The sequence below is a fragment of the Myxocyprinus asiaticus genome, chromosome 49 (assembly GCF_019703515.2).
Source record: "Myxocyprinus asiaticus isolate MX2 ecotype Aquarium Trade chromosome 49, UBuf_Myxa_2, whole genome shotgun sequence".
Classification (NCBI taxonomy): Eukaryota; Metazoa; Chordata; class Actinopteri; order Cypriniformes; family Catostomidae; genus Myxocyprinus; species Myxocyprinus asiaticus.
The window spans coordinates 21302868-21447046 of NC_059392.1; the positions used below are offsets into that span (position 1 = coordinate 21302868).

Below are 144179 nucleotides of genomic sequence, written 5' to 3' on the forward strand. Positions count from 1 at the left end.
TCTCTTAAAAGCCAAGCCCATTCGCAAAAAGGACAACAAGTACTACATCCCATATGCCTTGTATAATAAGACCCACTACCCACCATATGCTGGTGGAGGTGGTTTCTTGATGGGCGGCCCTCTTGCACGTAAACTCTACGGAGCGTGTGAAACTCTGGACCTCTATCCCATTGATGATGTGTTCCTTGGGATGTGTCTGGAGGTGCTTGCAGTCGCCCCAATAAAACACAATGCCTTCAAAACATTTGGACTGGTCAAGAATAAAGCCAGTAAGCTGAATAGGGAGCCATGCTTTTTTAGGGGCATGATAGTGGTACATAAATTGCTCCCACCGGATCTCATAAACATGTGGGAACTGGTCAATAGTGACTTGGTCTGTGCGGAAAAAACTGACATTTTATAGTTCAAGACTGAGTCTCTGAACTGATGAGTAATCGAAGGAAAGAACATGAAGAATGTGCAAGAAGAACTTTGAGGTTACTCAAATGCAAAGTATTCCTTTTTTGAGGAGATTACTGGACTATATTTTAACCTAAATTATGTACCAATGAACAGAAATGTAATAATGTGAATGATGGTTCTGATTCGCAAATTTCGAATTTCTGTTAAAATAGTTCTCAAAATCATTATTATGTAAATTGTCACATAATTTACTCAAGTATGGTTTTATGCAGTGTTCAAATTGTGCTCTTGGGGGTGCCTTTATGCTGCATTCACGTCGTGTCGGAATTACTGTTATTACAGTATGACAACACTTGAGATTCTACTTGGAGCTGTTCGTGTCTTTGGCAAGTTATTAGTTTCAATGGCAACACTCATAACGGCAAAATGGCGTTGTTGATAACAGCAAAATATCACTACATTAACTAATTACCTCTCACCTCTATATGTTCTAGCAAAGTTTTTAAAGCACTCCAGGGAACAATGGCAAACAAAAATATGTGTTCACTTCCTTTAACTGTTTTAATCAACCATATTGATTATTTTTTACATGATGTCACGACTGTCAGTTCTGTGCTTTAATAGAATTCAGAGTTTACAACATGCAATTGTGAGTTGTACGTAGACATGAATGCTTTTTACAAGTCAAAATCTCGTAATTACGGTAATTCCGACATAACATGAACGCTTCATTAAATGAGGATCCACTCTAATAGTTTCACACCTTGACTACACCAAGCACATCCGTTGACGCTACGCGACGCACTGCAACGGCTTGAGGCTGTCTACACTGGACGCGTCGATGCGAACATTCTAAACCAATTATTTGTGATGTGGGCAGTAGTAGAGCCAGCGCATGCTGCTCAAAATGGAAGAGGACAGCAGTTTACTGTCGGCGCGATGGACGGACGCTTCTGGTGTAGACAGCATCATTGATTATAATAGGGTTCTATTGCTTTTCATGGGACGCGACATGCCACCCACGTCCTGTGTAGACAGGGTGTCACTCAGCAGCCATCTGTAAGATTGAAACAACATATAGCATTTTCCGATTTTCCAAAAAATCTAATTTGGATTACGAAAAATAGGTCGGATAATAGACAATATTGTGTTATTGCAGGACAATAAATTGAAAAACATTATAGTTTTATGTTTTTAGTATTCTAGTGTCAATGAAACGCCTTATGGGGAGGTCCCTTAACTCACCCATCACCCCCTCAATTCGAACACTGGTTTTACAGACAATTTACTCAGAAATTCATTCTGCTCACATTTCATGAATGGGGCCCAATAAGTGCAAATGTTTAAAGGGTTTGTGGAATTTATTCAAACTTTTTCAAGGACATTAAGGCTTCAGACCCCAAAGTCAAGTGTCGTAAGTTTCAAAAGTATGTGATTGTCCAAAATAGGAGGAAACATAATCTCTACCTCACCAATTTTATTTCAGCTGCCCCTCTGTGGACGAATGTTATCTTAACATTTGTTTTCAAAGTGCATTCAGAAAATGTACCATGTTACTAGTGATGCAATGATGTACATCTCTCAAATTACATGGCATTACTTTATTTACATACATTTGAAGGAATGTAAGTTGATGTCGTATGAAGTGTAACAGATTATTTGATTTTCTCATAGGCTTGCGATGCGTTTGGTAGAGGGTTTACTTTAAAACTGTGAAACAACAAACTGCTGGTACATGTAAATGATTAATTAATTTATGAAATTCCTCCTTGGATTGGGAGGGTGGAGTTTGGTGTAGGTTATTTAATTGTACTTTAAGGTTACGTAAAACACTGACATTTGTAATCCAGAATACGTGGTGTGATTGTGTAAACAACAAAAGGACTGGAATGAACAAATTGTGATGAAATTTTTTTAGTATTTGTAAATAAACCTTTCCTTAAAAAGACCAATGTGTTTCTTTGTTCCTTTTAAATATCCTTTGCATTGATAAATAAATTATTTAACTTTTGGCTCAATGTAAAAACATTAGCACATGTAGTTTCTTAACAAGTAAACAAATTGAGTGTGTCTTACACTGCTTACTTGAAAAATATTTTTATTCCCATATTTTCCCTTATTTTACTTCGGACTCTACAACAGAATCTGAATGTTGTTGTTTCAAACTTGATTTAGTCACAGGTTTAACTTTAAAGGTCCATATACAATTTTGTAATAAGTTTGTATGCTATATAGATGGTATCTATACAACAGCATTCCATTTTCTGTCTAATAACACTTCAAACAAATCAAATACAAAGGCTGGGATACTTTTCTTAGTAGTAATTTGCAGATTTTGGTTAATATTTAAATGAGTGTTCATGAAGGTTTTCTTACTAAACCAACTTAAGACACATAACCTGTATTGTGTTGTGATGCTTACACACATGTGAAAGCATAATACCAATATAAATATACTGTATTATAAAGAAACAAGTAAAATACTAAATTCCTGAATACTAACATCACAAAATCACGGCTAGAAATAAAGTTTATTGTATGTGTGTTTGTCAAAATACTGCTAAGAAAGACAATAACAGAGGGATTGTTCAGATATTTTAGACATAATTAAAACAGAAAATATATTATTAATTATATAGTATTATTATTATTCAATGTATTATTAAAATATATTATAATATGCCAACATTATAATCTAAACTGCCCACAGAAAACATCTTGAAATTTGATATCTGAACAGTGCAGTAACAAAGTTCAATATTTGACTAAAGTATAGTGTTTCAATACCTGGGAATAACAATTTTGTAAACTGAGATCTTAAAAGATATGCATGACAGCTTACATTCATAAGAACAATGAAACAGTAAAAGAAGAGTTTCACTTTTTCATCATACTATGAATCTATTGAAGAGATTTAAGAATCTTTGCTGTTATAAAGACACATTAACAAGCAACATTGTTAAAGTGCTGATGATTTATACCTGGAATATGATAAAGTATTTGTGAAAGGTTCTAAGTTCGTGGGCAACAGAGGAGTCAGGAGACAACAAAGCAGTTTCAAGGTCATTCCTTTTATTTTCTCTCTTTTTACATACAATCGACGGTAACCGACGATAACAAAGGAATAGAAAATAAATGAAAGCACTCTAAAATAATAAACACTGTCTCTCTATTCGGGGTGTTGTTCTTTCTGGTCACTCTCTGCTCTCTGATGCTCTGGTGTGCCTTTTCAGGTCTCCCTCCACCATCACTATAATGAGAGACAGGTGTTAGAGATAATTACGACCCAGGTGACGAGCCTTACCGCTCTCCCTCTGCCGCAGACCGACACATTACCATGCCCCCCCATGCCACATAACCCCACTGCTGACTCAGGCCGGGGCAACATCTGTCCTGTCTACTTCCCCACAATTTCTGGAGAGAAAGTCAGCCACAACCATCTGCGACCCTGGTCTGTGGATCACCTCGAATTAAACAGCTGAAGAGCCAGATACCAACAGGTGATCGACACGTTAGTATCCTTCATGCGGTGGAGCCACTGCAGAGGAGTGTGATCAGAACAGAGGGTGAAGGCCCACCCCAGCAGGTAGTAGCGGAGGGCAAGAACAACCCACTTAATTGCAAGACACTCCTTCTTGATGGTACTATACTTTGTCTCTCTGAAGGAGAGCTTGCGACTAATAAATAGCACTGGCCATTCCTCCCCTCCCGCCACCTGCGAGAGCACCGTCAGATGCATCAGTCTGAAAAATAAAGGGGAGAGAGAATCAGGTACATGTAAAAGTGGCCCCCCACACAGTGCGGACTTTACCTTAAGGAAAGCCTGTTGGCACGACTCCATCCACTGGACCGGATCGGGAACCCCCTTTTTAGTAAGGTCAGTCAGCGGGCTGGTGACATCAGAGTAGCTAGGCACAAACCTTCGGTAGTAGCCAGCCAGCCCCAAAAAACTGCCTTACCCCCTTTTTGGTCTTGGGTGCCGGGCAGGCTGCGATCGCTGCAATTTTATTAACCTGTGGACGCACCTGCCCGTGACCCAAGTGGAACCCCAAATACCTAACTTCCACCCACCCAATTGCACACTTCTTCGGGTTGGCCGTGAGTCCCGCCTGTCGCAGCTCTCTCAGGACAGCCCTCAGATGTTGCATATGCTGCCACCAGTCATTACTATAAATTATAATATCGTCCAGATATGCGGCGGCATATGCCATGTGCGGTCTGAGGATCTTGTCCATACGGCGCTGAAATGTGGCCGGGGCTCTGAACAAACCGAAAGGAAGTGTCACAAATTGGTGTAATCTGAACGGTGTGGAAAAAGCAGTTTTTTCTCGGGATACTGGAGTTAAAGGGATCTGCCAATAACCCTTTGTTAAGTCCAGTGTCGAGTAAAATTGAGCTGCGCCCAACCGATCAGGTAACTTGTCAATTCGCGGCATTGGATAAGCATCAAATTTAGACACCGCGTTCACTTTCCGGTAGTCAACACAGAACTGGACCGAGCCGTCGCTCTTCGGTACCAGAACTACTGGGCTGGCCCAATCGCTGTGCGACTCCTGTATTACACCCATTTCAAGCATTGCCTCTAATTCTTCCTGAACAACCTTTTTCTTGTGTTCAGGAAGACGATAGGGGTGGCTATGAACCACCATCCCCGGGGTGGTCTCAATATGGTGCTCTATGAGGTTCGTGCGACTGGGTAGGGGTGTAAATATGTCCGCGAATTCCGCTTGCAACCGGGCAATGTCTGTAAGCTGCGACAGTGAGAGGTGGTCTCCGCAAGGGACTGGGGTGAATGAACATGATTTGGGAGATACCTCCGGCCCAAGCTCCGCCCTCTCCAGAACTACCTTCGCCAAGGCTACAGGCACCGCCTCCCTCCATGGTTTGAGGAGGTTGAGGTGGTAGATTCGATGTGCCCCTCTCCTATCCGTTCGCCTAACCTCATAATCGAGATCTCCGACTCATCGTGTGACCTCAAAGGGTCCTTGCCACTTGGCGAGTAATTTGGAGCTTGAGGTGGGCAGCAATACAAGCACTTTATCTCCTTGTGCGAATTACCGTAATCGAGTGCCTCTGTCGTACAGTTGGCGTTGACGTTCTTGCGCTTGGAGCAAATTCTCCTGTGTTTCCTGCCCCAAAGTGTGGAGTTTTGCTCTAACGTCAAGAAAATATTGAATTTGGTTTATACTATTTGAAGGTCCTTCCTCCCAAGCTTCCCATATGACGTCAAGCACGCCGCGTGGCTGGCGCCCATACAGTAGCTCAAATGGGGAAAACCCTGTGGAGGCTTGTGAGACCTCTCGTACTGCAAACAGCAGGGGTTCGAGCCACTTATCCCAATTCTTAGCATCTTCGTGTATGAACTTACGAATCATGTTTTTTAAGGTCTTATTAAAATCGTTCGACCAACCCGTCGGTTTGTGGGTGATAAACACTGGTGCGAATTGAATTAATGCCTAATAATTAGTATAGTTCGCGAAGTGTACGTGACATGAACGTTATGCCTTGATCAGTGAGGATTTCATTTGGAATCCCCACTTGGGAGATAATTTTGAAGAGCGCCTCAACAACACTACGTGCTGAGATGTTGTGCAGGGGCACTGCTTCTGGATATCACATTGCATAGTCCACCAGAACTAATACAAAGCAATGGACATGTGCAGTCCACTCTAATGGCCCAACGAGGTCCATGCCAATTCTCTCGTAGGGGACCTCGATCAACGGCAGAGGGCGCAATGGTGCTTTTGTGGTGGCCGGTGGATTCACCAACTGACATTCACGGCATGCCGCACACCATTTGCTTACATCGCCATGAATGCCCGGCCAAAAGAAACGGCCCATTATAAGGTTCAAAGTCTTTTTGTGACCTAAGTGGCCAACCATTGGGTTATAGTGAGCCGCCTGGAAGAGTGTTTCCCAACAGCTCTTTGGTACTAACAGCTGAGTTGTATTCTCTTTGGTCTGAGTGTCCTGCGTCACTCGATACAACCACTCTTTGATAATAGAAAAGTACGGGTATGTGAGCGCAACATTAGGCTGGAGCTGTTGACCATCAATTACTTTCACTTGGTCAAAGGCGTGTTTGAGGGACTCGTCACGTGACTGCTCTAGAGGAAAATCCCCCTCAGGGAAGTCCCTGAGAACGATAATTTCCTCGTCTGCATCATCATGACGTGGAGCCGGCATTGACGGCCCTGGCACCGCCTCCCCAGCCATAGCATCGCACGACACACACCGCAACACTACTTTGCAGGACCCATCCACACACATTACCCTCAATAGATTTTTAAAGCCGGGCCAATTGGTTCCCAAAATTACTGGATGGGTGAGGCGGGAATTAACAGCAGCCTTGACTCTATGCCTTTTTCCCCTGAATCTTATCTCAATGGTAACCACCGGATACTTGTGAATGTCACCATGCACACACCTCACCCTCACCCGTTTATTCTTATCCAGTGCCCCGCCTTGCACCAAGCATTGGTGGATCGAGGTTTGAGAACAACCTGTATCCACCAAAGCTTGATGTGTATCCCCTTTTACTCTTACCGGTATCCGATACACCCCTGCCCGATCGGGGGCTGCCTGTGGAGCGTCGGGGATCCAGACCAGTGTCCCAACTTCCATCACTGGACACCACCCCTGGCTGTGTCTGGCTTCCCCACAGCTCCAGCAGACCGGCCCAGGTCTTCTTTCCGCACTTGTGGGGGCGGTCTTGCCAACCTGGGGGGGAAAGCGGAGGGAGACAGGGGGAGTAGGAGGGACAGACAAGAGGAAGGGTCCTCTGGACCATGGGGTGGGGTTTGGGTGGGGCTCCTCCCCATCCTCCGAGGATCCGTGACTGCACAGGACTGAGGGGGATGGGAAGGGGGGGAACATGAGACACGGGGTGGAGAGAGAGAAGAGAGGGGAGAGAAGAAAACACTGCTTCGCTGCCTCCTGCAAATGCCGCCATGTAGTCCTCTGCCAGCTGGACGGCCTCCTCCAGTGATGCTGGGTGGTGGCACTGGACCCACTCGGACATCGCCTCGGGGAAGTTGGGAGATGAACTGCTCCAGTACCACCAGATCGATGACTTCCATGACACCACGGGTTCCCCCCACCAGCAACCATTTCCAGCAGGCATCATGGAACTGCTGCGCAAAAGCAAACGGGTGGCCGTGCTTCCCAAAGCTCAGGGACCGGAAAAGCTGAAGACTCTGCTCCGGGGTCTGACTGACCCATTGCTGGATGGCCTTCTTCAGGTGGCTGTAATGCAGGAGGCTGGCGGCGGGAAGTTGTTTGTGCCGCTAGCTGCACCTCCCCGGAGAGTAAGGGCAACAGGTGGGCCACCCACTGATCGGGAGGCCACCTCCAAACCTCTGCTGTCTTCACGAACAGGTCAAGGAAGGCCTCCGGATCATCGTTTGTCCCCATCTTCATTAGGGCCACCAGTGGGGTAGGCTCCGGGGAGGTCGCAGTGCCAGCCCCCTCCCTGGCAATCAGGCTCCTGCCGGTGATCCGCTTGTGCTTGGAGCAGGAGTTGGAAGCGTTGTTCCTGCTCCAGGTATACCTCCATGAAGGCCTGGTGCTGGATTTGCTGGATGCTGGTAAGGGTCTTGAAGATTTCGCCAGTGGTGAGGACTCCATGATGGCGTTCTCCTCCAAAGCCGGGTTTTCGGCACCACTGTAAAAGGTTCTAAGTTCGTGGGCAATGGAGGAGTCAGGAGACAATGAAGCAGTTTCAAGGTCAGTCCTTTTATTTTCTTTCTTTTTACACACAATCGATGGTAACAAAGGAATAGTAAATAAATGAAAGCACTCTTAAATAATAAACACTCAATAAACACTCTTTCTCTATTCAGGGTGTTGTGCTTTCTGGACACTCTCTTCTCTCTGACGCTCTGGCGTGCCTTTTCAGGTCTCCATCCGCCATCACTATAATGAGAGACAGGTGTTAGAGATAATTACGACCCAGGTGACGAGCCTTACCGCTCTCCCTCTCCCACAGACCGACACATGACCACGCCCCCCCCATGCCACAGTATTATACACATTTGGACATGTGATCAACATATGTTCAAAAAATGCTGAAGTGACTTTTTGACATACTTGAAGTGAAAAAATTAAGACTATAATATACAGTATCTATCTATCTATCTATCTATCTATCTATCTATCTATCTAATCTCTCTCTCTCTCTCTCTCTCTCTCTCTCTCTCTCTCTATACATATATATATATATATATATAGAGAGAGAGAGAGAGAGAGAGAGAAATTTATAAAAAGTTGGAATATGCAATAAACAACAAATGTCCACACATTTACTGTATGTCTGAATCAGTGAATCATATCAGTTGATAATGGCAGAGATAAAATTAGAAATGGTGGTCTACAATATATTGGTGACAAAATATGCTTCTAATATTTTCAGTTTTTTGACAAATTAGTTAAACAAGGAACATATTCCAGAATCAGGCTTCCTCACTTTTTGACCATCAAATTTCTTTTTTTCTTTTCTTTCAGTCATTTATGATTACTGAATATGTTTTTGTTTGTTGATGTGTTTTTTAATCATTCTATAGAGATTTCTAGACAGATTTAATTTCTAATTATGCACTGATGAGCCAAAACATTATGACCACTCACAGGTGAAGCGAATAACATTGATCATCTCCTAACAAGGCCACAGGTCAAGGTCTAGGTAGATTAGATGGTAAGTGAACGATCAGTTCTTGTAGTCAACATGTTGAATGCAGGAGAAAAGGGCAGGAGTAAAGACCTGAGCGAATTTGACAAGGGCCAAATTGTTATGGCCAGATGATTGGGTCAGAGCACCTCTGAAACGGCAAGGCTTGTGGGATGCTCCCGATCTGCAGTGGTGAGTACCTACCGACAGTGGTCCGAGAAGGGACAAAGCACAAATTGGCGACAGGGTGTTGGGCGCCCAAAGCTCATCGATGCGCGAGGGCAACGAAGGCTATCCCATCTGGTCCGAACCGACAGAAGGTCTACTGTGGCACAAGTCACAGAAAATTGAAAGTGATGGCAACAGGATGCACTGTGGGAAGATGACAAGCCTGTGGAGGGAGTGTGATGCTCTAGGCCAGTGGTTCTCAACTGGTTTTGCTTCAGGACCCAGATTTTACATTGGAAATCAAGTGGCGACCCACCATAGTAAAAATGTAACCTGTATTTAATGTATCCTGGGTTGCATTTCCTTTTATGTTGCATAGTTTTGTTCATGCTTTTCAAGTACAAGGACATGCATCAAGTGACATTATTTTCATTGTTGATGTCAACAACAAAAGCGACTAGAAGTTTTCTCTCCCCCTGAAGAGCATATTTACTTATATGAGCCCATTATTATCCCGTTTGTTTCCTAATTTCAAACATAATTCAAACAGAACATACATATTACACAGGAGGAAAGGCTCCTCATTACCATGGTTAGGTCAGTGTAGCTAGTCTTAAATAATAGTAATAATAATAACAAATTATAGTATTTATGAAAAATAAATACCAGCTGAAACACATCTTGAAACTTTAACTACAACTGCCACTGTTGATATAAAATGAGGTCTAGATTCTACCTTTAGATTATTTCATATGAAACTATAACATTTTGTGAAAATATAACAGCTACTTTTACTCATGTAAAACTGTGAAACAATTTTGTAAAGGTGATGATGTATAATGAAAAAAAACCCCAAAACAAAACAAAACAATTAGCACATAGCTCCGCAATATCGAGGGAAGCCCGGTTGTTGCACGCGCGCACCAGAGAGAAGAGCAGATCATGATCACGAGTTGGTTCCATTACACTAGTGCAAAAGTGTAGATGAGAAGCCTTTAGCTGATTGCGAGATTATCATTAAATCTGCCTCAGCAGTCCTAAATAGGCTATCACTTGGGTGGCCGCCAAAATATCTTCAATGGGAGAATCATGGCATTGTTCTTTCCCTGCTGTCCACGACCCAGTCCGAATAGACCTGCAACCCACTTTTGGGTCGCGACCCACCAGTTGAGAAACACTGCTCTAGGCAATGTTCTTCTGGGAAACCCTGGGTCCGGCCATTCATGTGGACATCAATTTGACATGTGCCACCAACCTTAAACATCACTGCAGACCAGGTACACCTCCTCATGGCATTGGTATACCCTGATGGCATTTGCCTCTTTCAGCAGGATAATGCACCCTGCCATACTGCACACATTGTTTGGGAATGGTTTGAGGAACATGATGAAGAGTTCAAGGTGTTGACCTGGCCTCCAAATCTGTGGAATATGCTGGACCAACAAGTCTGATCCACAGTGTCTCCACCTCACAATTTACAGGATTTGAAGGATCTGCTGCTAATATCTTGGTGCCAGAAACCACAGGACACCTTCAGGGGTCTTGTGGAGTCCATGCCTCATCGGGTCGGTGCTGTTTTGTCGACATGCAGAGGACCAACAGCATATTAGGCAGGTGGTCATAATGTTTTGGCTCATAAGTGTATATAATATATCTAATACAGAATATGAATATAAGAGATTTAAATGATTCTACTTATTAGTGTACAAATATGTTGAATGACTTTCAATGGACAGAATATTGCAATGGCTTATGGGCAAGTTTTACTCTGCACAAGCACTTATAAAGTGATGTCCTTACCTACTAAATGTTTTATAGCAAAACTAGAAAAATGTATATTTCACTATGAGAATTTCCATCATTTTTTATATTATACTCGTGTCCATGACATTTCCAGGCCTGAAAATGACACCTGAACCTTTTAAAATGCTTTTAAAGCATATCTAGAATCTACAGTCTCAAGGCAAAGTGAGAGTCAGTCCTCCTGAATTGCAGTTCCCTTTATTAAACCAGCTCTGGAACTAGTGGGGCATGTTGTCACAAAAGGTCAATGTGTCTTCAGCGAACTTAAATGATCTTTTTGAGGAAAATAACAATGGACACGTTTGATAGCTTATTTGAAGATGAGTGGACATGAGTTTCATTTAACTACAGTTTAGATCATGGATTGTACATGCCACTTTTCCGTGTTCGTTGTATTGTTTCTGGAAATACCTTGACTTTTTGCAGACATCATGATTGAATCAAAGTTCTTGCTTGAGGAGTCTGCCACCATCTGGCCATCTCCTGACTGTACCACAGAGGATTGTGTGACAGATAACCACTAGACTTTTCTTGAAGAATCAAGAACATCATTAGCTTTTATAACATTTCTCTATTTTCTCTCAATAACTAAGTTCCCATCCAATTTTAGGTATAAGACAGTACAGTTTCCACACTGACACTCTGGGTGCCACGTGTAGTTCTATCTTGGTGAAAAATAACAAGTGTCAGACTGACGTTTGGTCATAATTACAACAGTATAACCATGCCTGCTTGGCTGATTAAAATCTTTCTCAATCACTAAGACACATTTCATGAAACAATTACCTATATTCCTCAAACTATAAGCACAATCTCAAAACTGCATATCTGTTTGGAAAACCATCAAGCTTCCATGTCAATATCAATCACTTCACTCAAAACCATAAGCTACTCTCTTCCATCAAAATTAAATGTTAGACTGATGACAAGCAAAACCTTGCAAATACACAGACTATTACACTGCTCACAACACAATATTGAGATCAATTCAAAACGCTATTACAAAAACCTCTACAATCAACCAGGGAGAATATTCCAGGTAAATCGGTATGATTTAATGATAGAGTACATCATACTACATAACATATGGTATTGTGGAGCTAAACACCATGAACAATTTTATTTTATTTTATTAGTTTGTAACATTTTTTTTAGTCAAAATTTGATTGAACAAATTTTGCAATCTTTAATATTTTGCAGATTCATTGCAGCCCTAAATATGAAAAACAGGATCTTACCACAGAAACCACAATGTTGTTACTGTGGCTTTTTCATCACACATGAGCTTTGCATGTTGCATGCTGCCTTCTGAGATTATGAAAGAGTATGGTGAAAAGTCTCTGATGGTTTGTCTAACAAATCAGTTGTCAGTGGTATATAGTTTGATATGATACTCATTATCAATGCACTATCAGTGTCCACACTGTAAAGAAGCTGATGGCTCTAATATTGCATTCAAGACCACAGGTAAGACAGTCATCAAATAGTGATGCAAAATAGTATTACAAATAAGTGTTGTTTAATTTATATTAATTAGATATCAAATTCTTATGGTGACTAATACTCAAGAGACTCGGTTATAAAGGTTTGATAGCTTTTATTATTATTATTATTATTATTATTATTATTGATTATTAGTGGTCCTTGGGTAATACAGTAGATAAGAAGTCACTGATCTAGTTCAAACCCTGGAAAGGGTGTCCTGTGAATGGTAAGTTGCTTAAGTCACTTAACATCATTCATGGGGACTATCCTTTGTACTTGTACTTGCTTTGGAGAAAAATCCTTAGCTAAATCAACAAATAACTGATTTAAAGGTCTATTACAGTTTACTGTAAAAAATGAAAACAATTTTTTGTTATTATATTTTTATTAATTTTTTCAGTTGACCTAAAATGTGCTTCATTTGGTTACATATACAGTAACTGGTTAACCTAACCCAGTATATATATATATATATATACACACACACTGGCGGCCAAAAGTTTGGAATTATGTACAGATTTTCGGAAGGAAATTGATACTTTACTTCACCAAAGTGGTATTCAATTGATGACAAAGTAGAGTCAGGACATTACTGATGTAAAAAACAGCACCATCACTATTTGAAAAAAGTCATTTTTGATCAAATCTAGACATCAGCCATCACTCCAACACCTTATCCTTGAGTAATCATGCTAAATTGATAATTTGGTACAAGAAAATCACTTGCATTATATCAAACACAGCTGAAAGCTATTTTGTTTGTTAAATGAAGCTTAACATTGTCTTTGTGTTTGTTTTTGAGTTGCCACAGTATGCAATAGACTTGCATGTTTTAAGGTTAATATATACTGGTGGCTCGTCTCAGTGCGAGTTCGACTTCTCGTTCGGAGCTCCGGATACAATGAGTTAACGAACGCAGCATCGGAGAGCGGGCTCATCCAGTCTGATGCAGAGGCTTCAGCTCAGCTTCCTCCTTCGGGAATGGTCGCCCAGCCTCACGCCGACATGGAAATGACAGACGTGCTTTCCCGGGCCACGCCCCGCCCCCGTTCCTTTCTTCCCGGAAGTGCATGAGGAGCTGACAAGATCATGGAAGGCATCTTTTACTGCCCGGTGCCGGTCTTTCAGCTCCCCTGCTCTCGCTACCCTCGATGGTGGAGCAGCCAGGGGGTATTCGGTGATCCCCCAGGTGGACAAGGCACTTGTGTCCACAGAGCACCACCACCTGGCGTGGGCACCCGAGACTCCCATCTGGGGCCTGTAGGTTTACGTCGTCCCTGATGGCTGGAGCCTATGGTGCCGCTGGACAAGCTGCCTCCACCCTGCCTCCACCCTGCACGCCATGGCTCTCCTGAAAATACACCAAGCCAAGGCGCTAAAAGAACTGCACGAGGGTAGTTCTGACCCAGGATTGATGCAGGAACTGCACTCGGCGACCGACCTCGCTTTTCAGGTGACGAAGGTCATGGCGCGGTCTCTCGGGCGGGCGATGTCCACCCTGGTGGTCCAGGAGCACCACCTTTGGCTCAACTTGGTCGAGATGGGAGACACGGTCAAGGCACCATTCCTTGACGCCCCCAATTCCCAGGCTGGCCTGTTTGGCGACGCCGTCGAGGACTTTGCCCAGCAGTTCTCGGCGGTGAAGAAGAAGATGGAGGTTTTACAACATATGCTGCCCCAGCGCGGCTTAAGACCCCGCACCCTGTCTGCTCGTCATCCTAAATCATCCTAGTAGCACCCTACTGGCCCACCCAGACATGGTTCTCGGATCTCACGCTCCTCCAGACAGCCCCCCCCCCCGGCGAATTCCTCTGAGGAAGGACCTTCTTTCTCAGAAATGGGGCACCATCTGGCACCCATGACCAGACTTCTGGGATCTCCATGTCTGGCCCTTGGACAGGATGCAGAGGACTTAAGTGGCCTACCGCCCACGGTGATAGACACGATCACTCAGGCTAGGGCTCCCTCTATGAGGTGCCTGTATGCCTTGAAGTGGCATCTGTTCACTAAGTGGTGTTCTTCCCGACGGGAAGACCCCCCAGAGATGCGCAGTCGAATCTGTGCCTTCCTTCCTTCAGGAGAGGTTGGAGGGGCGCTGTCCCCCTCCACCTTGAAGATGTATGTAGCCACTATTTCGGCTCATCATAATGCAGTAGATAGTAAGTACTTGGGGAAGCACAACTTGATCATCAAGTTCCTGAGAGGTGCTAGGAAGTTGAACCCCTCTAATCCGTGCCTCGATCCCCCGTGGGACCTGTCTGTAGTCCTTCAGGGTCTATGGGGAGCTCCCTTTGAGCCCTTGGAGTCAGCTGAGCTTAAAGTACTCTCTTTCAAGACTGCCCTCCTGACTGCGCTCACCTCCGTCAAGAGAGTAGGGGACGTGCAAGCATTCTCTGTCAGCGAATCGTGCATGGAGTTCGGTCCGGGTTACTCTCATATGATCCTGAGACCACAATCGGGCTATGTGCCCAAGGTTTCCAAGACCCCTTTCAGGGATCAGGTGGTGAACCTGCAAGCGCTGCCCCAGGAGGAGGCAGACCCAGCTTTGTCATTGCTGTGTCCGGTGAGAGCTTTACACATCTATTTGGATCGCACACAGAGCTTTAGAAGCTCCGAGCAGCTCTTTGTCTGCTTTGGTGGACAGCGGAAAGGAAGCGCTGTCTCCAAACAGAGGATCGCCCACTGGGTCATTGACGCCATCGCTATGGCATATCAAGCTCAGGATATGCCACCCCCTGCGGGGTTATGAGTCCACTCTACCAGGAGTGTTGCGGACTCCTGGGCCTTGACCAGTGGCGCCTCTTTGGCAGACATCTGCAGAGCAGCAGGCTGAGCAACACCCAACACCTTTGCAAGGTTCTACAATCTCCGGGTTGAGTCGGCTTCGTCCTGTGTAGTGGCAGGCACAAGCAGTTAAGTTCTGGGACAGTTCGCCAGGTGTACCACTTGTGCATAGCACCTTTCCCCTCCCTTGAGGGGAAGACGTGCGCTCTTAACTCCCAGTAGTTGATCCCTGGATGACTTCCTCCTTATCCCTGTGGCAGTCGAGTTTGCGGAGAAACTCGCTGCTGGTTCAGTAAGTGCACTGGTAAGGCCCTGTACTGAGGTAGGTGCTCTGCATACAGTGGTTCCCCATAGGTAAATTCATGTGTTTTATCTTCCATAAAATCGTTTCCCTCTTGGTAAACTTTGTCTTCCTTGAGCAGAGGGACCTCTGCTCCGGTTGCCATGCTTGTAGAAACTCCAACCCCCTTGGGTAGGACCTACCATGTGTCTCTCCACATGACATCCAACAAGACTCGGTAAGACCATGTGATGTATGTAGTACCACCCCCCCCCCCTTTTGGGCGGGGTGTGGTCTCCATGGTGTCTTCCCCTTGGGAGTGTCTTCCCCTTGGGAGTGACACCCCCCCCAATGTAGACACTTAGGGCTCCCAGTCAGTTAACAAATTCCACTCTTTTTGGGGAGAAAAGAGAAGGAAAAGAGGCCTCGGCTGGGCCAGCCTGTCCCTATTTGTTGAGCAGTCGACTTGTTCCTGAAGGACTGTTCGACACTCATAAAGAGCATTGGGGGAGGTTACGTGACGGCCTGGTGCACTGGCTACGAGGCACACAGTGATCTGCCTCGCCACTTTACGTAACAGTTCAGCTAGTTGTGGCGTTTTGTATAGGGATCCCTAGTGTCACTACATCGACACAACGTCAAGTGAGTGACAGTTAGGGAACATCATGGTTACTTTCGTAACCTCTGTTCCCTGATCGAGGGAATGAGACGTGTCCCTCTTGCCACAACGCTATCACTGTTTTTGCTGTATTTTGGATCAAATAAATGCAGCCTTGGTGAGCAGAAGAGACTTCTTTTAAAAACATTTAAAAATCTTAACGATCTAAAACTTTTAAATGGTAGTGTAGGTCTAAAGTTTTTAAGTAAAGTCTTTATGTAAAGAAAATGTATAGTCAGATTACTTCTTTTAACTTAAACTTGATTTTTTGAATAAGCTACAAACAATACATTCAATCAAGTCTCCTCACTTTCATTCGCTCTCAGGGGAGGGGTCTTTGTCTCCTCAGGTGTGAATCACATCAATATTCATGATCATCCACGCCTCCTCTCATATGGCCTTTCTAACACTAAAAGTGTCTTACAAAAGTTAAATGACTATATTGTTTTGTATGAATGAGTGATCAGGATGGATTTCACATCATTTTGTAGCAAAAACTCTAGGCTACAAGATCCAGTTCTCAAAAGTCTTGTGAACAAATGTTTAGTATGTGTTATATGGCCTTATTTCAGTGACTTCAAAAACCACGCATAAACATTATTTTCTCAAAAATACAAACATGTACATACATGTTGCTCACATATTATTGTAGCTCAGTTTGTGCTGAATACAGTGTTATCAGACTTTAGCCATTAATATGTTTTTAAGCAACTGAAAAAAGCACAAATGTCAAGGCATGTCAAAACTTCATCAGGGCCCAAAACACCCTCAGACCCCAGAGGGTTAACCCCACTGAGCATTTGTGGGATCAGCTAGACTGTAGGGTGCGTGAGAAGTGCCCGACAAGACAGCCACATCTACGGCAAATGCTACAGGAAGTGTGGGGTGAAATGTCACCTGAGTATCTGGAGCAAAGCTGTCATTGCTGCACGTGGAGGATTTGTTAATGAGTAGTTTAAGAAGTTATGAATTGTTTTTTTATATATATATATATATATATATATATATATTTTTTTTATTATTGTAATAGTAATTTTTCACGTTATTAATGTCCTGACAATACATTGTGATCAGTTGAATGCCACTTTGGTTAATAAAAGTACTAATTTCTTTCCATAAGAACTGTACATTATTCTAACATTTTGGCTGCCAGTATATATAATCAATCTGAATACATTATTTTACATATATTCATAGTTTGTATGTTGCAGTGATTTTTAAAAATCATTATTACAGGTTGCTGGATTCTCTGCCAGTTTTCCGCAGTTCCAGCTTATTATCTACTGTTTCATCATGCAGTGTAAGATTGAAATAGAATTTCTTTACCAATAAAATGTGAGTGTACACAGTCTCTCAGTTCTTTATGTAATTTCAAAATTCATATACTGTACAAGCTTTCAGTAGGCTAAAACAAAACACTTCAGTTGCCATAATCTTTGTAGGTAACACTTTATAATAACTCTTATTAATAAGTCATTAACAAACATTATATAATGCTTAAGAGATCAGTAGGCTGTGTACATTAAAAAAATAAAAAATACAGTGGAGTTCAAAAGTCTAACACCAATTTTTATTTATTTTTTATTTATTTAATCCTGGAAAAGAAACATAATGTTTTAGGATTTTGAGAAATGTAAAACAAAGAGACGTTATGTCGTTAAATGAAGAAAAAATATTTAAGATTTTTTCCCTTTCTCTAGATCGCTAATCAAATGTAAGCATAATTGTTACACTGACCATGTGAAATCCTTTGTACAAAAAAGGTCAGATCTACTTGCTTCCACTGATGCACACAAGATGCTCTTTTGAACATTCTCAAAACATCCTGGAAAATATGGATCATCAGGTTTTGCACAAACTTGTGTATCTAATGCCAGATTGAGCACATACTTTCATTAAAGCATAAGAGAGAGAGACACACACACACACACACACACACACACACACACACAAAACTAGTTCTGAAGTTCATATTCTTTTTTCATTAATATATTAAATTATAAAAATTAAAAATAGAACATTTTCACTATAGCGGTGTCAGACCTTGGGACCCCACTGTATATGAAAATATAAACTTGAATCTGAAATTTCATGCTCAGTCAACTAATCTTGGCCTAGATTTGTTATTTGTGTGACCCACTCTAAATATTTTATGTGATGTTTTATTTTATGATTATAGCTCTATTAATACAATCTTCAGAGACAATTAACTGCTCCGAACCCACTACAGACGCTCTCTTAAGCTCCCTGAGAGCGAGTATCTTGGGGAAAACGGAAGTGAGGCCAGTTTTAAACCTGAAAACTCCTACTAACATCAGTGTGAGCTTCACTCTGTATGGGATTTTAGATGTGGTAAGTACTTTGACTTAGGCAACACTGAAAAACCTATGAATACCTTTATATTATATAACACAATATAAAACCATTTGGCATTCATTTTAAAGAAACAAAGCACATGTTTGTTATAGACATTTTTAGGGCCACTGTAATAATCTGTGTTGATCACATTAGTTTGGCAATGATGAATAAAACACTGAAAGGCAGAGAAAATTACCCAGGCTGAGGTGTTGCTCAACGTTATGTAAATAATATGGGTGAGGAAAAGGGAGAAGATTGGGTATTGTTTTTGCCTGGTCAGTCTGATGCCCAAGGAAAGGACATGTAGGTGCAAGAGTCTGTATGGTCAGATGTGCCTTTGTCACGTCTATATAAAGTAGGGATGTACCCAAAGCCGAATACCTTATTCGGAAAGGCATGAATAATGACTTCAAAACGAATAACAGATTCATCCGAATAATATAAAAAAAATATTTGTATGACTTATTATCAAAAAACCACAAGGATAAAGCGACATTTAAACAAACTTATCCAAAATGACAATGAATTTTTGAATCTGTGCAGCCAGTTTTTTTAAAGTGTAAACCTTATGAATGAAAATGCACACGGTGTGATTTCAGATTGGATGTGCGTGGTCTTGACTCCGTTTGCACTCTTTGCACTTAATTGTGTGCGTCTGGAGCTCTTCAAGTGTACCATTAACTAAGATATGACATCATCTACACTTTCCACTTCTTGAAATGTCTATGTTATGATTCACATGTGATATATATATATACATACATACACACACACATATACATACACATATACACATACATACACACATACATATATACACATATATACACACACACACACAGACACATACATACATACATACACACATACACATACATAGTGCAAATCTAAATACAAATCTGTTATATACAGTGCAAGGGAATGTAATGGCAGAAGAGGTGGTATGTGTTGGATAAGTATAAAAAAGATTAGACTGTGAATTGCACATAATTATTGTTCAATGGGGCAGTTTTAACTGTTCATGAGATGGATGGCCTGAGTGAAAAAACTGTTCCTGTACCTGACAGTTCTGGTGCTCAGAGCTCTGAAGCGTCGGCCAGAAGGCAACAGTTCAAAAAGGTAGTGGGCAGGGTGAGTGGGGTCTAGAGTGATTTTTCCAGCCTTTTTCCTCACTCTGGAAGTGTATAGTACTTGAAGGGAGGGCAGGGGGCAACCAATACTCCTCTCAGCAGTCCAAACTGTCCTTTGTAGTCTTCTGATATCCAATTTCGTAGCTGAACTAAACCATACAGTTACTAAAGTGTAGAGGACAGACTCAGTGACTGCTGAGTAGAACTGAATCAGCAGCACCTGTGGTATATTGAACTTCCTCAGCTGGCGAAAGAAGTACAACCTCTGCTGGGCCTTTTTCACAGTGAAGTCAGTGTGGGTCTCCCACTTCAGGTCCTGTGAGATGGTAGTGCCCTGGAACCTGAATGACTCCACTGCTGCCACAGTGCTGTTTAGAATGGTGAGTGGGGTCAGTGTTGTGGTGCTCCTCCTGAAGTCCACAATCATCTCCACCGTTTTGAGTGTGTTCAGCTCCAGGTTTTTTTGACTGCACCAGACAGCCAGCTGTTTAACCTCCCTTCTGTATGCAGACTCATCGTCATCTCGGATGAGGCCGATGACAGTGGTGTCATCTGCAAACTTCAGGAGCTTGACAGAGGGGTCCTTGGCGATGCAGTCATTGGTGTAGAAGGAGAAGACTAGTGGGGAGAGCACACATCCCTGGGGGGCACCAGTACTGATTGTACAGGTGCTGGAAGTGAATTTACCCTGTCTCACAAACTGCTGCCTGTCCGTCAGAAAGCTGGTAATCCACTGACAGATAGATGTGGGAACAGAGTGTTGGTGTAATTTAGTCTGGAGTATAGCTGGGATGATGGTGATAAAAGCTGAACTGAAGTCCACAAAAAGGATCCTTGCATATGTCCCTGGTCTGTCCAGATGTTGCAGGATATGATGCAATCCCATGTTGACTGCATCCTCCACAGACCTGTTTGCTCAATAAGCAAATTGAAAGGGATCTAGAAAGGGTCCAGTGATGTCCTTCAGGTGGGCCATCACCATTCTCTCAAATGATTTCATGAACACAGACGTCAGGGCGACAGGTCTGTAGTCATTAAGTCCTGTGATTTTTGGTTTCTTTGGGACAGGAATGATGATTGGGCATTTGAAGCAGCATGGGACTTCACACTGCTCCAGTGATCTATTGAAGATCAGTGTGAAGATGGGGGACAGCTGGTTAGCACAGGATCTAAGACACACGGGTGAAACGCCATCTGGGCCCTGTGCTTTCCTTGTCTTTTGTTTTCAGAAGACATTGCACACACTTCCTGTTCACAGATCTTAAATGCAGGTTGAGTAGCAGGAGGGGGTTGCAGGAGGTGTTGGTGTTTGTGTGAAGTGAAGGTCAGAGCGGGTGTGGGGTATGAGATTGGTAGAACACATTCAGGTCATCAGCCAGTTGTTGGTCCACCACAAGGTTGGGGGTAGGAGTCCTGTAATTCGTAAGTTGTTTTATGCCACTCCACACTGATGCAGGATTGTTAGCTGAAAACTTGTTTTCAGCTTCTCAGAGTATCTTTTTTTAGCCACTCTGGTCTCATTACTCAGTGTGTTCCTGGCCTGATTGTACAAGACTTTATCCCCACCACTATACGCATCCTCTTTGGTTCTGCTGTGAACCATGGTTTGTCCTTGTTGAATGTTAAATAAGTCCTAGTAGGAATGCATATATCCTCAAAGAAACGGATATATGATGTCACAATATCTGTGAGCTCGTCCAGGTCGGTGGCTGCAGCCTCAAAAACACTCCAATCAGTGCAGTCAAAGCAGGCTTGTAGTTCCAGCTCTGCTTCATTGGTGGGGATGGACCAGGCTTAGCAGATTTTAGTTTCTGTCTGTAGGTTGGAAGAAGATGAACCAGACATTGATCAGACAGTCCCAAAGCTGCTCTAGGGACAGAGCGATATGCATCCTTTATTGTTGTGTAGCAGTGATCCAGTATATTTCTGTCTCTGGTTGGGCATGTAATGTGCTGTTTGTATTTGGGCAGTTCATGTGTGAGGTTCGCTTTGTTAAAATTCCCAAGAATAATAATAACTGAGTCCGGGTGTTGTTGTTCCGTGTCTGTGATCTGATCAGCCAGTAGTTGCAGCATTGCATTCACACACGTGTTTGGCGCGATATAAACACTCGCCAGAATAAACGAGGAAAACTCTCGCGGCAAGTAGAAGGGCTTACAGATAATAAAGAGTGCTTCCAAATTAGGACAGCACATCTTCTTTAATGTTGTTACATCTGTACACCAACATTCATTGATGTAAAAGCATGTTCCACTGCCTCTTGATTTCCCCGTTAAATCTGCGATGCGATCTGCTCTGAACAGCTGAAAGCCCGGCAGATGAAATGCGCTGTCTGGAATGGCTTCACTCAGCCAGGTTTCTGTGAAGCACAAGGCAGCAGAGGTTGAAAAGTCCTTGTTTGTACGGGTGAGGAGATGTAGTTCATCCATTTTATTAGAAAGAGAGTGGAGATTTGCTAGATGAATGCTCGGAAATGGTTATCAGAGCTTGACCAGCACACCTGCTCATTTCCTCACCAGCAAAGCTGCGCCTCCGACTAAAATGTCCAGCAAAGCGTCCGAATATTCAAAAACCAGGGAAAGATTTTCTGGTATATGCTGCCGAATGTTCAGCAGTTCGTCCCTGGTAAAACTGATTGGAAAAAGATTACTAAACACAGGACAAACAAACAAAAACAACAGAAGAATAGGAGTGCTCCACACCGAGGCGGCCATCCGCATCGCCATCATAATGGTGTCCTATTGGTGTCCTATTGTGTCCTAAATTCCTGATAGACTTATTGGAATTTCACTTGTTTGTAGGCTATATTGATTTTATTTTAAATCCTTTTAATGTTTGAATTTGTATTTATTATTCACTGCAAAAACTGTGTGCTTGACATTTCACATTTTGCTTGACACATCTTGCCTCCAGAATAATGTTGTTATACATGCACAGACAAATGAAAATTCTGTTTCATGCAGATATTAATATCTGAAATACCAGGAGAAACCACAACATATTTCACAGTTAATGTAGCCTACAAATTCAGCTTCATCTGGTAAGAAAAAAATTAAATAATAATAATATATTTAAAATAATAATTGTATAATAATAATAATATAATAATAATTATTATTATGCCATTATTATGAAAAGGCATATACAAGGCATATTTTATTAACAGAAACTATAAATGTAAGAGTAATACTTAAAAATGGGCGTTTTATTTAGTTTGGATGCACTTCCGGTTTATGCCCCGCCCACTCCCGGTTCTATCCGAATATACGAGACAAATACAGATAATTTTGTCATATGAACAGATACAGATACAAATACAAATAATGACTCCTATGCTGCACACCCCTAATATAAAGACTATAAATAATGACATTTTTGAATTATTATTTATAAAACAATGAACTAAAAAAAGTATATACCTTAAAGTTTACGAGAAGTGCCATAAAATACCACTTTCTGGTATGCTAAGGGGCCTTTATTGAAAAAAGCAGGGCTGAAAAATAGGAAAAAAAGTTAAGCGATGATTGTTGGTATTGTGTCGGTGGGAGTTCTGGAGTGGTGATTCCATGGTGGGGTGTTGTGAAGCGTGGTTCTGAATCGAGGCGACATAAATCCAGGCTGCATTTCAATAGCTTCCTGAAAGGAGAAAAGACACCACAATAATGAAGCAGTATGGAGTCGTTACTCACCCTTCTGCCTCAGAGATGGCATTTATATCTCCCCATCTTCAGTGAGTAGATTGGATGCAAGTGAGTCTGATTTTGCTCTGGTTCAGGCATTGGTGATTGTTGTTTCCAAGAGTGACTGGTTCTCACGTAGGTGGCTTACCAGATTCGGTCAACCACTGGACTTTCTCCACATGCACCTTCATGGTCAGGTCTTTAAATTAAGAAATAAGGAATGAAGCACCAGTAGTATCCAGCTAACCCAAGGAAAGCATGTACCTGTGTCTTCATGGTGGCCAGGGAAATTACCTTACTGCACTGATCTTGTTCTGTTGGAGCTTCACCAATTCCCTGCCAATTCGGAACTGTGCCTCGGTACTTTGGTACTTTCCTTGGGGGAGTCCAGCCCTTCAGAGATCAGACAGCACCCTCCATGCTTCGTATGGATGACAACATTGCCTAGGTAAGCAACAGCTGGTCGGGGGAGAAGCTGATGGAAAGTCCCAGTAATCCTTAGAGAGTGGTGCCTGTCAGTAGCCTTTTGTAAGGTCGAGGGTAGAGATGAGCAGAACTGAGGCATTGGATATCCATCAAAGGCTGACACCTCATTCAGCTTCCTTAAGTCATTGCAAAAGTGGAGAGTACCATCTTTCTTTGGAAGTATCACGATCTGACAATGGGTTTCGGGACTACATGTTGTACATCCACTGGACTTCCTCCTCTGTAGCCTGCCAATGAACCTCTGTAACCTAGTAGGGAATTTGTTTACAAAGACTCCAGAAGAGATGTGAATGTTATGGTGGATGATATTTGTCTGGCCTGGGGTCTCCAAGAAGATGTGTGAGAACTGCTGTACCAGGGCCTCCAAACTGTTTCTCTGGTCAGGGGATAGGTGTTCTCCCAGATCAACCACAGGTATTTCATTCATTGCCATGGCAGTGAGCTGGACTAGGGTTCCACCCAGTGTTTGAAGAGGTTGATGTGATAGATCTGTTCCGCTCTCCTCCATCCAGACTGGCAGACTTGGTAGGTCATGGGTAGCACCCTCTCTACCACAGTGTAGGGGCTCTGCCAAAGGCAAGAAATGTTTAAGTGGCAGCTTACACAAGTTACTATCAGCCAAGAGATGAAGTAAGGGCCCTGGATGGTCAGGATCTCCTTCATAACCCAAGCCAGCTGAACAGGAGGAAGAGTCCCTTGCCTATATTGGGAGGTGGCTTTACATAATGAAATCACTTCAGGATACCGGGTGGCATAATCTACAATGACGAGGATGTGCTTGTGACCCCGGACTGACTTAGGCAGCAGTCCCACCAGGTCCATCCCAATGCTGCACCGTGGTGGAGAGCAGCTGGTTAAAACCTGGAAAATCCTCCCCCAGCAGCAGATCCTTCAACTCTCCCACATACACTGTCCAGGTCACAGGTCTTGATGAGATGGTTAACAAGCAGCTGGAACATAACGGGTGTTACTCTGCTCACAAGTGCTGGTGAGGAGGGATTTCCTAGGCTTCTGGTTCCCCAACATCTGTGGCTATCCCAGCCTGACGGAGCTTCCCAAATCCAGAAGGGCCCTAATGCAACATTCGTCCAAGTTAACTTACCTCTCTGGGAACCAATCAGGCCCCAACCAGTCATGAGCCTCAGGTGGATTTAGGTCAGTCAGCATGAGTTACTCGTGCCACTCCGACAGCAGCTGGACAGCTCTCTAGTTTAAAGATGCCCTCCATACATCTTCCCACTGGCACCATTCTGGGAAATGCTGCAACCTTCTATCTAGTCTCCTGTGCCATCTCTACCAGTTCAACGGCCTTCACAAATTCCCCTAAGGTTCCAGCGTTCTTTATCCCCACTGCTGAACACTAGGGCAGTGGCAGAGCACATAGATTTATATCTACCACAACTCACTTTACCACATAGACAAGGTCAATCTGACCTGACAGCAGCCAGAGATAGCGAGTCTAAAAAACTGGGCTGCCTCATGGAACATCTGTTCTGCACATACTGACGAAAGCCCCACCTGTGCTAATAAAAAATTTTCAGGGCTACATAGTCATTCACCGCTGCGCTTCTCCCAAAAATAGAGTACAATAATGCAAGCCCACTCCCAGCCCTCACTGTCGGCAATCACCTTAACTGTGTGAAGGTACACCTCCACACCATTCTGTTCAGTAAGCTTTGTAAGCAGTTGGTGGGCTGTCACACGTTTATTGGGGAAGGTTGGTGGGCTGTCACACAGTTATTGGGGAAGAGAGCTCGCACAGCGGATTTCATACACAAACACAAAACTTGCACTCATTTAATTCCTGACATATGAAACGTTTATGCACAGCGAGCTGCTGGCGAAGGGAGATCACTGATAAATTATTTCCTCCATTTGGGGAGAGAGGGCTGGATCTGGTTTTGGATCTGGATCTGCATGATCCATATTACGGAACGTCTGTGCCGGTATCAGGGCTTCATCTTTGTGTTCCATATTTCATGGAACTCTCTTTGTGCTCCAGGAGATCATTATTCCTCAGTGCATCATGTTCAAGGCTGTTGAAATGGAATTCGGCTCCCTCCCAATGCACCCCAGCAAAACACAGACATTTCATCTGGCCTCACGGAAGATGTCCACATTCTCCACCAGTGTAGTGGTGCGAATGAGGCACATACAAAGGATGCAGTTAAAAATGACCCTGAATGTGTCTTTTTGAATAAAACAGGGGTGAAGGGATGATCGTTTGTGTCGTGTTCCGTGCCATGGAGAGGTGTGATTCCGTGGGTGGGTGTCTTGAAGCATGGTTTCAATTGTTTAACTGATTTGTAAATGGGATTTTAAAATTATATTATTATATACATAATGTGACATCAGCAGCTACAGTTTTATTTAGGGCTAGACATTAAAATTGTCCCCATACTTTAAACATGCAAAAGGAGCTTGGTCACATTGTGCATTATTATTGTTTTCTCTTTCAGGATGAGAAAGCACAAGTATTCAACACTTTCATCTGGGTGTATTTGGTAAGTCCTTCTGCAACTCACCTTAGGCCTCTTTTAACAACTGTGTCTTTATTAACTTTTTTAATGAGTTTTCTTTAGTGCAGTCAAGATTACTGTGAATAATTGCTGCGTCACAAGAGGCACCCAACAGAATTGCAAAAATAATAACCGTTTTAATAAAAGTTACTCCCCAGTCTTCTATTGTTCAGACAAATGGATAGTCCTGCCCCAAACTTATGCCATTGATTGAGTCAATGATTTTATGTCAGGTCCAGCTGGGTCTCTCAAACAAACAGATTGCAATCCTGTTTGGTGCTGCAAGTGGTGTAGAAATTAGACACTTCACCTTTAATAATGGTACTTTGTGTTTTGTAGTTTTGGAAGATTGAAGGTTTGAGCTGGGATCCTAATGAATGTGGAACAGACAGAATTTCACTGCCAAGAAAAAAGCTGTGGATGCCTGATATTGTCATTAATGAATTGTATGTTCAAAAGTATCAGACTGTATTTTTATTTTGAGTAAACATAATGTGAACACACTGTGAATCATGTAGTGATAATCACACAGCCACCCAACTATGTAGCAGATCTCACACATGACACCAAAATATGTGGTAATTTTTGAAAACACACCACATAAAGTGTACATGTGTGTGTTTATGAATGTCAGATGGCCCCTCCCTCCCTTTACCTCAGGGCGCCAGCTAAGTAATTTTACTTTAACAGTATGATTGAGTTGGTAATCTGAATAATCTGAAGGACCTTGTGAAATTCTGCTTAAACTTTAGAGCCTCTTACTCTATTATCAACACAAGGAAGGAAGAGTTATAATAAATTAATTTACAAATAGATAAACAAGAATAACTAACAACTAAAAAATGGTACTAATATGCTAAAGGATATTATGAATGAATAAGAAATAAAGTGAACAGGATGGAAAGATGCAAGTGGTTGAGTTGGATGTAACTATGGCGGAGTATTCTCACTGAGCACTTTATTAGGAACACTATGGTCCTACTAAGTGCCCAACATAGTCTTCTGCTGTTGTAGCCCATCTGCCTCAAGGTTCGATATGTTGTGCATTCTGAGATGCTTTTCTGCTCACTACAATTGTACAGAGTGTTTACCTAAGTTACCGTAGCCTTTCTATTAGTTTGAACCAGTTTGGCCATTCTCTGTTGACCACTTTCATCATCAAGGCGTTTTCATCAGTAGAACAATAGATGTTTTTTTGTCTTTTTTTGTTTTTTTGGGACCATTTTGAGTAAAGTCTAGAGACTGTTGTGCATGAAAATTCCAGGAGATCAGCAGTTACAAAAAATACTCAAACCAGCCCGCCTAGCACCAACAATCACACAGTCAAAATCACTGAGATAAATTTTTTCCCCTATTTTGATGGTTAATATGAATATTAACTGAAGCTCCTGACCTGTATCTGCTGATTTTATGCATTGCACTGCTGCCACACGATTGGCTGATTAGATAATTGTATGAATAAGAAGATCTACATGTGTTCCTTAAAAGTGCTCAGTGAGTGTATGTCTATTGTTATCTTATGGAAATGTTTCTCTATTAACTAATAAGGTGAAGACCTTATCTCTATTAAAAATAACTTCAGATGATTTTTTTACTTTAGAAAGATTATTTGCTATACATTTGACACACAGGTTATGCAATCTAAAGAACTTTAGAAAATCATACACTGGTAGTATACACTAAAGCCAAGGTCTCTGGAAAGGTTTGGATAGTGATATTTATGTTCTGCTCGATCGAGTGATGAGCTCAGGGATGGCGATGTCTTCCACTGGTTTGCTGGGGTGCATTGCAGTTGGGAGAGAGCTGAATTCCGTTTCAACAGCCTTGAACATGATGCACTGAGGAATAATGAGAGTACCAGCAATCTGGAACACAAAGATAAAGCCCTGATACCAGCACAGACGTTCCTTAATATGGATCATGCAGATGAAGGAAACATGAAGAGAAGGTTTGCTCACAAGAGCTCAACCATGTCGTTGGTGTTTCTGTAGATGTCTCCCTGGAATGGGTACTCTGAACTTGGTATTGCTTTTGTCTCTTGTAGTGAGACTTGCTACTTGGTCGATCTTTTACTGTCTCACTGGACGGGAGACACTGAACCTTGGATGTTTCTGTTAGTGTCTCTCTCTTTCTTCTAGACTGGAGATGAAGATATTTGTTGTATCTGTTTCTGTCTCCTACCTCATGGCCAGAGACTTGGGTGATCTGTGTGGGCGCTGAGCTAGAGACAGACACAGTGGGTGTGGTGTCAAGCCTCAGAGAGGCGTTTATTGGAAATATTAGTAAACAGAAAATTTTAAAAATAGGGACAATAAAGTGTCCAGGGAGAATGGTTTCAAAATAAAGGGGAATCTGGCATCCCTGCGGTGAAAGGGGGCATTGTGTAACAATGGGGAGTGTCCACAGGAGGATCCTGGATGTGAGCGAGGTCTGGCATCCGCACTCGCTCCCTTCCGTGGTCCGTGGCGCGAGGGGCGGTGGCTTCCTAGCGGCCTGCCTTCTCTGGGCCATGCGAGTGTGAGAGGAAGGGCAGCCCAACATCCATGCCCGTCGGCTGCGATGCAGGCTCCAATCCCCTGGCGTCGCATCTAATCCTCGCCAGAGGTCCAGGTCCAGCGTGCGTCTAATTCGGTCAGTACCCTCCCCGCTTTGCTCCTGGATCTGTGAGGCAACCAGTGTGTACACACAAGGACCTAGAAGCTGGCTCCCCGAGGAAAGGTGCGATCTGCTTTTTTATGGCAGCGTTGATGAGGCTTTATTCACATCAGGTGTGCCTTATTGTCAGTTGCCTAAACAAGGCTCATAAAGTTGCACCTTTTCTTGTCTCTAGCCCACTCCCATTGTGAGCTTGGCTGAAGGATGGGCCTAAGAGGAGGGGCGATAATGATGAGAGGGAGGGGCGGGTCATTCTGCCGTGTTCGTTACTCACTCACAAGGTAGTACCACACGGTGTGCCCCAAACTTCCTTCTCTGTGTGGAATTAATTTGCATAGTCTGAAGTTCACAGTAAGAACAGTGTCTTTAAGGTTTTACCTATGCATTGTTCACTTACCAAACCACTTCCAAAATACTCTTGGCATTGTGCTGAATGCAAAGATTCCAAATATAATGCTGAAAGGTTGAACTTTCAGCCATCCATTCATGAAATGGTTAGTAGGTCAACTTCTGCTAATTATTGTGTTAATCAAACAACTGCAATTAACCTAAACAGTTATGTGAACAAACATGGAGTGGATGTTTTGCAGTTGATGTCTATTTTAAGGATTCCAAGCATATGTAAGGATTCATTTGTCTTTCATGGTGGCCTCTCTTTGTGTCACCAACTGCTGCCACATGGGCAGTTAATAAACATGCTGCATCTGAAGGTCCTAAATAATTTGTATGGTCATCTTAGCTTAGGATGGGAGCCAATATTTGCCAAAGAATTTGGTGCTAAGAAATGGGTGGACCAATGAGAAGTCCCTTCCAACGTGGAGGTGGATCAGGGGCTTTTCTTCCTACCCCATAAAAGGTGTCTGGCAGTTGTCTGAGCAGCTTTATCTGATGGCTGCTTTAAAAAAAAATGTGTTGGTCCATCACAATCTAATCAAATTGTATCAACTTTTCTTCACCGTGACAGTTAGAGAGGAGCCCTGCCATAATCTGAGGCCCCTAGAATGCCATCTTTTTTTATTTTTCACCAAAATCATTTATCTTAATTATAAAATATTTTTAGACAGACACTTAAACTTGAATAATTTTACATATGTACAACTTCAGATACGTACAAATCTTTATGAACCATCTGACGACTGGTTGGAAAAGAAATTGCCTGAACTGTTGAACGAGATTGATATTATACATTTTAGTGTCTATCCAAATGTATGCAAAGAAATGTGTGCTAGAACCACACTTTATGGAAATATCTATGAATACTAAATCACATTGCACTGTTCTAACTTCTTTACATTCTGTGAATGAATGAACTGACTTTTAATTGGAGCTTTTGAAGCTTTAATTATCACGATGGATAATAGGAGGCATGCTTTGTAACATTGGTCTCTGTTTACTTTGAAGCATGGATGAAAATAGAGCCCCGGACACATACTACCTGTATGCCTATTTTAATGGCCAGGTGATGGATGATATTCCATTTCATGTGATCAGTTCTTGTAATCTGGACATCTACACATTTCCATTCGATGTTCAAAACTGCACTTTCACTTTCAATTCGTACCAGCACACTGGTAAGTAAACTTGACTGAAAGTGATTTTTTTTATTTTTATTTACTACTACCACCTTTGTAGAACCATTATTTCTCGTTTGTTTTTTGTTTTTCATCTCTATAGTGAGGGATATTCAATTGTTCTTTCAAGAACCAGTGAAGGACATACTCAAAACATCTCTAGATATAATGAAAACTAAAGGAGAATGGGAGCTAGTCGACATGCTTGCTGAAAAACCTGAGATACCTCTTCATGCTTTGAATAACTCAATGGATACCCTTATTTACTATGTATTACCATTCTACCACTATTCATATTTAATTTGAATGACTTGAGTATTTTTTAGTTGTTAAATAAAAAATACATATATATTAAATTAATTTGAATTCAAATGGAATTGGGTTCTATTGATTTTGTCGTGCATTAGATCATCATCAGGCGTCGGGCCACTCTGTACATTGTGAATCTCCTGATTCCCAGCTGCTTCCTCATTAGTGTAGATCTGTTCAGCTTTCTTCTGCCACCTCAGAATGTGGATCGTTCTGCCTTCAAGATGACCCTCATCCTGGGATACACTGTGTTCCTGCTACTAATGAATGATCTGCTGCCAGCCACAGGAAACACCTTACCTCTCATAAGTCTGTATAAACACCTTATCTGTATCTTTTAAGCACTTGTTTCATTGTCTCCTTTTGTTTTTTAAAGAAATAGTTCACCTAAAAATATACATTTTGTCATTACTTATGCTCATGTTGTTCCAAACCCATACGCTTTTTTTTCTGATCATTTAACATCACCAATTCACTTTCTACGTGATCTTTCTCTTATATTCCATCTTTTTGCAGATGTGTTTTTCTCTCTCTGTCTGGCACTGATGGTGGCGAGTCTACTGGAGACAGTTGTCATCACTAATATTCTCTGTGGCTCCAGTCACTATCCGCCATTACCTCAGTGGGTCAAGGTTCTTTTCCTCAACTATCTCGCCAGAATTGTTTGTTTAATCAAGAAACACGGTGACCAAAACTGTGAAGGTGAGTCTCAAGACTATGGTGCTGTTCAGCCGTGACGTCAATTTGTAGGCGAACTCGGAAGTCAAATTCACCATGAGTTCCCTCTGGATTTTCCTATGGGTTTTTATAATGGGGTTTTTGAACTTATGAGTTAAATAAGGTCTGTGGTAAACATTACTTGAGGATATGTGGACGTTTTGTTCTACAGCATAAATTAAACACAGTCATACCTCAAACGTGAATTTTGAAGCCGCCGTGCATTTGTAATGAGGCAGGTGAGGATTAAAGATCTAAATGCAGCTTTTAATCAAACAAAAAGGTAAACAAAGTAACTCAGAATATAAAGAAACAAACACAGGGAACAAGGCACAGAACATCACAGAACACATGCAAAGACTGACAAAGAAACCAGAGGAAACAAGGGCTTAAATACACAAGGGAAAAAAAGGAACGAGGAACACCTAGAGAAACAATCAGGGTAAACCAATCATAAAATGAAACTACAAAGAACTACAAAACTAACACAGGAAACAGGAACGGGGAACTAAACAACAATAATTTCAACATAAATGTCTAGACACAAACAGGGAATACATGACAGAGCCCCCCCTTTGAGGAGTGGATTCCAGATGCTCCACAATTTTTTTTTTAAATAAATATTGTTCATGGAGTGTGTGTGTGGGGGGGGGGGGGTACAGGCAGTTCAAGGGGGCACAAGGGGCAAGGGGAACAGAGGGACAAGGCAAAACAGAAGACCAGGGTGGTGCTGGAGGAATAGACCAGGGTGGAGCAGGAGACTTGAGCATAGCCGGCAGAGCTGGATACCAAGGTGGAGCAGTCTTGGATGGGACTGGCAGAGTGGAACACCCTGACAGAGCCGCAGGGAAGGTGACCCATGGTGGAGCTTTTGGCAGAGCAGTTCAGGGCGGAGCTGAGGAGACTGAAGACCAAGGCGAAGTCAGGGAGGCTGGAGACCAAGGCGGAGTGGACGGGGAGTCCGTAGACTGACGTGGACCAGGAGACCGGATGGCCAGGAGACCAAGGAGACCAGAGCAGATCAGGCGGACAGCCAGGAGACCAAGGAGACCAGAGCAGATCAGGCGGATGACCAGGAGACCAAGGAGACCAGAGCAGATCAGGCGGATGACCAGGAGACCAAGGAGACCAGAGCAGATCAGGCGGATGGTCAGGAGACCAAGGAAACCAGAGCAGATCAGGCGGACGGTCAGGAGACCAAGGAGACCAGAGCAGATCAGGTGGACGGTCAGGAGACCAAGGAGACCAGAGCAGATCAGGCGGATGGTCAGGAGACCAAGGAAACCAGAGCAGATCAGGCGGATGGTCAGGAGACCAAGGAGACCAGAGCAGATCAGGTGGACGGTCAGGAGACCAAGGAGACCAGAGCAGATCAGGCGGATGGTCAGGAGACCAAGGAGACCAGAGCAGATCAGGCGGACGGTCAGGAGACCAAGGAGACCAGAGCAGATCAGGCGGACGGTCAGGAGACCAAGGAGACCAGAGCAGATCAGGCGGATGGTCAGGAGACCATGGAGACCAGAGCAGATCAGGCAGATGACCAGGAGACCAAGGAGACCAGAGCAGATCAGGCGGATGGCCAGGAGACCAAGGAGACCAGAGCAGATCAGGCAGACAGCCAGTAGACCAAGGAGACCAAAGCAGATCAGGCGGACAGCCAGTAGACCAGGGAGACCAGAGCAGATCAGGCAGATGGCCAGGAAACCAAGGAGACCAGAGCAGATCAGGCAGATGGCCAGGAAACCAAGGAGACCAGAGCAGATCAGGCGGATGGCCAGGAGACCAAGGAGGAGCCTGTGGATGATCAGGAGGCCAGGGAGGTGACCACAGGGCAGGGACTGGGTCAGGAGGCCTGGGAGGCAGCCACAGGGCAAGGACTGGATCAGGAGGCCTGGGAGGCGGCCACAGGGCAGGAACTGGGTCAGGAGGCCAGGGAGATGAACACAGGGCCAGGACAGGGTCAGGAGGCAGAGCCGGCGGAGGAGGAGCAGACAGAACTGCTGGGGGAGGAGTCTCCAGAGGAGCGGACGGAACCCCTGGAGGAGGAGTCTCTGGAGGAGTGGACGGAACCCATGGAGGAGGAGTCTCCGGAGGAGCAGACGGAACTCCTGGAGGAGGAGTCTCCGGAGGAGCGGACGGAACCGCTGGAGAAGGAGTCTCTGGAGGAGAGGGAAGGATGAGGCTTCAAGAACAGACTCGTTGGCCATGGCAGGCGTGGGCGTCGGCTCGTTGGCCGTGGCAGGTATGTAATTAAATTCGACTTCAAAATTCATGTTTGAGGTATGACTGTGTGCAATTTATGTTGTAGAACAAAACGTCCACATATCGTCAAGTAATGTTTACCACAGACCTTATTTTCCCATAAGTTCAAAAAACCCATAGGAACCCATAGCGAATTCTCTTGTGGGTTTTTGGACTACAAGCCGAACAGCTCTTTTAACTGCAGCACAAATTGACAGCATTTCTGCTCTAAACAGAAAATAATTGTAGTGCATTGTATGTTCTGTTACCTTTTATTTTTTTCATCTTAATTATGCATGATTATATAGTTGGTTGCAGTTTATTATTTGCATTTAGAATTATTTTTTTCCCTGCTGTCTGTAACCTTATCAGAACAGCCTGTGACCAATTTTTGGGTTACGGCCCACTGGTTAAAAGAATAGTTCACACAAAAATAAACATTTTGTCATAATTTACTCACCCTCGTTTAGTTCCAAGCCCATATGACTTTCTTACTTCCATGGAACATAAAAGGAGAAATGTTAATATTGCGGTCTGTCATAAAATACAATGGCAGTTCATAGTGACTTACTACAAAGCATAAAAAAGGACTCAAACATATTGTAAAATTTGTTGATGCGACTCATGCATCATATTCTAAGTATTCTAAAGGCCTACAATTAGCTGGTTTTTATATGTTTTTTAATTAAAATCTTGATGTCCGTTGAATATTCATGAGTGCTATGAGAGAAGCTTGTTCGAAGTGGCACACGTGTCCACGTGAGAACTTGTGTTGTTTTAGCACTAAACATCAGGAGGGTGAGTAAATTATGACAGAATTACCATTTTTGGGTAAACTACTCCTTTAGAAGCATTGTGCTAATTCAAATTATTTACAAACAGTTATTTTGTGCCTGCAGACCACAAAACTGAGACAGATTACTGTGAACCGATAAGTGAAACCACACAGAGCAAAGCAAATATGAAGAGCTCTCCTTCTCTTCAAGAACTGAGGAAGATCAGTCAAGACTTACTGTTCATCCGTCAGCAGGTCGATAAACATTTTAATACCGATCAGAGTGAAGATGAGTGGGTGCATTTCGGTCAAGTCATTGACCGCTTGCTTTTTTGTGTGTATATTCTCTTTCTCTCAGTGAGTTTCTTCACAATATTGGTCTTTTGGGTGTACTGGTACAATTTACGTGCATCTTTGTTATAAATAAACCAACTAAATCTATATAGAAATGAAAGATATTGAGTATATAGTATATGATAACTGAACCTGTCCATACCAATTGCCACTTTGCAAATGGAATCAAATGGCATGTGATTCTGTTGAAATAGTGAAAATGTTCAGCAAAGGTTGGCTTAAGTTCTTTACTTGTATATTTATTAGACTTGAATATTATTTTTCACAACTGATTAATCATTATTTGTTACAGTGAGGTCTAGAAGTATGAGACCACATGGAAAATCTGGGTTTCACAATCTAATTTAAACTGGAAATAAAGTTGTAGTAGTTGAAAAAATGTAACAAAGAAATGCTATAAAGTATGAAATATTTAAGAAGAAACTTATTACAGTAAATCAGAAAAATGCTACATAGAAGCATTTTCACTAGTGGTTATGTAGTACACTATACTGTATTATGTTATTTTCTAAATGGCTAAAAGAAAATTAATAAACAAATTATGTGATTTCTGTAATGTCTCATTCTCTTTCAAAGCATGGCTTTTGATTGGAAAAAACAAACAAACATATTACACCATGTTGAAAGGTCTACAAAGACTAACTGTGTCTACTTATATGAGATTCAACAAACAACAGTTCCACTTCTGCATCATTCACCTATGTGTAAAATATATTTTACGCGAAAATGATTTGTTAACATGACTGAATCAACCTGACTACATTAGGTTACATCAACACAAGTAATTTTTAAGAGTCATGTCAGGTGTATACCTCCTATAGGTAAAGGTAACAACTGCACATTTTCACCTTTTCCTATTCTCAACAATAATGTTCTCATTTCCATGGTATATGGAATTTTGACAGTGTTCGGCAAGCTCTCAAAAAATGTAGCTAACTAATCTACCAACTACTCAACAGACAATTTAGTGAAGCTAAGCTGAAAGCTACATTTCAGAGAAAGTAGCAAGTTAAACTACACGCTACATGCCAAAAGTAGCTTGCTACATTTTAGCTACTTCATTTTTTTTTTTGTAACCAGATGTTCGGAGCATACTGTCTTAGACAAAGGATCTACAAGACTTCTTCACATGATGTTTTTCAAAGCAATTGTACAGTATAGTACAGTATAGTGCAATACAGTACACAAGTATACAGTATGGTGCAATCTAAAATGTATGTGAATATAAAAAAAAAATAGATAAATAAATCAATTAGACATGCTACCTATATAAACCAGTGTGTTCAATATGCAAAATCACTATTTTTACATTTTATTTTTCAGATTTATATTACTACCTCTACAAACCCATATTCATTTGAGCATAATTTCCTTTTCACATTTTTGTATAAAAAATCTACGTACATATACAGTACTTTTCATCTTATCCTGTAAATCTGTGTCTAGCTGTTGCATTTCTATATGTACTGGAAGCTTTTGTTTAGTGGCCAAATTCCTTGTGGGTGTGAGCACATCTGGGCAATATAATCAGATACCCCAATATCTGATAGCATCACATAGTAAGGCCCTTTCCCTGGCGGTAAAGCCCGTTTTAGTTACTTTTCCTCGGGACTAGTACTTTTCGTTGCTTTCGAACTATACTTCCTGGGAACAGTTTTAGGAGGATTTTGAGCTCCTACTCCAGAGTAGGTACTTTTGGGGCATAGAGGGACTGTGAGAGGTGCTGCAGCCTGTGATTGGTCAAAAACGTATGATGCACAAATAGCTTTGAGAAACACAGGGAGTCTGCAGCCGCCATTAGTAAACTACGTTTTAGCTGCTAGACTGCTACTCAGAGGATTGCACTAACTTTACAATTCCCTTAACAGAAATAACATAACAAATGAAGTATCCAAAGGGTATCACCTGTTTCACATATGTGTGTGTGTGTGTGTGTGTGTGTGTGTTTGTAACTTCATTGGGAGAAATGTTTTGAGTTTTCACCGCATCTGTACTGTTATTACTGTGTCGAATACTACATTGAAGTTTTACTGGGATGACAAATATAAATAATTAGATGTTTATAAAGAGTGGATAATTGAACTCTATTTTACACTGACTAAACCATCATGAAATCTAGTTTACATGAGGGAAGTATTGCGTACCTGTTACTGTGTGATTAACTTGTATCAAAATGCATTTTTGAAGTAAATGAGTGAGTATATCAGTACAGTATTTTATGTTGTGTCATAAAAGCCTTTATTGTAAAAGAATGTGTTGATAAATAGTTTTTTTTTTTTTTTTTTTTTCTCCCAATTTGGAATGCCCAATTCCCAATGTGCTTTTAAGTCCTCTTGGTCGCGTAGTGATTTGACTCAGTCCGGGTGGCGGAGGACGAATCCCAGTTGCCAACCTGCGCATCTTATCACGTGGCTTGTTGAGCGCGTTGTCATGGAGACATAGCGCGTGTGGAGGGTTACTGGTGTTTCATCAAAACTAGAATACTAGAAACATGAATCTATTTGTATTTATTTTTTACTTCTGGTTTGGAGTATTATGCCTTTGTGTGCAATAGCATTTGGCTGAGAGTCTAGTCAACCAAAAGTAGCTGAGATCTGGGCTGAGTCCAGTTTGCCCAGTGAAGAAAAAGATGCATTGACGGCTGAATTGTGGCATGAGAGCGGATACACACTTTCGAATGGTAAAATAAATATGGTGGTTTAAACCATTAACAGATTAGGCAGCTGCCTGCATTTTCTGATGCAGCCAAAGCTCTGCCAAAGTGTCTGTCTTTATCAATATACTGTATGTCTGCAATGTCCAGTTCTATGACACAGTTTTAAACAATGTCACGGTTTATTAACCTAAGTGTTCGTTAATTGAGTGTTTGAATTGAGTCTTTCTCCAGTGGTTCGGTACCTCAAGCACCAGTGGAGATGGAGGCAAATGGCGGCCAGTGCACATGCTTTTAGTCAGAGACACAGGTCGGGGAGTTTGTTCTGTTGATGGCATCGCGGTTAACGGCTCCCTTCCTGGACACGTACCACTGTGCACGCTCAGCATTTAACAACAGTGGTGACAAGTGACCATTTACTTCTGATATGCTTTGCATCCATTTCTTTTGTGGCCATTTCTTTTGCACCCACATATGGCTCATACCTCTATCAATAGCTGTCCAACGACAGTCCGTCTTACATCTACTTCAAGTGGCTCATGGGGAGAGGGGGTGTGTCTTAAGTTGAAAGTTCAATGGTTACTCCCACGAGTCAACTTTCCAATGACAATTTTAAACTCAATTGTCAAATGGAGAGAGAAAAGCAATTGGCAAATGCAAATGCAAAAAGAAATGCTAAAGTAAAATGATAAAAAAAAAGCCATTGGCAAACGAATGAAGAAAAGCAATTGCAAAATCACATTTTTAAAAATGAAATAATAAACAAATTTTATTGTTTCTATTTATTTGTCCATTTATTAAAGGCTTTATTCAGGTTTTTTATTTTCATTTTAATAGACTGATCATTTATTTCTTCATTCTTTTTTAATTGGCACTCCACGGCTTCCACACAGAGCTTCTCCAGGCCTATCGCAATAACTAGTTGAATCAACATTTTACTGACAATGTTTTTGTTTCGATACTAACAATAGTACTGAAGTGTCTAACTATCTATATCAATATACAGTATGTCTGCAATGTCCAGGTCTATGCCACAGTTTTAAACAATGTCAAGTTTATTAGCCTAAGAATGAAAAACATCAATAAACCACAGAGAGAAACCAAGTTCACACCACATATATTCTGAGGGTTTGTATCACACACTGTTTTGGTATTTTGCATATCTGGGCTTGCAACTCTTTGTTTATAAGTAAAATGATGAGTGTTGCAAAATTGTTCAGTGTTGCAAGTATTGGTTGCCAGTCAGAATGATTCATTCTAATTTGCCTAAGCAAATCAGTTATTTGTATTTAGGATGTACCCCTTATTCTAGCACATTACTTTTTAAACTGAGAAATTGCTTTCAAATGAAAATAGATGCCCTGTTATTCATTATACTGGGCAAGAACTTGTTGGATATAGAGGATGTCAAAACTCAAGGTAGGATTTAGCAATAATAAAGGGGGCAGAGCGTGCTGGTTTGTTTCAAAAGATAATAATTAGGATAGTTTTTTTTTTTCTTCTTCCTTTAAAGCGTTAAATTCCTGCTAAGGCAGAAATCGTTGGATAAAAGTGCAAACTGTTCCATTTTATTTCGACATAATGTATCATGATTCATATTATGTAAATCATTTAGGAACAATTAATGTACATTTTAATCAACTGGTGTCACAGTGATTTTAAGTGGACGTATGAAGTCAGTTTACATCAAGTATACACAGGTGTCCTCGCAGAGTAATCACAGGTGTACTTATTGAGCTTGACCATCAGAAAGTGTTCAAATGCTTTTTGGTAACACTTTACAAGGTTCTATTCGTTTACATTAGTTAATGCATTAGGTATCATGAACTAACAATAAAAATACATACATTATATATATATATATATATATATATATATATATATATATATATATATATATATATATATATATATATATACAGCATTTATTAATCTGTATATTTATAATTTATAATTGTTAATGTTACTTTACAAAAATAGAATTATTCATTGTTAGGTCATGTTATTTAAATGCATCAACTAATGTAAACATATAAAACTTTTTTTTATCTATTTTGAAATTACCTTGACCAAGATTAATAAATGCTGTAAAAGTATTGTTTATCACCAGTTCATGTTAACTACTGTAGGTAACTAATTTTAACATATACTTGATGTTTTATTTTTTTTTTTTTTTACAAGAAATTACATTTAAAATGCTGCAAATACATTTTTGGGCCACTGTATGGCCTATTACTGTATCTGCATTTCTCTTGAATGTTTATAAATGTCATTGCAGGTTAGACAATGGACTGGCAAACTCCTAATACTTGATTTCATCTTCACGTACCTCATTATGCAATGTAAGATAATCTGTTCATTAATCTATTCATTCTAAGTCAGAAATATAAGATATAGGGGAAGACCTGGCCTAGTTGTCACAAGGGAAGTACTATATTTCAGTTCAGACTGATTTCCATGTGAATTCAGAAACACTAGGTTACCTTTTTTGAGCTAAACTTAGTCAGTGCTTATAAAAATTTGAAGCTCTGCCCTAAGTAGCCAAATCCACAGGAGAAGGCAAGTCGCATGTGCTTTATATGTTGTAATGTTATACAGTTTATAAGTAAATTTGTTGTTGGCCAAAGCAATGGTTTGATTTTTGTGTACATTATCATTTACATTTTTGCTGTTTCATTAATTGTTTTCTGTTTCTAGATTGTTTGCTTTATAAATTTAGCTGAAAAGCACACAATACTAGTGGTTCCCAACCCTGTTCCTGGAGGCCCCCCCAACACTGCACATTTTATATATTTCCCTTATCTGATACCCAATTCAGGCTGTAGAGTCTCCTCCAACGAACTAATGAGTTGAATCACGTGTGATTATTTAGGGAGATATCCAAAATGTGTAGCGTTGGGGGGCCTCCAGGAACAGGGTTGGGAACCACTGCACTGTATGCTATTTAATGACAGGTTCCATTGTGACAACTTACACTAGAGTGACAAGATGCATGCCATTTAGGTATGTGTAAAGTGTATTGTGTATGTGTAACATTGTTTGTCTTCTCCCGGCTTTTATGAATGCTTTGTAGCTGTAATTATGAGACCTGCAGAGACTATTAACTGCTCCCAACCCAGCACAGAATCTCTCTTAAATGCCCTGAGAGAAAGCTACTTCAACAAAACTGAAGTACGACCGGTCCTTCATCTGACCACTCCTACAATGATCAGTGTAGGTTTTGCCATGTATGCTATTTTAGATGTGGTAAGTAAACTGATTTGAAAATTTCTTTTAAAAATGTGGTAACATCACAATGAATAATTTTCAGCTTACTTCTATTATTTCTGGATGTTTTCCCTTTTAGAATGAAAAAGCTCAAATCTTGGACACATTTCTCTATGTGTGGTTTGTAAGAATCTATTTTTAATTGTCTTCATGCAATTTATGGTTTGCCTACAACAACACTGAACTATCTATCATAAATTTTCGGGTTGTCTCTTGATATTTGGGGGCATATAATACATGTGTATTCTCACACAAACCAATCTTGTTTTTATTTTTATGTCATTGTCATTGTTGTTGTTTTGTATTACACACATGGAAAATCCATTAATAATGAGGTAACACTTTATAATAATGGTCCATCATTAACAGGTAACTATGCAGGAATTAATGCAGGATTAATGAGTAGTACTGCATTAACACTTTAGTTACTACGATTAACTAATATGGAAACATGATTAACCAATCTGTAAGTAAAAGCAAACTGATGACTGAGGTAGTTCACTGTTAGTTAATCAGTAATTACTGAATTTGATTTTCCTCACTGAGAACTATCAACTAACTATGGCTAATTTAAAATAACTACAAATTAATTACTAATCAAAACATTAACTTGTGTCTAAAATGTGAATGATTATGTTTTTATTGTGAAGATGATCATGATATGTGCCTTCAGAGAAACATGCGCCTCATGTGTGTTCTTTGCTGGAATTAATTTATGAACATAACAGCTCTCTAAATCATGGCAACAGTGTCTGGTAGAGTATCATAGTCAGCTTACAGATGTATGTGCCCAACATGTGTATTCCTTGGTATATCTCTTCTGTTCATTACAAATTATTAACTTTGTCAGGTTTGATATTGCTAGAGGTCTTTTTAAAATAATTTTGATAACCAATAAGTAATGAGTTAAGTGTTACCACATAAACATGAAGGAATTACAAATTATTTTAAAGTGAGGCTCATGGTAATGCATTATTATTTAATGATTACACACTTGAATATACACAACATTTATTTTTTTTAATTTTAATTTTTTACAAAACATTTTTAAAATGATTTTTTTTTTCATAGAGACTGTAGGTTAATCTTACAAGAAGTGTTTAATTTTATGTGAAGTGCGTTTTTTTTTTTTTTTTTTTTTTTTTTTTTTTTGAGTAACTTAATGGATCCAGTGAAAAAAAGAATGAGTGTCTGGCCCATCAAGCTTCTAATCAAATCAGGGTTCACCATATTCAGTGCTCGCTGAAACTGAAAGAAGAGCAAATGCGATTTTGCTCCGCCCTCCTGTCGATCCACCTTCACGCGGTAAACTTTAACATACATTCTGTTCTGTTCATACCCAACATAGGCAAAGGATTTGAATTTGATAAAAATTGTAAGAATTTACAGAGTGGGCTGTCTAGGGCAGAAGTACACATGTGGAATCGGCTTCATGCTGCATGCCGGTTTTCTCTCCATTTTCTGTTGAAGTCTTGTGAAGATCAACACACTTGTCCTTTAGACACATAATTTTATTATTTTACTTTATGTTAATAGATAAGACTTTTAAAACATGTAGTAACTGTGAGCACCAGCAATTAAAAGCATTATCCTGCTAAAGGTTTATAGCCTATGCAGTTATGTTCAATTATTTCAATGATTCATAATTCAAAGCCAGATTTGTTTTTTTTTTTTTAATGTCTGTGAATGTTTATTAAATATCTGTTTGATTAAATGAATAAAATGTAGGAACAAACACTTGAGTATTCATTACTAACTGATAAGTAACACCTCAGTTGCTATAATTGGTTAATAATGTGTTTTCACTTTAGAATAATGGCCCAGATAACCTTTAACTCCCAAGGAAGGCATCAGTAAGATCTCATTAATTAATAATGCATTACCATGACCCTCACTTTAAAATAATGGTCCAGATCAATAGTAATTCCTTCATACTTATGTGGTAACACTTGACTCATTACTTATGGGTTACCAGAATTATTTAAAAAAGACCCTCAGCAATATCAAACATGCACAAGTTAATACATTTTTAATGAACAGAAGAAATATGCCAAGGAATACACTTGTTGGGCACATACATCCTATATTTCTGTAAGGTAAGCTGACTATGATCATGGCCATAACCACCATAGACATTGAGGGGGACATATTATTTATAATACTGGTCTACTGATATGGGTTTTTTCCATGGTTAATTATTACATTATTAAATTTGGTCCCCATCAATCCTGAATATGTGGTTACATCCTTGACTATGATATTCTACCAGACACTGTAGCCTTGATTTAGCAACCTGTCACATTCATAAATTAATTCCCACAAAGTACCCATGCATGATCTTGTTCACAATAAAAACATAATAATTCACATTTCAGACACATGTTAATGTTTTGATTAGTAATTCATTAGTAGTTATTTTAAATTAGCCATAGTTAGTTAATAGTTCTCAGTGAGACTAATCAAATTCAGTAATTATTGATTAACTAACAGTGAACTACCTCAGTCATCAGTTCGCTTTACTTACTGATTGGTTAATCATGTTTCCATATTAGTTCATTGTAGTAACTAAAGTGTTAATGTAGTACTACTCATTTGTCCTGCATTAATTCCTGCATAATTACCTATTAATATCGGACAATTATTATAAAGTGTTACCAATAATGACACTGTATTTTGCAGAGCTGGAATATTGAAGGTTTGAGCTGGGATCCTGATGAATGTGGAACAGACAGAATTACGTTGCCAAGAAAAAAGTTCTGGAGGCCTGATATCATCATCAATGAATTGTGGGTTCTAAAAGCATTAAAAACAAAATACCACTGTATTAAAAAGGAATTGTTTGAATACATTTATATGACCTTGGACTACAATGCACTGATCTTACTTTATTAATCAGAATAGTACTGCAGTATATATTTGACAGGGTTCCCACTGTAATGGAAACCCTTTTTAGTTTAATTTCTACTAGAAAGACTAGGAATGAATACAAATTTTTCATGAATGTTGTGATAATAGTGTAATAATTTCCTTTGGCGTAAGCCCTATCTTACAGTTTAGTGACAGATTCTCGCTCTAAATGTCAGATCCTGCTGGAAGACAACAGCAGGGGTGGGGAACCTACCCCAAAAGGAAATTTGAACCCAATTTAAAAATGATACCCCTCAAAAAGTAACTAGAACAATTAAATAAACTCAGAAGAACACCAAACCTAGGTCTTTAGAAGAAAAAGAACAAATCTCAAAGAAGCAGAAAGTAATTATGAATGATACAATTATATAACCGTGTGATATGCCTGTGAAAAAAGAGAACCCTTGCAAAAGCATTGAGCATTGCATTGTAAGAACTGTTCATGCAATACCCTTGAAGAAGTGCAAACAATGCTTTTGTGATGTGTTTGAGCCCTTGCAAAAAGTGAGCATTGATCATGTAATAACCGTGCAGAAGGGTAAACTATGACTTTGCAATCTGTTTGAGTCCTTGCAAAAGGGCAACCATTGTTTGAGCAAAACAATGGCAAAAGGATAAGCAATGCTTTTGCAATGCAATGCAACCCATGATGCATGATGAATAACTGAATCCCAAGTACCGAAGGCAAAAATATCCTCGGGCATGTAAGCAAAGATGAGCTATATAAACCGACTGAAGTTTTATAAAAGTGAAAATAGTGCCGCTTTCAAAGTAAGGATAATTTACTGGATCCAAATAGTGATTGAAGACAGCTACCTTTTGATTGGATGAGCATGCATGGATGAATATACAATATGATGCTTACAACTCTGAATCTTCATGAACCACCACTTACTCTTCCATGGAATTTTAAAGTGGTGTTGGACAGAAAAAAATCATGGAAATTAATACAATTTTAAAAGTAATGGAAAAGTAAATTGAGCTTAGTAGTCAACAGCACATATGCAAGGGGCTTGTTGTGTTGTCTGTACAGCAAATCTTGCCCCGTAAAGATAATTATGATATTTATCTACTACGGGCCACTTTAGTGACAAAAACTCAGTCTGGTGGATTGGGTTGTTCTTTTCAGATGGCTTCAGTTTTCTACTTGCAAACACAATGAATCTTAAACCCTCAGGATACTCTTGGTGAAGTACAGCATCAAGCCCCTCCAAAGTGGCATCAACAGCAAAATGTATGGCTTTTCGGTGTCCATAAATGGCAATACCATTGCCTGCATAAGGCAGTGAATGATTTGCTTAAAAGCTTTGGTACAGGACTTGTCCCATCTTGCTCCAAAGGCCTCTGAGTCTTTGTAATAGAATTTATTCACATTCGCATTTGTGGGCCTGAGGTAGTTCAAGAAAGCATCCATCTGCTGAAACAATGTGTCCCAAGTATTTCCCTCTTGGTTGACATATTTGGCACTTAACTAGTGAAATCTTCAGCCCAACTTCTCAGAGACAATCAAGGACCTTGAGTAGTCTTCTCCTCGTGTTCTTCAAGAGACCTCTCGAGGAAATTCAGACCATCAAGAAACACTAAAATCTGGAGCAAATTCAGAAGCCCCATAGCCCTTTCCAACAATCACTGAAAAGTAGCTGGGGCTCTAGTTATCCCCTGTGTCATCCACTCAAACTGGAAGAAGCCTAATTGACAGATGAAAGCAGTTTTTTTTTCTTTGTCTTCATCCATCATGGCTATTTGGTAGTATTGTACGACTGTTTAAAAGCCTGTAATCTATGCAAATCCTGACTGTTTCATTTTTCTTCCACACAACAACAATCATGAGGTGTAAGGGCTCAGAGAGGTCTAAGAGATGATTTCTCACATCTTCAATAGCTGCAGTAGAAAGTTGGTGCGAATGCTCTAGAAATGGACGTGAATCAGATTATATTAGGTTAATATAATGCTCCACAATTAGGGCCAATCCAACATCCCATTCATGCAAGGAAAACGCATGCCATCTCTGTGCTAGCTTCTGGCAGAGTCTGGGTTTCCACTCTTCAGGGGCAGTTGATTAAACTCGTGTCAAACTCTAATGCTGTTTTCTCAGAGGGTGGCATGGTAAGAACTGAGTCACTGAGATATATGTCCAATTACTGTTCCCACTTTTTAAGTGGGTTTCTGTTTCTTTCAGAGACCTGTTCTTGACCAAAACACTGAAACTGTTTAGGCCAACAGCACAGCCTGGCACTACCATGAGCTGCAGAAAAACACCAGTTGGTAAGGGAGCTTTTGGAGAAGCATCTACCATTAGGATTTCTTGATCAACATGGTGCTTTAAATACATTTTACACACAACTTGTGTGTCACTACTAGGCACTAGTGCCAAAGGACCTGGGCCTTGCCAGTTTACCTAGCCAATCTCATTTCTTCACCTACAAAAAATTATTGCCACTGAATGCAACCTGGTCATTGTGGTGGTGGGGGCGTGTTTAAGCGCCGGTTTGTGAATGGAGAGCAAGATCAGGAGATGAGAACGGTAAGGATCATCACCTGGAAATGATTGTCTCTAACAGCTGTTTGTCATTGCAGTGAGAGTGGAGACGGGCTTTAAAAGCGAGCCAGATGCCAGTCAGAGGGGGAGAGTTACGAGTCCTGAGCTGGAGAAAGACTGTATTGTTTTATGTCTGCTGAAAAGCTTAGTTTCTGAGTGTGACTGCTGAAAAGCATAAATATTGAGTTTAAAGGAAATAAAAAGATACCAGAAAAGAGTTGGTATCTAATCCAAATGAGTTGGATTAGCCGTATCCCGCTTTCTCCTTTTCTGTGAACATTTGTTACAGTCATTTACATCAACCAGCTGTTAACTTCAGCGATGGTAACATCACTTGTCTGCTGCTTGTTTTTTGTAATATTCAATGCTTGAATTAGCCTTTTTATCACTTTAGTTTTATTCTCTGGGTTTTGCTGCTTAAGGGCAAAATGCCCCTTATCCACACAACAATAGCAGAACTGCTCCTCAGAGACTGTTGGGAGTTGTCGTTCTGTGAAACTGGGAACATGTTTTGAAGCTTTCACTGTTGAAACTGTGGCTTCATGCACTTTCATTTTTCTGAGTTGTTTAAAGCCAACAACTCACAACAGTGTGATACAGTCAACAAAATAGAAATACCCAGTTCACTGTTGCAGGCCAGAATGAAGCATGGGTGCATTGTAACCTAAAACAAATGGCAGCTTTACTCCTGAGAGCAATAAAAGAAAACAAATTCACTTACTCGGCACATCAGTGCCAGAGGAATTTAAGCATTCCTGGTAGCTCAAACCGCTATCTGGGATGCTGTTAGTGCCACTTACCAGTTGTGTAACTACAGGCAGTGCAGGGAGTGCAGCCGCACTGGGGCCCGGGGTTAAAGGGGGCCCCTGATGACCGACTGAAGGGAACATTGGAAATGAACAATAAAAACATGCAATGAAAATGACAGAGGAACTTGTGTTTTGTTAACTTCAAGGGTTTCTTACTTTTAACCAAGTTTTACTCAACCCAAGACCAATATCCAGCTGATGATATATTTTAGAGCATGGTGATATCAGATTTGTGAGCAAATTGTTTGATTGAGTGGATTCTTCTCAATGAATCAGCTGAACCAATTCACAAATTGATCTGATTGATTCATTAGTTAATCTCTTAAAAATTGCATTTTAAAAAGCTTACGCAGTAATCAAAACATGACTGGATAAGTCATGGAAATCCATGTAGATAGATATACTGGCTGTATAACTCACTGCCTTGTTCCATTTTATAGAATCAGTGACAATCAAGCCCCAAGCAGCTATTATGTGTCTCTTGACAACACTGGTGTGATTGAAGATGGGCTGCCGTACCATGTGGTCAGCTCCTGCAACCTAGACATCTATTCCTTTCCATTTGATGTTCAAAACTGCATATACACATTTGGTTCATACAAGCACACAAGTGAGTATCCCTCAGTAATGTTCAGTAAGATTAATTGACATTATCTGTGATTGTATTTGTGATGACACTTAACAGGCTCTTCCTTTACAGTGCGAGATATTCAGCTATCATTTTCAGAGCCAGTAGAAGAGACACTTAGGAAATCTTTGCATTACATGGAGACTAGAGGAGAGTGGGAACTCATCACCATGTTGGCCAGCAAACCTAACAACTCAATATACTTTAACTTTGATGGGATGGACCCATGGGATGAACTCAAGTACAATGTTTGTGCCAACTTCAATTCTTGAGTTGAAACTATTCATTACAGATTTTTTTTGTAAATTATAGAAAATCCCTGCTAGGGTTGAGAATTACAGTGTTCCTTCCACATCAGCAGAGAAATCTAGATGTTCTAAAATCATTAATGGAAACCAAACATTGTAAAAATCATTAGTCTAGTCATTAAAGATCATCAAAAATAGTTTAATTTTTAAATTGGCATTGTTCTGAATAAGATTCAGTTCTCAATTCTCAATCCTAAAACTCTGTCTACACTGGATGTGAGCGTCACATAACGTGCTGTTAAAACCAAATAGCTCCCATTATAATCAATGCGGTGTGTCGCATTCTGCACTGACATTAGATGACTGCTGCATTCTATTCTAGAACTACTTGTTGTGTTCTGTGTGTTGCATAGGGGGTGCTCACTTACAGAGAAGTAAGTTGTAGTTGTAAGGGTAGTCATGGCCGAGTGAGTTGATAAAATATAATAAAGAGTGATTTTACAACCTGCCTTGTTATTACGTCTACCAAGTTCCTGAGTAAGACCTAGTGCCTGTTTATTTAGAAATTTAACAACTGGCAATGATGGCAAGTCTTTCCACACCTTCTCCATTCTTGCCATATGGTGCTAATCCGCCGGTACCTTTCTGCATGTGAAAAAAGAATCTTTGAAAAGCCATTAATGCATCTTAACCATGACTGTACCGTTACTGTTAACATTCCTTTTGCTCCAGTCAGATGTGTTGCTGATGCTGAATCAGTCAGTTGCGTGAAAGGATTTGTCCATAAAGTTAAGGTGCGTGAGGACGCTGTCCCAGTCCTACAAAAATTTCCACGACTTCCCTTTGCTGTTTGTCAGGCAGTGTCAGAGGATTTACACTCCTTGCTGAAACAAGGCACTATTAAGTGACTCGATGCATCCCCCAATAGCAGTTACTATTAAGAAAGGAGGAAAAATAAGGCTGTGTGTTGACCTTTGCTAGCCTAATAAAGCCCCTTACCTCAAATTGCTCAGTGAGTTGAGAGGCGCAGCAGTGTTTTCGACAATTGACTTGGCTTGCGCATACCACCAACTTCCACTACATGATGACAGTCTTGATCTTACCGCTTTTACCACACACAAAGGAATGTTTTGTTACTATTGTGTTCCATATGGATTGGCTTCAGCACAATCTGCATTCCACAAAATTATAAAAACAGAGTTGAAGGACGTACCCAGAGTGAGGAACAACCTAGATTATATATCTGTCTATGCTGCTTCACAAACTAAACACAACAAAATTTTGCAAACTGTCCTTCAGCATTTGACTAATGCCAAACTGACACTGAACATGCAGAAGTACACATTCAATCAGACTTCCTAAAATTTCTGGGCCTCTTGGTTTCCAAGGAAGGAATTCTGCCTGACACTGCTCACACTGAGGCAATCACTGATGCTCCTGCTCCACATGACTTACTTTCCTTGTGGACTTTCCTTGGATTAATTTCATGGTACAGCAAATTTATTCCGAACTTTTCTTCAGAAGTGGAGCTAATGTGTGCTCTTGTCAGGAATGTGATGGACACACACTTTGAATGGACTGAGGCAGACAAATACTTCATAAACTTAAAGCTGTGCTTGTAGGAAGTCCTGTACTCACTCTTTTTGACCCCTCTCTTCCAATTTATGTGTCAACGGATGCATCCGATTATGAACTTGGTGGAGTGTTGATGCAGACCCATGTGGATGGCTTAGAGCGCACAGTGGCATTTGCCTCACATACACTCATGGAGACAGAGAGAAATTGGAAAAAGAGGCTTTAGCCTGTGTCTTTGCTGTGGAAAAACGGAGGTCTGACTTGTGGGATCATCACTTTATGCTGAGAAATGACCACAAATCATTAAATACTTTGCTTGCCACAAAGGGAATCAGATAAGCTGGAATGCTAGAGGTGAGGTAGTCATCTTGATTGCTTTGTTTCTCCTATGACATTGTGTTCTGTCCTGGAGCTCAGAACCAGGCGGCGGACTGTTTTTTTGTCAGTAGTTGATTTTACCACAGCCTATTAATTCTGCCCTGAGCTTGGTCTGCTGGGAGTACAAATACTGAGGGGCTGGCTAGACAACAAGAAGAGCATAAACCCAGCTCTGGCTTCATTCTTCTCAATTCGTGATGAGTTGTCAGTGCACAATGGACTGATAATGCGAGGTAAGCATCATTTTATTGTACCTAATTTCTATGTGCAATACTTGTCAATTTGGTCCATGAAACTCACCATGGACTGTAATGATTTACTGGGAATCAAAGCCAGGTCTCCTGTGTGGGTGTCCTCATACTACTACTACTCAGCCACTAGGGAAAGATGAACTCAAAAGCAGAGAAAAGTGCAATGAAGAGACTTAAAATGAGTTGTTTCAAAGACTTAAAATGTTTATTCCAAACAGAAACACAATCCAAGGAAAAAATGGGTCACAAAGTCTTGGGCAGAGAGCTAACTCTTACAGTTCAGGGTACATCAAAACTGAGCATAGAACTACATACAGGACAGGGTTTAAATAGTGCTGAACATGGAGTAACTCAGTACAGGTGCAATCAGTAATTGATTTAATTAAAGGGTTCCTTCTAGGAATGGCTCCTGAAGTTCCTATCAGCCTTGGCTGGATGGTGACGATAGAAGTCCCTGATCAGGTTTTTGTCCAGGATGTGGTGAGAGGGGACCCAGGATCATTCATCTGGCCCATATCCTTCCCAATCAACCAGGAACTGCCTTCTTACCCGTACCAACCATGCCATAAGATGCCAGACTGTGTAGACTGGCTGACTATCGATGATATATGGTCTTGGAGGTGGCCTAGTGGCAGGAGAGAGAGGAATGTACATCAGAGGCTTCAACAGGGAGACATGAAAGCTTGGATGTATGCGCATGGATCTAGGTAGTAGGAGTCGGTAAGAAGCAGGGTTTACTTTCCTTAGAACCTTGAAGTGTCCAATGAATCTGAGGGCCAGCTTGCATGCCTCAATCTTAAGGGGAAGGTCCTTACTAGACAGCCAGATGCTCTGCCCTGTACATAGATATAGTGCCTGTCTGCATTGATGGTTGTCCTGTCGTTACTGTTGATGTGAAGCCTTGAGGAGTGAAACTCTAGCCCTCTTCTACACTCTGCGGCACAGTTGAACCAGCTATTGGGTAGCTGGAACCCCTACTTCAGACTGCTGCACAGAAAACATAGTAGACTGGTAACCATATTGACACTCAAAAGGTGACATACATGCTGAAGAGTGGCGGAGGATGTTGTGAGTGAATTCTGCTCCAGGATGTTGGGTCTCAAAGATGTCTCAATCTCTTGGTTTGTTCTCTCAGTCTGTCCATTCGATTGAGTATGAAACCCTGATGAGAGACTGGTTGTGGCTCCAATCAGCTGGCAGAAGGCCTTCCACAACCTGAATGCAAACTGAGGACCCCGATCAGACACAACATCCTGGGGAAAATCATGCAACCGAACAATGTGCTGCAACAGAATCTCAGCAGTCTCTTGAGCTGAAGGAAGTTTTGGCAATATTATTAAATTGCAAGCCTTTAAAAAAATCTGTCCAACACTACAAGAATGACACTGTTACTTCGGGAGTGGGGTTAGGCCAGTTACAAAGTCCATAGAGATGTGTGACCAGGGTAAAAAGGGAATGGGAAGAGGTTGTAAGAGACCTTGTGGAAGAGATCTGGAATCCATGTGCTGGGCACAGACGTGACAGGCAGCATCAAAGGCTCTGGTGTCTTCATTCATTTTAGGCCACCAGAAGCATCTGTGTATGAACTCCAAGACCCTAGAAACCCCTGGATGGCATGTTAGTGACGTGGAATGACCCCACTGCAAAACCTCTGAACGTACCATCATAGGAACAAAGAGATGGCCTAGTGGGCCGTTACCTGGGTCAGCTTCCTGCTGCTTTGCTCATCTGACAATGGTCTCAAACCCTCATCTCTGGGGACTGAACTGAGTGGGGTGGGTCTAACTGCCTGGAAAGGGTATCTGGCTTTTAATTCTTTGAGCCTGGTCAAAAAGAGAGAACAAAATCAAAACACTTATGAAAAAAGAGCCCAATGGGCCTAGTGAGAGTTAATCCTCTTAGCCTGTTGGATATAAGCAAGTTTGGCCCCCTCCAACCAGAGCTTCCATTCCTCTAATGCCATCTTAACATCTAATAATTCCCTGTTACCAATGTTGAAGTTTCTCTCAGCAGGGGAGAGTCTGCGTGAGACAAAGGCACAAGGATGCAGTCATTTGTCCTTCCTGGCCTTCTGAGATTGTACAGCTCCAACCCCCACCTCAGAAACATCCACCTCAACCGTGAAGGGTAACTCAGAATCTGGGACAGTATAGATTGGTGCTGAGGTGAATCTATCTTTTAGCTCACAAAATGTCTTATTAGCTTCCTTTGTCCATTGAAAACAGTGAGGGGAGCAGCAACAGTACTGAAGTTTCGGACGTACTTTCAATAAAAATTGGCCCTGAAAATGTTGTACCAGCTTTGTGGAGGTTGGTTGTGTCTTAGTAGGGTCTTAGTAGGGTCTATCTGGATCTGACCTGTGGAGACAATGAAACCCCAAAAAGAGATGGTTGGAACATGAAACTCACTGTTCTCCAGCTTGACAAACAGATGATTCTTCAGGAGCTGCTTGAGAATCAGGTGAACATGTTGCACATGTTCTTGGATGTTCTTGGAGAAGATAAGTATGTCATCCAAGTAGACGAATAAAAATCTGTTCAGCTTGTCTCTCAAAACACCATTAATCAAAGCTTGGAATACAGCAGGAACATTAACCAAACCAAAAGGCAAATCCTGATACTCGTAATGGCCACTGAGTATAATGAAGGCTGTCTCCCACTCATCTCCAGAGCAAATGTGGACCACCTGATATGCAATGCAGAGATCCAGTTTAGTGAAGACAGTGGCCCCTTGAAGTAATTCAAAAGCCGTGGTCATCAAAGGAAGAGGATATTGATTTTGATGGTGATCCTATTCGGGCCCCTGTAGTCAATGCATGGTCAGAGACATCTATCCTTCTTCTCAACAAAGAATAAGCCGGCTCCTGCTGGTAAGGTAGAAAGGTGTATGAAGCCAGAAGCCAGGGCCTCTTAAATGTAATCTTCCTTGGCCTTTCTCTCTGCTGCTGAATGAGAAAAGAGTCTCCGCTTGGGAGGGCACATACCAGGCAGAAATTAAATTGCACAGTCATAAGGTCTGTGAGGTGGCAGGGATGGGGCATTTGTCTCACCAAACACCTCCAGCAGATCTGCATAGATGGGGGAACTCGGGATAACTCTGGAAGGACTCTGGTAACTTCAGTGGGGTCAGAAGCAGTAAGGAGGTGGCTACCAGCGGCTCTGAAATACTAGGCACCTTCGGGTGGTAGGACCCAACTCGGGAGAGACAGGAAACTCAGGCAAAAAAACAAACATTATCACAGGCAGGACCCCAGTTAAGTATGTTGCCAGAAGTCCAGTCTATCTAGGGATTATTGAGAGCTAGCCAGGGAAAGTAAAGGATTAATGGGAATTCTGGTGACTTTATCAGATAAAACTGTATTGTCTCACTGTGACTTCCAACCCAAAGAAGTAGAGGAGCAGTGTGTAGACTCACCTGCCCAGAACACAGGGGTCGTCTTCCATTTAGCGCAGTTATGGTGAGAGGATCATCAAGGTTTGCGAGGGGCATCTGAAGATGTTTAGCAACATCTAAGTCCATGAAGTTCCCAGCTGCCCCAGAGTCCACAAAGGCTCTGAGAGAATGTGGCTGATTGCTCCATGAGAGGTAAGTAGTCAATAAGACTCCAGAAGGTGTCAACCTGGGAGAAGTAGCCTCTCTCATCACAGCCCTCCCTTTCCTAGATGAGTATTTGGCTTTTCCTAAAAGTTCAGGGCAAGAAGTGTGGAAGTGAGCAGGTTAAGCCACAATACAAGCAACATCTCTCCTTCATTAGGCGGTCTCACTCAGACTGGGACAGTCGAGATCGACCCAGCTGCATAGGCTCCTTTGTACAAGTCAGTGATGTACCAGGGTAGTCATGGGAGAAGGGCAGTGCCGAGGCAGGCACACACTGAGTGCTTCAGGAAGACTGCTTGTGTTCTCTATGTCTCTTGGTTTGGTTATGTTGGTTGGATGATTATCCAACCAAATGGGCATTTCGATCAGGGACTCTAGATCTACTGCAGGATCCAAGGCTGCCAATTCATCTCTGAGTTCATCGGAGAAAGCACGATTGAAAGCGATGGTCAGGGCCTCTTGATTCTAGCTCTCCATGGCAAGGGTTCAAAACTCCACAGCTAGTTCTGCTACGCTTTAAGAACCCTGAGACAGCTGGAGCAGATGGCTGGCTGCCTCCCGTCCACTGACTGGGTGTTCAAACTCTCGTCTCATCTCCTCAATAAAGCAGTTGTAATCGAAGCATGATGCTGGTTGAGGAGACTTCTCCTACAGAGCAGTAGCCCAGGCTAGAGCTCTCCCTGATAAGAGGGTTATGATGTAAGCCACTTTGCTATGGGAAGTTGGGATTTTTATGTGGCTGTAGTGCAAAGTTCAATGAGCACTGTTTGAGGAAGTCTTTAGATTTACCTGGACTACTGTTATACCTCTCAGGCTGGGGGGAATGAATCTCAGTGGACTGCACTTGATGACCAGGAAAATCAAGAGGTTGGGCTGATGAAATCTGGGCTTGAGAACCAGCATGCTGCTGTGGGTTTGAGAGAGACTGAAGGTGCTGCAAGATCTCATTAATGGCCTGACCAAGCTTAGAGACAGCTGCTTCTTGTTGAGCAAAGACCTGTTCGTGTCACTCCATGGTGGCTGCTTGGCTAGATACAGAAGCAAGAATGCGTTCTGCATTTGACAACAGTTGAGTATCCTCTGCTGGGTCCATGTCCTTGGCTCAGTTCTACTGTAATGATTCAATGGGCATCAAACCCATGTCTTCTGTGTGAGTGTCCTCATATTACTACCACTCATCCTACATTCCAAGATAAAAAAAAAAACGGGTCACAGAATTTTAGGCAGACAGCTAGCTCTAACAGCTCAGGGTACATCATAACTGAGCAGAGAACTACAAACAGGGCAGGTTTTAAATAGGGCTGAACATGTAGGAGTAACTAAGTACAGGTGCAATCAGTAATTGATTTAGTTTAAGGGAACGGTTGATGGGTGAACAATGTTGCCATCTGGTGGCAAAACAATGGAGCCACAGGATAAAACATTACAGCAATCCATAATTTCTAAGTGACTTGCATGCCAGTTAAATGACAAAACTGCACTGCAATGACAACGACAACCAGTTGATCTGCCTGAGGGCCCATTGCAGAACTAGGACTTGACATTGTAGGCCCTTTCGAACATGCCACATCAAGTTGTCGTTTTGCCATTTCCTTAGTGGACTACTACAGCAAATGGCCAGAAATGACATTTTCTTCCCATGTCACCACAGATGTTGTCATTTCTTTCTGCATTCTGTTTTTGCATGAGAAGGCAATCCACCTTTTGTTGTGACAGCCCTCAATTTCTCTCCTCTGCATTCTCCGATTTCCTTGCTGAGAGGGGACCCAATGCAATGGTGCGGTAGAGCGCTGGAACAGAGAGCAGAAAGAATGCATTCTATCAGCAGAACAGATGCAATAGGGCTGGAAACCTTCAGTGTCTGAGTTTCTGCAAAGTTATTGCGCAACACCCCACTCCACAACCAGTATTTCCCCATCAGAGCTTCTGCACAATCGTAAAATGTAAACAAAGACTGACATATTTCCTGTGGGGGAGAACAGTGACAAATGTTTATAAGTGAAGAACACTGTTGAGGACAGACAGAAGAAAAGCAAAACATACACTGACATTCGGAAAAAAGCGCCAAGCGCATCACCTTCAAGGTCGGAGATTAGGTGAGAGTGTGAAAGCCGGACCACGTACCTAAAGGCAATCCTAAGTATACTCACCCCCTATCCATTCGTTAAAAGATTGGACCGAGTACGTTTGTGCTTAGTGATGGAAGGAAGTGGAATGGAGTGAGGCTTACTCACTTCCCAGATCAAACTCAGAGAGCTATCTCACACAAGCCTAACTAATTGTGTTTGAACAAGTCACCAAGTAGTCTCAGCCTCAGACTGCAAGCCCACGGACCTCCCACAGTCCATGCACTAACCGTCTGATGCTTTTGGCACACAAAAATGGAAAATGCTTTCTCAGTCTATTTAGTGCAAATCTGACTGGCTGGTTCGACGAAACTTCCACAAGTAGATGGAAAAAGGATGTTTCATCTAAAGTTCTGTGTTGATAGAAGAGCGCTTCTGAGGATTAAATAATCACAGAATTTGCCCAAGTTTAAAGATATTCTTAGTTTCATTTGAGGCACGTAGTAGAAAATGCAGCAGATATCCATAAGCAGAGCTGCATTGTCTGGTTTGTTTACTTAGTTATGTCTGTGAAATTCTCTATAATGAGGTTTTCTGTGCTGTATTTAGATTTTTTACTCCTTATCTGCTATTCTCCCATGTGTTTTCTGTGCAGTAGCTTGCAGAAACTCACACACCATTATATAAATATTTTTTTTCTCCATATCTGTCTTTTATTATGGTATGATACATCTCTGATAACCCCCCTTCTAAACACCCCATAATGACAAATCTGACTGTGACTGGTCACTTTACATGTCAGTTAGATAGCTTTTCCTGTCTAAATGGCTGGTTCTTGACCAATTGAAGTGGCTATAGACCCCAGACCTATGCCGCAGTCATAGGCCTGGCTACACGAGACTAGTCATCAAGTAACATTACTGTATGTGGGGGGAAATGGTGTGTCCTGTGTGCTGGCGCTCACTGGTTAAAGAAAAACAAGTTGTTCATAAATATTTTTTTTTAAAAAAAGACAAAGAAGTAAGTTGTAGTTGTAAGGGTAGTCATGGCCGAGTGAGTTGATAAAAGAAAACTAAGAGTTATTTTACTACCTGCCTTGTTATTATGTCTACCAAGTTCCTGAGTAAGACCTAATGTATATTTATCTTCACATTCAACACTACTCCAGCTACTTTATTATCCGATCTATCTGAAATTAGTTTACTTAACAATATATCATACGTGTGAATCTTTTTGCCATGAATTTTATAAATTAAATATTTAAATAACTTCTGACATTAGATTACAGCCAGCTCGTGATGTTTATGGTCTCTGGTCAACTAATTAAAATCATTTTTATTCCACCTGTTCATTCCATCATTCTAACCACCTGTTTACGCAGTTTTAGCAACAATAGCATTACAATAATAATTATAAACCAAGAACATGTTTATATCAGTGGATTGCTGAAGTCTACCCGAGTTTACCACTGATTGGTCCATGCTTTCTGCACATCTTCTAGAACACTCACTTTGATGCTTCCTGTGTGGACAGCCTCAAGCTGTTGCACAGCGCCACGTCAAAGGATGTGTCCAGCGTAGACAGGGTGTAAACCTGTCATCCTCTTTTGTAATAAGATTAATTGAAGTTTGATTGATTGATTCTAGTACTTGTGATTGGTCATTTTAGATTGTCCTGAAGCGCCGGCCAACTCTATATGTGGTGAACCTCTTGCTTCCCAGTTATTTCCTGATTACTGTGGATCTTTTCAGCTTCCTCCTTCCTCCCCAGGCAGTGGATCGTTCTGCCTTTAAAATGACCCTCATCCTGGGCTACACTGTCTTCCTCCTCCTCATGAATGATCTGCTGCCTGTTACAGGAAACACCATCCCTTTAATAAGTTTGTTCAAAGCTTTGTTGTTTCTTAAAGGGGTCATATCATCGTAGTCATGACAAATAAGAAAACAATACTAATTTGATGTCAAAATCTTGAATGAAAATGTATGACCAAACAATCAACAAAAAGAATTTCAAATCAATACAATACAGGCATCAAATTTTAGCTAGCCTCCTATCCTAAACTTTATTTAAAAAAAGGAAATATCAGTGATAAAATTTGGTCACTCATTTAATTTGTATTTAGGCTATGCAATGCAAATGACTGATGTATATCAATAACCTGTAATATGCCTCCCTCATCTATTTCCAAACTCAATGTTTTCTTCTATGGTACACAATTTATTTTCCTAATAAAATCATAGTTAGGTTTAGGGTTTGGTTAAGGGGTTCGATTTTATTTTAATTTAGGGTTGGGATTAAAAAAATCTTAATAACATCGTTCGTACGATTTCTTACGATTCCGCCATCTCGTACTCGTATCATGATTTGTCAAGAGACCGTGTTGGCTGTGCCTGCAATTTAAGACCTTTCTTTATCAAATGAGCATCAACACTTGGTGTTAACTGCAGATTTGCTGTCTGTTCTAATATAGATTGTGCATTACAGTGATTTTTTTCACGGGTACCTGACTCATGGTAAAGTCACTGTAATGCAGAGACTTAAGTAGCTTCTTGCTTTTATAAAACGCCAGCATCAGCAATATGCTAAAAGTCACCAATGTCCAACCTGGTTTCATAGACTCACCTTACTATACCTATATTTTTGCAAATTATAATTTTTTTGGTTCATTTCATGTATCGCGGCAGTTGGGGAAAATAAAAAAACTACAGGCACTACAACAATTACTTTTATTCACTTTCACACAGAGTAAAAAAGGCAAGTTATCAGTTTCTAAACACTTCCTTTTCACCCTGTTCCTCAAACAATGCTATTTTATGACATCAAACACTTTTACTATAATGTATGACTTGTAAGATGATGAATTTTAACATTTGCATTACATAACCAACTATATTTACAAGCTTGTTTAAGTGTGATCAAACTGTGCAGTAGCTCAACTGATGCACATGCTATGTAAAGGACTGGAGTATGAGTCCTGAAGAGCATGTGAGTCGACATGTGAGTCGAAAGCATCATAGTAGTACCACAAAATGAAGTGCTTCCTTTAGTGTTTTACATCTCACATTTGCTTTTATGACATTATTGGTTAGGTTTAGGTTAGGGAGTTAGTTTTTGCTGATTTAAAACTCGATAGAGCATTAACCTGAAACACTTCATCGGCTTGGGAGACAGTTTGACTCACTTTTAGTGCCACAAAGTGGAAATTTCACCTTGGAACAGCTGCGATAGATGTGGTAAATGTGGGCAGTCAAGTCTTAATGTTTCCTCTTCTGATGTCAGAAATCCAAGAATTTCAGAATGAGCCGTTTTTGCAGCTTAGTTTCAATAGATTGTCTTTTCGGACTGCGATATGACCCCTTTTTTATGTCAAAAAACATTACATGATTATTGTTTAGTTTTAAGGATGGGACCTCACTATATTTTCGGTCTCTTTCTATAGATGTGTTTTTCTCTCTCTGTCTTGCACTGATGGTGGCCAGTCTCCTGGAAACAATTCTCATTACTAATATCATGTGTGCCTCAAGTAATTATACCCCTCTACCAAAATGGGTCAAAGTTTTGTTTCTGCATTATCTGGCACGTCTGGTTTGTATGGGCAAGAATACCTCTGACCAAAATTCTGCCATTCAAAGTGAGTCAAACTTAATGAATGTCCTTTCAAATCCTTTTTTCCACTACCAGTCAAGAGTTTGCACATACTTGACTGAAAAAAATAAATAAATAATACAGTAGATGTGTCCAAACTTTTGACTGGTAGTGTACACTATGTGTGCAACTATATGTGCACATAATTTTTTTGCTGCATGCCTATTTACAATGTACACTGATGAGCCAAAACATCATGACCACTCACAGGTGAAGCAAATAATGTTGATCATCTCCTAACAAGGCCACATGTCAAGGTTTGGGTAGATTAGATAGTAAGAGAACAATCAGTTCTCATTGTCAACATGTTAAATGCAGGAAAATGGGCAGGAGTAAAGACCTGAGCAACTTTGACAAGGGCCAGATTGTTATAGCCAGACGACTGGGTCAGAGCATCTCTGAAACGGCAAGGCTTGTGGGGTGCTCTCGGTCAGCAGTGGTGAGTACTTACCGACAGTGGTCCGAGGAGGGACAAACCACAAACCGGCAACAGGGTGTTGGGCAACCAAGGCTCATCGATGCACAAGAGCAACGAGGGCTATCCCATCTGGTCCGAACTGACAGAAGGTCTACTGTGGCACAAATTACAGAAAATTTTTATGATGGTTATGGAAGGAATGTGTCACAACACACAGTGCATCACACCCTGCTGCGTATGTGGCTGCATAGCCGCAGACAGGTCAGAGTGCCCATGATGACCTCTGTCCACCAGCGAAAGCACCTACAATGAGCACGTGAGCGTCGGAACTGGACCTTGGACCATCAGAAGAAGGTAGCCTGGTCCGATGAGTCCCGTTTTCTTTCACATCATGTGGACGGCCATGTACGTGTGCGCTGTTAACCTGGGGAAGTGATGGTGCCAGGATGCACTGTGGGAAGACGACAAGCCGGTGGAGGGAGTGTGATGCTCTGGGCAATGTTCTGCTGGGAAACACTGGGTCCGGCCATTCATGTGGACGTCAATTTTACATGTTCAACCTACCTAAACATCGTTGCAGACCAGGTACACCACTTCATGGCAATGATATTCCCTGATAGCAGTGGCCTCTTCCAGCAGGATAATGTGCTCTGCCACACTGCAAAAATTGTTCGGGAATGGTTGGAGGAACATGATGAAGAGTTCAAGGTGTTGCCCTGGCCTCCAAATTCCCCAAATCTCAATCCGATTGAGCATCTCTGGGAATGAGCTGGACCAACAAGTCTGATCCATGGTGGCTCTACCTCGCAACTTATAGGACTTGAAGGATCTGCTGCTAATGTCTTGATGCCAGATACCACAGGACAACTTCAGGGGTCTTGTAGAGTCCATGCCTCGGTGGGTCAGCGCTGTTTTGGTGGCACGCGGAGGACCAACAGCATATTAGGCAGGTGGTCATAATGTTTTAGCTCATCGGTGTATAAGTGATGCATCTTGCAGTTGCTTAGCTATAGGTGACATAAATGTTATTTTTATTTATTTATTTATTTATTTATTGAAGGAAACAACATCACTTCCTGTTCACCTGAGGAAGAGATGACTGAAATCAAACACCAAGAAAAGGGAACTAAATCACTATTAAACTTCAGTGAGCAAGAAGTGAAGGAACTGAGTATGATTACTGAACATTTGCTCATCATTCGCCAGCAGGTTGACAAGCATTTCTCCAATGATCGGAAGACAGAAGAGTGGATGCGCTTGGGAGAAGTCATTGATCGATTTATTTTCATTCTGTATGTTGTTTTTCTCTCTGTTAGCTTATGCACCATATTAGTCTTCTGGTTGTACTGGTACAGTTTTCAAAGAGAAGCATAATCTGTACTAGTCTTTCTCATTGTGGGTAGTTGATGTCAAATTGCTTTTTGTTTTTAATCATCATCAAGACTTTAGGTTAAGATTTATAAAAATGTACCATATAAGGAAAAATTTATATTTTATGCACTGTGACTTTTTAACATTATCAAACACATTTTTGCCTTGATTAGTTAATTTTAAAAGGTTCTGCAGTATGGCAGAGGAGTTTTCAAAAGTACAAACATTCTGTGTAGTCTATCAATAAATGTGGTCATAAAAGCTGCATGAATAATCATTTTAAAAGTGAAAAAATCTGTTTAAAATGGACATGGATTTTTGTCCTGAAATACTGTTATTAAAAACATGTTTTAACTAAAACATCTATTACATTTTTGAGAATACTTTTAATGTTACTGATGTTTTGTTTTACGTTATTTAAAAAAAATTTCGTTTTCACATTATAATTATCTGTATTTCAGTCAATAAAGCAATGCTGGGTAAACATGTAATGCATATCATGTTATGGTGACACATGCATGGCCAAATCTGTTCAAAAAGTATGACTACCAGCCCTAGATACAGCAAAGAAACAGTGTTGAGTCCTATCACACCTTATGGGACAAAACTACATTTCCCATCATTCTCTGTAGGGCAGCACAATAATTATAAAGTACATATAAAGCGTCAATTACACACCTAATGTGCATCCTTTGCTTTTCATTTTTCTGCATCAACAAAGTTTCCTGTCTTTTACAGGAAGTGAAAAAAGAGAAATAAATATGAAATTGCCCAACATTTGCAATTTTCCAACCAAATTCACTTTCGTAATTTTGGCACATCATATTTACGACTTCAGAGCTTGTGAAGAGGGATTTCCCAGGAGGAAGTGACCACTGGCCAATTTATTTTGTTTTGGTATTCTTAAAAGTATACAAATAATATTTAACTAACTCAATATGCTGTTTGTCACAACTTTATTTCATTGCATTCTTTCCATTTAAATTTGTAAAATGGAAATGAATCCATTTAAGTTGGTATTACATGCATATGATTGTGGTGTTAATGTAGCATTGATGAAACTGGGCAAGGGATTTCCATTTCCCAGCATGCCTTTCATGGGACTTGATAGAGAGAGTAAATGTTAAAATTAAGTGTTAAGTTATGTGTTTTTGTGCAAGATGAATATAAAAGTGGATACTTGTTAGTGTTTAATGTTTTGTTATGTTGAGATTTATAAAAGTTTCTCTATGTTAGACTTTTGGGGGTTACCACTATGATGAAGAGTGGATGAGGACAGGTAGATTCACACATGAAAATGTTTGCTCACTTTGTTGAGCAAATCTCGTGTTAACCATAGCATAGTTACTAAACTACACTCTCTAGTACTTCAAACCATCATGCATTTAACATGCTAACATTAACTTTTACTATTTAGTAGATAAAGAAATCAAATAAATTTAATTTGTTACATTGACATGTTTGATTTCATTGGGTTTACCCAATTCAGATAGGTTCCATCTACACAAAGTGTTTGTGTTGAGATTACATAGTTATTTTAAGTTCAGAAAACTCATTTCAAACACATTGAACCACTGTCCACAATTGAATCCAGTTCAGCTAAAAATTATTATTATTATTAAGTTTACATTAAACTACACATTTAATATCAAGTTTTCATGCAGTTCCTATAATATTTTCAGGTTTATACAGTTACTGTATGTTTATGAAAATCACAAATTACTGTTAGCCTCCCTGAAGCCATTTATGAGTTCACAGAAGCTTAAAAATCAAAATAAATTACATAGTCTAGCACATTTCAACAGCATAGTTGTAGTACTGTACAGTTTATTGTATTCATGATTCTATTTCAACAAAGGCAATGATGTAGTATTTTTTAGAAGCAGTTTTATTACTTTTGTGGAAGTTTAAATAAATTGAATTATCTAAAAGTACACCTATATCCATACTTACTGTAGGTAACATTGAAGCTGTTTACGTTATGGGGAGAATAGGTTAAAATCCATGCAGGAATGTTTTATTATGGAAAAAGAAATTGGAAGAGCTGTAATTGTATTTATTAAAACTGCTTAGTAACCTTCAATCTGAATTTTTTCTCTTTCCAATGAAGGCAGTGGTTTGAAAAAGAATAAGAATTTACAGAAATCACTGGCTCATTTATTAATTCTTTTTCTGTTTATATTATACAAAAGAGTACTGAGCAATAACCTTTTATCCATTAATAATATAATATAGTGTGTTATATAACTTTTTTTGCACAAATGAGTTATCATGGTCATAATTGTGCTTATTTAATTTGTGCACTACTAGAATAGTGCAGAATCATTTATATTTCATATTCATTTAACATAACATTTCTTCATTTAAATGCTTACAAATTCTAAAACTTTCTATGTATTTCCAGTTTAAATCAGTTATGATATAAAAGTATACAAACAAAATAACAGTAGAAGCAAACAAATATACAATTACACAACTTGTGTCAACATTTGCCAATCACATGCATTTGATTCCATTTGCAAAGTGGTAATTTGTATGGACAGGTTCAGTAATCATATACTTTATTCTCAATATCTTTAATTTCTATATAGATTTAGTTGGTTTATTTATAACAAAGATGCACGTAAATTGTACCAGTACACCCAAAAGACCACTATAGTGAAGAAACTCACTGTAAGAAAAATAATATACACGCCAAAAAGCAAGCGGTCAATAACTTGACCGAAATGCACCCACTCATCTTCACTCTGATCGGTATTAAAATGTTTATCGACCTGCTGACGGATGGATTGTAAATCTTTACTGATCTTCCTCAGTTCTTGAAGAGAAGGAGAATTCTTCAGGCTTGTTTCACTCTGTGGGATTTCACTTACTGGTTCACAATGATAGATCTCCGTTTTGTGGTCTGCAGGTACAAGAAAACCTATTGAAATAAATTTAATAGAGCACAGTGGCTCTCAACTGGTGGATTGTTACCCAGAAATTAGTAATCAGTCTATTTTAACAGGGTCAATAAAATGCAACTTAATCATATAATCATGCAAAGTTAGGATAGCAAAAATAAATAGACTTTTCAACTTTTAAAAGGGGAGGAGAAAATGCTTTTAAAGTAAAACTATGCAAGTTCAAAAAAGTATGTATGACCCAGACTACATTAAAAACCGGTTCGCTTGCAACGACACATAGTTTACATTGTTTACATTTACAAAAGAATTGATTTCAGTGCATTATTGATTGCTGATGGCATGAAACCTTTGAAATTCACAAGATACTTAAAAACCAAAATGATCAGTTTTCCTATTCAGCTTATTTTATGTTGATGATCATTGGACCCATGCAGATCATGGTAATATTAATGCATTTCAATGTTTGATTTTTATTTTCATCATTTTGTACGAAGATGAATTTTGATACAGTGTTGGGACATCACTTTATGTCCAGTGTAATATCTGGATCCTTTAGCAAAAATAGTTGGTCGAGCATATGTCCTTGCTCTTACTGCAAATGCTGTTAAGCTATTCATGTTTTTGTTACAAAAAAATAAAGTACTCTCTTTTGACTGCACTAACTGAGAAAGAAATAAAAAATGACTTTAAAACAATTTTATATAAATTACCTTTTATATTACTTAAAAAGTAAATGTTTTAAAACTAGACATTTCTCATTTCACACATCCTGCATCTGCAGTGCGCTAGCGAAACAGCAGAGTAACTGTAACAGCATGCTTACATTGAGCTTTCACACTGACAGCTTTTTTGCTGCATAACCAAACTGTAAATATTTTCGATATATTTTTATTTCTATTTATAGCTCAACTGGTAGAGCACGGTGTTAGCAACGCCACGATCGTAGGTTTGATTCCCAGGAAACACACAAAAACTGATCAAATGTTCACCTTGAATCTACTGTAAGTAGCTTTGGATAAAAATGTCTGCCAAATGCAAAAATGTAAATGTATTGCTCAATATTGAGACATTTACAAATTTACAGCATAAGTAGTTTGAGAGTGTAGGAAGACCAACTCGATTGCGTCATTCACAGTACGTCATGTCCTGAGCTGCAGAGCTCTTTTGGCACACTTTGTTTGCAGTTATTCTATGATTTGTGGAGCATTTTTTCTTCAGGATTCACAGGTAGTATAATTCTTTACTTAAAGTTCCGCTATTTATCCTTCCTTGGCCTTGCAGAACTTTTAGACCTATTTAGAACCAATTAAAAAATAACCCACAACACCAAGGATGGGTTAAACTTGATTTCTTTTTTTTTTAAATAAGTTGAAATAATGTGTAGTGATGGCTTCAACAGAAGCATATACCATTGATTAACAAGCTTGGATCTTACGGTAGGTCTGTCTTTAAAGGTTTATAAGTTATCGTTAATTTATATGTTATTGTCAATCATTAATTTACCTATGGAAAAAATGAATGGGATTTTTACTTTCAGAACCAAACTGTTGTGCTCTGTTGAGAACTATTTTTTTTTCCTTTTCTAATTTTCTCCCCTTTTCTCCCCAATTTGGCATGCCCAAATCTCACTACTTACTAGGTCCTTGTGGTATCGCGGTTACTCACCTCAATCCGGGAGGCGGAGGACGAGTCTCAGTTGCCTCCACTTCTGAGACAGTCAGTCTGCACATCTTATAACGTGGCTCACTGTGCATGACACTGCAGAGACTCACAGCGTGTGGAGGCTCATGCTATTATCTGCGATCCACGCACAATTTACCACACGCCCCACTGAGAGCGAGAACCACTAATCATGACCACGAGGAGGTTACCCCATGTGACTCTACCCTCCCTAGCAACCACGCCAATTTGGTTGCTTAGGAGACCTGGCTGGAGTCACTCAGCACACCCTGGATTCGAACTTGTGTCAGTGTCTTTACTTGCTGAGCTACCCAGGCCCTGATAACTATTGGTTTGAAAAAAAGGTCCATCCATCCATCTTCCACAGCTTATTGGGGTCCAGGTCGCAGTGGCAGCAGTCTAAGTAGTGCAGGTCATGCATTCTTTTCCCCCACAAAATGTTTTTAATTTATTTAAATTTTTCCGTTCCGTGTGGATACATTTCAAGACAATCAAGTTTTTAATAGTTACAATTCTCAGTTGTCAACTTTTCCGTCTGGTACCCAAAATAGTTTTTTTCTGTATAGAACCGCAGCTTTGTTACGCAGCTTAAAAACTGTCCTTGTGAACGCTCTACATGCGTCTGCTGCAGTTAAACCACAGCAACTCTTACTCTGTGCTTATGGGAGCTGTGTGAAAAAGTCCTAAGACTCACCTTCACAGTTTTGATCACTGGGTTCCTTGCTTAAAAAAACAAGTCTGGCTAAATAGTTGAGGAAAATGACCTTGACCCACTGAGGTAATGGCAAATAGTGACTGGAGCAACACAGAATATTTGTGATGACAATTGTCTCCAGTAGACTGGCCACCATCAGTGCCAGACAGAGAGAAAAAAAGGCATCTGGATGAAGATTAAATATAAAAGAAACATGTCAAAAATCCACTGAAGCTTGGTGATGCTGATCGATCTTAAAGGTAAAATTAATCTAAAAAATTCTTAAATTAATCATCCTCATCATGTTGTTCCAAACCCACATGCTTTTTCTTTTCTTTTCTTTTCTTTTTTTTTTTAGAATAACAGGAATATAGCGCTCAAGTGATTTACTACTTTAATGATACTTTCACAGCCTTTTTTGCTTGACAGACATGGTCGCTATAAAAGTTCATTGCACAGAAAAGAGCTGTATGAAGATTCTTTAAAAAAATTGTGTTCCACAGAAAAAAAAAATAACAACAGGGTATAGGTTTGGAACGACATAGGGGTAAGGAAATTACAATGAAAGAGACAAATAAACAAGTGCTTTAAAGCTACAGAGAAGTTTCTATACAGACTTATGAGAGGTAAGGTGTTTCCTGTGACGGGCAGCAGATCATTCATTAGCAGCAGGAACACAGTGTATCCCAGGATGAGGGTCATCTTGAAGGCAGAACGGTCCACATTCTTAGGTGGCAGAAGAAAGCTGAACAGATCTACAGTAATGAGGAAGCAGCTGGGAATCAGGAGATTCACAATGTACAAAGTGGCCCGACGCCTGAGGACGATCTAATGCACGACAAAATCAATTGAACCCATTTTCATTACACTGACAATGAATAAAATAAAAAAATAAAAAAATTTATTTAAAGGAATAGTTCACCCAAACATTCTGTCATGAGAGACAGGTAATGCCTCCATTGCGCTCTGATTGGCTGTTTGATTGGCTGATTTTTCATTCTGTCAATGTGATGTTGCCTACCTCTCATTCTTACAGCGGGTCCACACATTGCCATGAATGGGACAAACTTATTGCAAAGTAAATGACTAACCAACTTGGACAACCCCACATTTGGTTATGTTGGAATCAAAATTAACTTGAGACGACTTGAAACAAAGATGAAATGGTCTGTGAGTGAGCTGGTTTTTAGTGAGCACTTGAGTTAAATAAAAGTTGCACCTCTTTGCCATAATGACACCTGTGGTGTTTAAGTAGTAGATGAGTATTGATTTTTTTTCTCCCCTTTTCTCCCCAATTTGGAATGCCCAATGCGCTCTAAGTCCTCGTGGTGGCATAGTGACTCGCCTCAATCCGGGTGGCGGAGGACGAATCCCAGTTGCCTCCGCGTCTGAGATGTCAATCCACTTACTGCCAAGACTTACTGCCGAGAATGCAGATACAGCTATCGCACTGGTTTTGCAGGGACCAAAATGCATGCATTAGCGGCCCTGGTACCGTATACTCCTGTAGCACCCCCAACAAGACAAACCAGGGGACACGGTAATAAACCTTCTTCAAGTCCACAAAACTCATATAGACTGGAAAGCAAACTCCCATGCCTCCTCTAGGATTTTTACTAGGGTAAAGAGCTGATCCACAGTTCAACGACCGGGACCGGGATTCCACATTACTCCTCCTCCAGCTGAGGTTTGACAATTGACAGTAGTCTTCTTTCCAGCATCCTAGGTAAGCTGAGAAGTGTGATCCCTCGATAATTGAAGCACACTATCCAGTCCCCCTCTTTTAAAAATGGAAACTAGCACACACGCATGCCAATCCATAGGCCCCAATGTCCACGCAATCCTGAAAAGGTGTGACAACCATGACAGCCGAACAACATCAAAGCCCTTCAGAATATCTGGGTGAATCTCTTCCATCCCTGGCACCTTGCCTTTTTGACTACCTCAGTGACTTCTTCTAGAGAAATGGGAAAGACTTCCCTGAGTCCTCCATCCCTGCCTCCCTGAAGTGTCAGTCAGGTACAGAAGTTCCTCAAAGTGTCCCTTTCACCACAAACTATATTGCCAGGCGAGGTCAGCAGTTCCCTGTTCTGGCCAACAACAGCCTGGATAAAGCCCTGTCTCCAACACCTAAGCCATCTGATGGTTTCCAGAACCAATGCATGAATGAAATTACAACTGGTTCAGCGTGTCAGTGCACTTTTTTAAACTGAATGCAGATGCTAATTAGATTAGATAGAGCTTCAGTGGAGTGGAAAATTACAAGTGAATATAAATTTCGAACACCTTTTTTACTTATTGGAGCTTGACAGATGTGGTGATTATGAACTTGGTAGGACAAGAGTTGATCATTTTGTGTTTCATGGAACAGCATGGGTGAACCATTCCTTTAACAACTAATAAAATACTTGAGTCATTCAAATTTAATTGTATTAGTGGTAGAATGGAAATACGTGGTAAATAAGTGTATCCCATGAGTTATTATCAGCCTGGAGAGGTATCTCTGGTTTTTCAGCTAGCATGTCAACTAGCTCCCATTCTCCTTTTGTTGTCATCATATTTAGAGAACTTTGGAGTGTGTTCTTCACTGGTTCTTGAAAGTACAACCGAATATCACTCACTAAAGAGAATAAAAATTAAACTAGCATTAAGGGTTCTACAAAAGTTCTTGTAATACAGTAGATTCAAATTTCCCCTTCAATCAGGCTTACTTACCAGTGTGCTGGTACGAATTGAAAGTGAAAGTGCAGTTCTGAATATCGAATGGAAAGGTGTAGATGTCCAGATTACAAGAACTGATCACATGAAATGGAATACCATCCATAACCTGACCGTTATGATAGACGTAGACATAATTTGTGTCCGGGGCTCTATTTTCATCCATGCTTGACAGAAAAAGAGATGAATGTTAGGAATGTCTGATATGTTAATGTTACTGAGTTTTCACCTGTTATCCATTGTTTTAATTATAGTGTTGAAAGCTGCAATTAAAAGTCAATTCTTTCATTCACAGAATGAAAATAAGACAGAATAATGTGATTTAATTTGTATTCATAGGTATTTACGTAAAATGTGGTTCTAGCACATGTATATTTTGTATGTTTTGGATAGACACTAAAATGTACAATATCAATCTTGCAAGGGTTCTTGCAATTTCAACTCCAACCAGTCATTTGAGAATTTGAAAAAATTTGAGCATCTGTAAAGTTTTACATATGTAAACTCTCACATTTCAGATGTTGTCAATGTGTTGATTTTGAATGTTTCAGCGTATGTCCAAATGTACGAAAATAGTACATGTGAGATAACCCTGGAAGACATATAGAACTACTATCTTTAATTACAAAGATGGATGATGACAGTGTGTTCTCATTATGTTTCCACTAAATCAAAATATAATCTGATACTTTTAAACTTACAATTCATTAATGACAATATCAGGCGATCCATAGCTTTTTTCTTGGCAGTGAAATTCTGTCTGTCCCGCATTCAACAGGATCCCAGCTCAAACCTTCAATATTCCAAAACTACAAAACACAAAGTACCATTTTTAAAGGTGAAGTGTCTATTTTCTACACCACCAGCTGCACCAAATGGGATTGCAGTCTTGTTTTTCGAGCGACCCAGCTAAGCTGGACATAGCATCACTGACTGGTGTGAGTTTGGGGCAGGACTAGTTTGCCAGCTTGTTCAAACAATGGGAGACGGGAGTATTTGGAAACTCAGTATTTATGTTGAATTAATTCTGTTGGGTGCCACAGAAATTACACACAGAATAAATTTTATTTTGATTGCATAAAAGAGAACTCATTTAAAAAGTTCATAATATCACACTTTGAAAGAGGCCAATAGTGAGCTGCAGAAGGACTTACCAAAGAGATCCAGAGGAAAGTGTTAAGTACCTGTGCTTTTTCATCCTGAAAGAGAAAACAATAAGAATGCAGAAGGTGATCAAGCCCATTTTGCTCTTGCATGTGTGAAGTATGGGGACAATTTTAAGTTCTAGCCCTAAAGCCCTGGGTATACTTCCATTTTGACGTGAACGTTCAGTGTCTACGTACAGTCGAACGCGAGTCTGTCAAAGTATACTCCATGTAACTGAGCACGCATTCACAGGCAGTTGGCGCATGCGTGCTATGACTGCCATGAGACACCAGACTTTTTCTTCAGGAGTTTCTTTTCATAAAGATGTCTTTATGTTCCTTCAGACTCGAGTTATACAAATGCAGGTCTCTCCAGACCTCCTCAAACACACGTTCTTGACTTGCACATCCACTGTTGCTGTTTTTACCTTTCTGTCCTGATGTTTAGCAGCGATTACATCTTCCTAATGCAAGGTGTTGCCACCTTGTGGACCCACTAATTAGTGCAAATAGCTCCAGCCTCATGCGCATTCTGCTCCTTCAAAGATGTGCGGTTAGAAAAATTGGGCTATGCACTTTAATGCTCATGCACTCTGCTGATGACGAAATTTGCGTCATGTGTCCTGTACAAGGACGCTCAGTGTTCATGTCTGACCAAAGCATGCATACTTTGGGCTTAAATCCAATTGTAGCCACAGATGTCACTTTATTAAAATGTATCAATAACATTTTTAAATCTTATTCACAATTTAGTTGAACAGCAAAAAAAAAAAAAAAAAAAAAAAAAAAGTGGTAATTTTGGTTGCATTTCAAATATGGCTTTTAATTTTGTGTGTTTGAGAAAAAAACATTATTTTTTAATCCATTATTGGTTTTTGGAAGTGCGAAAAAAGGTGCACCTGAAGCTTTTCAGACCACAACAATGGTGCTAGGCTTCATCTTGGTTCCAAATGTTACCATGTTGATTTTGTGTGGCCATAATTGACCACTGAAAAGATTCTTGCCCCTACAAGTCCTGTCCTCTGGCATTGGACTATCCATGTGTAAACAATACCCAGTCTTCTTCTCCCTTCAACTCACCCCAACTCTATATGGGACATTGGGCAGCACCTCACCCTGGGACATTTTATCTGCCCCTTACTATTTTAATCTTCATTACCAAGTATTGTTTATCTATAATTTTATAATTTGAAGACTAACACATTTCTTTTTGAAAATGTTGTGTTTGAAAATTGTGCTTGTGCTATCTTTCTTTAAAGTAAGCACCACTTGGTTTGATATTTTGATAAATACTGCAAGCAGATTTATGCATTTTAAGTGTGGCTTAATATCCAAATAGTTTTATGTATATTAAGAAGGAACTTACCACACCTAAAATCCCATACATAGTGAAGCTCAAACTTATGTTGGTGGGAGTTTTAAGGTTGAAAACCGGCCTCACTTCAGTTTTTCCAAAAACACTCGCTCTCAGGGAAGTTAAGAGAGCCTCTGTAGTAGGTTCAGAGCAGTTAATGGTCTCTACAGATGTTATTAATAGAGCTGAAAAAATAAATAAAATTAATACACAAAATAAAATATTTAGAGGAGGTCTCACAAAGAAGAATTCTATGCTTGTCTATAGTGTTGTCAATATGTGGTTTAAATAGACTAACCTGTTGATGAACTAACAGGAATTTACAATTTTTTAAAGAATAATCTTTTTGCTGTTTTCATATGAATTTCAAATTCACATAAAAAATTGGCTCTAACTTCAATTATTAGTTGATATAAGTTAAAAGAGTTGACTGAACATGAAACTTCAGAATCAGTTATATGAAAAGATCCATATATTTTTACATACAGTGGGGTCCAAAAGTCTGACACCACTATAGTGAAAATGCTTCTATTTAGCATTTTCCTAATTTAATATACAATTAAAATATATTTAATTTGCTTTTGTATTGAAAATCTAATTAAGCCTTACACTGCATGATGAGACAGTAGGTAAAGAGCTGGACCTGCAGAAAACTGGCAGAGAATCCAGCAACCTGTAAGAAGGATTTTAACAATCACTGCAATATACAAACTATATACGTTCAATGTGCAGTTGTAACCTTAAGGAGCTTTTCCTGCCTGATATGATCCTTAAAAGTACTTTCATAGGAGTAAAACAATGTAGTCAGGTTGATTTAATCAAATGTAATAATATTTTTGATTTAAGGTTAGGTTGACCAATTAATTTAGATTTTTACCAAACTAAGTTAACTGATAAAAAATAAATAAATAAATAAATTATAGTGCACTTAAAAGACATGTAAATCAGTTACAGCATTTGTTAATTAATATTAGGTGTCTTTCACTACTATGTACTTAAGCATTTAATACAATGCGCTTATCATGTACATACGTGTTGTGGCATTGTACTTACATATAAAGTACCTGCATTTAATTACATCTGTAGTTACGCTGTTAACCTTACCCCTAAACCTAAACCCAACCCTGCCCCAACCATTACCCTAAACCCTAACCCATACCCAGGGTTGAGGAGTAACGGAATGCATGTAACGGGAATACGTATTTAAAATACAAAATATAAGTAACTGTATTCCACTACAGTTACAATTTAAATCATTGGTAATTAGAATACAGTTACATTCAAAAAGTATTTTGATTACTGAAGAGATTACTTTGCATTTTATTGTCATTTGTTTCATTTAATATTTAGTCCTTTCAGATGGAAAACATTTATACATATAAATGATGCGATCCAAAGTGTATTTGAACAGTGGTAAAACACTTTCTTATGATGTGTTACATTCATACGAGCAGACAGAGAAGTAAGTTTGAAGTAAGTTTGGAGCAGAAGAAATAGAAATAAACCTTGTGTAAATTGTCAGCTAAATGCTAAGCTTAAATGCTATTTCTAGCTATTATACATGCACATGTTACCAGGCAAAATCATATTTTTTTATCAAGAAAATTCACGCTGTGGGCCTGGGTAGCTCAGCGAGTATTGACACTGACTACCACCCCTGGAGTCGCAAGCTCGAATCCAGGGTGTGCTGAGTGACACCAGCCAGATCTCCTAAGCAACTAAATTGGCATGGTTGCTAGGGAGGGTAGAGTCACATGGGGTAACCTCCTCGTGGTCGTGATTAGTGGTTCTCGCTCTCAGTATGGCTCATGGTAAGTTATGCTTGGACCGAGGAGAGTAGCGTGAGCCTCCACGTGCGGAGTCTCCGTGGTGTCATGCACAACGAGTCACATGATAAGATGCATGGATTGACGTCTCAGAAGCGGAGGCAACTGAGACTTGTCCTCCGCCACCCGGTGTAACGATGCTGGCACTGGCAATGATGATGATGATGAAGTGAAGATGAAGAACCCAAATGCAGTTTATTTACAAAGTGAGAACCAATAACCCTGACTACAAAACAAAACATGAACATAGACTAGACTTGACTATGGCTTGACTTGACTACAAAGTTACATTCACATTCATTCAATACTTGACCAAGACACAATGGAAAACATGAGGCTTAAATACATGGACATGGGGGAACATAAACCAATGAACAAACAGAACTCATAACAAACTAATTAAACAATAAACCAATGAAAACATGACACATGAACATGGAGGGAAAACATGAAATCACATGACAAGGGAACAGGAACTAAACTTTTCAAAATAAAAGACATGAATCAACAAAATACAAATGACACCCAAATTGAGGTGAGTAACCGCGCCACCACGAGGACCTACTAAATAATTGGAATTGGGCATTCCAAATTGGGAGAAAAGGGGATCAAATAAAAAATAAATTCATGTTGGATCATTATTTCTATTTTTCTAGTAAGACCTTTGATATTAGGTCAAAAATTTTATTCTTGATAATAATTTTTGTATTGTTTTCCTGTAAAAATATCTAAAAATCCTTCAAACAAGATCAAATTGATTTATCTTGTTTTAGAAACAACACTGCTTAAGATATTTAGGTTTTTCAGAGAATGTATTTTTAAACTGTGTATTTTGTCTTACAGAGTTTTAGTCAAAACCAGTGAAAAAATCTACCAGTAATGAAGAAGTAATCCAAAGTATTTAGAATATGTTACTGACCTTGAGTAATCTAATGGAATACATTACAAATTACATTTTACAGCATGTATTCTGTAATCTGTAATGGAATACATTTCAAAAGCAACTCCTAAACCTACCCGTACCTCAACCTCAGTAGCATCAAATATGAATTTTGTGAAAATTTTTCAGAACAATATTTTAATGTTAGCACATAGTAGTTAAATAAACCTAATATAAAGTGGAACCAATGATTTTTATTCAAAGCAGGTACAAAGTATAGTCCCTAGAATGAGGTTTAGTGACCCTTTCCAAGGTTTGAACTAGATCAACTAATAATGAAAAAAAAAACAACAAAAAAAAAAACATTAAAACCTTTATAGCCCAGTCTCTTGTGAATTAATCACCATAAGAATTAGATAATTGAAAATTATGTAGTTTTTCATGTTATCTAATAAATAGACATAAAACAGCACTACTATGTTTAATACTATTTTTGCATTACTATTTGATGACTGTCTTACCTGTGGTCTTGAATTCAATACTACAGCCATCTCCTTCTTAACAATGTGGACTGGTTGATAGTGCCTTGATAATGAGTATCAGATCAAACTATATACCACTGAAAACTGATTTGCTTAGACAAACTAGATCCAACAGAGATTTTTCACTATACACTTTCTTTGTTTCATAATCTCAGAAGACAAAAGCAACATGCAAAGCACAATATGTCTGATGCAAAATCCACAGTAAAAATATGGTGGTTTCTGTGGTAAGTTGCTGTTTTCCATATACATTTCAATCAAACCTGATGTGTGCTTTTTAATGTTAAAATTCTTCCTCCCATTCCAGTTTTATTTGCAGAGTCAAAATCATTTGTAGGTAGATTTCACCTAAAAGTATAACACTGTAGCTCTATTAAAACATTCCTTTGCTTGTTTGAGTGCCCCATCCAGCCCAACACAGCAGCATTGGCTCGACCAATAGCATGGCATGGCCTTGATGTTCAGAAGTCTATGGGACTCATCCACGTAACATTATCCACGTATTTGTGTATAAAACCTGTGTGCCAATGTGCTAACTAAGTGACCCATAAAATATTACAGTATTTCAGAGACAGTTTAGCTGAGGTTGACAACTTGTATTTAAAATAAATGGGAGAAATTGGAACACCCAATATGGTGGGTGTAGAAAGGAAGTCCTTCCTTACAGACATCACCATAGATTAACTCGAGAGCCATTAGCTGGAACAGAATGGACAATATGAGGGTTTTTTTGTTTGTTTTTTTGGTCATCTTTGTTTTAAGAAGCACAATGTATGACACCTCTTTTTTCAGATGTTACTGCTGATTTGAATTATGTTCTTTGATCATAATCTTGACCAACCGTTTTGGACATTTCAGTTGTTCCCCTTTCAAATAGATAGAAGCTGTACTTGTATGACGCATTTATCCATTGAAAATAGCTGCCCGGGAGCGTTCCCAAGATGGCCGTCAAGTGGACTGACTTGCTTTGAAAGGGACTTGTGTTCCTTATGCGACTTTCAAATGTAGTCGTAAATGTCATAATTACGAGCTTCGAGCTCATAAATGACCAAGCAAAGACGTTTTTACAAATGGGAAACTTGGGATTCTAGATGATACCTGAGTTGTGACATTGGAAGGGGCCTATCGATATGAAAGATGATCGAAAGCAATGATTTTGCAAAATTATTTCAATTTCAGTGTTTCATTTCAATAATATTAATTTGTTTTATATGACAGATCTTACAGTCAACTAATGTAACTTAGTCCAGCTCCTGGCCTTCACGTATGGCTTAACCTATGAGTCTGGCGGAACTGTTTCCACAGACAGGAGAACGGGCGAAAGGCGAGTCCTGGCACCTCAAAACCAGTTGCTTCTAGCAGATGAGGCTCATCAGCCTTGGATGGCAGCTCATCTAGTAGAAGGTAAAATCTGATTTCAAACCTCTGATGCCTTACAGCTAAAACTACTCATGGGAAAGGCTTCAGGAGTAAACCCAGAGGAAAAATCCCTAAGGCAGCCCAACGTTTTTACAACTTCACTCTGGCAACTCCTGTGACAACACCAATGCCAAGCTGTATTGGCTCTGGCCTTTCCCTTGGACCACACCAGTGGAGTGGAGAGGGGGGACTTGCTGCATGGGCAACATCTTGTCTTCCATATACCACTGCCCAGGCTTGCGCCCTGGAGAGGACCCTCCAGCTTCGCCTCATCACGACGGCAAAACACGGGAGACAGCAGTTACTGGATAAGCCTAGCTATCTCTGATGGTGGGAGAGGCTGTTGAGTCTCACTGGACAGCTACCACCCACCTTAAGCTGGGCAACCCCCATTCAAAGAGATGCCAACCCACCACTGTCTGAGTGTTTCACAGGGCACGTGGAGCTTAGGGCTTAACAGCCTGACCTCCTGACTGCAAACCCGGCACCAGACAAGACAAATAAAAGAAAGAAACCAGCACTCAGACTGCTGGAACATAAGGACCATGACCCCCAGTCTGACCATGAATCTTCAGGAGATGGACAACACATGCAAGACACCAGTGATTAACAAACGAGCAGCTGAGATTGCAAGTGGGCATTGCTACACTCCAGGAGACCCGCTTGGTGAATCTGGTACTCTGTTTAAAAAATACTGAACTTTCTTTTGGTGGGGAAAAGTTGCAGAGGAAGTCAGAGAACATGGAGTTGGCTTTGCGATGAAGAATTTGCTGTTGAAGATGATATAGCCTGGTGAGAATGGAACTGAAAGGATATCATCCCTCAGACTTCACACTACAGATGGGTCTGTCAATCTAGTCACCGCATATGCCCTACCCTCTACTCCTCTCATGAGGCAAAGGATGAGTTCTATGAGGAATTGCAAGCAGTCATTCATTGTATCCCAAGCAAGAAATATTTACTGCTGCTTGGGTGCTGATCATGACTCATGGTCCCACTGCTTGGGAAACCACAGTATCTGCAGCATGAATGAAAACGGACAATGCTTGGTTGCGCTGTGCACACTCTATGAGTTGTGCATCACCATCCCTTTCTTCCAGAACAATCCCCAGCACAAGGTATCCTGGAGGCACCCCCATTCAAAACAATTGCATCAACAGGACCTGATCATTACAAGACACCATCATCTGAGAAGTGTGCTTAATACACGCTCGTATCAGTGTGCTGACGGTGACACTGATCACTCCCTAGTCTGCAGCATGATCAGGTTTCAGCCAAAGAAACCACTCCAAACCAACAGGAAAGCCACGCATAGACATAATTGTGCATGTTGAGCAAGACTCAACACCCAGAGAAAGTAGAAAAATTCAACAAAGTGCTACAAGATGCACTCCTAGAAGACACCTTAGCTGGAGATGCTCAGCAGAGATGGAACCATATGCAGGACACAATTCACAGCACTGACACTAATATCTTTGTCAGGAAGTTGGGGAAAACACTTGACTGGTTCGAAGCTAATTCAGAGGAGCTCTCCACAGTCATAGAAGAAAAGCATGCAGCTCTCATAGATCACAAACAACATCCAGCTCCATCAACGCTGCAATTATTGAGAGCAGCCAGAAGCAAAGCTCAAAAAACTGCAAGACGTTGTGCAAGCAACAATTGGCTGCAGCTCTGCGAGGGCATTTAGATAGCAGCAGATATTGGAAACATCCACTGTATGTATGAGGGGATAAAGAAAGCTATTGGCCCCTCACATCACAGAAGTCCACGTCTGGATCAACAATCATGGACAATTAAAACAGATGAAGAGATGGGTGGTGGGTACTCATAACTATACGGCACCACCAACAGCATCTTCAACTTCGCACTGGATTTGAATGTCCTGGCAAGGATTGGGTGTCCACCCACTACTAAGGGTCTATGCGGTCTACCTCCACATGAGATCAGATGGAAAGCTCTATAATTTATCTCGTCTAAAGGAAAAGATGAACATCTATGTGGTCACCATCAGAGACATGCTGTTTGCAGATGACTCTGCCCTGGTTACCCATAAAGAGGATCAGCTACAGCGCCTCATGGACAATTTCTCCCATGCATTCCAGGACTTCAGCATGACTATCAGCTTAAAGAAAACAAGTGTGATTGGCCAAGGCATGGAGCATCCCCCAGAGATCACTTCAACAACTATGAAAAAGAGGCGGTCCATGAGTTCACATCCCTTGGCTCCACCATAACAGATAACCTCTGCATGGATGCTGAAATAAACAGACAGATTGGGCATGCAACTACAACTTTCACCAGGCTAACAAAATGACCCTGGGAAAACAGCAAGCTAAACATCCATACAAAAGTGGCAGTCTACAGAGCCTGTCTCCTAAGCACTCTGCTGTATGGAAGCGAGTCCTGGTCCCTCTACACGAAGCAGGAAAAGAGGCTCAATACTTTCCACTTTCGCAGCTTGAGGCACATTCTTGGCATTAAGTGAACAGACTGAGTCACCAACAATGAGGTCCTTGACCAGGCCCAGATATCTACCCTTTTCACACTTCTGCGCCAATGTCGACTGCGTCGGCTGGCCATGTGCACTGCATGCAGGATGGAATGATCTCAAAGGTCCTAATTTATGGGGAACTGGCACCTGGAAAATGAGCAAAAGGTTGGCCCCACCTCTGCTTCAAGGATTTCTGCAAGAAGGACTTGAGGGTGAAAAACCTGCTAGGCAGAAGGAAAATCCGGGGCCACCACCACCTGAGGGCAAAAACTTTATCTGTGCCAATAGCCAAAGAGACTGCCACTCTCATGTGGGACTGTATAGCCACTCATAGCTGTCTCAGTGCCAAGACATCCTGAACTCTAGGGTGCATTTCCATAGACTCTCGAGACCGGAGTATGCCAACAACAACAATCTAATTATTGTCAGATAAGATCAGAATGATCAGTACTTACCAAATCTAAAACTTCAAATAGAGTAAAGCTCAGACTGACGTTGATGATGGTTTTCAGGTTAAAAACTGGCCTCCATTCAATTTTGTTACAGATGCTCTCTTTCAGGACACTTAAGAGGGCATGTAGTGGGTTCAGAGCAGTTCTTTGCAGATTTTATTAATAGAGCTGTAAGAATAAATTTCATTCAATAATATAATGAGTGGGGATAGTACAAAAACAATTGTCTATTGCATTGTCAAAATATGGTTGTCTAAATTGCACTAAATAAAGATTTTTAAGCTGTTTTTTTCTACATTTCAAATGCAAGTTAAATTGTGTATAATTTCAATACATTTTCATTAATAGAAGTGTAAGGGGCCACCCACTGGTCCAATGGCGGCATCCAATGGCTCATGCATGCCCTTTTATCTAAAAGTATTTTGTTTAGTCTGCTTAGATATTAAACACTTACTTACAGTAACATTATCTCTACCCAGAGGTAATGACCACTAAATTTACAAAGGTAGACCAACAATACCTAAGTTAAAATAGCTTTATATGATCATGCCATAGATTCCTATGCACACTTAGCTAGAAAATATTACAATAACCAGAGATTTAGACTTCACCCTATTTAGGCTTGGCCGACAACTTCATGTTGTCCTAAATGGAAATTCCATAATGAGCCTATACACTCTAAGTACACTAGAAGTAATGCCAATTTGTTAGTCGGAGCTCTGAAGTCTCAGTTGGTGTTCCCCATGCTCCATTCAGAACTGAGCTTTAGTCCGCTACAAACCTGGTTGTAGATTTACGGAAAAATGGATTTAACGTAATCTACTCAGAATAAACTCAAAGGTATCAATTTATTTACCAGGTAAAATAATACATTCATCAATTCCAATTAGACAATAATAAGTCAAATTTAGACATTTTATCAAAACATAAGAAATAAGATGTGCATACCTGGTAGAGAAACTACACACAATGTTTTCTGTGTGGGTCTTCTGGCTACAGAGACTCTGATTCCTTTGTCATCTCTCCTTAAATACCTACAGAGGCTCTGAACCGCACGGTGAAAAAACAATAAAACAAAAACGGTGTCTCAGTTCCTTCCTGAGCCTAAGTCTTACATTTTTTTTCTCTCTTCAAAAAAAAAATTTAAAAAAAGTTTTTCTCTCTTCAAAAATGTTTTTTTCTCTCTTCCAAAAAATGCATGTGGTACCAACCTTGGCCACCAGGTGCCACTATCACTAAACATGTAATCTTATGTTTTTAATGCTTTCTCTTTTGCTATATAGCCGAATCATTTATTACAGACCAACAATATTTGGATATTTATTTGACATTCTTCATCAGGAACTCTTCACTTCTACAGTAGACAGTGTTTCAAAAGCACAGACAACTTGTTATATTAAAATATATTATTATAATTAAATTCCACCATGACATCCCCGTTCAGTAGCGAGGATTTAATTTATAAATGATCTTTTCCTTTAGAAATTAGATTACATACGACAATATTAACATTACCAGATGTACCCCTAACACTTCAAAAGGACAGACATAATAATAATTTCCCAATGTTTCCCTCAATACATTCCTTCACCATGTAACACTGAACAAACGGCATAGATAGTTTAGAAAGACCAACAATTTCAAACAAAAAAATAACTCCAGTTGTTACACGACAACGAATGCCATATCAAACATATGTAACCTGATTTTGTCTTAAGGTTTGCAAACCCTTAAATAAATTATAAATGTATTATTCAGCTATACAGCAACAGAGAAAGCATTAAAAACATAAGATTACATGTTTACTGATAGTGGCACCTGGTGGCCAAGGTTGGTACCGCATGCATTTTTTTTAAGAGAGAAAAAAAAAATGTAAGAGAAAAAAAAATTTTGAAGAGAGAAAAAAAAAACTTTTTTGAAGAGAGAAAACTTTTTTGGGGTTGTAAGTAGACCTTGTGATTGCGTAGTTCGTTTCATGTTTGCAAAGAATGCACCTAATCTGCATACAGCGTCTGGTCTCTGTGAAAGACTTGGCAGGGGCATGTCCCGCATAGAATACAGTATTTTACTAAATTCTTAAATCTTACTTGTGATTTGACTAGCTGAAAGGGAATGAGACCATTTTACCAGTTGCACTGAGACCTCTTGAATGACACCAAACATGTATGATCAGAAAACCTTTTACGTTACAGTACATGATAAGTCATAACTTCGTTTTTGGTGACTCTAAAATGACCTGAGGTGAGGTATGTAAGAGATGTGAGTGAGATTTACATTTTATGGTCCTTAATCAGTAGGATGTGTTGTCTCAGGTGGAGATGCTCTTCTGTGTGAGAGTTTTATGACGTTGGTTCTCGCAGAGTTATTTGACTTTTACCGGAAATAGCGCCTTTTGGGAATAGACATTCTGGTGCCAGCCTTACAGAAGTCAAATATAATTACATGCTTTATTGATTATTTGTTGTGAATTAAGGGACATGAAACGTTTCAAGAGTTTTTCAAACATATTACTGTAATATGTAGAATAGCTAGTATCTTAGCTAAATTTGTAAGTAGCTTTCCCAACACTAAATAGATCCTAATTGGCCCAGTTTTCTTCAATCAGTAAAATGTAAAACAAGGTTAGTGTATAGTCAAATATAAGAACCTCTTATTATTCTCATACTGTAAAAGTTGGTAGTTCACATCAGATGCTGGCTCTGCGATTGCCAATAATAAGTTAGTCTGACAGGACAGTTTTACTTTACATTCTACTTGTCATCACCCTTTATTGTTTAATATTAAAACTTTAAGATTTATAGTCGACATGACGTCTGACATGACAAGCATGTCTACCATTTTATGTAACTGTCTAATTACATAACCCCTATTCTTAACAGTCTAATGTTACAGCGGGCCTGGTTACAGATATCAAAAATTACATTTACAATTTTTTTTTGGTTTTTTTTTTGTTTTTTGTACTTGAAATTAAATTTTTGATATTAAGAATGGGTATTTCCCAGAGCAAGGATTTTTGTAATTTTATTTTTTATCAAGAATTGAAATTTTTACTAAAGCAAATGTAACTGCTGATATCAAGAATTAGCATTTTCACTAGAGGTGCGTCCAAATATTTCTGCACTATTCTAAACCATTTTGTAGTGTAAGAAGTGCAAGTAGTATGTTCACACTGAAGATCCAACCAAAAAAAAAAGTGTACTACAAGTACCTGGATGAAGTAGCTTCTTCAGCCGACAAATCAGAGTGTGGAATGTTGGACACTTCATGCACTCAGCACTCGCAGCTCACTCTACGCAGCAGAAGGGCCGGAGTTACCTGTCTGAGATGCTGGACTGATAAAACAATTATAAGTAATAGTGAATAAGGCAAATTGCGAAACTTCCCTTATAAAAATAGAGAGTTCAAATTTGCAGCTGATCATTTTCACATGCAAATGAGCTTTGCAGCAAACTTGCGGCAAATTGTTCGTTGTTGCCAAAGGTTTGCCGGAAATTCACCACTACCGGCGAAGAGCTGCAAATTCTGGCAAACATTTGCTGTGAATCAAAAGCTCATTTGCATGTGAAAATAACGAGCGGCAAATTTGATGCCAATTTACTGCAAGTTTGTGGCTAGTTAAAATTAGTTTGTGGCTAATTAATTTTAGGGTTCTATGAAGACATTACCTTGAGTTGAATGCTTTACAGTTGCCTCACACTGCTTGAATATGTGCGTTATTTGAGATATAGCCTAAGTGTTGGACTTATTTTGGCTAATGCACTAAAGCTAGCGGCGCCACATCTTGTGCGTTTGAAACATCACTTCCATCAGCTGAAAAACATGTGCTTTCGTGCAGTAAAAAAAAAAAACAAACAAACAAAAAAAAACATTATTATTCCATTTGAGATGATAATATATGAAATGAGAAAATATGAAATATGAAATATGAGAATTCATACACTAGATGGCTGAGTGCATAGTTCAAGTCCACAGTATATTTGGGAGTTGGGGCATTGTAGATTTATGCAACAGCACTCATTAGTCATCTAACTAGCGCACAAAAATAACAGATTCTATATTTATCAAACTGCATCAATATGCGGAACTCAAATGTTCAATAATATAACAACTTTTCCCTCACTTTGTAACGTGATATATAATTCATATTTAAATAATTGCAAGTGTACACTGTGCATGAGTGGAAGATGTAAAAATGCATGTTATGTTTAATAACAAATCCTAGCAAATCCTAAAGATATATTATAAGACGGAAATGCAAGTGGACAATAAAAATGAAAAATGATTTATATAGATTTTATTTAGAGGTTGGTGTTAAAGGTAAGGTTAACATAATTTTGTTTGTATTTAATTTTTTAAACAATTACTGAAGGAGCTTAGAAGTAAACACTAGGTCAAAAAATAGTTGAAGAACTGTTACAAATCAGCATGCTAGATCACCACCCACACACAAGAGGGCACCCTCATCTGAATTCTAGTTGTGTCATACAGCCAAACTTTTGATTATTGGCATAAAGTCCAACAACCGCCTACGCAGACAGGACTCATCTATCTGTCTGCCATGTAAAGCAACCCACCACAGTTAATTTTGTTTTTGCATGCCTTTTAGGGGTAAGTTTATCTGAAATAGTTGATACCACAATAATAGACCTATATGGAAAACTAATTCAAATAAAAGCAAAGCACTGTCTTAACTCCATTTGTTAGCAAAAACACACACACACACACACACACACACTCACTCTCACACACACACACATACAATGTGCTTAATGCAATTTAGTAATTAAAAAGTATATAGACTTTGTTGTCAGAATTTATGTCCATCCAAATGTATTGATCATTATTTCCCCAGACATAACTCAGAAAACAAAGGTTTAGCCTTCCACTGGCCATGGGGCATGATGTGTGTATTAATGAATATAGGTATTGATATGGAATTCCGATTGCCGCAGTAGGATAACTCTGCTCGTAACTGCTGGTCTAGAATCAGTTTCCCCACCTCAAATTCAAACTTTAAATTACTAGACAGAAGAGCAGAGGTGTGTGCAAAAAATCTCTTACAGTCCCAAATCAAACTTGAAACGAGACAGCATTGTATGACTTTGGTGAAAATAAATTAATCTGACTCATTCCTTGATCTTGTGAAGAAGACTCTCTTCGCTGGATTTTATCTTAACTTCCAACACTTGTCAAGTCATCACTGCATGACATGCAAACCGTTTATGATTATGGTGTATGCGAGGTCCAAGCGGTCAGGTTTCTATTTTGTATTGATGCGTTTGGAAAGGCAGTGCTTACTAGGCTATTTTATATAGATTTATAATATGTACATTCCTTCTTTTTAATTTTGTTGGATGGATGTTGGTCAAATTAGTTCTGTTTTCACTTGTTGCCGCTGAGAGTGTAATAAGGCTGACACGCTCTCTCGTGAGGTAAACAAAAGACCGGAGAATGAAGGAAGAATGCATTTTTCTGGACTCTACATCTGCTACTGTTAAAGCTGTTTGCTGATTGCTCAGCAATCATTTAATAAAGATGTTTGAATAATACCCCATCTCGTACTCCACATTATTATTATGATAACTGTGCCTGGAGGAGACTGAGATGCTGCTACCACAGATGATAATAAAAACCGCTTCATGCAGGACACGCAGGTTTAATGTAAATAAAGTGCATAGTGCACGTAGGCAAACGGAACCGAACTCTGAGCACTTCTGTAAGGATGAGATGATGTTGTGAAGCACAGAACCACTCTGAAAACAATGTAATAATGCTCTAACTTAATATAGACTGGACAGAGCAGCGCAAATCAACTTTGAAACTAGCAGACAATTTATTTATTTGAATTGCAGTAAATTGCAGCCCTTTGCGATTTAATTATCGCACAAGGTCATATCACAATGTTTTGTTTTTTTTTTGTTTTTTTTTTATTAATTGTTCAGCCCTAATTGTAATGATGGTAGCACTTTACAATAAGTTTCTTTTGGTTAAGTAAGGAATAATTAACTTTTAACTTGTTACCTGTACCTGTTAACCAATCAGCTGGCTCACATGATTTAAGCTGATAGATCCTTTGATGTGTAATCAGATAGACAATCAATTTGCATACTCTGTCTTTGCAAAACATTTAAATTTACTCAGTTTGCAAGTCAGTTTCAATGCAGCACACTGCGAGAGTTTTCTCTAAAACCCTCCTCCTCCCCAGCACCACTGGTCTAGATCTGCTACATGGGGATTATATTTCTGTTTAATTGTGCAGCAGTATGTCATACATGCTTTATGCATCATGTCTTGTGTTTTTTTAATTGTGCAGCAACAGCAGCATGTCCACATGCTTAACTCAGTATGTTTGTGTATGTTCTAGTGGTAGTAAGTCTCTGTAATTGCTCTGCAGTGGCAGTAGCTGCAGCAGATTCAGTCCACCAAGACCAATATCCTATGCTTAATCTTTCCGAGAGTTGACTAATCTGTAATTTAAACATCTTGGAAGCACGTAAAATTAAAATAATAAATGTGGACGAGTAGCTTCTGTGATTCACATCTCTAGCCAGAAGCAAATCAAAACTGCAAAAATGTTGTGCATCAATCAAAGAGGATAATACTGTCAAACATAACCAAATATTCATTCAAGGACTAAGACCAGTGCATTTGCAGTTCAACTGTTCTGAACCTACACTACCGGTCAAAAGTTTTGAAACACTTACTCATTCTTTATTATAATTTTTTTTCACATTTTAGAATAATAGTCAAGTCATCAAAACTATGGAATAACATAAATGGAACTATGGGAATTATGTTGTGACTAAACAAAATCCAAAATAAATCAATATTGTGTTATATTTTAGCATCTTCAAAGTAGTCACCCTTTGTCTAGAATTTGCAGACATGTACTCTTGACATTTTCTCAACCAACTTCTTGAGGTATCACCCTGGGATGCTTTTTAAACAGTATTGAAGGAGTTCCCATCTATGCTGGGCACTTACTGGCTGCTTTTCTTTATTATTTGGTCCAAGTCATCAATTTCAAAAACTTTTTTTTAAATTATATTTTAATTTTATAATGAAATAAATTAATATGGTGGCACAATTATATTTTTGTCTACAAAACTAATTTCAAACATTTAAGCATACGCCTTCAGATCAAAAGATTTTTAAGATCATGAGAAACATTTCAGTCAAGTGTTTCAAAACTTTTGACTGGTAGTGTATATTTAAAAATTGCAAAAATAACTGGTAGGTTTTCTTTAAGGAGCCGCAAAATGTCAATATAACATATTTTTACTATGAAATAAACAAATAGGATCCAACTGCAACGATTGTGGGACATTTTTTTGTATTATTATTTGTTCATAATATTTAAAATGTTTGATGGGTGCACAAGAAATTTTTCACTCAACCAAAAACAGTTAAACTGATGGAGCAGCGGGTGCACAGGGAGTCTGACAGGAAGACAAGGTATGACAGACAACAAATTATATCAATAACATCTGAAATGTTATGATGCATATCATCTATACTTACATATGAGAGAAATGTCATAACATTTATGTGTACGTTGCTTATGGAATAATAATAATTAAAAAAAAAAAAACAATAGAACTAGAGTGCTGGTAATATGCTGGTTATTTAGATTTCCATGAATCTTGGTCTATGACAAAGTTAGATTTCAGAGCGGCGAAGTAGCTTTTAATAAATATAAATATTTTTGGTAAATTGTCAAATAACCTCTGCATATAATATTTTACTCTTTCTAATCTTGTGATTTTGTAATATACTGTATACTGTGTATATATTTTAAGTGATGTACCTTGTTTATAATGTATACCTTCAAAGTCCTGTATTTATTTGTGTATGTGGTACTTTCTTTTCCACATGGGATCAATGAGGTATCTGTCTGTCTGTCTGTCTGTCTGTGTAATTGCAGACATTTGAGACACAGAGACATGCAAAGAACCAGATGTGTGTGATTTAAAAACCCTCGTAGTAAATGTGGTGTAAAATGGCTTCTCGCTGTGGTGGAGAGCTGTTTTTCATATGTAAAGTTGAAATTAATAAACGTGACATTGTCTAAAATTGTGGCAAAGATTTGGATTCTGCAGAGATTTGCAGCTATTGATTTGCAGTCACTACCAGCTGAATGAAGTATTCATCTTAAGTGTACTGTATATCCCTTGCCCTGGGATATTCACCCCTTAAGCTAAGAAAACCCTTAGGCTTATTACCTTTAAAGCCGTGTTTCCACTATTGGGCCAAATGAGGGTGTGCTAGTGTGTGCCAGGCCCAGATGCATTCTCACTGTCACTTCCGGGCCATCATTGTGCTTCCTCAGGGCTTTCTAATGGCCAATGGCCTTTGGCCATTAGAAAGCCCTGAGGATTACCCTTGGGCCAAACAAGGCCAACTGGGAAGTGAGGCGAGGTCAAGGTCAAAAGTGGAGTTTTGCCAGGTTGTGTATCTAGTTCACAACAGTACAGGTTTGGGAAAAATAAAAAAAATTGTAGGTACAGTACAAATACGTTAAAACACGCAATAGACAAAGTGGTGCCCAAAGAAAGAACTTTTCATGATTCGAGATCATGCACATGTGCTGGGACATCGTCCCACTGTTAGTGGAGAGACCCCTCGGGACACCATGGCAAGTACAGTCAGTGAGTTGTCAACACTAACTTATCTTGCTGGATAGCTAATGTTTACAAATGATATAAACTCGATATTCTAAATAACCAGATAACATGATACCTCAGCTTGAGGTTCCCTCTTGCTTTTGAAATAGGCAGGGTGTGTGACGTTGGCACCAGGGCAGCGTGTTAAAGGCGGGCTTTAGGGTAACGGTGCAGAGTTATTGGCCTGATGGTGGGAATGCAGATAGATTTTGGTCTCGCGGCTCGAGATCTGAGGCTATTGGCCTCGGCTGGCCAGTTGATAGTCCTGGCTCGCACTGGCTCAATAGTGGAAAAGCGGCTAGCTAAGGGCACCTACACACTACAGTTCACAACTGCACAAATTTCAATGGGGATGGTTTGTCGCAAGAATGGATAGGGAAAACACAAGGGTTGCAAAAGTGATGCTCCATCATGCAACCAAAAATTGAGGACATTTCAACTTTTGATGCAATGCATTCTGACATAGGCATCTATTGACCAAAGAGAATCTCAGAGAGGTGGGTTCAGCTCTTTAGGAGCTATATCTAGTGTGTAGGCACCCAAAAAACTTGTTAAAAAATTTCAATCAAATATTCAGGTTTACAAATCCCCATTATTTACATAGTGTGTTGATGTTTTAATCCACATCTCCACACCACTTGGTTTGCAAGTTTGTTCTAGAAAACCCATGTGGTCACTATCTAAATTCAGGAAACCATTTGAGGGTTCTCTTTTATGGAAAATAGCTACATGACTCAGTGTTTGCCTTTTGCTTGCGCTTGATTGCGGGTGTAAAATTGTGCCACCTGTCTCATAAATATACCATAAATCCTCAACTGTGCTTGTTTTAGAAAGTCACTCAGGGATACCTGTGGTCACATCATAGGAAACAATAATAGAATTGTACAGTATTTAGAGGTCTTCTGAATGGTTTAACCTCCTGAGACCCCACGTCCACATGCGTGGACATTACATTTTGGTTTTGGTATAGGCTATGCATAATTTAATTTAAACTGACTGATCTCAGTTCAGGAGACTGTAGGCTGTCATTAAAGGGTTAAACTTTCAACGCACCGAGTCATATGACACAACATAGCGCCGATCTCAGCTGAGTTTGTCTTTGGGAGAAACAGCAACAAAACTGCTTCTGGTAAGAAACCTCATGAAGTTTTTATATGAAAACCTGTTTGAGTCAAAAGAGTAGAATCTCTAGTTTCATCTGATATGCCATTTAAAAAATTTCATCGAAACAGCACGCTAAAACAAAATAACCACGTACGTGGACTATTGGCTCATTTTCATTAAAGTATCCTATATTCACTGAATATTATCACATTGAGAATCAATGGATGCATCCAAAAGCTGGAAAATGTTGCTTTAAAATAAGGTACATTTCAAACTGTTCAGACTGGAGGTTAGGTCATTCCCTAATCAGGAAGCATCTTATAGCTTTCCTATGCAGCCAAGTGCATTCACTCCTAACATCCGGTCAAAAGTTAAGTTTCAGGCTGCAGATGATGTTTGAACCATTCAGCAAGTTTGGCAGACATGAGACAATGGTAATCAGTGCATAGGTTCATAATTTTCATGCAAAATGTTATTTTAACATACTGTAGTTGGCAGCGATTGGATGATGCTGGCTATTACTTTTAATCAGAATTAATTATGCTTGATGATTAATTATTTCTGATGCAATGTCTGTAACGTCTCAAAAACACGAATAACCAACACTCCTGGAAAAAAAAAATCATAAATAATTTGATAAAAAAAAAAAATCTGACTTTCTATAGCTTGGTATTAAAGTCAGTGGGACTAAATTTCACAATTTAGGGAAACTATTTGGTCTCAATTTTTATTGTATTTTTCTCGGTTTATTAGGTGCTACTAGTTAAACTTGGAAAAGGGAAATGGAAAATGTGTGTGCGTGACTGCTGTGTGCATTTTCAGTTTCCCTTTTTGATTTGTAACTAGTAGCACCTAATAAACAAGCAAAAAAAATGTCTTTTTTTTTCTAGAGCAAATATGATGTTCACATATGTGGACAGCGAGACTACGTTGTAAAATTTTAAATAACACCAAGCTATAGAAAGTTAGATTTTTTCATCAAATTGTTTATTATGTTTCCAGGAGTGTTGGTCATTCATGTTTTTCTGTAAAGCTGAATAAAAATGTTTTATTCAAAGTAATGTTCAGCATCATCCAATCACTGCCAATCATGTTAAAATAATATGTATTATTATAACATTCTGAATCTATGAACTGATTACCATTGTCCCATGTCTGCCAAACATGTTGAGTGATTTTGTACAGTGATAACAAAATAAAATATAACAAAATGTATATTAAAATGAAGCGAACTGACCCATAGATGTGTTATAGTTGAAAGTTATTCAAATTAACTAACATGTTTTTCTACTAGATAACTTAAAACCCTTTGGGCTGTTTCTACAACAACGCATAAATTATAAAGACACACACAATCTCTAAAAAATAAATAATTTTGCATCCTATTAAACTCTTTATCATTGTAACTTAATTGTAACTTACCCTAACATTATTTTTATTTAACTACTGGAATTTAACTACGTTGGTCTTTATGGCCAATCAGTGGACCTCACACTGTATCCAGGTTCCATCAGAAGACATTTAACTCAAAGTTGTGTCACAACAAAGCGATTTACTCTTTCTGCAACAGAGGAAATCCTTATTTGCATTTTACCTCTGCACATTAATATTCATGCTATAAATGCCTTGATACATGAGATGATGTGATGAAGTGATGACCCCATGCTCTGGCTGTGAACTTGATGTACCCATTCTAATTTGTGTAAACAAATAAGTCAGATAAAAAGTGAGTATTTAGGCTTTGCCTTACAAACAAAAATTTACTTGGCCAAAATTAATGTTATCTGGAATTTGAAATCACATTGATAAAGTGACTCATGGCTGTTGTCTGTCTGCCAAGACCCCAGGTAAGCATCTATGGTATTTTGTTTTGCCCTTTATCTTCCTTGATCTTAGATTACATTAAACTTAATTATCTTTTAAATATATATATATATATATATATATATATATATATATATATATATATATATATATATATATATATATATAACTGTGGAAAACTGTGGACTGTGTGCAATTGGGGGCAATTTAAAATTATTATTAGAGATTTTGTTTTATTGCCTCCATTTGATTCTGTTTTGAGCTTATTTTACACATAGTGCACTAAAAGCTACATTTTAAACAGGTTAAAGAATGGGCTGCAGCCCCCACATGGTTCCAGTTCATTACCAGTTGCTTCATTATGAAATGTAAGATGGTTTAATTTCTTTACATAAACACTACATAATTTCCATACAATTGCTTTTATTATTATAAATATTTGTTAAGGATTAATAAATATGTATTAAAATTACATAGCTGGAGCTTTGATGTCTGCATTTATAGTCTGATTTAATTACAGGAACAGTATTTTGAAAATAAGTAAAAAAAATCCATCAATAAACATATTAATGAAGGGTATAGATTCGTTAAAATATGCATTTTGAGATGTGGTCAGAAATTACATTGAACTCTAATTAAAACATCTGACACAAACATAAAAATTAAGCAATTTTGTACTTTTTTTGTACTCACAGGTAAACTCTATATATTGTTAAAATGTTTTATTGTATATTTAGATTTGTTCTTTGGTGGAATCCAATTTCTTTTTAATCCAACAAATATTTTTGCACATTTAAAGACAATGCAACTTGTACAGGAAAACATCACATTATTATGTAACACTTACTACTACAATACTGATTGATACATTTTTAATAGCTTTAATTTTTAACATCTGGAATTTTTGCAGAAATGCAAATACAAAATGTGACTTTTACACTTATTCATCTTAATCAGATATATACATATACAATTAAATCTGATTTAATGCTATTGTCAAAAATTCTGTCAGATATTTCAAAAATTAGAATCAAGCTACGTTAACGGTGTAGTAAAACGTATTTACAGTACATAGAGTATATGACATTTTGACATCATTTATTTTGTAAATATTCCCTAGTTTTTGAGTGTACATTTAACAGTTCTAAGAGTAATAAAAAGGTCTATACACCAAAATAATTATGACCACCTGCATAATATGCTGTTGGTCCTCCGCGTGCTGCCAAAACAGCGCTGACCCGCCAAGGCATGGTCTCTAAAAGACCCCTGAATGTGTCCTGTGGTATCTGGCACCAAGACATTAGCAGCAGATCCTTCATGTCCTATAAACTGTGAGATGGAGCCACCCTGTATCGGACTTGTTGGTCCAGCACATCCAAGAGATGCTTAATTGGATTGAGACCTGGGGAATTTGGAGGTCAGGGCACTTGAACCTTGAACACTTGAATACTTCATCATATTCCTTAAACAATTCCCGAACAATGTGTGCAGTGTGGCAGGGCGCATTATCCTGCTAAAAGAGGCCACAGCCAACAGGGAATTCCATTGGTATGAAGGCGTGTACCTGGTCTGCAACGATGTTTAGGTAGGTGGCATTTGTCAAATTGATGTCCTAAAGAATGGCCGGACCCAGGGTTTCCCAGCAGAATATCGCCCAGATCATCGCACTCTCTCCACAGACTTGTTGTCTTCCCACAGTGCATTCTGGTGCCATCACTTCCCCAGGTAAATGGCGTGCACAAACACGGCCGTCCAAGTGATGTAAAAGAAAACGTGACTTATCAGACCAGGCAACCTTCTTCCACTGCTCCAAGGTCCAGTTCTGATGCTCAGGTGCCCCTTGTAGATGCTTTCGACGGTCAACAGGGATCATCATGGCACTCTTGACCAGTCTGCGGCTACCCAACCCCATACGCAGCAGGGTGTGATGCACCGTGTGTTGTGACACATTCTTTCTGTAAGCATCATTAACATTTTCCGTGACTTTTACCACAGTAGACCTTCTGTCGGTTCAGACCAGAATATATAGCCTTAGTTGCCCTTGCGCATCAATGTGCCTTGGGCGCCCAACTATCGCCGGTTTGTGGTTTGTCCCTCCTCGGACCTTTGTCGGTAGGTACACACCACTGCTAACCAGGAGCACCACACAAGCCTTGCTGTTCTAGAGATGCTGTGACCCAGTCATGTTTTGGCTCATCAGTGTATAAAAGATTTTCACATCCAAATTCTCCAAATTACCTATTACAATAATTCAATTGTAGTTTCAGCCATTTTTACATGTCCTGATAAAGGAGTGTACCTCAAAAGTACCATTAAAGTACATTTCTAACCAAGTGAAAATTTTGTGACTTTTAAAGTAATAAAATTATATCCTATATTTGGGCTTTGCACTTTCAGCTGTGTTGCTAGGATCTATAGAGACGTTAAACTGTTCACAACCCACAACAAAATCTCTCCTTCGTTCTATGAGAGAAGAAGTCCTCAGCTACAGTGAGGCAAGACCAGTTATAAGTCTGCAAACTCCTACCAACGTCAGTGTGGACTTAACTCTTTATGGAATTTTAGGAGTGGTAAGCATTCCAATGTGTTGATTTTAAATCTGAAAATGTTCGCTTAAAATTGACTAAGGTTGTAATGTTGAACTGTATTTACAGAGACTTGCATGTATTTTCCCTTTCAGGATGAAAAATCACAGGTGTTGGAAACATATCTGTGGTTGCGGCTGGTGAGAGTCCTACTTAATTCATGTACTTTCAACAAAGTCAAACATATCATGTTGTGTCCGGTCCAGGAGGTCCACCATACTGCAGAGTTTAGCTCCAAGCCAGTGTTGGGGAAGATACTTTGAAACCGTAGTTTGACAAGCTACAAGCTACTCATAATTTTAAGTAGTTAAGCTTCAGTCAAGCTACCCCTTTGAAAAAGTAGTCAGCTACATCACAAGCTCCTATCAAAAAGTAGCTTGTTACATTGAAGCTACTCAACGATGCAATTGTTTTTTACAATGTTACTATCAAAACAATAAAAATAATAATAACATAATTAATCATCATCTTCTTTATAATTAAAACAAGAATAGACATTTGATATAGTGTGCAATATAGCAGGCTAGTTAATCAAATTAAAATAATGACTAGCATTACTCACCTGTATGTGTGTCCTTAAATTTGTGCTTGATTTTCTTTATTTTTATTTCTTTGTAGCTTGAATGTAAATTTTGGATACAATGCATCCCTGAACTTAAAGTATTATTATGACGTCACTAGCTGAAGTTTCTCACAATGGCCTAAAAAAATACAAAATAAAAACAAAATAACATTGTAGCTTTTTTTTGTTTGTTTGTTTGTTGCTTTTTTGGATTTTCTCCCCTTTTTCTCCCCAATTTCGCATGCCCAATTCCCAATGTGCTCTAAGTCCTCGTGGTGGCATAGTGACTCGCCTCAATCCAGGTGGCAGAGGATGAATCTCAGTTGCCTCTGCGTCTGAGACAGTCAATCTGTGCATCTTATCACGTGGCTTGTTGAGCGCTTTACCGTGGAGACCTAGTGCATGTGGAGGCTCACGCTATTCTCTGTGGCATCCACGCACAACTCACTATGTGCCCCACCGATAGCGAGAACCACATTATAGTGACCACAAGGAGGTTACCCCATGTGACTCTACCCTCCCTAGCAACGGCACCAATTTGGTTGCTTAGGAGACCTGGCTGGAGTCACTCAGCACACCCTGGATTCGAGCTCGCGACTCCAGGGGTGGTAGTCAGTGTCAATACTCGCTGAGCTACCCAGGCCCCCTCTGTTTTGGTGTTTTGATTTAAACTATGTTACTATGTTAAATTATACTCTCAGGTATCTGAAGTACTTTAGTACTCGCAGTTATTTTCCATCAAAGCATTTGTAACATTTAAAATTTTACACATATTGTTTTTTACTTTAAGGTGCTATATGAAATCAAACAAAAAGTAATTAACACCTTATTTCTATGAGATTAGTTATGAGACTAGAATAATTTTCTGACTGTACCCTTGAGTAGACCACTTTACTGAGTTGGGACTGTGCCAGTGAAAATTTTTTCATATTCCTTTACAGATATTGATATGTTTGAAGTCAAACAAGGCCAGTTTATTTATTAAACATCACTCATACACAGCATATATTACACAGGAGGAAAACTTTGTCCATAATCTGTTGATAAGTCTTGGAGGTCCAGACTTTAAAGCCCTTTATTTGCTTGCCCTTATACTGTATTTACAGTGCAATACCATAAGCAGATAGGACCATGGATGGCTCCTTATTACTATGGTTGGGTTACTGAAGCTAGTCTTTAGTCTTTTTCTCATGAGTGCTGTAGAACCATATGAGATGTTTGGAAAGCACCGCTAGAAAGATAACAAGGGAAGCCCGGATGACGCTCATGCTCCAGAGATACACTAGGATAAAGCCGGGCACATCAAGCAAGTGGTTTTGTGATGGTTCACGCAACACTCGCGTGAAAACCCGGCGCATGTAAAGTTCCAAACACCAGATGAATATCATTACATTTGCAGGAAAACAGCTGCACTAACCAACAGTTTATTAACTCACTGCTTCAGTTCCACTCAAACACCAGCAATTCAGAAAAAAAAAAACTTTCGAGGCTCGACCTAGAGACACCCCAGGAAGGCGGTAATGGACCATTTTTGTTTGTGATCCAATGTTACAAAAGAAGAAGACAGAAGCTGCCCGATTCTGAGCAGCATCCAGAATTCAAGTTTGTCAGATGTTTTCCCGGTAGAATTTTGGCTTCTACGCAATAAAGAAGGCTATTAGTTATAATCTGACCAAAACATAATGTAGCGTTTGGTCGCGCCCTACTGCTACTTGCTGGAAAAAGTAGCTCACTACTTGAAAAGCTACATTTTAAAAGCAGCTAAGGTACTGTCAAGCTACTGAAAAATGTGGTTAAGTTAGTAGCATTGCTATTTATAGTTCTCTGTCTGTCACTCACTCGATATTGTGTTGATTTAGTGACACTAGGGGTTGCGCTTGGGAGCCCCAAACACCTCAGATATTTGAGAAAAGGCCAATGAGAATTGGCGAGTGGAATTTGCATGTCACTACCCCAGACATACGGGTATAAAAGGAGCCAGCTTGCAACAACTCATTCAGATTTGTTCTTCGGAGCCAAGTGGTGTTGAGAAATCCACTGCCATTCCATTCACCTCTGACTATGAGAGTGAAAGCGAGAGTGTTAAGACGGCTGTTGGATATACGGCGCATTACAGCGGGTTCTCCCACTCTCACACAGATAAGTGCAGAGAACACCCCTGGGCGCTTCAGCAGCCACACTTGAGCGTACTAAAAGAGTAAATTTTCCTCTAAAAGATTAGCACTGACGGAGAGCGTCTTTTTAAAGATGCCTTTCTGTTTATGTGCAGTTTCTGGATGGGCCGTGGGCATGCTGAGGCAGCATTCGTGGATGGTTCATGTTCTCACTGCGAGAGCATCACCATGGCAACGTTGCGGTCGTGATTTTCTTTCTTCAGAGGGAAAGCCACTCTAGCCGCTCCCCGCCCCGGTCCTTCTGCCTACGGGCACAAGGCCGCAACGGTTAGCGCTGGGGGGCTGTCTACCAGTGGTGGTAGACACTATCACTCAGGCCAGGGCTCCCTCTACGAGGCAGCTGTATGCCTTGAAGTGGCGTCTGTTCGCGAATTGGTGTTCTTCCCGAGGTGAAGACCCACAGAGATGCGCAGTCAGGTTGGAGCTTTCCTTCCTGCAGGAGAAGTTGAAGAGGCAACTGTCCCCCTCCACCTTGAAGGTGTATGTGGCCGTGATAATGGCACACCATGATGCGGTGGACGGTAAGTCCTTGGGAAAGCACGACCTGATTGTCAGGTTCCTTAGAGGCACCAGGAGGTTAAATCCTCCTAGGCCACATCTCGTTCCCTCGTGGGATCTCTCTGTGGTCCTGCTGGGCCTACAGAGAGCCCTGTTTGAGCCCCTGCAGTCAGTCGAGCTGAAGGCCCTCTCGTTGAAGACGGCCCTCCTGACTGCGCTCACTTCCATCAAGAGTGTTGGGGACCTGCTGGTGTTCTCTGTTAGCGATACGTGCCTAAATTTCAGTCCGGCATACTCTCACGGGATCCTGAGACCCCGGCTGGGCTATGTGCCCAAGGTTCCCACTACCCCTTTTAGGGATCAGGTGGTGAACCTGCAAGCACTGCCCCAGGAGGAGGCTGACCCAGCCTTATCGTTGCTGTGACCAGTACGCGCTTTGTATGTTTACTTGGACCGCACGGAGAGCTTTAGACACTCTGAGCAGCTCTTTGTCTGTTTTGGGGACAGCAGAAGGGGAAGGCTGTCTCCAAACAGAGGATTGCCCACTGAATGCCATCACTTCATGGATGCCATCGCTTTGGCATACCAGGCCCAGGGCGTGCTGTCCCCCCTGGGAGTACAAGCACACTCCACTAGGAGTGTGGCATCCTCCTGGGCCCTGGCAAATGGCGCCTCTCTAACAGACATCTGTAGAGCAGCGGGCTGGGCAAGATTTTATAATCTCCAGGTTGAGCCAGTTTTGTCCTGTTTGTTAGCAGGTACGAACTGGTAAGTATGCGGGCAGCTAGCTGGGTGTACCGCTTGCACACAGCGCCTTTCCCCTCCCCGAGGGGATAACGTGCGCTCTTTTCATCCACGTGAGTTCCCGGGACCAGTGAACCCTGGATGTCTTTCCTCCCTCAGCACCCTGCGGCAGGCGAATTCGGCGAAGGAATTCAATGCCAGGCCCAGTACTCATGTTAGTATGTGGCTTCTTTACATATGTGGTACTTCCTGGTTGGTAAGTCCATATGATGTATTCTCCACATGTTAACCTCCCCTTCGGGCAGGATGTGGTCTCTGCGGTGTCTTTTCCCCATGGGAAAAGAACACCTTCCCCGAAGTGAATACATCTAGGCCCCAGCTAAGTGAATTTTCATTTTTTGGGAGAAAAAGAAGAGAAAAGGCCGAAACAGCTGGTGCGGCCTGTTCCCATTGTAAGTACATCTTGTCCCCCCCTTGGGGTACGAGGGACTATGTGACTTATGTGGGGCATTGGGAAGGTTATGATGGGGCCAGGTGCACTTGTTACTAGGCATGCAGTGGCCTGCCTGCACCTGCACCTGCACCGCCAATCCACGTAACACAGTTCAGCTGGTTGTGGCATTTGGTTTAGGGACCCCTAGTGTCACTACATTGACACAACGTCGAGTGAGTGAGAGATAGGGAACGTCTTGATTACTGTTGTAACCTCCATTCCCTGATGGAGGGAATGAGACATTGTGTCCCTCCTGCCTCAACACTGAACCACTGCAAGTGGTTGCAAGCCGGCTCCTTTTATACCCGTATGTCTGGGGGAGAGGCATGCAGATTCCACTCGCCAATTCTCATTGGCCTTTTCTCAAATATAAGAGGTGTTTGGGGCTCCCAAGCACGACCTCTAGTGTCATTACATCGACACAACGTCTCATTCCCTCCATCAGGGAACGGAGGTTACAACAGTAACCAAGACATTAGCTACTCCTCAACACTGCTCCAAGCCTAATCAACTTTATCAGAATAAGCTAACCAATAAGCAACCTTTACATACACTTTAAAAGTTTGGTTTCAGTTGGACTGTAACATTAATTTGCATTTTTTTCATGTCATGTAAAGGCTTTAGTATGATTTTTGCCAAGTTGGACAAACAGACTAAGATTATGCAACTGTAGCTTGGCTTTGTCCAGCAAGTTTACATATTAATCAGACCACAATTGGCCTCTGTGTTTTGCTCATGCTCTGAAAGACAGAGGTGCCATGCCTAATATGCTTTTGGTTCTCCGCATGCCACCAAAACAGCACCGACCTGCCGAGGCATGGACTCTACAAGACCTCTGAAGGTGTCTTGTGGTATCTGGCAACAAAACATTAGCAGCAGATTCTTCAAGTTCTGTACGTTGCGAGGTGGAGCCGCCATGGATTGGACTTGTTGGTCCAGCACATCCCACAGATACTCAATCAGATTGAGGTCTGGGGAATATGGAGGCCAGGGCAAAACCTTGAACTTTTCATCATGTTCCTTAAACCTTTCCCGAACAATGTGTGCAGTGTGGCAGGGTACATTATCCTGCTAAAAGAGGCCACTGCCATCAGGGAATACAATTGCCATGAATGGGTGTACCTGGTCTGCTACAATGTTTAGGTAGGTGGCACATGTCAAATTGACATCCACATGAATGGCTGGACCCAGGATTTCCCAGCAGAACATTGCCCAGAGCATCACACTTCCTCCACCGGCTTGTCATCTTCCCACAGTGCATCTTGGTGCCATCACTTCCCCAGGTAAATGGCGCACACATACATGTCCGTACACATGATGTAAAAGAAATCGGGATTCATCAGACCAGGCGACCTTCTTCCACTGCTCCAAGGTCCAGTTCCAACGCTCAGGTGCCCATTATAGGTGCTTTCAGTGGTAGACAGGGGTCATCATGGGCACTCTGACACATCTGTGGCTACGCAGCCCCATACGCAGCAGGGTCCAATGCACTGTTTGTTGTGACACATTTCTCCCGTAACCATCATTAAATCTTTCTGTGACTTGTGCCACAGTAGACCTTCTATTGGTTAGGACCAGATGGGATAGCCTTTGTTGCACTCTTGTATCGATGAGCCTTGGGCAACCAAAACCCTGTCGCTGGTTTTTGGTTTGTCCCTCTTTTGACCACTGTCAGTAGGTATCACCACTGCTGATCCAGAACACCCCAAAAGCCTTGCTGTTTCAGAGATGCTCTGACCCAGTCATCTGGCCATAACAATTTGGCCCTTGTCAAAGTCACTCAGGTCTTTACTCCTGCCCATTTCTCCTGCATTCAACACGTTGACTGAGAGAGCTGATTGTTCGCTTACCATCTAATCTACCCAGACCTTAGGAGATAATCAATGTTATTTGCTTAACCTGTGAGTGGTCATAAAGTTTTGGCTCATCTGTGTACTATCAGTTGACATCCTTTCTTCAAATATTCAATTACACATTGTGTTATGAATACTTCGACAGATGGAAGAAGACTATAGCACGACTATGCAAAAAAAAAAAAAAACTGTAGCTCAATCATAACTGCGCATGTAAACATACTAACAGTCTTCAGGAATACTTGAAAATTACAAGTAGGTGTGTTTAATTAGTGTTGGAATTAAACTGTAGTCATTTGGTCTGTCACTGGTCTACCATTTCTATTCATGCGTGACAGATGCCATTTTCAGGAATCAGGCTCTTTAGGACAATGCAGCTTTAATTAAGGAACAGAAATGAGGGGCCTGGGTAGCTCAGTGGTAAAAGACGCTGGCTACCACCCCTGGAGTTAGCTAGCTCGCTAGTTTGAATCCCAGGGCGTGCTGAGTGACTCCAGCCAGGTCTCCTAAGCAACCAAATTGGCCCGGTTGCTAGGGAGGGTAGAGTCACTTGGGGTAACCTCCTCGTGGTCGCCATAATGTGGTTAGTTCTCGGTGGGGTGCATGGTGAGTTGAGCGCGGATGCCACGGTGCAGATGGCATGAAGCCTCCACACGCACTATGTCTCCGTGGCAACGCACTCAACAAGCCATGTGATAAGATGCGTGGGTTGATGGTCTCAGATGCGGAGGCAACTGGGATTCATCCTCCGCCACCCAGATTGAGGCGAATCACTACGCAACCACGATGACTTAAAAGCACATTGGGAATTGGGCATTCCAAATTGAGTGAAAAAGGGAACCCCCCCCCAAAAAAAAGGAGCAGAACTGATAGAATTATTCCGTATTTTTGTAGAGGTGGCAGATTGAAGGTTTGAGCTGGGATCCTGCTGAGTGTGGATCAAAAAGAATCTCACTTCCAAGAGAGAAGGTCTGGATTCCAGACATTGTCATCAATGAATTGTAAGTTGCAAAGCAATGTAAGCTGAATAAGAGCAGTGACTAGTGTCTAGGTGAATATGCACCCCATATAACCTTTACATTTCCATTGTACTGTAAGTGGATTTCCTGCAACACATTTTTGCAAATTGTGGAACATGTCAGACTAATTTTCTATGGTAATCGACAACACGCTGCAAACAGTTATTTGTATTTTTTTCTTGTTTTCCAGTAAAAATATCTAAATATTCTTAAAAATATATATATATTTATTTGACAAGCAAAATGGCATAAGATATTAAGTCATGTTTTCTGACAAAATTTAGTAAACTTTATGCTTAAAACAAGAAAAGAAAAAAAATGTTTAGATTTCTCTGAAAACAAGACAAACTATCTTATCCTATTTTGCTTTTCAAGCAAATATATTGTTTAGATATTTTTATTAGAAAAAAAAGTCAAAAATACTCATTAAGAAAGTAATTTTTTGCGGTGGCATGCCAGAGATGCTTTAGATAAAACGCATTTTAAAAACCCAGAACATTTCTTAAACCATAATATTCTCTGTCTCTTACTTACTGCCTACTTTGCAGCATGGATGAAAACAGAGCACCAGAAACATATTACGTCTATGTGATGTCCAATGGTGAAGTGATAGATGGAATGCCATTTCATGTCATCAGCTCCTGCCGACTTGACATATACACCTTTCCGTTTGATATTCAAAACTGCACATACACTTTCAACTCTTACAAACACGACGGTGAGTGAGCTAAACTGAAAGATGCATATTCCTGTTTGCTTACTTTTAATTCCAAGTATACTGTATTTTAATGGTTTGTCTCTTTCTCTACAGTTCAGGATGTTCAGCTTTTCTTCTTTAAACCGATGGATGCTATTTTCAAGCAGTCTCTTAAAGCAATGGCAACTAAAGGAGAGTGGGAGCTGATTGACATGCGGGGAGAAAAACCTGTGCAGACCTATGCAGAAGGGGGATGGGATGAACTAATTTTTCATGTTTGTGGAATAATTTTTTTTTTTTTTTTAAATATGCAAATTTGACATTAAATTCAGTGTTCTCTTTCGGTCGACTTGCTTGACATGTCACTATGGGACATATTTCTGCATCACATCTCGAACTGATCTCACTATGGAATCGGCAACAGTAGGGGTGCTTCTCATTTATTAAATTGTGCATCCTCATTTTCTTGCTCCTCCATCCTTGAGCCTGTGACCCAGAAACCAATCAAAGTCAACCATTATGAAGGACGTATCAACTCTCTAAATGCACCACGAGTAGGCAAGGATGGAGGACAGAGGAAGCTTCCTAAGGATGCTTGAGTGAGGAAGCACAGGTGCATCTTATGCGGATCACTTTTTTGTCTTAGCACCTGACGCATGCATACATTCTCTTGCCCCTTCACATCTGGTTCAACAGTTTTACTTCTTGTTTCACCTTTGTGGTTTAAATAAACCATAATTGTTATGTTTTAATTGATCAAGTTTCAACAACATAACGACAAGTGCTCTGGGGTAATGCAGCTCCACAAAGACTAAAGTGATGCTTGAGTGAGCAAGTACATTTCATTTTAAAATACAAATTGCTTAGATTCCTCCTTGCATCCATTACTCATATTCTAAGAGGGTGTAGCTAGGATGTAAGGAAAGGAAATGAGGATGCACAATTTCAGAAATGAAAAGCACCCTAGGTCGAACGTTATTCTGCTAAAAAAGGGTCTGTGCTTAACACAATTCAAACCACTGCTCCCTGTGGCCGAAGCTGAAAGTTTTGTTGAAAGTATGGGCATGTTTGAGCTCCACTTTTCGGGTGAAATGCCCACAGAGGGGCGCCAAAAGCGAGTTGTAATGCAAGTTTATTTTTAGTCGCAAATTATGTATTATACTGAAGAGGAATGCATATTTAATTAACCATGCACCCTAAACCCAACCCTTAACCTACCTATCAGTGGAGTTAAAATGTAATCTTAGAGGGAAAATGCAACCTCTGAATCACGATCATCATTGATTAGGTGAATGCGATTACTTCTTAGTTTCCACATGGGAACAAAACCTGTGTCTCTGAGGCTGCTGACGCAACACGTTGTCAGTAACACCACTGGAAAAGGTAAACACTTTTAAATTGATGCAGATATGTCTGATGGGAGATACCAATTGTCTGTAACTCGGCAGAATGGGGTCAATGTCAGGGTACTGGGTCATTTGGTATCAACATGTCGACTTTCCGTGAGATCATGTTAGTCATCCTTGAAGCCCTATGTTATAGCACCTTTAGGCCACCAGCCAGTGCAGTGGGGTAAACCTAAACTTTGGGTTTAACTCTGGATTGAACTATCCAAATTTTTGTGCCTCCACTTATTAGCTGGGCAACAAGCCTGAAAATAACATCTTGTACGCTAAGCAAGGTATATGTTGTTGTTGAGAACTAGATTTACCCAGCAGATTTCTTTGCAAATTTATTTACTAAGTTTCACCTTGTGCTGTTTTCTAATGGGCCTACCAGTCTTAATGCAATTGTGAAAACATTTTGATTTACAAGTCACCTTCGACTGCATCACCGAAAACGTCATCCAGGAGGGTGAAACTTCCGTCAAAGCCTTGTCTTGGACTGTGCAGGTTCTTGATTTAAGGGATTCACACATTCTGTTTTAAGTGTGCCTAGGCATTGACCATGCTAAGACTGCGCTTTCCACTCCACTTACCTGCATTTACTAAGGGTTGCAGTGCAGGATGTGTGTTGGGACAGTTTACAAGGTGACAACGTGATTGCAGCTGTTGATATGGCTGAGCTTGCTCCTTCTGAGCTTGTGGAGGGTAGCAGTTTTGCCATGGAGGTTGATAAGTTCAATCAAGTCTTGCCAGATCTCCACTGCAACTTTTAATGGCCTCTTGGATGAGGAGGGCAGGGGAAGAATGCCCCTTTTTTACACAAGCCTACCCTGCACAGGGGAACAGCTGGCGGTGTGGGGAACACCACCCTGCACACGCTTCTCAGTGAGTGGCAATGAGACTGTGAATGTGATCAATTATATTTAGATTGCCAGAGCAGAATCCACAAGATATTTGTATGATTTAAAGTGGTGGAGATTTGAATTATGATGCCAGGAAAGATGGATCATGCAGCTTCTCTGGTCTGTTCGAGACATTCTCTCTTATCGTCAGGAGATGTTTGACCAGGTCAATGTGTTTTCTACTATAAATGTTGATTTGGCGGCTGTATCGTCATGCCATGTGAGATTTGATTATAAATCTGTGGGAGTGCACCCTATAATGAGCATGTTCATAAGGGGTATGCACCACGCATACCTTTGTTTCATCCGGGGGTTGTGGGTATATTTGATAAAACAAGTGCTTTAAGAAATCTGACCAGCTCTTTTTGTTTTGCCAATCCAGTGAGGAGTAATGTGTTGTCTAAGCAATGGCTCTCTTACTGAATAGTAGAAGGAGATGGAAATGGCTTCCTCTTAGACTTTACAGGAATCTCTGTCAAACATGTTTATGCGGCAGCAGTCTGAGCCTCCCCGTATAAGTGTGTGAGATATTACATGTAAAATTAGAGGCAGGTTCTTAGAATAGGGATCATTCCAAGCATGCTGAAGATTGGCCTGTTCTTAGGTGATCCCATTGTAAGAGGTTGAGCAGGTCGACTGAAATGGAACTTCTTGGTTCTCTGAGGGAGATTAGTGAGGCATCTCACCACAGTGCCAATTTGGAAGAGCTTGTTGGAAATTGAGAAAAATTTGCAAAAATGTGTACCTTCATAGCTACGCCCATTGTACCATTTACATGACAATTGGAATGTATTTGAGCCTTATCTGTCCCTAAAGGCTACATAATTAGTACCATAAGGTGTAAAGAAAGTACAGTGGATATACCTTGAGGGTACTGTCCTAGTGACAAACTGTTGTACCCCTAAAGGTACAATTTAGCCAATTTTAGAATAGAAGTATAGAAAATAGGCAAAGCCTTCTCCACTACATTGGCCATTGGTCAAAAGGCGTTCTTACATAGGGCTTCATGGATGGCCATGCAGAGACGTATTGGATTAGGAGCACAGTCCCACTAAATGATGAGATCTACACATTCTAATATGTACTGTTTATGATAATTTATTCTGTTAGTGAAATGTCTCACTCATGTCCCTCAAAGAACCAGAGTTACATCTGTAATCAAAACTGTATTAATAAATTAAGGAAGATCATGATCATTATATTTACATTTGTGAAATAAGGTTTGCACTTGCAGATTTTTATGTCTTTGTTGTGCACTAGATTGTCTTGAGACGGCGATCTGGACTGTATGTGGTGAACCTCCTGATTCCCAGCTGCTTCCTCCTTTCTGTGGATCTGTTCAGCTTCCTTCTGCCTCCTCAGAGTGTGGATCGTGCTTCTTTTAAGATGACCCTCATCCTGGGTTATACCGTGTTCTTGCTGCTAATGAATGACCTGCTGCCCGTCACAGGAAACACCTTACCTCTCATAAGTTTGTTTTCATTTATACATTTATTTTATGTTGCATTTACCATGCTAAAAGTACCAGGACAGCTGAGGCCTGTTTCAGGAGCTAGTTGAACAAACTCAGAGTAAGTTTCAGGTTGACAAATCCAGATAGTGCCAAACTAGTTATAATCCTTCTCTGTCAGCTCAGAGTTTAATCCTGAGTTCGGGCTTAACCCTGAAGTGCGTGCAAATAAATTAGTGATGTTTTCCACAAACAGCCAATGCATTTAATTCTCGCGAGAACAGGGCGTTAGTAACCAATCCCTTTACTACTACAACAGCTTTCACTCTTCTGGGTAGGCTTTTCAGTAGATTTTGGAACATGGCTATAAGAATTTGTTCCCATTTTGTGTTTCTTTTTTAGAATACTGTATTTGGTCAGCCAGCTTCATCATATACGTACATACATTTTATGGAATGGTATGCAGAAAATGTTCTTTCTCCTTGAAAGATATCACTGAAATAAGTGTCCTGAGATATCTCACCGGTCTCTGTGACTGCACAAGACTGTGTAAATGCACTGCTCTACTGTTCCGTGATGGTTTCAATACTATCCTTGGTGGGTGGTGTATTGAAAAGATTCTAATTTAATGGCTCAGTCTCGAAGAAGTTCCAGAATGGCTTAAAACGCTTACAACACCATTAATCAGCTTCAATTAGGCCAGCAACTAACCAGGATGGAAATACTAAGTTAATCTTTTCAGTTAGATACTTAGCAAATTTGTTCAACTTCAACATATGTACATACTGTAGATATTAAGTTTAGAACTTTACCTTACACATCATCTAATTTCTTTCTATCTAGATGTATTCTTCTCTTTCTGCATGGCCTTGATGGTGGCAAGTCTCCTGGAGACTATTCTCATCACTAATATCCTGTGTGGTTCCAGTAACTATCCACCGTTACCTAAGTGGATCAGGATTCTGGTGCTGAAGTATCTTGCACGACTTGTTTGTCTGGGCAAAAAATCTTGTGATCAAATGTCTGCCACTGAAGGTAAGACTCTTTTTTTAGCTGCAAAAGATATTTTTGTCCGTTAGGATGCTTTCAAACAAGCTTTTGATATGAGCATGTATCCTTTTGATGTCAGAGTTTGGTTCGTTTTATTGTAAACAATATTTTTGAGGGATACCCGTGAACTGCACTTGAAAATGGTGGTCTGGGGTATGGTTCATTTGGACTCCGGTTAGGTTCGCAATTTAGCCTACCTTGCTACCTTGCCTTTCTCATTGTTGCTTGTCAGCTTCTGAAATGACTTTACTATTTCAGCTGACATCAACAAGCCCTCTTATTTTTCAAGCCCTCTCATTGTCCAACCCCTCCCCTCCAGCCACATGTACAACGTTTCACAATTCAATCACTTCCCGATGAGTAAAATTGTTTTTGTTTTCTCGAATATCCTTTTTCACTTGGAAATAAATCATATTACTGAAGTAAAATGGGTTGCAAAAGCCGTTTCACCTTGAATTAAATTAATTTCTGCATTTGAGTCATGTTTCTTTTTTCTTGCCTACAGCAAACAGATCTGAGATCACGGTCTATGAGAACAGCATGACTGAAATCCCAAAGAAAGAATCAATTAGAACAACACCACTGAGTCTCCAGGAACAGTATCTAGAGGAAATGAAGAAGATGAGTAAAGATTTATTGGTTATCCGCCACCAGGTTGAAAAGCACTTAAGTAATGATGAAAGAACAGATGAATGGATCCTCTTTGGTCAGGTCATTGACCGTGCACTCTTTATCCTGTATTTTCTCTTTATCACTGTGAGCTCAATGACAATTATGGTTTTGTGGGCACACTCATATAGTCAAGACAAAAATTGATAGTGTGTATACTCATTCTCTCACCAAAAATCTGATGATGTCAATAGGGCCGAGATTCATTGCTGATCTAATGCAATGGATCTTCGACACAATACTTAGGCTTTATACTCTAAATGAGCTGCTTTTAAATTTAAGTGTCCCAATACTTCCAATTATTTAAACTTATAAGACAGAATTCATCTTTGTTATAGCTTTGGTACAGCAAGAATAGCATTAGTCTTCTACCACTGTGCATTTTGTTTAAGAAAAACTGATATAATACATATGATATGAATGCAAGAAAATACTGTAGAATTCTAGTGCTTTAACAGCCCAAGAGAAAGTAGATTTTTTCTTTACAACAAAAAAAAATTGACTCTATTGAAACAAATAGAACAAAAACTGAAAACTTATAGGTGCCCTACAGATTTTTTGTTTATTTGTTTCATTAGAAATTAACAAAATACCATTACTGAGGAAGTATATATAAAAAAACAAATCCATGTTAAAAACGTGTTCTTGCCTTACCCAAGTCACTGCAGTAATCAACCTTTACTCTAAACAGTGCGGTGCCGACCACAAAACCTGTGCGAATCTTTACAACTAAACTGACAATTTTCTACTTTGAAGCACTATGAAGTAGAGCTCGACCAATTTTGGATTTTGCCATTAAACTAAGCTGGTGAAAAAGCTTGATAACTGATTCATTGGTTGATTTATTGAATGTTTAAAAAAAAAATCTTATTTTCTTACTGTGAGGAAACAGGCACAGACATAGAGGCAACAAGAGTCAAAAATGACTAAAATCTTTTTAGATTTGGTGCTTAATGCAGGACTTTTAATTATGAAGAAGCTAGAAATACACCAGGGACTCTTATTTTGAAATGTCTTTGCTCCTAGATGACAAACACATAAATGAAACAAAACATGCGCTCTTGCAAACATCTAAATTGTATTAAAGTATAAACACTAAAAAGTACAAATTTTTATATAGGCTAATAAATAATGTATGAGCAGATATTCATGAACAGAAGACCATCAGTGATCACTTATAATTATAAAGACATAATTGTTTGGTATTCCAGCAATCCGGTATTATATAAAAACAGACTTTGTTCCTTATTTCTAGAGACTCCGGAAGTCAAAATCAACATGAACATTAAAGTATGATTAACTTATATCTACTTAACAACAAAAACTCTTCAAAACACTAATTTTTATAACCATACTGTATCAAATTAGACCCCCTCAACCCCTGAAAATAAAAACTCATCAGATCTGCACAAATTACATTTTTTTATTCAAAACAGCGAATTAAGAGCAGTTTCCATCCTTGACTTTGTAACATTGTTCTAACCATTCAAACAGCTAATGTTAGCATCTTCTCCACGTTGTCGGCCATCATGCAGTTCTCATATGCAGCAATTAGTTATAACAAATTAATTATCAAACACCTATTAAAAATGTTGGTTGTCTTAAATGATTGATTTATTTTAGTATGACTTTATGTAATGACAACGTGTACTGTGTATAAATGCTGTACACTGGCTTTTCTCTGTCTATGTTTTAATCAGTTTCTTAAAGGAGCATTTAGTAATTTTTTTCCTCATTAAAAAAGTTTAACTCTTGAAGACATGAATTGTAATTTTTCAGTATATGTAGGAAATCATGACCACTCACATTATAATGAAGACTCCAGTCATATCAGTAAACTTATATGGGGAGGGTCCACACATGGGGGCTGCCATGTTAGAATCACATGACCAGCCGAATACTACTAGCTTAATCTCAGTAACCGTCCTGGTATTTGACACTTTCACTCACTGATTAAAGTAATCATGGCTGACTGTGAATACTGAATTTCTACAATGACATCTGAAACTGAAAACTATCGATTTTAAATGATGCTGCATCCAAGCAACTGGGTGTCAGTGTAAGTCCAAGATGACACAAAGACAAAAGTTACTGAATGCACCTTTAAGTGTCAGGCTCTTTGCATCAGGGCCGGAGTGGCAGTTGGGAAGATCGGGAGAATTCCCGCTGGCCTGGTCAAAAATTGGGCCGCTTAGGTCCGCATGTTGATTGACAAACTTTCATCATATGTCGCATAACAATTGCCAACAGTCCGTAACATCCGGTATTTAAAGGATCAGAATTGCATTCCGTATTATAGAGAATGCAGTCTGTATTTTATCATCTCACACCCAAACAAATGAGAGAGTAGCCAGTGAGAGACGAAACTGATGTTGCGCAGCTTCACTTGACAGCGCGGGAAGGATCACGGAAGATCCATCGAGAACAGATAGGCTACTAATAGCTGAATGGATGAACGTGCTTCAGGTAGCCTACAAGATCATCACAAGTTTAATACTGACTGCAGTCTCACAATCTCAATTAATCTCTGAAATCCTCTTCCCTAGCAGTGCAGAATGATAATAGCAAAATTATTTTTTGTCACAAAATAACAGAATGCTAAAAGTAAATGAATACAGATGCAACAGCACGACACGGTATGAAAATAATGGGACTTTACAGCTCTCAAAAGAATAAACTCAATGAAACAAACTGCACAGAGTGCCTTCAATGTTTATAATGTGATAAAATCCTCTTAAAGAGACAGTAACCATTTAGCCTTTGTCCTGAACATTTACATTCCAAGTAAAAGAAAAGTACAAATGTGTTATTTTTAGTCTTTTATTTCACTCTTATCGTTGTAAAATGGCACGTTTTTGAATGGCATGTAAAAATGTAAAAACAATCACTCAACCTTAATTGTTTCACTGGATCTGTTGCTATTTTAATTATCTAAAATAGAAAGCACTGACCATTTAAAGTGTGAGCCTGTACATCTTGAAAGAGTTATAAACATTTACAGTTCTACAGTGTTATTATGTGCCTAGATAGTCTTTAAAATAAACTTAGTTTACCCCAAAATGAAATTTCTCTCACCATTTACTCACCCTCATGCCATCCCAGATGTGTATGACTTTCTGTCTTCTGCTGAACACAAATTAAGCTTTTTAGAAGAATTTCTCAGTTCTGTTGGTCCTTTCAAAGCAAGTGAATGGTGATCAGAACTCAGAAGGTACAAAAATCACATAAATGCAGCATAAAAGTAATCCATACAACTCCAGTGGTTTAATCTATGTCTTCAAAAGCGATATGATAGGTGTAGGTGAGAAACAGATCAATATTTAATTATTTTTTATTTATTTTTTTTACTATAAATTCTCCTCCCTGCCCAGTAGGGGGTGATATGCTTATGTAAATCACCAAAAACAGAAGAAGAACTCTTAAGAGAGAAGAGCGCTTCTGAAAGTGAAAGTGGAGATTTATAGTAAAAAATGATTTAATTATTGATCTGTTTCTCACTGCTTCTCATTTACTTGCATTGAATGGACCAACAGTTCTTCTAAACATCTTCATTCATGTTCTGCTAAAGAAAGTCATACACATCTGGGATGGCATGAGGGTGAGGAAATGATCAAATATCCCTTTAACATTGACTTATTTTTACAACATATACATTGATGTCTTATGACAAAGTGAAAATCTTAGTGAATGCCGTATGTGGTATAATGACATGGAGAGCTTCAATAATTTTCAGGTAATTAGATATATTGCATATTTTTGCTGTGATCTTGTTTTATTGTTATCACCTTCACCTCCAACCCCCCTTTTGGGTGTGGGCTGACTTGGACATGACATCCCAGGCTGAATATGAATCCCACTCCGGCCCTGCTTTGCATAGCATAGTCGTGGCACAGAAAAAATCAATGTGGAGTGCTTTATTTCACCTCTAGAGGCTGATGTTATACTGTAGAACCAAGCCGTTCTAACTGTAGAAACTTCCAGCACCACTTCATAAGCAACTATTGAACATCTAAATTAAATTAAATCTTGAAATCATGTCATGATGGTCTCTATAAGAAAAAAAAAAATCTGTGATTTGTAAAACAACCAAACTATTTGATGAGACTATTGAGTTACTGGCCCATTTTAGCGAACCCCAATTAGCTAAAATGGGCCACTTTGTAAACTAATTTCTAAGAGATATTTTGATGGTTCCTTTCATTTTAACTGCTCAAAAAATATTGAAAGAATCCTAATTCAAGTTTGGAAATGTTTTATTAGTGTTGTATGAATGTGGTATCTTAAATCCTTGATCTGAATTAACAAAGAAAGAGCATTCTGGAAAATGTGCATAGACATTTAAATTCTGTTCTAGATGATTCTAGATGACACTTTGTTATAATGCTCTCTGATTGTAGTGGGGAAAAAAATCAGGTTTACAGAATACATGCTGTAAAATGTCATTTATAATGTTTTCCGTTATAACTGAAGGTCAGTAACATATTCTAAATACTTTTGATTACTTCTTCAGCACTGGCAAATTGTTTCACGTTTTTTTTTTTTTTTTTACCATAAACAAATAAAATACACATATATTAAAAAAATAAATACAAAAAATCTGAAAAAAAAAAGCCTAAATATCTTATGCATTTTTTATCTTGTTTTAAGGATTTTTAAATATTCTTTACAGAAAAAGTGTTTTTAAATTTAAATTCTCATTAAGAATAAGATTTTTGCAGTACATCTTTGCTCTAATATCAAAGGTCTTACTAGAGAAAAAAAAAGTTATGCTCCAACTTGAATTTTTGTCATAGAATTTATTATAAAATATAATCACGTCTGGTAACAAATGTATGTAAAGGCAAGAAATAGCATTTTAGCTTAGCACAAAGCTAAATATTCACATGACAACTACACAAAGTTTACACAAAGTACACAAAGTATTTTTGCTGCATCAAACTTCAAAACCCCACAGAGTGTACACAGTGACATCCTTTTCTTCGACATCCATCGTGTATGGATTCCGTTCATAGAATGAGGCAGGAAATATATTTTTGTGCTTTCTATATGATGTTAAAGGCTACAGTGGTTAGCATTTCCTGTAAAAATACCCTAACCGCCTAACAAAACTTTGATAAGGTGTGTGATTGTGTATTTATTGGATTTCTGTTTCATCTGTCAAAGCGTTTCTAACTGTTTTTTGTTAAGCTGTTGAAACATGTTGTAGCTACTCTATTAAGCTCCCAAGGGAAAGATACTCTTGGATGTCATATCCACCTTTTCACTCACAACAGTATGAACTTGAATGAACACATCATAAGTGTTTCACTTCTGTTTAAATGCTCCTCGGATCGAATTATTTATATGGATATTTTTTTCCAACTAAATAGTCTAAATATTAAATGAAACAAATGACAATAAAATGCAAAGTAATCTCTTAATTTTTGAATGTAATAGTATTCTGATTACCAACAATTTAAATGGTAACTGTAGTGGAATACATTACTAATATTTTGTAATTTAAATTTGTAATCCCGTTACATGTATCCTGTTACTCTACAGGCTGTCTCTAGCTGGCCCGCGAGGTCATGGCAAAAAATATATTAAACGGCAAGTAATTAGCACATGCATAAAAAATGCGTTGCTTTTATTTTAAGTGACGTACAAACTGGCGTGCATGCATATGCACGAAGCTGTGAAATTTATCAAATAAACATTTGAAAGTAGACACGACAAGAGCAAGCAGAACACTCGGAGTCATAGCGAAGGGGTGTAAGCTGTCTAGCCAAAGAAGATGAATGGTAAAAAAAGAAAAGTTGATGCAGAATATAGAGTGTTCAATAAGTCCTGGACTGCGAAGTATTTCTTTACAGAAGTTAACGGTAAAGCAGTGAGTTTAGTTTGTATGGTACATGTCACTGTGTTAAAGGAATACAATATTAACTGCCACTACGAGACATGCGTGAGAGGTCACTGACATCTGAGGCATTCCTAGCTAAACTGCAACAGTAACAAGGGCTCTTTACGAAGCTTTGTACATCCAAGGAGGGAGCAGTCAAAGCTAGTTACTGAATGTGCTAGCACACAAAATTGCCAAAAACAGCAAACCATTTTCTGAGGGGGAATTAATCAGAGAGTGTTTGCTGGACTCTGCAGCGGTATTTTTCCTTGAAAAAAAGAAATGTTCGAAAACGTGTCCCTCTACAGGCGAATGGTAATGAGATGTGTCGAGAACATAGCGGAAAATCTGGAGCTACAGTTGAAAAATAAAGTGGACGATTTCAACATTTTCTCTCTGGCCCTGGATGAGAGCTGCGATGTGCGCGACCCAGCCCAGTTACTCATCTTCATACATGGGAAAACGAAAGACTTTGACATAACAGAGGAACTTGCAGCAATGCAATCAATGAAAGGGATGACAACAGGGAGTTTCACAGAGGTAAATGTGTACATGCTAATGTCGGGACTTAAACTGGACAAGTTGGTCGGTGTTACGACCGATGGGTGTCCAAATCTAACGGGGAAAAATATAGGGCTGTTAAAGCGATTGCAGGATCAAGTGAATGAAATGAACCATGAACAAAAATTGGTGTCCTTGCATAGTATTATTCATCAGGAGGTGCTGTACATGAATATTAGCCATGTTACTGATGTAACAAAAGTAGTTAACTTTATTAGAGCAAGGGCATTGAATCACAGACAATTCGTTAAGCTGTTGGAGGAGCATTAGACTGAGCATGCTGACATTGGCTACCGGCTACCGGCTACCACAAAGCTATCAGGTGGCACAGCCTGGGCAAAGTCCTCAAAAGAGCGTGGGACCTGAGAACAGAGATTCAGGAGTTTTGTCAGATGAAAGGAAAGTACATCCCTGAACTCTCAAACGCTGACTGGCTGGCAGATCTTGCATTTGCTGTTGATGTGACTGCTCTGATGAATTAACTGAATTCAAAACTGCAAGGCAAGAGCCTCTTTGCTTAGGAGATGTACAGTCTAGTCAAGGCTTTCATGAGAAAGCTGCTGTTTCTCTCAAGCCAAATGCAGGGCAACACTCTCACTCATCTGCCAACACTGAAAGAGGTAACACCATCAGCTGATCACCTCCACACATACTCATCCATGTTAATGGCACTGCATAGTGAGTTTGCAAGATGATTTGAAGACCTCAAAACAGTGGAAGGTGACATGCACATGATTTCATCTCCCTTCACAAGTAATGTGGACAGTGCCCCCAGTGAGTTTCAACTCGAACTCATTGACCTGCAGTTTGATGCACTGCTGGCAGAGCACTTCAAGTCAGTGCCACTGCTGACATTTTATTCTTCTCTAAAGGAAGAGAACATTCCACAGCTGAGGAGGAAATCTCAGAGGATGCTGGTTCTCTTTGGTTTAACATACAGTGCATATGTGAACAGACATTCTCAGTAATGAAAGTCAATATGTCAAGATACAGATCACCTGTCAGCTGTTCTACATATAGCAACCTCACACATTAAACCTGACTTCAGTGCACTTGTTAAAGCCCACCAGAGGCTAGATTTCTCCCACTAAGTAAACAAGAACAAACAATGGATGTCCTTTATGTGTACATATTGTATATAGTTAATGTAATGCTCTTTGTTGAAGTGCAATGAATTCAGTGGTAATTCAAAAAGCAATTTGTTGTGATTAAGACTTATTAATAACTCTTAGTTAAATCTGAAAGTCTTTCTATAACAATATGTATAGTTAAAGTGCATGGATGAAACATAATAAAATTGGTTCGGCCCTCAACAGCAATCTAAATTTCACATGTGGCCCCTTAGGGAAAATAGACCGCAACCGCAGCTCCACGTATCAGACCGCTCATCCGAGTCCTTGTGAGCCATCTCTCCTGCTTCTTTGATTACTGTGCGATCACTTCAAATAAGGTAATAAAATATTTTCAACTCAAATCAATGTTTTATTTCCATTTATGTTTGTTTGGCAAGTAGTCTTGTAATAGCCTGGGCCTTGTTTCCCAAAAGCTTCATAAGGCTAATTAGATTGTAGAATCCAACTTACGATTCATTTTAGTCCTGTGGCCTGTTTCCCAAAAGCATCGTAACTTTAGTACTTGAAAATGCTCGTAGATTAACGAGTGCTCTGGAGTAATTGTACAGCGCAAAGAGCATCGTAAGCACACAGACTTATGCAGACACCTGCAGGACAATCGCAAAATTACACTTTATACAATTTAAAAACCAATAGGTACACTTTATGCTGAGACTTTAATATCAGGATATATGTGTTTTATTTATTTTTATTTTAACAGACAAATCTAATAAAAATAATGCTAATGATAATAATAATAATAATAATAATAATAATAATAATAATAAATATAGCTGCAAGCAGCAATACCAGGATCAAGCCAATTATCGGCAGCATGATGAGTGAAAGAAGCATCGTGACACATATTAAGTTAGAATTCTGATGAATGCTGTAGGAGTTAAAGATAAAAAACAAACATCTATGGCCATGTTTCTCAAGATTACTATTGTTCTATTTGCGTGTACTAGTTGCACATTAAAATCTCTATCATCGGCAGAACAAAAGTGCTTGCTCCTTTTGGCTATTAGTACATTGATAAAGAGCATTTACTCAAGGTTGTGCAGAGGGTGTTAAGTGCAACATTGCATACATTTTTTGTGTGTATTCTCAAGCACTTTGTAGGATCTTTTTGGAAAGAATTGGGAAAGTCAGTTTTTACATCCATAGAGTTATATGCAATACATTTATAGACATCTATGCAATATTTAGTTTAATCCAATTTAAACTAAAAAATAAAAAATAAAAAAAAAATAAAAAAAAGTTTTGATTATTTCCATGACATTAACTTAATTGAAAACAATTTGTCTAATTAATTGAAATATTTCAAGCAAGCACATTTAGCCATTGTTTACTACAGGGCATCCAGAATTCACAATGACCCCCCAGGGCAAGGTCCTAAAATAGTTTCATTTTACTGTGCAAATGCAACAGCCTTAATTCCTCTTTGGTATTTTTTATAAATTTGGTACTTTCAAATTTGTTTGTAAAACAATTCTAAACAACAAAAATGTATCAGCAGATTCAATTTCATGTTGATTGGACAAATGTTATAGGAGTAACAGCAACAACAAAATGTTTACATAAAATCAAATCATGGCCAACCATGTTATCATTGTTTTCTGCATGACCCACACATTCTAACAAGTCCAGTCTCACAAAAATGCAAACATACAGCCTCAAGTCCATTTTGGTGTGCTTAATGTCAAATTTGTTGATGATTGGCCAATGGCTGCCATGTTTCTCAATATATGCAAAGACACTGCATGCAAAGACACTGCATGCAAATTATGAAATTAATCGGACCAATGTTCTATATTTAGAGCCACTTCATATTGTTCCCAGTTATAGCGCCACCAAATGGCCAAACCCCGCAACTTTTTCCTGTGTGTTCTCAGGTTGAGCCCTTTAAGTGTGTCAAGTTTGGTGAAACTATCTAATTTCACTTAAGAGTTATATCAGTTTATGTAAAACGCCTGTTTTTGGCATTTACGAGCAAAATTTTGCCATGTTCTCTTTTTACATAAAAAAAAAAAAAAAAAAACATTTATTTTTACATAAGAAATTTACTAATGACGCTTCTTATTTTGGTGGTTTTGTTCCGATCGGATGAACGGCTTTGAAGCAATTCGCTAAAGTAATTTCTGAATTATTTTCGAAGTGGCAACAGGCCATAAGGTGAACCATAGCAAATATGGTATCGTTGCGCTCAGTCCTCCCGAACTTAACGAGACCAGTCCTGTGAAAATAGACCAACGCCACTAAAAGTTATAAGCTCACAAATATAAAAAAAAATAAAAATGTAAAAGACATTTCACCACTAGGTGGCGCCGGACCCAAATTTCACAGGAACTTTCAGGGCATGGTCCTGATGACACATACAAAGTTTCATAACGATACGCTAATGCGTTCATAAAATACAGCATTTTGCGTCAAAATTCAAAATGTCCAACACCCAAAATGGCCAACATGGGAAAATTGAATGTTTGACTGAATCTAAGTAGACCAGTTTTATCATTTCTGACCAAAGCGTTCAAGAGTTGGCGAAACACCAAGTTTTGTCACAATCCGTCAAAGTGTTGCGGAGATACAGCATGAAGTCAATTTTGGCATGCTCGCCGTCAACTTCGTGAAGCCATTTCAAACATGCAGCCAACAACCACAAACAAGGAAGTCTTAAATAATACCTAAACTAAAGACTCTAACTAATTTCAGCTGACTCGATACATGTTAACTGACTATAATAATGGCCTACTTGGACAACAAATTTTTCCTAGAGCTGGCAGAAAATACTCAAAACAGACACAAGCAGCGTATCTATCAACCACAAATGATATAATACTGAGCAGCTGGCATCGGAGTTGCATTGGAGTGACGTCACCTCCCTTCTTTGAATGACTGGCTAAAAGAGGAGCTGTTGATCAAGAACTTGTGGACCAATAGGGACGCAAAACACCTTCTGATTTACATGAAGCTCTAATCACAAGTTTTGGAAAGCCAAGCACAGGAATTAGAAACAAAAGCAAAGAAAAATACGGCGTAAGCGTACAAAAAATGAAAATATGACCAAAATTGTCAGAGAGCACAAAAAACAGTAATATAACCAAGGAAAACATGATTTTGTATGCAATTCTGATGACTTTGCTTTCATTATTTTTGTTTTTTTGCAGCATATTTTAAATGTGTTTATATATTTTTGATTCAAACTTGTTATTTGTTGATCTGCGCTAATTATTTTGATCTGTGCTTTTCATTTATTTTTGCGCTTATTATTTTTTTATAACTCTTTTATTATTTTTGGATCCGTGACCGCAATACACTTATGGGATTTTGATCCCTCCCATAATTGTGTAAAAGAAAAAAATTGTTCCGCACAAAATTATCGTAAAAACAATATGTAAATATGCTGTTAATTAGGTTGAATATTTAAGATTTTTTTTTAAACAAATTTTAGAGAAGTAACTTACAAATTGTAAAGTTACGCACAAATCTAATGAAGTTATAGTGAGGAATGGCACTATATGAACACATTTCAGCACTGTCACACGGTCAGCGACTCTCTTAAGTAGCACTTAAAGCATGTCCTTGCACGTTCATGTTAAGTGCAGTTTTGGGAAACGTATGTAAAAAATAACGAACGTTTTAAATTATGTATAGTTTTTTGTAAATGTTTAACGTTGAAATGTACATATGTATATATATGAGAGAGAGATGTGGTTAAAACGTAACATGTCACTTGGACTTATTTACTGTTTCATGAACCTGATGTGCATTTGCAATCAAAACCACACCCTATATAAGGCACGTACTTGATAGTGCAACACGGTTTAGATGAAATCATATGAAATGCTGAAAGGCGAGCCCAAAATAAATAAATAAACATGAAAATAACTATTCCAACAGGAGGAAGTAAACAGTATTTTGTAGGAGGTTGAGCAGAACAGAAACATAATTTTTAGCAGATTTAAAGGTTGTCATAAAAAGAAGCAAAAACAACAAATATGGAAGGATATTGCCAGAAAATGTACAGCTGCAAGATGCATGGGGAGGTCAGGGAAAGAGGTCAGAAAGAAGTGGCAGGACTGCAGAGGACTGCTATTACAAAAACAGGTGGTGGGACCAATGAAGCCCCCCACCTCATGCCAGAAGAAGAGAATGTATTAAGCAATACTATGTACAAGTGTCTCCAATGGCATTTCTGGAGGTATTGACCTTCATGGAGGATGGGGATGCCTGAACAGGAACCTGAGCCTGGGCTCATATTCTCAGGAACTATCACCTCAGGTTAGCAGACATCTACCATCTCCCAGTTGTCACGGATCCACTGGACTCCCTCTCCCTTACTCCACACAGTGCTCACTCTCCCCTGAGTTGATTACATACACCTGCACATCATCAGTGATTAATCAAGGACTGCATAAAAACCCCACTCTCACACTCAGTCACTTGTCTGTTCTCATCTATGTTCACCTTAAGACTACAGACTTCCTAGCTACTTCAGTACTTACCAGTTTGTTTACTTACCTTGTTATTTGTTCCCATCGTCTGAGTTTGGTGTATGTTTCATACTCCATGTATTCCTCCAGCGATTTGACTCTCCCATTGTTTGTCACGATTCCTACAAAGACTATAAGACTGTCGTGAGTTTTCTGATCATCTGCACTTTATTTACCCTGTTTGGAGTTTACTCACCTGCTGTTTGTGTCATATCTGTGTTTGGATTACCTCACCTGTTTGTTTCACCTCTCATCCATTCCCTTGTCAATAAACCCTGCGATTGAGTCCATCCCTCTGACCCTGAGAGTTCTTACCGTGACACCAGTCCTCCAAACAGCCCACCCATCTCGCAGCCTCCCACTTCAATTGTCCAGACAGCAGCTGTAAGACCTCAAAGGTTTGATCATTTATGTGGTTGCAACCAGGACCTAGTTGAGCTGGAGTGGAAGACACTACAGCTCCTAAAAGATATCAGACAAACCCTTTGAGAGGCCTATGATAGACATAACAGATTCCAACAGCAGCTCATTGATCTCAAAAAGGCCAAGCTTGCATTAGTAGAAAAGAGACTGGAATTGGAGGAGATGAAGTTCAGTTTCTGTTCCAGTCTTTTTGCCACATGAGTAAGGTAATGTAGTTCAAGATTATGTCATGACTAAAGCATTTTTGAAATTTCTTATGTGATGTGGAATATTACATGTAAAGGACAGTCGATAAGGAGGACGCGGGAGGCAGGTTGCTCCACTCACAGGTAAGGCTTTTAATGACCACACTGATCTCTTCAGCTTCACTATAATAAATTCTCAGCTTCACAATAATAATCAGCTTCACAATAATGACTTTGGGGACCCAGGCTCTCTCTCTCATCTGCTGGCGGTGTGGCTCTTTTATGCCGCTCTTCCTGTGCTCACTGTAATTAGAGACAGGTGTTAGACATAATTTAGCTCAGGTGCAAGCGCCCTTACCGCATTCTCTGTTCTGATTATCACAGCCTGATATCTTTAATCACATACAGGTTCCTCCTAAAAAATGTTTGTATATAAAGTTCAATTTTCAGTAGCCTTGCAGAACAAATCATGGCTGGGTTCTTCAGCTGAGAGAAAGAGAAAGACACAGACGACAATGAAGTACACTGGTTATGATAAATGCATTCATCAGGGAGAATCAAAATCCTCTGAACATGCTCGACGACACTGCTGTCATGGAGAAGTGCCAGTTGCCACGAGCAGAAATTGTTAAACTGCTTAACATCATTGGACCTAACCTGATGCATGCTACCAGGAGGAACAATTTCCTTGTCCCCTCAAGTCCGACTCCTAACCACACTGCGATTTTATGCAACTGGCAGTTTTCTTCAGGTGCTTGGTGACAGGCTAAGGCTCAGTAGGTCCTCAGTGTCAAGGTCTGTTGAAGCACATGCTCCCCAGCACATTAAATTCCCAACATCAAGACTGGACATTTCGGAAGCACAACAGTATTTCCTAACATGCCACCACATATCACAGGTCCTTAGAGTGATCGATGGAACGTTAATCCCAATCCTCAGACCATCTGTGGATGGACACATATATATGCCGCAAAGGTTATGCAACCATCAACTGCCAGGTGATCTGTGACCATAAGGGCTTGATAATAGATATTGTGGCAAGGTGTTCTGGAAACACACATGATTCATTCGTATTCAGCAATTTATCTGTGGGTCAAGAGGCGAAAAATTCTCAGGGTCAGTGGAGACTGCATGGGGACAGTATTTACCCACTGAGGCCATATCTGTTCACCCCTGTATCTAATCCTGCCAATAACAGGGACACCAGTTTCAATGAGGCCCCATGTTGCCCGTTGCATTGTGGAGTGCACAATAGAGAGGTGGAATCTGCGCTTTCGGGCTATTCACCATTCAAGCGGCAGTCTTCTTTTTGCTCCCCAAAAGTGTTGTGCTATAATAACTGTGACAGCAATGCTGTACAACATTGCAGTGTGGGCGAGAACACCCTTGTTAGTCAGCAAGGATGAGGAAGAGGTTGTGGGAGAAGAGGAAGATGGCGTGGGACGACGTGATGACCTGTTTTTTTATTTAGTTCCACCTTTTTTTATTTTTTTCCAGCTTGTACATCCCATTTCCCCATTTCCCTCATATATAACATATTCACTTTCCCTGGGTTTCAGAAACTGTGCCCAGCAACAATCATGCTAGTACCAATATGTATAAGTTAGAAATTCAAATAACAAAGTAAATAAAGAAAACTTAACATAAATCTTATTTAAGTCACATTGTACACAACATAAAGTGTAAACATCGTGGCATTAACTATAAGTTGTCATGCAGTTTTGCAGTTGTCCTGCATGAGTCCCTGTACTTACGATGCACTTGCCAATCTGTGATTACTCCAGAGTGCCCGTAGATCTATGACGATTTTCAAGATCTACTCAAGTTCCTCTGCTTTGCATCGGGGTCCTGATCACCCTGTTGGGGTTTATTGTGCGATAACAACTGGCTGACTGTATATTATCCCTTACATAATACACTGTGCTGCAAAGAGTATATTCCATTATGTCAAAATACTGTGTAGCGAAGACACATAATGGGATTTACATGTATAAACCACGGATAAATGTGTCTGATAGTGGTTAAGATGATTTTACTTAATACTGAAAGATTTTATTTTCAGATGACATTCCTTTTAAATAAAGGGCTTACAGAGTATCACCCTTGAAGAAAAAGATAACCGAAGACCAGGTAGATCAGATGATACAAGACCACATCATAGAGCCCTCATTTTCACCATGGTCCTCACCTGTAGTCCTTGTCCCCAAACAAGATGGCTCCTATAGGTTCTGTGTGGACTATAGGAAGCTCAACAGCAAGACTATACCAGATGCTTATCCAATGCCCCTTATACATGCCTGTTGGTTCAGCACCTTGGATTTGCAGTCTGGATACTGGCAGGTGGAAATGGAGAAGATGAACTGAGAGAAAACGGCTTTCATAACAACTAAGGGGCTATACCAATTCTGATCTATGCCGTATGGACTCTGAAATGCTGCAGCCACATTCCAGAGGCTCATGGAGAAAGTCCTGGCTGAACTGAAGGGAAATATTTGTTTTATGAATATTGATGACATCATCATCATTTATTCTCCATCCCTTGAACTTCACATCCAACATTTGAATGAAATATTTCTAGGACTTTCTCAGTCCAATCTCTCACTGAACATGAAGAAATGTCACTTCTTCAAAAGGCAGTTGAAGTTCCTCGGGCACATATTATCAGACGGGGGTGCAAATAGATCCTGAGAAGACCTGTGCAGTTGCTGAGTATCCTCTACCCCAGGATCTGAAAGCACTGCAACGTTTCCTGGGGTTGGCCGGCTGGTATCATAAGTTCATACCCCATTTTGCTGACATCACAGCCCCATTAAACCAACTAAAGAAGAAAGGGGTGAATTGGGAATGGACTACCGATTGCCAGTCTAGTATGGATGCCATCAAAAGAGCCCTGCAAGACCCGCCTGTCCTATCAAAGCCTGATCTCAACCAACCTTTTCAAGTGCACACCGATGCCAGTGATGTGGGCCTGGGAGCCATCATTACGCAACAGTCAGCGGAAGGTGAGAGAGTCGTGGCCTATGCTTCCCAGACCCTAAGAGAAGCTGAATTCAACTATTCAACTTCTGAAAAAGAGTATTTAGCTGTAGTCTGGGCAGTGAAAAAATTGAGACATTACCTGAAGGGAAGGCAGTTTCAGGTATTCACAGACCATGTGGCTCTGTATTGGACATTTAATTGCCCCAAAACCTCCTCTCATCTGACACAGTGGACTCGGAGGTTGCAGCAGTTCAACTTTCAAGTCCATCACTGGAAGGGGTGTCTCAACTTGGGTCCAGACACATTGTCCTGAGCATATGTGCCCCAGAAAACTAAGGATGAACCATGCTTAGTCGTCACACCCTCTATGCTTTCAACTGACTTACCTCATACCATATATGAAATTTCACAAGCCCAACACAAGGACAGCACCATCTCTAACCTATTGGATGGAAACAAATTTAGGGTAGTTCAAGACCAGAATCCCCTTTAGGGATAATGTAGAGAAATTCCAGTTAGTAGTCCCTCAATCTCTAATACACGGGTTTCTGAACTATTACCATGACAACACTCCTGGAGGACATCTTGGGAGGCTAAAGACTCTGCTAAGGCTGTTGGAAGTTGCCTGGTGGCCATCTGTCCGTAAGGATGTCTGGGCGTATGTGAAAGGTTGCGACATCTGTCAAAAATTCAAACCTGACAACACCAAACCCAGTGGACTGATGCAAAGCACCCAGGTGACAGAACCAGGCCATATATTGGGGATTGACCTGATGGGTTCATTCTCCCTTAGTTAGAAACCTACCTACTAGTCATTGTGGATTATTTCACCAAATGGGTGGAGATGTTCCCCCTGAGAGATAGTAAAACACAGAAAATCATTCAAATCCTCAGGGAAGAAATCTTTACCCATTGGGGCATTCCTAAGTACCTCATTTCAGACTGAGGGCCCCAGTTTACCTCCAACATACTCTCTGAACTCTGCAAGTCATAGGAGAGAAATTCAGAAACTCACAACCAGTTATCACCCACAGACTAATCTGACTGAAAGGATAAACAGGACATTAAAAACCATGACTGCATTGTATGTCGGATAACAACATAACAACTGGGACTATTGGTTATCAGAGTTTCGGTATGCCATCAACACAGCCCAACAGGAAACGACTGGAAAGACACCTGCGGAGCTCATGATAGGCAGGCAGAGCGACAGTGAGAGAGAGAGAGAGGAGAGAGAGGAAAAAAATGTGCTTGCCGGTTCCCAGACATGCCGTCGCCTGGTCCTTGTTCACTCCTCCGCCCTCTGGCATACGACAGCCACTCCTCCCTGGGCAGACCGAAGCAAGTTCTCCGACCTCTGGCAGATGGAACACCCCTCTGCATTTTGGCGGCTGGTAGAGAGCCCCTCCACCCCTGGCAGCGGCTCAAGCACTCCAGGCGGCCGGCAGCAAGCCCCTCCTCCCCTCGCGGACGGCAGCCGTTCCTCCTCATCCAGGTGGCCGGCAGCCACTCCTCTGTCCTGGGCAGATGGCAATGGCAAGGACTATATGACAGCACATCCCTCCTCCTTCCTGGGCTTCGGCACCAATGTAACAGAATTAAGGTTGGGAAAGGAGGAGGCGGTAACCGGCTGAACCATCAAAATAATATTTTAATAAGAACTTAAACAAAAGGACGCAAAAACAAAAATGCACACATGGCAGCTGCCTGTGGCTCTCTCTCTCTCTCGAACTGCCGCATTCCGCTGCACTTATCAAAATGATTTTTTTGACCCCTTTCAGTCTGGCTTTCGCCCACTTCACAGTACTGAAACCGCCCTTGTAAGGGTTGTCAATGACCTACTCATTGGTGACTCTGATTCTTTCTCCATTCTTCTATTACTTGATCTTAGCTCTGCTTTTGATACTGTTTGCCATGAATTACTTCTCTCCCGCCGCTTGGATGTTGATGTCACTGGTGCTGCTCTCTCCTGGCTTTCTTCATACCTCACGGATAGACATTTTTACATTTCAATTCCAGTTTCCCTGAAATTAGGTGTCCCTCAGGGATCCGTTCTTGGACCTCTACTATTCATTATATATATACTGCCTTTGGGTCAACTCATTCACTGCCACGGTTTCAGTTACCACTGTTATGCTGACGACATTCAAATATGTACAGCTTGTAGATCTGCCCCCACTCTCTATACCGGTCCACTATCAACATGTGTAAATGCAATAAAAAAATGGCTTAACTCCAATTTCCTAAAACTGAACATGGATAAAACTGAGATCATTATTATTGGAAAACCAACACTTATGAAAAAAAATTCCTTATGACTTTGGTTGTGATATTGATGGTACTTTCATCAAACCGTCCAATACTGTAAAGAATGTACGTATCATCTTTGATCCCTCCTTCACTTTTGAAGCTCATATTAAATCTGTATCTAAAATTGCCTTCTTTCACCTTCGCCGCATTGCACGCCTTCGTCCCTTTATCAGTCTCAAAGATGCCAAAACACTGGTTCATGCATTTATATCCTCACGTCTTGACTATTGCAATGCCCTCTTCATTGGTTTACCTGCTAACTCTATTGCTAGGTTGCAATATATTCAAAATTCTGCTGCCAGAATTCTTACACATACCAAGCGCTCAGCTCATATTACTCCATTCCTGTTTGAACTTCACTGGTTACCAATTTTGTTTTGCATCAAATACTATAAACTAATCCTGCCTACATTTAAATCACTTCAAGGTCTGGCACCTCACTACCTTAGTGAATTGCTTCTCCCCTACAACTCGATCCCCTCACTGAGGTCTTCTGGGTCCGGACTCCTTTCTGTCCCTAGATCTCGCCTCTCTACTATGGGTGGCAGGTCATTCAGCGTAGTAGCACCCAATATATGGAATTCACTCCCCCTGACTCTTCGCAGCATTTCTTCTATCTCTGAATTTAAATCTCAACTTTAAAACTTTTTTTTCGTTTTCTCAGTGTTATTTATCTTAATGCGTTATGTATTCACTTTCAATGACTGTGCTATCTGAACTGTGTTTTTGTGACTGTTCTTTGTTTTTGTATTATTGTGTTACTATTGTAAAGTGTCCTTGAGCTCTGGAAAGGCACTATATAAATTAAACTTATTATTATTATTATTATTATCCCTCTCCTTGGCTAATTAGCCCAGTTGGGGACCGGGCGTGTTTAGTCATGGCCCGGCCCCACCCTCCTCCTCGTCACAGACATGTTTTGTGAACTATAGATAATTATGGTTATTTTAAAGCATATATTGAGTCAAGTCAGAACCTGAAGAGTTTGTTGTACCGAGATTATGTACTTATTACAGATACAAGGGAGGTCCAGACAGCAGGATGCTCATGTATTACAGGGCTCAGGCGATGAGACCTTCATGCTGCCATTTTTCAGATAAAATACAATTATTTCTCGGGAGATGAATGTGTAGTAAGTTCAATCTAGCTTTATAATTGTCAATTTACATACATAATATCCATATCTAAATGCTATAACCTACATGAAATGTTTTAGTGTTGACTGAACAACTGATCTCGTTGATAGATTGAATTTAATGTTTTTGTGTAGGAAATAATGATGTCTTAGGAGCCACACAAACTGTACCATACAAAAAGAACTACATGCAATACAAATAAACATATTTATTTGGACATATATTATAAACAATGTACACAAAAGTTCAATGATCTCTGTAAAGCAACTATAAAACAGTATGCATTATTAAAAGCACTGTACAAATAAATTTAACTGATACTGATTTAAAGTCCACACTGTTTTACAAATCACTTGTACTTGCTTGTTTCTGCCCTCTAGTGGACAAGAAGTGTTAATGTTTTGCTCTCTAAACAATTGTTAAAACAAGAGGCATACATGTAATTTTGTCCCACTATTCAATTTAATTGAAAAGCCTATCTGTAGATAAGTCTGATCAAAGTCCTAATCTCAGGTAGCATTGTTGAAATTTCTACTAGATTTTAACTACTAACATGCTTTAAATGATATAGTTAAATTCAATAAAAGAAATCAGTTATATTATTAATTTATTATTATTAGTATTGTTGTTGTTTTTATGGACATTCATACTAAAAGCTTCATGTTAGTATGGATCATGATACTAATCAGTATCTATTATCACCTTTTATGGTTATAATTTATAGCTATTTTTTTCTGTATACAGCCATCAAAATGTCTGTATGTTCCATGCCTGTTATTTATGTGCATTTATTTGTATGTTTTTATATTTTTGAGGTAAAACTAATAATAGTAAAATAATAATAAAATAAGTATGGAAGGAGTGAATATCTTTAATAGATGATATATATATAGTTATGTGAAAAAGTATTTGCCCCCTTCCTTATTCTTTGAGTGTTTTTCATACAAAATAATTTTAGATCTTCAAACGAGATATAACATCAAACAAAGGCAACCTTAAGTAAACACAAAATACAGTTGTCAAATATATATATATATATATATATATATATATATATATATTTACTGAAGCAAAAAAAGTTATCCAACACCTATACAGTATCACCCATGTGAAAAACGAACTGCCCCCTTAAACTTAATAGCTGGTTGTGCCACCTTTAGCAGCAACAACTGCAAGTAAACACTTCTGATAACTGGAGATCAGTCTTTCACAATGCTGTGGTGGAATTTTGGCCCACTCTTCTTTGCAGAACTGCTTTAGTTCAGCCACACTGGAGGGTTTTTGAGCATGAACTGCCTGTTTAAGGTCCTGCCACAGCATCTCCATCGAGTTCAAGTCAGGATTTTGACTAGGCCACTCCAGAACTTTAAATTTAGCTTCTTTTGAGACATTCAGAAGTGGACTTACTCCTGTGCTTTGGATCATTATCTTTGTGCATAATCCAGTTGCGCTTGAGCTTCAACTCACGGACTGATGGCTGGACGTTCTCCTTTAGGATTTTCTGGTAGAGAGCAGAATTCATGTTTCCATCAATTATTGCAAGTTGGCCTGGCCCTGAAGCAGCAAAGCATCCCCATACCATCTCACTACCACCACCATGCTTGACCGTAGGTAAGATGTTCTTTTTGTGGAATTCTGTGTTTGATATACACCAGATGTAACGGGACCCCTGTCTTCCAAACATTTAAATTTTCAACTCATAAGTCCACAGAACATTCTCCCAGAAGGTTTGAGGATCATCAAGGTGTGTTTTGGCAAAATTCAGACGAGCCTTAATGTTCTTTTGGGTTAGCAGTGGTTTTCGCCTCGCATGGATGCCAATTTTGGCCAGTGTCTTTCTGATAGCGGAGTCATGAACAGTGGCCTTTATTGATGCGAGAGAGGTCTGCAGTTCCTTGGATGTTGTCCTTGGCTTTTTTGTGACTTTCTGGATGAGTCGTCGCTGTGCTCTTGGAGAAATTTTGGAAGGTCGGACACTTCTGGGAAGGTTCACTACTGTGCCAAGTTTTCCCAATTTGGAGATAATGGCTCTCACTGTGAAATAGCTTTGTAACCCTTCCCAGACTGATGTATTTCAATCACATTTTTCCTCATAATTTCTGGAATTACTTGCGACCTTGGCATAGTGTGCTACTGGGTGAGACCTTTAGCCAACTTCATGCTGCTGAAAAAGTTCTATAGGTGTTGATTTGATTGAACAGGGCTGTTTTCAAGTTTCATAGATTTGGGGATTTAGTAACTGGGGGTGGGGGGGTACTTTTTCACACTGGCCCAGTTAGTATTAGATTTGCTAACTGTGCCTGTTAGCCCAGTTAAAAAAAAAAAAACATTTTGTGTTTACTCAGATTGCCTTTGTTTTATGTTACATTTTGTTTGCTTATCATAATTATTATCATTTTTATCGGTTTCTGTTCTGCAAAGTGTATGTTTGTAAAACAGTTAAAAAAAAAAAAAAAAAAAAGCTTTCAATTGCTTGCCTGTTCTGAGTGACGTTAACGTCATTACGTCATAGATGCCAGCGATGATTCAGGTTAAATGACAGCTCTGTCCAACCAATAGCGTACAGCTTTAGAGTGACATCGGTCCAATCAGGAAGAGGAAGGCGTGTGCACGGGATTAACAAGGAATCGTGCTTGTAGAATTGAATTTAAAGACTAGTTTCTTTATACATATATTTTATTTCCATAAACGTTGTGCTGTCGCAATGGTGTATCACTCGCTGGCGTTACCCATGATCTGCTTCACCACGCTGTGGGGTTTGGTGGGGGTTGTCGCTCCATTTTTTGTCCCGAAAGGACCAAACAGAGGGTGAGGAATGATGCTGGAACAGGCCGAGCAATTCATCCATCTTTACATGAACGCGTTCTTTTACAGTATATCAGTTTAATGTTATTATCCGTACTGTATCTGCGTTGTTTTTGTGATTGAAGTGTTTTACAATTACAGTGTCATCATAACCAGTTTGGTGCTCACCGCCGTTTGCTGCTATTTATTGTGAGTAAAGTAACATTTTTGGAAAGATACTGTCAAAGCATATTCATTATTGTTGTTAATAAATTGTTAAATAGAAACCAGCTTCCGTTATTGCTTCAAAATCCCTCATGAGACTAAAAAAAAGCATCCGTCCATCCAAAACGGTCTGTTATCCTCTTGTTCAGGGGCGTAGATTCCAGGGGGGGGGGGGGGGAGGAGGTTACCCATAATTATACCATGATCAATGTAAACATGTTCAACTATGATTATTTTTGCTGTGGATGCTGGTTCAAATTATGTTTGCTTTTTTTATTTATTTTATTTTTTTTTTATCATCTGATGCCCTGATTACTTAAATGTATGCAGTATATGATTCATTTAAATGTTGTGTTTGCGCCCATGTGTTTCTAGCTGGTTGGTAGCGATACTGGCCCAAGCAAACCCTCTGTTTGGACCTCAGCTGAAGAATGAGACCATTTGGTATCTGCGATACTTCTGGGAATAGATGCAGGTAAACTCATGCTCACATCAAGTTCTATGTCGATGACTGTATTTATTTATGTGTAAGGAGGATACAGTAATGATTGAGTTTGATTAACTGTTACATGTCTTGCAGGTGTCACTTGCCAAGTTTGGACCATTCATCACATGCGTCATTCAAAACCCGAAAATAATCATGTGCATCCTGCATCAGTGCATACTGGTGTTAAGAGACAAGTTTTAACATTTTAATTACAAAAATAATAATAATAATAATTGTATTTATTGTTTAAAATATATTTCTTAATGTATTAGATGTATTAGAATATTCTGAAAATACTTTAAAATGTTGTTTTAAATAGGCTATCATATTTAAATATGTACAAAGAAATGTAATAGTGATATTCTTGTGATGTGCAAAGCATTAGGAAAATATTAAATTTGTGTTTTAGATGTCTGAGAGTTGGAATTTGAAATAATAGCTTTTTGTTTTACATCAGGGCACATAGATATTAACATTATTCCACTGTTATTATGTAGATTTATCCTTACTTGCATATGCGCTGTCCTTTATCCATGTTTCCATTATTTGTTAAAATTATATTTGCATTCATTTTATTTATTGTTTTTGTTTGACAATGTGATGAATATGCTATTTATGTTTTATGTCATTGTATGTACAGTATGAGGTTGTGTTGTACATGAAAGACAAGGAAAGTTGGAGGAAAATAAAACGGAAAAGTGAAGACAAACCTACTTTAGTTTCCAAATAATAATATCGTAATAATAGTAAACAAATAGCATTGGTCCACCAATGTAAACAGTAGTTGCACAATGGCATGGCAGTGATTGATCTCACCAACACAGTTTCACATTGAATTTTAAGTAAGTTCAGTTCGCAGAATCGTAAGATATCGAGCGTGTGGGGCTGTATGAAAAAACGACTGTTGAAGAGCAAAAAATTACAAGACGTTCTTAATTACACTTTTTATTACTGAAATTTGTATTACTTTTTTGCACACAGTCTTTCCAAGTAAATTTGAATGGTATCAAGTAAAATCTACTTCCTTTCATAATATTTAAAATGAGCGAGTAAGTTTTACATACAAATCTAATATACATTTAATACAATTTATATGAACATTTTAATTAAATATTTCACATTTTTAGCTTTCCTTATAAAAACATGTTTTAACATGTATCACATGATATACGGAAACTTGCCACAGGTAAGCGTAATACATGCTATGTAGTCTGTTCGACAACATCACCTTGTATTACAGGTAATAGAATCAAGAGACAAGGCTGCACACGCAGACCTCAACACTTAACACTTGGTGCACAAAACACGATGACAGTAACAAAAAAGTGGTTTTGAGTAGAAAATGAACTTCAGACTTCATAAAACAAAAACGTACCAAACATAACAGCTAACTCGAACAATAAAAACGGTGTAAATAAACTTGTAAACAGTAAAACCATGCAAGCTCGTTAATTATTGAAGCTCAGTGTGTGCTGGGAATAACAGTGTCGAAAAGTTAAGTGAAATGTACTTATTTTACTTACATGTGAAATTTACTCAAATTAGTGAATAAATATGACAAGGTTTTCTACTTTAAGACTGAAACATAATGACACACTGTAAAGATAAATAGCAATCACGAATAATATTTCATTATAAGCTATAAATTTAATGTTTACATGTTTTAATTTAAGTACAAATTTAGAATTTATTTAATATTTTCAAGTTCACGCTTTAACTTGTTCAATGTAGAAAGTACTTAATCTTTTTTGCTGTATTTACTTAACTACAAAATCGTAGTTTTCTTTTCAGTGCACGTAGTGATCAGTAGAGAATTCAGGTTGTATATGACACCAAATAGACTAGCTGTGCACCAAAATAATTGATTTGCCTTGCAAAATTGGTGGGTCGTTGTGAATTCTGGAAGGCCATAGATTAAACAGTCCAGAAAAAACATGGACTGGCACATAACTGTAGGAAGTAATGTAGGCTTGAATAAACACTAGTAAATTTGGTATTGTGTAAAGTAATCTAGGATTGAATAAACTCTAAATTCGAGTCAAATACTAGGTCCAGTCAGTAGCGGTTCTAGCTTGTATGGGGCCCTGGGCGAAACCCACTTCAACACACCCCCAAAAGTTGTTGACCTTGGTCTGCGAGGGTGCCTCATGCAGGGTTGGGTTATAGATTCATTGACCAATCAGGTAGCGCTTTCCTGCGGCATATTACTAATTTGTCCAATCAGGTCGGGCTTTTATCATGAATATGAATGAGTCTTCCTCTATCATCCTTGGTTTCGAAATTTGCTTCTGTGCATGCACGGGAAAGTGGGCACGCTAAAACATTGAAAGTGGTCATAATAGTAACTGCGTACTAAAAACGAGATACATGCATATAATATTGAGTTGTGACACTGTTTCTAACTAGTTTTCAGACAGTGTGTATAAGGAGTTTTAACTTGTGAAAGGCTGACTGGTATGTAAAACAAAGTTATCTCAGCTAAATTTTATATACATTATAGAATGAAAATCAACTTATTTAAGCTAAATTTACGGGCTGTGCAAATTTATACTTAGGTGGTTAACGCATATCATGTCTATTGACAGATTTTAGGTGAAAATGTAAATGACACACTGGTGTCAGGAGCACAACCTCTCCCTCAACGTCAGCAAGACCAAGGAGCTTGTGGTGGACCTCAGGAGAAAAGACAGAGAACACAGTCCCATCACCATCAATGGAGCACCGTTGGAGAGAGTCAGCAGCTTCAAGTTCCTCGGTGTCCACATCACTGAGGAACTCACATGGTCCATCCACACTGAAGTCATTGTGAAGAAGGCTCATCAGCACCTCTTCTTCCTGAGACGGCTGAGGAAGTTTGGAATGAACCACCACATCCTCACACGGTTCTACATAAGCACTGTAGAGAGCATCCTGACTAGCTGCATCACTGCCTGGTACGGCAATAGCACCGCCCACAACCACAAAGCCCTGCAAAGTGTGGTGCGAACTGCCAGACACATCATCGGAGGTGAGCTTCCCTCCCTCCAGGACATATATACCAGGCGATGTGTGAAAAAAGCTTCATCAGAGACTCCAGTCACCCGAGCCATGGGCTGTTCTCACTGCTACCATCAGACAGGCGGTATCGCAGCATCAGGACCCGCACCAGCCGACTTCATGACAGCTTCTTCCCCCAAGCAATCAGACTTTTGAACTCTTGATCTCTCACGATCAATATACATCAGCACTGCACTTTATAAATCTTATGATCTCACACTGGATTGTAATAAATGATATTCTCTCTTAACAACACACTGGAAACTGACTATCAACCGACAGCCTGAATGTCAATACAGTACAATACAACCTACTGTATATTTTATATATACTATATATACTATTTTTATTGTATGTGTATTCTATATTGTGTGTATTGTATACTGTATATTGTATATTATTATTGTGTTGTGTAATTATGTGTATATTAGATATGTAAATTGTGTAATTGTTTATTGTAAATTGGTATATGTCTCATCACTGTCATGACTGCTATGTTGCTTGGAATTGCACCCAAGACTTTCACCCACTGTTGCACTTGTGTATATGGTTGTGTGACAATAAAAGTGATTTGATTTGATTTGATTTGAATGTAAACAAGGGAAAGTGTATATTTTAGCTACTGTGACTGGTCAGCGTTTCTTTTTACACCAATTTTAATCAGCTTTTTGCCTTTACTTTTTCATTTTGACCCTGCAATGTCAAACCCTAACCCTGACCCAATTTTTAAAATTACTAATATTCCATGCAGTCTGTTAATAGGAGGGAATAAAAGCTGCATGCATAATAATTAAAAAATAATTAGCAAAATGCTGTTTAAAATAAATTTAGATGGAGTGTATTATGTCACACCACAGGATATATCAACTTCTCAATAGTATTTTATGTCAAATTCCCACTTATGCCAAAGGTTTATTTACCATATATTTTTATTTATGACCAAATCCCCCAAATCTATTACAGATATACTCTCCCTCCCCAAACACTGTCAATATTTAGAGTTATTTACTGCATAGCATAGCAAATGCCAGAGTTCACAGTTTCTTTTACCGTATCTGTTTTCTCTGCAGATGGTTGGTAACAAGTGGCATGCTTGCACTTGTTGTAGAAGGCATGCTTGCACTCTATGTAGAAGATCAGCAGTTTCAACATGGAGATGTCAAAGTGCTGTTCAGAGGCTGGACATCAGTGGCATTTACCCTCCCATTGCCACTCCATTTACTCACAGTGAAGATGTGGACTATGAAAGACGATGAAAATCTTAAGAAGTATGGTAACAGAGGCCTGGGTAGCTCAGTGGTAAAAGACACTGGCTACCACACCTGGAGTTTGCTAGTTCAAATCCCAGGGCATGCTGAGTGACTCCAGCCAGGTCTCCTAAGCAACCAAATTGGCCCGGTTGCTAGGGAGGGTAGAGTCACATGGGGTAACCTCCTCTGGTCACTATAATGTGGTTCATTCTTGGTGGGTCATGTGGTGAGTTGAGTGTGGATGCTGCAGTGGATGGTGTGAAGCCTCCACATGCGCTATGTCTCCATGGCTACGTGCTCAACAAGCCATGTGATAAGATGCGTGGGTTGACGGTCTCAGACACGGAGGCATCTGGGATTCATCCTCCACCAACCGGATTGAGGTGAATCACTACGCAACCACGAGGACTTAAAAGCACATTGGGAATTGGGCATTCCAAATTGGGAGAAAAAGGGGAAAAAATCCACACACAAAAAAAAGCATACTGGTAACATACTGTTTAGAGGTTCGTTAATGATCATTTATTTGCATTAAATGCAACCATTTACATATGTGTAATCAAGTAAAACACAACATACACACATATGCTTTTACTATTGTGATGCTTTCTGACAGCAGGTCTTGTAGTACAGGGATCTAATGGGGAATATCCATACCTGACACCAGAGGAGAGAGTAGAGGTGGTGAAATGAGTGAGACATGCCCTGCCAAAAGACAAGTTAGTAATGGCTGGATCTGGCTGTGAATGTAAGTCTTTCCTCTTGGATATTGTATGTCGCATCTGAATTAGATGAGGACAGATAACATTTGACAGTATTTACTGTTCTTCCAGGTTTGAAATCAATATTAAGTCAGCATCACAGCATGTGACGTTGTCATGCACTATAGTCAGCAGTGTCATGAGATGGTTTTTGTGCTGTCAATAACTGCACTTTGTCTTGTTTATTCTTGTAGCCACCAGAGCCACGATCCAAATGAGTCAAAGAATGGCAGATGCAGGCGCTGATTGTGTGTTGGTGGTAACAACGTGTTTTTACCGTGGTCGAATGGATAGCCGTGCTATCTGAGTTACCGTAGACTTTGTCAGTTCAAACCAGTCTGGCCATTCTCTGTTGACATCTCTCATCAACAAGACATTTCCGTCCACAGAACTGCCGCTCACTGGATGTTTTTTGTTTTTGGCAACATTCTGAGTAAATTCTAGAGCAGGGGTTGGCAACATTTTTGACATGGAGTGCCATTTTTTATTTTCCTGGTCAATGGCTGTGCCGACACAAAAACACATGCAAATGTATGTGATTTTCCCCTTGTGAAAATGTTTCTATTTTGCATTTTTCTAATTTAATCATTTATTTTTCATTACAAATGATGTTAAACAGTTTGAGTGAAAATTTTGCGCAAAACCCGATGATTATGATATAATCATGATCCTGCATGTGAATTTTCAGAGCATCTAAAGTGCTTTAATGAAAGAAAACCTGTTCTTTTGTGTTATGAGTTAACAAAGTTAATGTCACAAATTTGCTTATTTGATGACTGATCATGAAATTGTGTGGAATCTTAAATATTTCTTATATTATGTCACTATAATCATTTAATCACAGCATGCAAGCAACAGTGAGAGAGAAGCAGGCTATTTTAATTATATGACGTTTATCGCACCTGCATTCCAATCTACATTTTGATGTAGCATAATCTTTCCTCATGATCACGCAGCGTGTTTTCATCAGATGAATGGGAGGCTAAACAGTATTAAAGTGTGACGAGACTCGTGCTGCATGTGCAAGCCATTTGCGCATCATAAGCCAATCAACTATTTAGCCCTTTTCGGTGAATCACACTTGCAAAATCCTAAAACTTTATTTCCAGGTTTAATTTATATTTTGAATAGACTCAGATTTATGAACCCCACCATGTGGGTTTATGTTTTCTCTTAAGAAATTAATCGTTTAATGTAATTTTGAATGTGACCATGGTTTAAGGGGGGTGTACCTGTATGCTGGGTTGGAAATCTCAAGGATTAATAGTGATGTTTTTCTTAATGCATTACGTGTTGTTCTGAAAGCAAAAAGAAACAAATGAAACACGGAATGTAGGTTGTCATCCACGCAGTCTGACTAAAGCAATTAACAGAAAGTGAAGCGCTACCTGCTCAATTACCCCTCCAGCATTGCCACGTGTGCCATAGGTTGCCAACCCCTGTTCTAGAGACTGTTGTGTGTGAAAATCCCAGGAGATCAGGAGTTACAGAAATACTCAAACCAGCCCATCTGGCACCAACAATCATGCCATGGTCCAAATCACTGAGATCACATTTTTCCCCATTCTGATGGCTGATGTGAACATTAACTGAAGCTCCTGACCTGTATCTGCATGATATTATGCACTGCACTGCTGCCAAACGATTGACTGATTAGATAATCGCATGGATGATTATTGGTGCCAGATGGGCTGGTTTGAGTATTTCTGTAACTGCTGAACTCCTGGGATTTTCACACACAACAGTCTCTAGAATTTACTCTGAATGGTGCCAAAAACAGAAAAACATCCAGTGAGCGTAGGGTAATATGTGTATAGAGGGCGACAGTACCGGTCAATAATACAACATTGAAGCTGAACAATACTAAGAAATGTATTCAGATGGTCCCTTACCACATCCTGTACAGTTTTAGCAATAAATACTTTTTTTTGATAATTATTAATAAAGAGTGTATATCCTTTCTTATATACTTTCCTGACCCATGACTTTAAAATGACTTTTTTATTATTTTTATTTCTTCAATTATTTATCTTTATCTTATTTATGTATACATCTGTGTTGGTTGACATGTAGTATTAAGTTGTTTTTTTTATTATTTGTTTTAATTATACATTTTTCCTTCACCTGTTCTTCTTGTCTTCATACACTGATTGATCTATGTAATTTTTTACATCTTATTGAACATTTATATTGAACCTTTTGTTTTTCAATAAAAGAAATCCACAGTTTTGGTGGTGGTGGCATAGTGGACTAAAGCACTGAACTGTTAAGCAAAAGGTTGTTGGTTCAATCCCCACAACCACCACCATTGTGTCCTTGAGCAAGGCATTTAACTCCAAGTTGCTCCAGGGGGATTGTCCCTGTAATAAGGGCACTGTAAATCGCTTTGGATTAAAGTGTCTGCCAAATGCATGAATGTAAATGTTAAATTAACAATCTGGAACAATTTTGCTGTGATGCCATTTGACCATCTTATGGGACAAATAATTGATACAGGACACATAATTTCATATTTAAATATGGGACGATCCCATATTTTCTGGGACAATCCCGTATTTTAAGGGACAGGTGGCAACCCTTCCTGGAGGTCTAATACATTCTCATGTGCAAAGTGTGGATGCGGAAAATCGGGAGAAATACAGTTTATCGGGAGAAGTTGTAAATCAGGAGTACAGAGGGAGGAGGGGTGGAAAAACAGGAGACACTCGGTAAAATTGGAAGTGTTGGCAGGTATGTTATTGTTGTGTCAGCCTGTCAGTCAAACTGTTTATTTTTATTTGTTTATTGTTTTTTAAGTGGCTGTGGTTTACGAGTGGTTTTCAATGGGTTTTGTTTCAGAAGCCAGATTTTATATTTAAAATCAAACTAACACAATGCCAAAATTGTATATCGTCCAAAAGTTAACAAAAATGTATGGCACCCCTTAGAGGACAGGGAGGGAATATTTTTTTCTGAAACAGTTTTGTGTTCCCTCGCAATACATTTTGGGTGTTCCCTTGCAAAAAGTTTTGCGTTCCCTCAAAATCATTTTGCATTCCTTCACAAAAAGTTTTGCATTCTTTTGCAATAAGTTTCGCGTTCCCTCCCAATAGTTTGCCTTCCATCACAATAAGTTTTGCGTTCTTTTGCAATAGATTTTGCATTCCCTCACAATACCGTGTGTTCCCTGGCAAAAATGTACGATGGTTTTACTACAGTAACCATATTTTAAACATTATATTGAAGCAAAACCATAGTAATAATACAGGAACACCAAAATTATGGTAAAAAAAAAAAAACAACAACATATGGTTATAGTTGCATTTAATTAGTTTCATTTAGCATTGTTTTTCCCTGCTATTTGTGACCCCATTAGAACAGACCTGAGGAAAAGTAGGAGGAAAAACGGTGGCATCAAATTATAGAAATGTTTTCTTTATGTGCTCATTCTAGGCTAATCAGTTTTATGTATATGTAAGATATGTTGCAAATGTGATGTATATTTAAGGCCTGATCTTCCTGTGTTTGTTGTAGGTGCTGTGGGAGGTGTTTGTGCCCTCGCGAATGTCCTGGGTCAGCAGGTGTGTGAACTTGCACAGCTGTGTGTTTCAGGATGCTGGGACAAAGCCAGAGAGTTCCAGTATTGCCTCATCGAGCCTAACACAGCAGTGAGCATCATATCACCATGGCAACACAGCACATTTATACCACAGCTACATTTACTGCTATATAGGCATGATAAATAGTGGAAGCAACCCTTCCCCCAAGGAGCTGTCAAACATTTGCTTCAAAGGCCATGAGAAAGATTTTTACCATGCTGCAGTTGTGCTTTTGAAAAGAAACCCTTAATTAACAGGTCATATTTCACCCCAAAATCAAAATAATATATATATATATTTTTTTATATTTTGCATAAATAAAATTAAGCCTAGTATTAGGACCATCAAGATTTCTAGCATTGTGACAGTTTCTAGCATTTTCATGACAGTTAAGCACATTTTCTTCCAAATTCTCTTTTGGGCACTTTACTTTTGAGGTTTTTTTTTAATTATTATTATTATTATTTTTTATTATTCCTATTATTTTCAATAGTGATTCTCATTAGATTCTACTGTATTACTGTAAAAAAAAAAAAAATAGTAATACAATGATTATTTGTATTTAAATTGGCATAAAATAATGCCAGTACCACAATTAATACCGTTCGCTTTCAAGTCGGTCACTTTGATGCTGCATCAGTAGCTGACGCTATGGAACTCTCTCCCAGGAGTGATGACCTCTGAAGCCCTATAAAATCCCAGCAATCTATTAGCAGATGGCTCTACACACTATGCCCCTAAGGCGCATCAATGCGGGCATTTAAACTGAAGTACAGTGCTATTTCATCAGAATTTTTCTCTTCAAGGTTGCAATAACATATCTTGTGCTCTAGACACCCGAATCTTCGATTCATCATTGAATCTGGACACCTTAACAGCTAGTGGACTGTTTTTTATCTCCCTGCCAGTGCTCCTACGAACTGTGTATCCTTTATCACTTCCATGTTTGAAACTCTATTGCATTGTGATTGTTCTTGTTTGTTTTATTGAATATAAAGCACATAAAATAGCCAATTGCTTAACAATGTCTTTTTCAAGATGGCATGAGTGATATATCCCTCTGTCTAATGGGCACAAGCTCTATTTTATTAAAGCGGCGCTCGTTGAGACTGATTGCGTTCACTGTAAATGCATGAAATGTTTGCATTTATCGGAATGTTGATCAAATCATAGACACGGAACAACAATACCCGGACTCAGTTATTATTATTCTTGGGGATTTTAACATTGCAAACCTCACACGTGAACTGCCCAAATACAAACAGCACATTACATGCCCAACCAGAGACAGAAGTATACTGGGTCATTGCTACACAACAATAAAGTATGCATATCGCTCTGTCCCTAGAGCAGCTTTGGGACTATCTGATCACTGTCTGGTTCATCTTCTTCCAACCTACAGACAGAAATTAAAATCTGCTAAGCCTGTATTAAGGACTGTAAAGAGATGGACCAACGAAGCAGAGCTGGAACTACAAGCCTGCTTTGACTGCACTGATTGGAGTGTTTTTGAGGCTGCAGACACCAATCAGGACAAGCTCACAGATACTGTTACATCATATATCAGTTTTTGTGAGGATATGTGCATTCCTACTAGGACTTATTTAACATTTAACAACGACAAACCATGGTTTACAGCGGAACTCAGGCAGTTTCGTCAGGCCAAAGAGGATGCTTACAGAGTTGGGGATAAAGTCTTTTACAATCAGGCCAGGAACACACTGAATAAGGGAATCAGAGTGGCTAAAAGAAGATACTCTGAGAAGCTGAAAAACAAGTTTTCAGCTAATGACCCTGCATCAGTGTGGAGTGGCATGAAACAACTTACGAATTACAGGACTCCTGCCCCCAACCCTGTAGGGAACCAACAACTGGCTGACGACCTGAATGTGTTCTACTGTAGATTTGAAAGGCCCAATCTCACACCCCACACCCACTCTGACCTTCACTTCACACAAAAACCAACACCTCCTGCAACCCATACATAACAGATTGTATTAGATTTGCACTACCCATGTGTATGTGTGTATGTATGTATGTGTGTGTCTGTACGTATGTGTATAATTATTTTTAATTTTTTATTATTATCTATGTCTTGCTGCTGTTTTTGTATTGTTTTTGTATTGTTGTACACTGGACGCTCCTGTCACCAAGACAAATTCCTCGTACGTGTAAGCATACTTGGCAATAAAGCTCATTCTGATTCTGATTCTGATTCTGAAACTCAAGATGCTTTGCTCTCGGCTCACTTTCGTTCTTAAAGCCTAAGCCGATCTCCTCTCCTTCTGCTATACTCCTTCTGCTTCAGTGGAACCGTATTTGGGAGGCATGCAAGGATGGGAAATAGAGTGCAGAGATGTGAGGAAGATTTGTTGCCGGCCCAGCCATGCATGCCTCCTTTCCTACATATTAAGTGACTTTGCCCATTCAGTACGAGCCCTGTTATTGCCCCGGTTATTGCCATCTTCGCCTGTTATAGTGCGTCCGTTGCAATTTGCGGCCCCCTCTGGCATCTTGCTATCGTTCATGTTCTGCGATGGTGATGATGTCAGGGATATTTTGTTGCTGGGCTTTCATTAGTGAGACATGTATGTGCTCATAATTTCTCCTCCAAAAATTATGGTGACAAAGCGGCCTCTGAGACTGAGTTGCTTGAATTTTCTCACTTGAGCCTTAAAAAAACATGATGAATGGCATTCACCGTGTTGGTACGCCTCTGAGTTTCACCTGCCAGAGCTCCACCAACAGCTTATTATAACTTGACATTCTTCCTATTCCTATAGTTCAGGTCTGGGGTGCAGCCGCCTTTTCAATGCTTGTTTAATGAGCCGCACCACGAATTGACGCTCCGGCCACCAAGGTCTCTTCCCAGGAAATTGGCAGGTCTGTTGGCATCCAGGTGTCTGTTGAGTAACACCCCTGGCTAAATTTGTCTGGAATTTTCTTCCCATTTTCCCCACCGTTGTAAGACTGAAAGAGAGCGTGACATCTCTTCTGTAACACAGGACAGTTTCACCCTGTTTTTACTACTGTTAATGTCATGCCATGTTGCAATTCAGAGATTTAAGGCACCTCCATGTCACCTTGCAGCCCTCTCGCTTTCCCTGCTGTCGTGAGCCGGGAACGAGTTTGCAGAGTGACGCTGGCCTGTCTTGCTGTTGTTATTGACATGCCACAAGACTGTTATGTGCAACACAATGAGTTAAGACATACGTAGTGCTTTTTTCCGACCCTCAAGTGTGTCTGGGCAGAAGAAAAAAAAAACTATAAACTCTTTCTTTACCCACTGTCGCGAGCTGAGCACAAGTTGGTGGCATGACGCAGGTTACTTTCAGTGCCTGTTTTACTGCTGTTGGTGACTTGTCAGAACACTGCTAAGTCGCATCTTCGGATTTGAGGCATACGCAGTGTTTTCTTCCGGCCTCAAGAAGGCCTAATAAATAGCTAAAACTGGGATTCCATGGGCGGAATTGCATTATTTTTCGTGTAAAAAAAAAACACACAAAAAAACACTTCTAATTATCTTTATTTTAGAGTGAAATTTGTCTGGGACCTGTTCTTCATAGGTTTCATGACAGATTCACCATTTGACTCTTCTCAATGATTGATTTTGGTCTTGTTTAAGTTGAAGAATTTATGATTGATTTGACTGTTGTCATTGCAGTGTACTCTTCCCCCCTTTTTATAGATAACTCTGCAGTATAACGTTCCAGCTTTGAAACAGGCAATGGAGTGGTTTGGATATCATGGTGGTGTGTGTCGGTACCATTTGCAGCCGTTGTCAAAGGTAGATTTAGAACAGCTTCGTGCAAAATTTTCTTCCAATGGTTGGCTTTAAGCGGAAGAAGGGCATCATAATCAAAGTGTTATATATAGCAAGGTCTTATAAAACAGAATGTATAATTATTCTTTTTGTGTTATCATTAATTCAAACTGATTTTCTTGCCTTCAAAAAATATGAGAACATGTTTAAGATGATTAAAAAATATAAACTCATATGCTTACAAGATGTTTACATTTTATGTTGTGTGCTGACGAATTATCAATACATTTTTAGTCTAATTGGTGTTTTATTTTCTTTCTTTTTTTTAAAAGAAATATACACTCCTGGGCCAAAAAAAATAAAAAAAATAAATAAAAATGGACCAAAGCCAAAATGGCAAACCATTAAACTTTAAATGGCCTCCACAACAAATAGTCAGGAAATGAGCTAGAAATAAACAAATGCACTCCTGGTGCACTTCTGTGCCACCATTTGTTCATGAACTTTTGTTGCAGTGAACTGTTTGGGAAAAAGCAGTAAACAGGGAAATTTACTTATATAGCCTTCTTGTATGCAAAGGTAAAATCATGATAATGATTAAACTAACAAGTCTGGGTGTTAAAAATTTTTCAAAAATATCTTCTGTGATGTCATTTTTTTATTTGTTTTTTTCTTAAAAGATTAGTCATTAGTTGGTGATCTGCCATATCTAATGCAGCCCATCAAATGCCTGATAACAAGCTCATAAATGGAACCAGGAGTGATAGATAAAGGAGAAATCTACAATATGCAGTGTTGTGAGTCCCAAGGTAAAGGAGTAAGAAAATCTGCTCCAAAAAAAAAAAAAAAAAAAAAAAAAAGCATAACATCATGCAGGGGTTGTGGTCAGAAAGTGCATTGCTGGTCTGCGTCAGGCCAACTGTAGCTATTCAGAAGTTAACAATACCATAAAGGCAGAGAAATTCCCTATTTCTCTATCAGCTATTGAGAGAATAGGTCAATGCTTTGAAACAATGGGTGATGATGCCAGAAAGAAAGGATCTGGAAGGCCTAAAGCCTCTTTATTGTGGGTTGGCCACCTGCTGAAATTTACAGTTCTCAGAGACAGGAAAAAAGCCTACAAAAACTGTCAGCAGAATTCAAGACCTCAGAAAACAAGACTCTTTCAAGAAGAACAATAACCAGAAGGTTACCTAATGCAGATTTTGTGTCAAGAAGATGTGTTGAAAAGCCATTGCTGTCTCAGAAAAACATCAAAGACAGAAACATTTTTTTTGGCAGAATATGGTAAGTTTGATTCAGAGTTGTTCAGAAGAGTTGTGTAGAGTGATGAAACACAATTTGAATTGCATGGTGATGCTCCAGAGAGGTGTCTTCGAAGATCTGGTGAGAAATACAGCAGTGAATGCATCTCTACCACAGTGAAGCATGGAGGAAGAGATGCACACACTGCAAAGACCACTAAGAAGTTAGTGGTTACCCCCAACCACTTTTTTGAAAAGGGGGGTGTATTTCCCCTGGAATCTACGCCCTTGGCTGCTGCCATGATTCTTAAATCGACACGCCCCCAACTGTGGTGGTGTTCATGGGCATTCAAATAATCAAAACAATAAACAATAATCAAAACAAGCAAGTACCAACCCCCCAATAGTTATACCATGATCAATGGAAACATGTAGATGCTTCATGCTGCAACCCCCCCCCCCCAATGTTCAAGCCACATCTACGCCATTGGCGGCAGCCAATTGTTATTTGTTCCAATTTAATTTACTTAAAATTTTAAGTTACACCAAGTGAAGAGCACTGGAAAATGGATGAAATTAGTTTTTATTGACCATGTGTATTATTAGCCCGTAAAACTGGCTGTTCATCTTCAGAAGTTAGTGAGGAATTATTTAGTGATTATTGTATCTAAAAGTAGAAATAAAACAATAATTAAAAACTGGTTATGCTGTTGGTTATTGCACACTTAATAACACACACGTGTGTGTGTGTGTGTGTGTGTGTGTGTGTGTGTGTGTGTTTAAAACAAATATATATATAT

The 144179-nt window shown here is 39.6% G+C and overlaps 6 protein-coding genes and 1 pseudogene across 6 annotated transcripts in view; 6 read left to right on the forward strand and 1 right to left on the reverse strand.

Moving 5' to 3' along the window:
• b3gnt7 (UDP-GlcNAc:betaGal beta-1,3-N-acetylglucosaminyltransferase 7) overlaps positions 1–2350 on the forward strand; it is a 6757-nt gene extending 4407 nt beyond the window's left edge. Inside the window, exon 2 of the mRNA XM_051693482.1 lies at positions 1–2350. This exon is cut by the window's left edge and continues 834 nt beyond it. Coding sequence (XP_051549442.1) covers positions 1–403 — 403 coding nt within the window. The 3' untranslated portion in view covers positions 404–2350.
• Positions 2351–7526: 5176 nt separating this feature from the next.
• Positions 7527–31690, forward strand: LOC127438092 (5-hydroxytryptamine receptor 3C-like). The gene is made up of 10 exons (XM_051693366.1): positions 7527–7837; positions 12454–12505; positions 17482–17545; positions 18425–18597; positions 26359–26403; positions 26758–26864; positions 30475–30648; positions 30752–30914; positions 31052–31262; positions 31470–31690. The coding sequence occupies exons 1-10, from the start codon at positions 7527–7529 to the stop codon at positions 31688–31690; spliced, it is 1521 nt and encodes a 506-aa protein (XP_051549326.1).
• A 7379-nt stretch (positions 31691–39069) lies between these two features.
• On the forward strand, positions 39070–61594 carry LOC127438093 (5-hydroxytryptamine receptor 3E-like). The gene is made up of 10 exons (XM_051693367.1): positions 39070–39112; positions 39972–40035; positions 40767–40939; positions 41040–41084; positions 43640–43746; positions 47656–47825; positions 47916–48091; positions 57627–57837; positions 59398–59589; positions 61082–61594. Exons 1-10 carry the CDS (start codon positions 39098–39100, stop codon positions 61393–61395), a joined length of 1467 nt encoding a protein of 488 aa, XP_051549327.1. The 5' UTR covers positions 39070–39097; the 3' UTR covers positions 61396–61594.
• Positions 61595–66661: 5067 nt separating this feature from the next.
• On the reverse strand, positions 66662–75153 carry LOC127438094 (5-hydroxytryptamine receptor 3C-like). The gene is given in 10 exon segments (XM_051693368.1): positions 66662–66858; positions 67290–67500; positions 69126–69292; positions 69388–69557; positions 70092–70117; positions 70119–70199; positions 70545–70589; positions 71902–72074; positions 72499–72562; positions 75117–75153. Coding segments are annotated over 10 exon segments (1164 nt in total). The 5' UTR covers positions 75147–75153.
• An 18368-nt stretch (positions 75154–93521) lies between these two features.
• LOC127438145 (5-hydroxytryptamine receptor 3A-like) lies at positions 93522–107361 on the forward strand. The gene is made up of 8 exons (XM_051693484.1): positions 93522–93663; positions 93774–93818; positions 100897–101003; positions 101570–101739; positions 101833–101993; positions 105266–105476; positions 106299–106490; positions 107011–107361. Exons 1-8 carry the CDS (start codon positions 93559–93561, stop codon positions 107319–107321), a joined length of 1302 nt encoding a protein of 433 aa, XP_051549444.1. The 5' UTR covers positions 93522–93558; the 3' UTR covers positions 107322–107361.
• A 21455-nt stretch (positions 107362–128816) lies between these two features.
• Positions 128817–130460, forward strand: LOC127438161 (V-type proton ATPase subunit e 2-like). Its single transcript, XM_051693511.1, has 4 exons — positions 128817–129059; positions 129198–129245; positions 129636–129735; positions 129841–130460. The coding sequence occupies exons 1-3, from the start codon at positions 128956–128958 to the stop codon at positions 129727–129729; spliced, it is 246 nt and encodes an 81-aa protein (XP_051549471.1). The 5' UTR covers positions 128817–128955; the 3' UTR covers positions 129730–129735; positions 129841–130460.
• Positions 130461–130900: 440 nt separating this feature from the next.
• LOC127438096 (4-hydroxy-2-oxoglutarate aldolase, mitochondrial-like) overlaps positions 130901–144179 on the forward strand; it is a 22332-nt pseudogene continuing 9053 nt past the window's right edge.

Bases quoted from the DNA above. Each gene is read 5' to 3' on its own strand.
- LOC127438093 (XM_051693367.1), top strand. The intron at 40,036-40,766 runs GTAAGATAATCT...AATGCTTTGTAG, and splicing joins CACGTACCTCATTATGCAAT to CTGTAATTATGAGACCTGCA. The intron at 57,838-59,397 runs GTTTGTTCAAAG...CTCTTTCTATAG, and splicing joins AAACACCATCCCTTTAATAA to ATGTGTTTTTCTCTCTCTGT.
- LOC127438145 (XM_051693484.1), top strand. From the start codon at position 93,559: ATGAGAGAAGAAGTCCTCAGCTACAGTGAGGCAAGACCAGTTATAAGT. The intron at 101,004-101,569 runs GTAAGTTGCAAA...CCTACTTTGCAG, and splicing joins GACATTGTCATCAATGAATT to CATGGATGAAAACAGAGCAC. The intron at 101,994-105,265 runs GTTTGTGGAATA...GTTGTGCACTAG, and splicing joins GGGATGAACTAATTTTTCAT to ATTGTCTTGAGACGGCGATC.
- LOC127438092 (XM_051693366.1), top strand. From the start codon at position 7,527: ATGGAACTGCTGCGCAAAAGCAAACGGGTGGCCGTGCTTCCCAAAGCT. The intron at 7,838-12,453 runs GTAGGCTCCGGG...ATGCACTATCAG, and splicing joins TCATTAGGGCCACCAGTGGG to TGTCCACACTGTAAAGAAGC. The intron at 18,598-26,358 runs GTAAGTACTTTG...TTTCTCTTTCAG, and splicing joins TGTATGGGATTTTAGATGTG to GATGAGAAAGCACAAGTATT.
- LOC127438161 (XM_051693511.1), top strand. From the start codon at position 128,956: ATGGTGTATCACTCGCTGGCGTTACCCATGATCTGCTTCACCACGCTG. The intron at 129,060-129,197 runs GTGAGGAATGAT...TTACAATTACAG, and splicing joins CCGAAAGGACCAAACAGAGG to TGTCATCATAACCAGTTTGG. The intron at 129,246-129,635 runs GTGAGTAAAGTA...ATGTGTTTCTAG, and splicing joins GCCGTTTGCTGCTATTTATT to CTGGTTGGTAGCGATACTGG.